The 144,179-nt window shown below is 36.4% G+C and overlaps 11 protein-coding genes and 1 long non-coding RNA gene across 18 annotated transcripts; 4 read left to right on the top strand and 8 right to left on the bottom strand.

The window, feature by feature from the left end:
- The first annotated feature begins 181 nt into the window (after positions 1-181).
- Positions 182-2,166, top strand: LOC120328266 (uncharacterized). Its single transcript, XR_013474815.1, has 3 exons — positions 182-462; positions 1,256-1,423; positions 1,820-2,166. It is a non-coding gene; the product is annotated as an uncharacterized LOC120328266 (long non-coding RNA).
- A 40,772-nt stretch (positions 2,167-42,938) lies between these two features.
- Positions 42,939-50,961, top strand: LOC120343041 (beta-1,4-galactosyltransferase 4-like). The gene is made up of 5 exons (XM_039412110.2): positions 42,939-43,575; positions 43,833-43,997; positions 45,436-45,576; positions 46,329-46,479; positions 47,003-50,961. Exons 1-5 carry the CDS (start codon positions 43,017-43,019, stop codon positions 47,148-47,150), a joined length of 1,164 nt encoding a protein of 387 aa, XP_039268044.2. The 5' UTR covers positions 42,939-43,016; the 3' UTR covers positions 47,151-50,961.
- A 1,119-nt stretch (positions 50,962-52,080) lies between these two features.
- LOC120342424 (sialate:O-sulfotransferase 2-like) lies at positions 52,081-57,042 on the bottom strand. 4 transcript variants are annotated; one of them, XM_078110876.1, is made up of 8 exons: positions 56,849-57,042; positions 56,363-56,461; positions 55,252-55,464; positions 54,552-54,706; positions 54,192-54,396; positions 53,459-53,718; positions 52,801-52,998; positions 52,081-52,713 (listed from the first exon to the last, which is right to left on the bottom strand). In XM_078110876.1, the coding sequence occupies exons 1-8, from the start codon at positions 56,890-56,892 to the stop codon at positions 52,340-52,342; spliced, it is 1,548 nt and encodes a 515-aa protein (XP_077967002.1). In that variant the 5' UTR covers positions 56,893-57,042; the 3' UTR covers positions 52,081-52,339. The 4 variants fall into 4 exon arrangements, with proteins under 4 accessions (XP_077967002.1, XP_077967003.1, XP_039267180.2 ...); XM_078110877.1 differs by having other exon boundaries at positions 55,252-55,461; XM_039411246.2 differs by lacking the exon at positions 56,849-57,042 and adding an exon at positions 56,691-56,840.
- Positions 57,043-60,936: 3,894 nt separating this feature from the next.
- LOC120343368 (sialate:O-sulfotransferase 2-like) lies at positions 60,937-66,362 on the bottom strand. Of its 2 annotated transcripts, XM_039412522.2 has the most exons (8): positions 66,222-66,362; positions 65,877-65,975; positions 65,138-65,350; positions 64,442-64,596; positions 64,042-64,246; positions 62,830-63,089; positions 61,974-62,171; positions 60,937-61,887 (listed from the first exon to the last, which is right to left on the bottom strand). In XM_039412522.2, exons 1-8 carry the CDS (start codon positions 66,275-66,277, stop codon positions 61,514-61,516), a joined length of 1,560 nt encoding a protein of 519 aa, XP_039268456.2. In that variant the 5' UTR covers positions 66,278-66,362; the 3' UTR covers positions 60,937-61,513. The 2 variants fall into 2 exon arrangements, with proteins under 2 accessions (XP_039268456.2, XP_077966944.1); XM_078110818.1 differs by lacking the exon at positions 65,877-65,975.
- Positions 66,363-69,196: 2,834 nt separating this feature from the next.
- LOC120342425 (sialate:O-sulfotransferase 2-like) lies at positions 69,197-73,726 on the bottom strand. Of its 2 annotated transcripts, none has more exons than XM_039411258.2 (8): positions 73,563-73,726; positions 73,063-73,161; positions 72,477-72,689; positions 71,871-72,025; positions 71,486-71,690; positions 70,753-71,012; positions 70,227-70,424; positions 69,197-70,150 (listed from the first exon to the last, which is right to left on the bottom strand). In XM_039411258.2, the coding sequence occupies exons 1-8, from the start codon at positions 73,604-73,606 to the stop codon at positions 69,777-69,779; spliced, it is 1,548 nt and encodes a 515-aa protein (XP_039267192.2). In that variant the 5' UTR covers positions 73,607-73,726; the 3' UTR covers positions 69,197-69,776. The 2 variants fall into 2 exon arrangements, with proteins under 2 accessions (XP_039267192.2, XP_039267191.2); XM_039411257.2 differs by having other exon boundaries at positions 73,407-73,678.
- Positions 73,727-75,039: 1,313 nt separating this feature from the next.
- On the bottom strand, positions 75,040-82,868 carry LOC120342426 (beta-1,4-galactosyltransferase 4-like). The gene is made up of 6 exons (XM_078110724.1): positions 82,193-82,868; positions 81,580-81,744; positions 80,394-80,534; positions 77,188-77,338; positions 76,090-76,233; positions 75,040-75,247 (listed from the first exon to the last, which is right to left on the bottom strand). The coding sequence occupies exons 1-6, from the start codon at positions 82,785-82,787 to the stop codon at positions 75,040-75,042; spliced, it is 1,404 nt and encodes a 467-aa protein (XP_077966850.1). The 5' UTR covers positions 82,788-82,868.
- LOC120346993 (zinc finger BED domain-containing protein 5-like) lies at positions 77,748-79,715 on the bottom strand. Of its 2 annotated transcripts, XM_078110897.1 has the most exons (3): positions 78,718-79,715; positions 78,243-78,447; positions 77,748-78,131 (listed from the first exon to the last, which is right to left on the bottom strand). In XM_078110897.1, exons 1-3 carry the CDS (start codon positions 79,507-79,509, stop codon positions 77,749-77,751), a joined length of 1,380 nt encoding a protein of 459 aa, XP_077967023.1. In that variant the 5' UTR covers positions 79,510-79,715; the 3' UTR covers position 77,748. The 2 variants fall into 2 exon arrangements, with proteins under 2 accessions (XP_077967023.1, XP_077967022.1); XM_078110896.1 differs by having other exon boundaries at positions 77,748-78,447.
- Positions 82,869-91,301: 8,433 nt separating the features above from the next.
- Positions 91,302-95,717, bottom strand: LOC120342105 (mediator of RNA polymerase II transcription subunit 24-like). The gene is made up of 2 exons (XM_078110594.1): positions 95,618-95,717; positions 91,302-94,433 (listed from the first exon to the last, which is right to left on the bottom strand). Exon 2 carries the CDS (start codon positions 94,420-94,422, stop codon positions 91,357-91,359), a length of 3,066 nt encoding a protein of 1,021 aa, XP_077966720.1. The 5' UTR covers positions 94,423-94,433; positions 95,618-95,717; the 3' UTR covers positions 91,302-91,356.
- Positions 95,647-107,236, top strand: LOC120342423 (delta-1-pyrroline-5-carboxylate dehydrogenase, mitochondrial-like). The gene is made up of 11 exons (XM_078110595.1): positions 95,647-95,890; positions 97,259-97,442; positions 97,994-98,197; positions 100,771-100,926; positions 101,276-101,350; positions 101,704-101,891; positions 103,644-103,766; positions 103,881-104,025; positions 105,430-105,627; positions 106,299-106,420; positions 106,844-107,236. The coding sequence occupies exons 1-11, from the start codon at positions 95,841-95,843 to the stop codon at positions 107,082-107,084; spliced, it is 1,686 nt and encodes a 561-aa protein (XP_077966721.1). The 5' UTR covers positions 95,647-95,840; the 3' UTR covers positions 107,085-107,236.
- A 2,221-nt stretch (positions 107,237-109,457) lies between these two features.
- Positions 109,458-110,257, bottom strand: LOC120342428 (large ribosomal subunit protein bL12m-like). Its single transcript, XM_039411260.2, has one exon. It carries the CDS (start codon positions 110,205-110,207, stop codon positions 109,650-109,652), a length of 558 nt encoding a protein of 185 aa, XP_039267194.2. The 5' UTR covers positions 110,208-110,257; the 3' UTR covers positions 109,458-109,649.
- Positions 110,258-111,735: 1,478 nt separating this feature from the next.
- Positions 111,736-123,741, top strand: LOC120342422 (26S proteasome non-ATPase regulatory subunit 2-like). The gene is made up of 20 exons (XM_078110871.1): positions 111,736-111,938; positions 112,353-112,409; positions 113,256-113,420; positions 113,808-113,929; positions 114,152-114,251; positions 114,827-114,963; positions 115,107-115,265; positions 115,956-116,096; positions 116,232-116,296; positions 116,486-116,638; positions 117,019-117,129; positions 117,749-117,872; positions 118,532-118,782; positions 119,240-119,341; positions 119,857-120,158; positions 120,677-120,845; positions 121,830-121,945; positions 122,020-122,125; positions 122,677-122,841; positions 123,414-123,741. Exons 1-20 carry the CDS (start codon positions 111,846-111,848, stop codon positions 123,545-123,547), a joined length of 2,772 nt encoding a protein of 923 aa, XP_077966997.1. The 5' UTR covers positions 111,736-111,845; the 3' UTR covers positions 123,548-123,741.
- A 917-nt stretch (positions 123,742-124,658) lies between these two features.
- On the bottom strand, positions 124,659-126,443 carry LOC120342683 (prolyl 4-hydroxylase subunit alpha-2-like). The gene has a single exon (XM_039411621.2). It carries the CDS (start codon positions 126,431-126,433, stop codon positions 124,835-124,837), a length of 1,599 nt encoding a protein of 532 aa, XP_039267555.2. The 5' UTR covers positions 126,434-126,443; the 3' UTR covers positions 124,659-124,834.
- Positions 126,444-144,179: the final 17,736 nt, after the last annotated feature.

Raw genomic sequence — 144,179 nt, 5'->3', positions numbered from 1 at the left:
TTAACAAACATGAAATAGGCTATAATCATACAAGAAAAAGAACGGCAAAACATGCGAAATAAACCACGGAATGCCACAATGACTTTGGAATAAAAAAAGATTACTTTTAAATAAAACACAAGACAGATAAAAAACATCAACAAATCGAAAATACACCACGGAATGTCATGACGTACGGAGCACAGCGAAATAGCGTTATGACTCAGCGTTCAGTCTACACCAAGATGGCGTACCCAGCAACGGGAGTTTGCTGCTAGGGTTGAATTTGTGGCTATTTTCTGTTAAAGCGATTGCTAGTAAATTATTGGCTCTACAGATTAGTGCAGAATGAATTATGAGATCTGCATACTTCGTGTCGATTGCACTGGGCTGAAAATAGTAAGGAAATACCAGGACACAATATGCAGACAGAAGAAAATGGCAAGTTTCAAAAAGATGGATGGATATAGAAAACAGCAGAAGGTAATGTTTTCAGATCAATGACAACTAGGCCTATAGGCATCAAGATATAGGCTTTTCAGTGCATGTTTGTAAGAATTATAACTACTGGATCGAATGTTATTAGGGAGGTTATTCCACAATTTAACACCAACGAATTTGATCGAGTTTTGAGTTCGTTTGGTGCTGAAGCGATTTACATAATATGAGCACCCGACAGAGGAACGCGTTTCATAAGAGTGAACGTTGCTCTGTTTTAAAAAATAGTTGGTGAAAGCAGAAGGGAGTTTTTGGCAGTGATGTTGGTGCATTATTTTCAATACCTCAATTTCATAAATATCTGCTAATTTAATAATTTTAAGACTATGATAAATAGGACTAAGTCGTGAAATATAACTGGCAGCAGAAATTGCACGAATTGCTCGGTTCTGAATAATTTCAATGCGGTGTAATAAGGTTTTATCAGCTGAACCCCAAGCAATTATGCCATACTGAATATGGCTTTGAAATAAGGAATAGTAAATCATGCGTAAGGTGGTAAGCGATGTGTATCTTCTAAGCTTGTATAGCATTCCAACAGACTTGGATAATTTGACGGCCAGGTTGGACAAGTGAATATCCCACTTCATTTTACTATCAATGTATATACCAAGATATTTAAAGGAATGGACATTTTCCAATTTTTTATTATCAATTTGGATTTCCAAAACATTTTTTGATTTGCATTGGTATGGAGATATTAACATAGATTTTGATTTTTCAATGTTTAGTGTTAATTTATTGGCTTTCATCCAACTTGACACTTTTGCAATTTCAGTATTTACTCTCAACTGAAGAACTGCACAAGATTTGTCGCTGTCAAGGAGATTAGTATCGTCAGCGAACAATTTGGAAAATAATGAAGAGCAATAAGTTATGTCGTTAATATATACGAGAAAAAGGAGAGGGCCCAAACAGCTACCTTGAGGAACTCCGTGCGTCACCGGTAAGGGAGAAGAACAGTATGATCCCACTTGAACATATTGAGATCTATTATTCAAATAACTAGAAATGAGTTTGTTTGCAATTCCCCGTATACCATAATGCCTCAACTTAGAAATCAGGATGTCATGATTCCCAGTATCGAAAGCTTTCTTTAGATCTAGAAAAGTTGCACTGACATACTCCTTTCTTTCCAATTTATCATAGATATATGACACTGTATCTAAAATGGCATGTGATGTAGAATAATTGCTCTGAAAACCGAATTGATATTTATTTATTACATCATATTTAGTTAAAAAATTTGCTAGTCTTTTATGTAACAAACGCTCAAACATTTTATCAATTGCTGAGAGGATTGATATTGGTCTATAATTTGAAATTAATTTTTTATTTCCAGATTTGAAAAGAGGAATAACCCGGGCGGTTTTGAGAGATGAAGGAAAGATTCCAAGTAACAGCGAGGAATTGAAGAATCTTGAGAGACAAGGGGCAATTATATCCGCAACTAATTTGATGAAGCGCGCTGGGATGTTGTCTGGTCCTACAGCCTTCCTGTCGTTGAGATTTTGTATTTCGATTAAAATTTCATTCGCGGTGGATGAGCTCAAAAAGATGGATTGGCTCACACGATTGCGGAGAAAAGGTTCGAAGTTAGCTGTATCATTGGAAAACTTATCAGCCAGGCTGGACCCAATTGTTGAGAAGTATTTGTTAAATTCTGTTGCGATTAAAAGTTCATCTCTAGTTATACAACTGTTTTCAGTATTAATATCATCAATTTTATGCTTCAATTTCTTTTTTGCATTTGCGATTTGGCCAACTATTTGCCATGTTGACCTGGGATTACCTTTGGTTGTAGCAATAAGATTTTGATAATAGATTTGTTTAGCTTTATCTATGGTTCTTGACAAAATATTTCTATATTGTTTAAAGTAAGAGCTCTGGGAACTGTTACCTTTCAAGAAGTGAGTTTTAAACATTTTATTTTTGTGTCGAATACAAGCGTTTAGCCCTTTGGTTAACCATGGTTTTAATTGTAACCTTTTCTGACGCCGAGAAAGTGGTCGAAGTGGGGCATGGCGATCAATTAGGTGAACAAATGACTTTATAAAGTTGTCAAAAACGCTATTAAAATTTTGGATATTTAAATTAATTCCAGCAAATTGATTAGCAAAAATTACCTCTGCATCACTACGAAAGCAATCGATTGAGAATGTTGACATGTCCCTTGACATTCTGCGATTGTATGTGTATGATGGTTTGATGCCTCTCAGACAGCACATGATCGGAAAATGGTCTGTGATGTCTGACAGAACTATGTGGGAATCTATTTTTAGGTTTCTGATATTTGTATATACATGATCAATGAGAGTTGCTGATGTACGGCTAACTCTAGTTGGGTCAGTGATTAGGGATGTGGCATTGTGTGAAATGAGCATATTGGCATAATTTGCAATATGAGCGTTACTAGGTGTTAAAAGTAAGTTGATGTTAAAATCTCCAATTATCAAAAATTGTTTGTTTGCCAATTTAGCGAGAGAAGTTTCCAACATGTCAGTAAAATGAGGAACATCATTTCGAGGGTGTCTATATATCACACCAACGATTAATTTATTGTCAGTACTGGCCAAAGTGATTTCGAACCATACATTCTCACAGTTCGGGTAATTAAGATTATAAATTGAAATTTCATTATAGGTAAGGTCGTCACGGATAAAAGCACCAGCACCACCGGCTTTGGTGGTAGAAGGCATGTGTATGAAACTATACCCATCCATATTAATATTAGAAACATTGTCACTTGATAATTTTGACTCGCTTATTGCTACTATATGGGGAGGATATGGAAAATTGTTTAAAAGAGTTATCAAGTCATCAATATTTTTTTGTAGGGATCGAATATTTACATGGAAAATTATTAAGTCAGATAAAGATTGGATAGACTTTAAATTATGAACTTCTATATTACTGCACATTGTGACATCACTGGAAAAAACTAATTGAGAGTTACTAGAATTGGCCATTTAAGATGACAAAAGATAATTGCAATGTGATATAAGACAAGTAGCCATATTAAGGAAAACATAAATTTTTCCAAGAATACATTGTAAAGTGTACAAATTATGTTTAAGTGACCTACTTGATTAATGAAAGGTCAGCATCACTCTCAATATGGATGGTAGCAGTCATTGTGTTCTTTCTTATTAGTACCTTTCCATTGTGCGTCCATAGATATTTGTATCCACACTTATTTTTCAGATCTTTCGTCTTGAAGAATAGGTCCTTGTTGTAGTCGCTGAGGTTTTCGACAACGAAAATTGTGGTGGATCTTGAGAATTGTGGAAAATCTTCATGAAAGTTTGCTGATTTAAGATGGCGACGGTTTTTCAATATTTGATACCTGGTTTTCCTATTTACAAATTGGACGATAATTGGTGAAGGTTTTTTAGTGTTAGCTTTCGACATTCGGTGGCAATTTGAGATGTCTAAAGGTTGTAGCGATATATTGAGTCGAGCTGCTATTTTCATGATTTTATTTTCACAATCTTCTTTTTCTGTGTATGGTATATTATGGAACTCTAAGTTATTGAGTCTTGACCTTCGCTCTTGGTCGTTTTGTCGTTCTGTAAGAATATCAACCTCCTCTTCGAGATCTTCTACAATTCTTTCCAGTTGGCGAATTCTTTTGTTGTTTTTGGCTGTAATGGTATTGAGTTCATTGTAATTGGCACTCAATTCATCGAATTTTTTTGCAATAAAGACTTGGCTTGATTTTATCTCCCCAACTTCTTCTTTGATAACACTGATCGAGGATAACTGGGTCTTAACTTGCCTCATTGACTCATCCAGAGATGATAGAGATTCCTGGATGCATTTACTAGTAGGTGTTGTTGATGAAATATCCATAGCTAATTTTTCGATATGTTGTTCAATTAATGCTGGTATTTCCAGTCGCAGGGTCTTAAGAATAGTGCTCTCGAGTACAGAGACTAGGTTGGAGATGTTTTGATCGGTTATGTCAGCCATTGTTGAAGAACTGGCAACTTGACGGTCGGTGGGACTTTTACGCTTTGGGGGGTTTGGAGGAACATCGCATGATTTTGTAGTAGACGACATCTCAGTTGTTCTTGAATCCACAACTCGAAAATGATGTTGAGCTTTCAGTTGACAGATTCCACCCCAAATGCTGCAGAGTTTCAATCATTCATAATCCAGTAATCAAGTGTCCAGTATCAAAATGTAGGCTATGATATTAATTTAACGCTACAGTACTATATCTGCAAGCTTGGGCAGCAAACAAAGAAAGAGAAAGAGTAACTGTTTTACATGGTACATTAAAATCCAAGTCTATAACAATATGCACGATTTTTCAGGCTGCTAATTTTTGTATTGTAACTGCTGCTTTTTTTGTCAGCGTGGATGTCATTTGGCCTTCGACATCGGCGACTATTTTCTATATCGCAAGTAACAAGTCTTGTGCGATCAAGGTCATAATGATTTGTATATTATTTGCTCGAGTAACTGTACATTTATTCAGGAAAATGATATTACCGTGTGTGATAATCGTCCGCGAGACGCTAAAAATAAAATTTACATGGACATTTTCACCGATTAACATTCGTACCCGCAGTCATTTACATTTGCGTACATGGTTAATTTTACCCATGAATATTTGCGTTCCAAACAAAATTTAAATAGTCAATTTCAATTATAATTCACCTGGTTCAGATTTGGGGCACTTTGGCCCTGTCTGTAAAGAAAACGAAGCTTTAATGTATTTGTCACGGAGTGATGGGATGCCAATCCAATTCGCTTTTCATTAATTCTGAACTTTAAGCCCGCGTCAAAAACACATAAGGGAATAAATACAAATGGAAGTACCCACAGAAAAATGCACACGTACACGCTGTCGAGCAAGATAGTTCGCAATAGTTGAGTGAGAGAAACCAATAACATGTAGGGTTAAATATAGGGATGAAAGCGCGTTTACGGTTTTTTTCGGCCGTTCCGTGGTTTTGTTCGATCTGAGTTACAAGATGGAAATTTTTGATGTTTTATTGACACAGCTAATTTTCAACTTTTAGTAGGCCTACTCAATTAAAAAAACAAGCACATATTTATTCAGATTAACGTTACTCAATTATTCAGTGTAATGGGTGAGAATACTTTTTGCTGCATAGCAAGTCCAGCCTTGGCTCAATGTTTGTTTATGCAGGCCTAAATGATGAATTACGATGTCTGGCCACCGACGGCATGGTCCTTTTCCGGAATTGTTCACTCTTATTGATCAAACTTAGCATAAGACAGCGGTTTGTGTGGCGCCAAATTATCATGGGAAAAACTCATGACGCACCTACACAAATAATAAAACACAATTTTGTCATCGTTAATATGTACATATCTTATCTCTGCCTGGTTTTTCTTCAAATTGCTAAAAATATCACTCATGTTTAGCAAATGAATAAACTGCAGCCTACGAAATTGCAGCATGTAGGATACCCGACGTAACAGAGCGTACACAACATAGAACAGTAAAATGAATTTGATTCGTATACACATCATTTGCAACAATGAGAAACAATAAAACATTTAGAATAAATAAAATATGTAATATATTTTGAGGCGCACTTAGCAAATCGCCTTCGGGAGCCGCTAGCTTAACGATTATTAAAGCCGGCATTGTTATGCAAGCACACTCAAATCGGGTCTTACGATCCGAATATGCATTGTTATGCAAGCGCGGTGATTCTACTGTGTTTCCCCGAAAATAAAAACGAGAATATCGGTTGGAAACCGAAGACTTATCGATCGATAGTTAGGGGATCCCCCAAAACAGAAACTGCAGTTTCGATTCATCCGCTCTTGTAACTTGCGCACTGCGCATCGCACACACAGACTCGGCGGGTTTCAAAATTCTCTCGCTTTACAAAAATCTAGATCACTATATCAATAATTGATTGATAACTCGCTAATTATACGACATAATTCGCCCAAAATCAATAGGCTTCTGGTCTGAGATAAGATGAATGCACATGCAAAATCTGGAGCAGATTCAATCTCGCTTTCGTGAGATATCGCGTGCATCTAACAGACACACACACAGACACACAGACAGACAGACAGACATACATACAGACAAATACCTATCAATATACTTACCGATCTTAAGATCGATAAGTAACAAGCCTGAATTTAAGAAGTTATCTTGATAAAAGCCTTCCACTTTAAACAAGACTTAGTCGATACCGCAAATTTTGACCTAATCCCGTGGAAGTGCGTCGTTACTTATCGATCTTAAGATCGGTAAGTATATTGATAGGTATTTGTATGTATGTCTGTCTGTCTGTCTGTGTGTGTGTGTCTGTTAGATGCACGCGATATCTCACGAAAGCGAGATTGAATCTGCTCCAGATTTTGCATGTGCATTCATCTTATCTCAGACCAGAAGCCTATTGATTTTGGGCGAATTATGTCGTATAATTAGCGAGTTATCAATCAATTATTGATATAGTGATCTAGATTTTTGTAAAGCGAGAGAATTTTGAAACCCGCCGAGTCTGTGTGTGCGATGCGCAGTGCGCAAGTTACAAGAGCGGATGAATCGAAACTGCAGTTTCTGTTTTGGGGGATCCCCTAACTATCGATCGATAAGTATTCGGTTTCCAACCGATATTCTCGTTTCAATTTTGCTAGGACGTCGCAAAATTTCGAGATTCATGAACCTTTCAAACAACCCATATCTTCTACTTTTACAGAAAAAAAGGAAGATTATATCGATCTTACCTGTGATGGTGTTACAATAAAAAAGTTTAATTCTGAAAATTCGGTTTTCTGTAGATAAAGATTATTTTTCTTGGTTCAAAAAGCGTTGCGGACTATCCCCTTTGCGATTTCGTTTTTATATAAAGCAGACTTTTCTACCAAGACCCATTAAATATGATTTCACTGACTGTCGTTATGTTTTGTTTGTTCCTTTATAGCAGTGTTTCCCAACCCGAGTCCGCGGTCTCAAATGAGTCTCAGAGCGTTTAAATGAGTCCGCGGCGAGTCAGAAATTCATTGCGGGCCGCAAACGTTTTTGCGAAACTCAATTAACTATCAGCCAATTTAGGATTTGCGTTAGAATTTACAAAAAAACATGAAGAAAAGTCAGTTTATTCACATGACATTAATCGCGTCAATAATGACTGGTTACTGAGTAGGGCTGGACATATATTCAACTATTAGAATAGCATATTTACTGATCGAAAATTTGGTAACATGTGACGCGACAGGTCACTTGCGAGTCGCTTAATCAAACGATTGGATTTCACAACTCACTTGTGGATTTCCGACGAAAACAAGAGTCTGTACACGCTTCGATAGATTCGTAATAGGTGTTTCTCGCGAGTTCGAACAACGAGGAATGAAAAAAATTTCTAGTAAGTGTAAATGGTGGCAACCCAAATTTCCTAAATTGAAAAGCGGTCCGCGACCGATTAAAAACTCTTTTTAGACATTGCAAATCGAAAAATTTCGGGTGCTACCGTAGTATACGTACCAGGGCATTTTCCTTTAGAATTCTTTGCTTTACTGCCTCCAGATTGGTGCGCACAGTAGTTATGTCGAATTCACAAAAATACGAGTCAAAACAAGATATAATCGGGCACTTTACCACGCATTTTTGTGTCCACGGATTGTCATGATATTTTCTGAGTAGTATTGCTCTTATTTCGTCAACACAACCGCAGATTAAAAGAATCACACATGGGGATGGATTGAATAGTTTATGCAACAGAAAAAATCATTGAAAAGTCGGCTCTTTTAACGAGTGACGTATACGCGACGATTACTTCAGAAGTTGTTCACAGAATTTCAAGGCGATGAATATGTATTCTTGATTTACTAATATATATACTTCAAATATATTTTTAATAAATACTAAATTAAGTTGTACATTCTAGAAATTTATAGCAGATAGTATGATTTTTTCTAGCAGCGATAACGAATTCGCAAGATCGCAAAAAATATGTATCAAAGCTGAATATATTCAGGCAATATATTCTCTCATTATTATGTTCGCAGATGGCACTGGAATTTAAAAAAAGTAATGCTTTCATCTTGTCGTAAGTCGACGCAACCGCGAGTTACCATGATGAACACAATTAAATTAAAATAGAAATACATTTTAAATTCTCGTCGTTGTCATGGAATGAATACTGTGCGACAGAAAAATCCATTATACACCAAAAATGTCGACTCTTTTAACGAACGCGTAATTGCGGCGAATTTCCGATTTTGAAATTCGTTGTGTTTGGTTTTTCTGTTGTGTTTCGTTTTATTGCTGCTTTACACAGAATACGGTTGCAATAAACGCACCTTGAGTCCGCAAAGGTTTTCGCCGGTGAGAAAATAGTCCGCGACCAAAAAAGGTTGGGAAACGCTGCTTTATAGGAAACTCATTGCAAAAAAAAAGTCTTTTATTGAAAGGTATCAATACGTATTTTTACGGGTAGTCCTAACTTGAGCATAATTTTGGAGGGCGTCACAATACAATGAAGTTCGAGAACCATTGAGTCCTACTCGATAGCAAGAAATTTCTACTTTTTAATTGGTTAATAATCTATATGTAGCAGTTATTTTAAATAAATACGTGCTATTTATAGATAATGGAAATCGGTATTCATATTTGGCATAATAAAAAATTTTGTCATTCTCTACATCCCCCCAAAATAAGCCCTAGTGTTATTTTCGAAATAAAATTGAAGACATAGTCTTATTTACACAACATGATGAGGTGGTGTTCATTAGGAATCGTGAAATTTTTGTTTCACAATATTTTTAATAATTGTATTTCGAATCAAGAGTCTGAAAAAGTACAATAGATATAGTTCTTTGTGTAAAATTGGTGTTCCCTTTGCGGCCCCTAAAACTCGTTTCGCGGCCCCTTCCAGGGCCGCGGCCCCTAGTTTGGAAAGCCCTGCTCTATAGCATATGTTCTCAAAGTGCTCCGTGCGGAGCCCCGGGGCTCCGTGAAAGAAACCTAGGGGCTCCACAAACTAATCGATTACTGATCGGCTAATTTTGTAACTGTCCAAAGAAGCAATAACAACATTAATGAAATTTGACAACTGTGGCGTCAAAATATGGTCAAAATTTAATTATATATATGACATTATTTATAAGCAGCAGCGCAGCCAGGATTTTTAAATATAGAGCCGGTTTAAAATTTGGAATCGAAAATGACCGCGCAACATTCTTCGCAATTAGGCCACTCGTTGAAAAAAGACATTTTAAGCGGATAACGAGTTTTCTGTTGCATAAAAAATTCGATCCGTGGCCGATGCGAACATTTATAATGTCTTGTCAGATTTATTTAAATGTGTTCATTGTTACTCGCCTTTGAGTTGAGATTACTGTTACGATAAATGAAATGAAATATTACTATTCTAAAATGACATCAAACACGTGCTGAACTGACAACTTAAATAGATTAAAATCATATTTTCGCGATATTTTGATTCGTTGAATTTGTGTTGTTTTTTCAGCCCTCAAGATTATTTTTAAGCAAAATATCGCCATTCCGAAAATCCCAAGGTCGGCGTAAAGATCACAGTGAGTACAATTTATAATTGAGAAGTTCATGGCCGATGCATCATTCATTGGTTTAATTGTGTTGGATGTAACTGCGGTTGAGTCGACTTACGACTATAGAGGACTTGCACGGGTCACGTGACTTTGTTTACTGGACGGCAAAAAAACAAAAACGTCCATTTGGCTCCTGTCAGTTGCAAGTCAGATTATACGTTTCCGTTTTGTTTAACTGTTGAAAATAGTTATTTCGTATTGTTCCGTTGGTTGTACGTATAATAAAGACAACGAAATGGATCTTCAGTTATATTCTGTTTTCAAAAGATCAGGAACTTCGCGCAATGTGGATATCATCTATTGGCAGGACTGCTTGGTGTCAAGTCCAGAAGTCATCTCGCTTGTGTTTCACTGTTTGCGGGCAGCACTTCGTTGATGGTGAGTGATAATGTGCCGTTATCAATTTCTTTAAATATTCATAAGCTTCCTCATTTCAATCAATGAGCATATATCACCATTCTATGTCGGGATTAGTTAGCCAGTTATTTGTTTTCAGAAGCATGGACTTGGTGGTGGGGGATGTCTTACTCGACCAACGGTCGTGTGAACCATCCTCAGTGGAGAGCTGCAATCCACTCGCATATAACTATCCCCACATGGGATTGGAACCTGTGAAACTACCAGAGTGATCAGAGCTGCGGTGACGAGCGTATTCCTAGATGGCTAATTCAATTGAATTCTGGTTATTTTTTGCATGAGCACTGGCGTTAAACTTTAGGTATCTTTTCAACTTTTCACACTTACTAATAGATTACCTGCTAACTAGGGAAACAATACCTTATGGCGATTGATGAAAAATTCCTTACACAAGTCAAGTCTGCAAGTAAGCCTACGCCTAGGCCTACCAGTAACAGTAGTTTGTCACCTGCTTTCCATTGAAATGAAAATGAGGGAGCCCCTGAATATTGAAAGAAATTGATAACGGCACATTATTACTTACCATCAACTGAATAACTGAAGATCCATTTCGTTGTCTATACCAGTGATTCCCAAAGTGGGCGATATCGCCCCCCGGTGGGCGATAACGATACAGAGGGGGGCGAAAAAGTCGAAGGGGGCGATAGGGGGGCGATTTCGCGTTATCTGTTATTGTTTTGTGCATCGTGCACCAAATTCTGTACTCTGTGTGCATTCGCAGGCTTGAATCATGCTGGCGATTATTATACGCGAGAGGATTGCTGAACTCGTCTTCGCAGTAAGTACGGTAGTTTGCGTATCCCAGTGGTCGGCTAAATACGGCGGGGTAAAATAATCTGGCGCGGACGATTCACTGAATGAATCTTTCCCCGACCTTTGACCGCGGAAAAATTCTTTGTATATTTTACCATTTTTAAATTCTCGGTGCTTAGTTTTAAGAGTGGTTTCGCGAGTTGTTGCCTGTAAAATGGGGTATTTGTTTCAAACTATCATTCTAATTCATACCATTCAACAATCTGTTATTTAAAAGTATCGAAAAGAATTCTTGCAATAAGGAAATAAAATTTATATTCGATTCGAGAGATTCATCACTGCTTTATATTTGTAGGAACGTATTTTCTTAAAGAAAATATTTATCAAAATTTCAGAAACCATGCAAAAATATTCACTTCGATGTTTGGAAGTTCATATTTGTGCGAACAATTATTTTCAAAATTCATCTTTCCGCTAATTGTCGAGGTGAATTCCCCAATTTTTTTTTAATTGAAGTCATATTTTTTCAACGAAATTCTAACATATGACTATTTTCTGTAGTGAGTTATTGATAAAAACGTGTTTGTTATTCTGTGTGAACGCTCAGTAATCTATCTGGATGATTTATTCTATGTCTTCGGTAATTCATTTGTTGAGAGTACCAATTACTATAATAAAGTCGCTTACAACTATATATTTTCAAGTATTCGAGATTCGATTCGATTCGAAAAATATTATTCGATTCGATTCTGAAATCACAAGGTATTCGAAAATGCCCAGCCCTACGTAAAGCTGTCAAGCGTAATACAACAAGACAATGTCACATTGAATGTCATTGTAATAATTTTTTAATAAGACGACTAAGTTGAGTTCATGAATTGTCGCAGTTTTCGTGCTGTCCCATTTTTAACTTTCAAAAAATATATTGGACCCGCACAAGACTAGCAACCCTAAATTTTGTCCCGCGAGCGACATAATCTTTGCCGACCCCTAGGCAGTAGCCGATAGTTGGTCACGGCTTCTTCCACATCCGAGTCCATGAATCCAAAAACAAATGGCTGATTAATTCTATGGACTGGTGATCGGACTGTAGGCCGTGGTAGGATGAGGAATCGGAGATGAATTTTTCCGAGGTATTTTGGTGCAAGTCATCAGGCTGTAGGAATGAATGAGATGTACGAAAATCATTTTTACGAACTTTATTTTCATTATTTTAATGGGAAATTGGGTGAATTTAGGGAGTGAAATGCTATAGGGCAAGAGTACACGGCGGTTTTTGAGGAGGTAGAACCCAGGTTTCTTTCATTTCCGACCTCTTATATGGTGAAAAGGGGGGTTTTCAGTCGTGCTACTATTACTATCAAAACAACGAAATCGCCTTTCTATCAGTAAACGGGGTAATTTAAGATATAATAAAAAAACTCGCTGAGGAACACCGAGCTCATCCATCTCATTAAAAAACACTATAAACTATGATTTGTCATCTCATTTGGTCTGTAATATATTCGTTTCTGACTTTACATTTTTTGTAGTGCCGGGGGGCGATGAAGTTGTATAAACTACTTTGGGGGGCGATGGTCAAAAAAGTTTGGGAACCACTGGTCTATACTATACGTACAACCAACGAAACAATACGAAATAACCATCTTCAACAGCCAAATAAAACGGAAACGTATAATCCGACTTGCAACTGACAGGAGCCAAATGGACGTTTTTGTTTTTTTGCCGTCCAGTAAACAAAGTCACGTGACTCGTGCAAGTTCTCTATATAAAATCATTACTTATCAAAACTGCCTCGAGTTTGCTAGAACTTATGTTTGTTCCGTTTTAGGTTTTAGTTGCCGCTTGTCAATTAAGAAATTTGGGTTGCAGATCCACATCTTTTTATTAATTATTTTTATCATCTCGTCGTTTCACACTGAACTCACAATTTCCCACGAGAACACGTGTTCGTGGAAAGCCTTGCCGGATTATGTTTTTTATATGCCCCTATGCAAGAATGATATTAATGAAACTGATGTTTTCTAATGTCATTGTGTCCTATATAAATAGGACTTTCAGTATTCTTCTTCCAGTAAATTCGGGGCAGTATTACGACTATTTTTCGCAGGGAGGTCGTTCTATTTTTTCATTACATCTCTACCTTCCTCCCTCAGCTAATTTTTATTGCGACGAATGTTTCCGTACTCTGTGGGGGCTTTTTCCAATCGTAATTTTTGTCGCTTTTTATCTTTCCCCTGAAATCGCTTCTTCTCTACCGCTGAAGCTCGTTTCATATTTGGGCTTTGAACTCACAATTTCCCACGAGAACACGTGTTCGTGGAAAGCCTTGCCGGATTATGTTTTTTATATGCCCCTATGCAAGTCAGATTATATATAGGAATGATATTAATGAAACTGGTGTTTTCTAATGTCATTGTGTCCTATATAAATAGGACTTTCAGTACGACTATTTTTCGCAGGGAGGTTCGTTCTATTTTTTCATTACATCTCTACCTTCCTCCCTCAGCTAATTTTTATTGCGACGAATGTTTCCGTACTCTGTGGGGGCTTTTTCCAATCGTAATTTTTGTCGCTTTTTATCTTTCCCCTGAAATCGCTTCTTCTCTACCGCTGGAGCTCGTTTCATATTTGGGCTTGGCGTTTTCCTACTTATTTGGTCCTGGGCATGCTGAATTTCCTATACTATCCGCTGTGATTTTTCTTCTCTATCGCTGAAGCTCTCACCCGATCCTTCTCCCCTCAACTGCTCTCTCTCTCTCTCTCGTCCTTCCACTCTCTTTCTTGTCTCCATTTTTACTCCACCCATGCTGGGGCTGGGCTTGGCTCCTCCTCCACTCTCTTCTTCATTTTTACATCGCTCGCTATCTTGGGCCTCGATGCTAGCTAGATGACTCTCTCTCGTCCTTCCACCACTCTCTTTTACTCCAACGGGCTCGCTCTTTCGCCTTAACTGTGATTATTTTTTCTTCGTATTTTGCCTGGCATGCTTCTTCTTCTCTATCGCTGAAGCTCTCACCCGATCCTTCTTCCCCTCAACTGCTCCTCTTGTAACTTTCGCTCGCTATCTTAAGCCTCGATGACTCTCTCTCTCGTCCTTCCACTCTCTTCTTGTCTCCATTTTTACTCCACCCATTGACTCTCTCTCTCGTCCTTCCACTCTCTTCTTGTCTCCATTTTTACTCCACCCATTCCTTGGGGGGGGGGGGGGGGGGCTGGGCTTGGCTCCTCCTCCACTCTCTTCTTCATTTTTACATCGCTCGCTATCTTGGGGCCTCGATGACCCTCTCTCGTCTTTCCACCACTCTCTTCTTGTCTCCATTATCTTCTTATCTCCAGCCATGCAGGGCTGGCTTGGCTCCTTCTCCAACTCTCTTCTTCATTTTTACTCCACACAACCCCTCTCACTACTACCATGCTGCATCCATCTCTGTGGCTGCTGGCTCTTGCCTGACCCTCGATGTCAACAACCTCTGTCAACCTCGATGATCTCGCGCCCCTCCCTGATCGCTAGGCCATCCCGCTGATCGATTTTCGTTTCCTTTTCATATCTGCTCTCTTTGGCTGCTGGCCCCCGACCCATTTCCTCCTCAACTGCTCGTCTTGATAACTTTCGCTCGTCCCCCTTTTTATCCCACACCCTCTCACTCCCAATGCTGGTTTTTATTTATTTCCTTTTCTCCCTGAACTGGCTTTTCGCTTGGCCTCCTTGATTGCTGCTCTCTCGCTCTGCTCTGCTCGCAACTGCTCGTCTTGATAACTTTCGCTCGTCCCTTTTCATCCCACACTCTCTTATTTCCTTTTCTCCCTGAACTGGCTTTTCGCTTGGCCTCCTTGATTGCTGCTCTCTCGCCCGACCCTTCTCCCCTCCTGAACTTGCTCTCTGATATCTCTCGCCTCGATAACTTCACTCTCTTCTTGTCTCCATTTTTAACTCCACCCTGATCGCTTGGCCATCCCCGCTGATGGATTTTTGCTAACTCCCATGCTGGCTCCTATTTATTTCCTTTCCATCTCCGGTCTCCTTGGTCGCTGCTGTCGCCTGACCCTGCCCTCCTCAACTGCTCTCTGCATATCTCTCGCCTCGATGACTTCACTCTCTTCTGTCTTCGTTTTTACTTCACCCTTATCGCTTGGTCATCCCGCTGATCGATCTTGGCTGACTCCTATTTATTTCCTTTTCATCTCTGCTCTACCTGGCTGCTGCTCTCGCCTGAATCTTTCCTCCCTCGACCGTCTGCCTTGCCAGATGGTCCTCCCATACAACTCACTCCACCATGTGGGGTTCGAACCACGGTCCTAATGTTTGATCATGTCCCAACGCTTCCCCTGTGCTACCGCTACTGTTGAAGATGGGTGGATTAAAATCTTACTTAATTAACGACGTCACACTTGACAGCCTATGCTAGGCTAATCACCTACAGAACTGATGGCGCACAACCTGTACCCTAGCCTGGTACACATACTATGTTAAGGTTGTGCGGCATCTTGGTGCACATATTTCGGGAGCTCCCAAATTACATTGATTCGAAGCATGTGTATTCATACCTCAATTAAAAGCGTTCATCTGGGACTATCGTGTGCGCTGCTTCAACTGCTTAATGCGTGAATATCCCGTTTTGAAACTGTTGTTCATTTTAGTTTAGTTTTCAAGGAAAATGCGAATATAATTCAAATTAGTGAATGTGCAAACCAAACTTCTGACTGTCATTGGAGGAATACTAATTTAATCTTTCTGTCTCTTGTGCTAACTAGCCGTCGTATCTCTGGTTTACTTTTCTGAATTTATAAAACATCTCAGATCAAAATTGGCGATGCGTTATGCCCTTATATAGATTGAAACGATAAATAATGAAAAACATGGGAAACATGCTACCCCAGGCACTAAAGATGAAATGTAGTGAATTGCGCGTGCTATGCACATTTCTATTCATTCTGATACTACGTCGAGGTCACGCGTCAAATTTCATCTCTTCAGGTCCAAAATTTATGTGGTGCCCCATTTTATTTTGCTCCCTAAGCACGTGCTTATTTTGCCTAATGGACAAGACAGCACATCTCAATATATATATATATATGAAATTTATCTGTGAAATTTAGCATCATTTATGGCTTTTATTTATCGTATATATTATAAAAGGTTTAGCTTTTGAATTGGGTAAAGTAATTTCAACTTACCCATGAACATTAATAGGCAAGTAACAATGTGTTGTTTTGTTTGTTTTATTTTTAAAATTTATTGTGGGCTCCGTGAATAATAATCAACTTCTTCAACGGCTCCGTAACACCAAATGTTTGAGAAACCCTGCTCTATAGCAGTGATTCTCGAACTATATTTTGAGAGCCGCATGTGGCTCTCATCAACCCTTCCTGTGGCTCTAGTTAATGCTTTACTTAATTAATTACTATCAAAGGAAATTTTCCACTGAAAACTAATCATTGACTTGAAATTAAAAGGCTTACGTTAATTAGTTAGTCGAATGGATTCCCCCGTGTTTATTTGCGTAGCGTTGACTAATCTACAAGATGCAATAGTGACGCAACAGTAAGTGTTTTCGCAGCCACTCGGACAGTTCTCACTTGGCAGGAATTTAGAGATGGCTGTAATCACTGGCTCGCTTTCGTGGATTTTTGTCGCATTTACGAATATTATGTATAAATAAAAAAACTCAATGATTATTCTAATTTCTGGAGAGTTTTAATTTTGTTTCAGTAATCGAAAATAGTTCCGGAATATCTGCCGATCATCTCAACCAGCTACTGCACCTCGCATCCTCCACGATTACGACCCGCTTTGACATAATTATTAGAAACCAAGGCCAAATTAAATGACTGTTAGTCTAGGGGTGGGCATTTAACGAATACCAAATGGTCGAATAATGAATATTTTTTTTATACACAACAGGGATCCAGAACGTCGGAGGTCCATTCCTGCTTTGGAAATGGATAGAAACATTGAAATGTCGACAATAAAGCGTTATTTTCCTGGTTAATGGTTAATTTCATCATAATCGCTGATTGTCTTTGTCACCGCGATCGTTTCGGCGGCGATATCCTAAAGTTGGTAATCTATATTCCCACCTTTTTTTGTTGTTATTTTGCAAGAATAAGGGGTCGCCGGATATCGAAGTTTTATATTTCTAGTATACCCGGGCATTCACATCAGCGACAGCTGTTAAAGCAACCCCGTGTAACTCCGGAAATTTGGTCCCGGTGTTGGATTCGCCGTCACGCTCGACTTGGTTCTGACAGATTATTATTGCTTCGAAAATCATCGTGCGACGTTCTGCGTTTTTCTGTGTTCTGACGGCGCTGTCTCTCGTCAAGATTAAGTGAGTGACTTATTCAAGTTAGTCGTGCACATGGAATATTACACGATATACTTGACTATAGAACTGATAGAATGCAGATTAAAAAACAAAATAGAAGAACAATCAATTGAGTGGGAAGACCCTGGGACCGGTCCAGCACTCGAAAGCACATTGACAGTAAGATTTTAAATTCGCTTTAAAACTCCCATGAGTAGATGTAGTAGAGAGCCGCTTTGTGCTACGATTGTTCAGCATAATAAACAGTAAGTTGTAAATGTTCTTATACGTAGGCCTACCCAATACAGTAATTGATTGTCAAGGAATATAAATTTTGATAAGAGATATGTAGTCTATATTTTCAGGAAGGAAAGGATCATAAAAAAGTCTGAAATTTGCACTGTGAGGATTCATGCTGTGTGATCGAAGCAGTAAGCAAGAATATAAATTGACTGATGGATGGTGCTTTATCTCAAAAATCAGAATTAGCTTACAACATATCAATGGAAATTTTTGGTGGAGCAACTAAAACTGTCAGCAAAAAAAGAAATGTGGTGAGCGATACCACCCTGAAATTGTGACGTCTGTATGAAAAACATGAATTAAACACAAATATTGTAACTTCAATTAATTAGTGTTTTATGATGGAGTTCTACTGATCTTGATAATTTTTTCCCAGACTCATTCTGTCATAGTATACGAAGTCACCAGCTGCATATTACATAATAAGAGGTGTTTTACGTATGCCATGATAATCCATTTTGCTTGATTTCAGACTGGTACTAATAACTTTTTTAACATAAATTGGATACGGTACCTATTATCTAAACATGGATTCAACATATATATATATATATATATATATGTTGAATCCATGTTTAGATAATAGGTATCAGCAGCCCGTCAGTAGTGCTGTTGCATATGTCAAAAAAGGTATTCTGCAGTATTCTGCAAAACTAATTTATATATATATATATATATATGTTGAATCCATGTTTAGATAATAGGTATCAGCAGCCCGTCAGTAGTGCTGTTGCATATGTCAAAAAAGGTATTCTGCAGTTTGCAAAACTAATTTAAAAACACTCGACAAAATAATTCAAAATTTTTTGGCACATCTAAGATTATATATGTGCCAAAAAATTTTGAATTATTTTGTCGAGTGTTTTTAAATTAGTTTTGCAAACTGCAGAATACCTTTTTTGACATATGCAACAGCACTACTGACGGGGCTCCCCTCAAAAACGGAAATCTACTACTACTCTCTGAAACATCCGGAGACAAAAGACTGCAGTAGATCAGTCAAAATTTCATAAATTATTTTACACACTGGAAGTCTACAACAGGTGATTAGCTCAAGGATTTTGTAACAAAATAAATGCTATACAGCTACATGCAACACATTTTGTACTCATATTTAAAAAACAACAACATTTCATTGCTTCTCCAGCGTATGAAGGGCTTCAGATACTGGAATCTTCAACATGTGGTATACCATATTAGACCAAAATCTGTCAGACCCCCCTTCAAGTTTAAAATAAAAGTCTTCTATATTGTTTTTTTTTTTTACTATATTATTAATATAAATTTTTCATGGCTTGAAACACTTTTTAGAGTTAGACCATCGGGACTATTATAAACTAACATTTGCCGGCTTCCGATCAGACCTTCTAGGACTCAGTGTTTCCCAACCCGAGTCCGCGGTCTCAAATGAGTCCGCGGAGCGTTTGAATGAGTCCGCAACGAGCCAGAAATTCACTGCGGGCCGCAAACGTTTATGCGAAACTTACCTATCAACCAAGTTACGATTTACGTTGGAATTTACATGAAACAAAGAAAGTTTTTTCACGTAACATTAATCGAGTCAATAATTACTGGTTACTGAGTAGGGCTGGGCATATATTCCAATATTCAACTATTAGAATAGCAATTTACTATTCGAAAATTTGGTGACAGGTGACGCGACAGGTCACTTGTGCGTCGCTTAAACAAACGATTGTAACACCATAAGTTTTTTTTTGATGATCCGCGACCGATTAAAAACACTTTTTTGACATTGCAAATTGCAAAATTTTGGGTGCTGTCGTAGTATACGCACCAGCAACGACATGTTTAATGTCATTGGTACCAGGGCGTTTTTCCTTAGGCTTCTTTGTTTCATGGCCTCCACATCAGTACGTAAAGTACTGGAGCGCAGTAACTGCTGTACGGACATCTCAGATTTGTCGAATTCACAAAAATACGAATCAAAACAAAATAATCGGGCACTTTACCACACATTTTTGTGTCCACTGATTGTCATGATATTTTCCGAGTAGTATTGCATTTATTTAGTCAACACAACCGAAGATTAAAATGCGACGCAGATCACAATTAAATTAATAATAAAGCAAGGCGATGAATGTGTATTTTTGATTTACTAATATACATATATTTTTAATAAGTACTAAATCAAGTTGTACTTTCTGGAAATTTATAGCAGTTAGCAGGCGGTAACAAATTTGCAAGATCGCAAAAAATAGGTATAAAAACTAAATATAATCGTGCAATTTATTCTCAAATTGATATATTCGTAGATTGCTGTGGCATTTTAAAGAAGTAATGCTTTCATCTTGTAAGTCGACGCAACGGCAAGTTACCATGAACACAATTAAATTAAAATAGAGAGACATTTTAAATTCTCGTTGTTGTCATGGATTAAATATTGTGCGTCAGAAAAGGCCATTCATTATACACTAAAAAAGTCGGTTCTTTTTACGAACGCGTAATTGCGGCCAACTTCCGATTTTAATTCAATAAAATTCGGTAGCGTTTGGTTTTATTGCTTCTTCACACAGAGTGCGGTTGCAATAAACGCACATTGAGTCCGCAAATGTTTTCGCCGGTGAGAAAATAGTCCGCGACCACAAAAGGTTGGGAAACGCTGTTATAGGTGTTTTGGTCTAATTTGTCAATTGAAAATTTCAGAACCCCCACCTCTTTAAAATCTTCAGCCCACCTCTTTGAAATTCTCGCCCTAAATATTGAATTAATCGCCAAAAGATTTTCAGTTTAAAAGATGCATATTTTGCAGGTCGCGCGGCTGAGAATCCATCGGTGCTCCAGTTGATTGAAAAGCAGCAAAGAAAAAGAAATATGTAGCAATGTCCACGTGATAGAACCTAAATTGCCCCTTTACCCCATCTAAGAACCACTCCCAAAGCCTTAAAAAAACATCTATACCACTATTAACATAACTCGATATTCAGTGTTTAATCACATTAGTAATTAAAATAATAATTTGTATTTCTATGGATTATTGAGAAAAAAAAACTTGGGTAGGCCTACTCCAGAAATACGTGTACCAAGATGACGGACAACGGAACATAGTATGTGTACCAGGTTAGGCCATACTTTTAGGTACAAATACTACAAAACTCACTTGGTTAGACTCGTAATTGAACTAAAATGAGGAAAATTGAAATAAAATTATGGCCTAACTCTAACGTGGTACCCATACTACGTTCCGGTGTCCTCATTTCTAGATACGCATACTTCAGGAGTACGGGAACTTGACTGTAATCACATAGGGGAAGGTGGGACACGTTGGGACATGGGGCACAGTGGAAAATCAGCTTTCACACTGATACTATATCCGCATTCCTGTCCGCGGTTCGATGTTTCAATCCGCCATTCGGTGAGTTACAACGTCCCCGCGAACGGACAGCGGACGGGTAGAGCGACGCAAGCTATGAGGCGAAATTGGTTTTGGGAGGTTTTAGCTTTTCCAACATGACAAAACACCGTCTGATATTTTTCAGCTTTAGTCCACTGTAAAATATTCATAACGTTGGCGAGTGGATGTGCCTTTCGAAGTTTGCCGTGGGAGGATCTGAAAATATTTGTTTTCTATGGGGAACAATGGACCGGGGTTCAGTGGTACATGCCCTACAGGGCAAAATTCGACAGTGTTTGATACAATAAGTGCTTAGAGACCTAGATATGCGTTATATTTTGTGTAGTATTATGGTTTCTTTCGACCCATGGCCCAATATGGAATATATTCGAGAATCAATAATATTTCCAGATTTAGATTCGAGGGAAGAAATAATCAAATTTGTTTGCGAAATATTTTGTCAAAATATCTGAACTATTTCAATTGAACATTGATTTTAAAAATATTAAATCTTCAAATTTGAAGTCTCCCTGTTCTTTAGACGATTATGCTGAATAATTGCTTATTTTTAAGGGCATACTTCGTTGACAGTGGGACACTTGACAGACGTTTTTCAAAGCATTTTGGTAGTAAGATGTGTGTCGCATGAGAATTTCTTAGTCGCTGAATAAAAACTACATCTACCCCTGTATGCATTAGTCCCGCAAAGTTAAGTGAATATGCAGAATTAACGGCTCAAAATATGCAAAAGAAAAAAAGTGTCCCAACCTTCCCCACTTTCCCCTACATCTTAAACTTTGTTCTAGCTGCTGTGTTTTTTCAATTGTTTTCGTATTCCATGAGTTCTATTGTCCATCTTGTTGTTATTATTTTGGCTGCAGTACTTTGCGTGTACATTTGCTCTAATTTTTGTAAATTTTTTGAATACTTTTTCAAGTAGTGTTATTACATCTTGACATTCAGTTACATTGTTTAATAGGTATTCGCTCATGAATGATTTGAAAATATTTTTCATTTATATCAAGTGTCGGATGTTCAATGATGTGATAATGGAAATAAATTTCAGCTGCTTGCATGTATTGAGATAACCCTTGTAGGCTTGTATAATCATTGACTCACAAAAGCTGCAGTGCGCAAATCACTGGCCCTTCGTTTCGTTTGACGCCGCTGAATTTCTTTCTCATACTCATCAAACAAAAACCAATATATCTAACCCGTTAATTTTTTCACCGTGGGTGCATTGGCGCCATTTATTCTACACGCTAAACCTCGTATTAACTTTCTACGACAAAGGGTTAAAGCTATACAAATCCCCAAAGTACGGCACTCGAAAGACGTATTTGCGACCGAACGACCAGTGTGCGACCACGACCATTTCAAGCCTTGATCATCGTTTCTGCTGCGTCGAGACTATCGCATACGCAGCCATACAGCAATCAAACAGACAAAACACGGTGGTCGCAAATTGGTTGACAAAGATATTATAGGATAGAATAGGATTTACATATTTACCCCGGGGGAGAGGAAAGCCGATAAGACGGCTTATCCATATGACGAACCACGGCCTCTCGTCCGGTTACCATTCCAAGTCGGGTATGGGATTAGTTTTACTGTATTATTTGTTTTCGGAAGCATGGACTTGGTGGTGCGGTTACGTGAACCACCCAACGACGGCGAGGGGTCCAGCAATCCTCTCGCACATAACCATCCCTGCATGGGATTCGAACCTGCGAACCCACGCAGAGTAATTAGAGGTGCGGTGGCGAGCGTATTCCTAACGCTTAGCCCGTTGAGCCACACCGCCGCGCCATCGATCGCCATTGTCGACATATTAGGCCATTATCGACATATTAGGATAGGATTTACATATTTATCCCGGGGGAGAGAAGTAACTATCAAAGATGGTTAACACAACTCTACCCACCTGCCAAGTTTCATCTTTTTATCTCTTATATTTGTATGGATTTGACGAGTTAGTTCAGTGTCACCGCGCTGTGTTACGGTACCAGAACTACTCTATCTTTAGAAGTTCCTGTCTTGTGACAGCGTGAAAACATTGGGCTTCTAATTGCATTTCTGACCGTCATATATTTCAAGAACACGGTTATTTCGAACAAAATTCGTTAAATTATAAACAAAGCACCACATCACAGCAATCAAACAGACGAAAACACGGTGGCCGCAAATTGGTTGACAAAGATATTATCGACGTATCGGAAATGCACACCCCCTATTCCCCCTCCTTCAAATGTAGAAACGCGAAACTTTTAAATATGGTTAAAAGAAACACAACTCTACCCACCTGCCAAGTTTCATCTTTTTATTTCTCATATTTGTATGGATTTTCAAGCTTTTGACAGCTACGAGTTAGTTCAGTGTCACCGCGCTGTGTTACGGTACCAGAACTTCTCTATCTTTAGAAGGACCTGTCTTGTGACAGCGTGAGTTGAAATTGCAAGATGGTCCGTTGGACACAAAATGGCGTCTGATATCCGCAGAACGTTTAGTGACGTCATAGCAAACAAAAACAAATCTAACAGAGCTAACAGAAATATTTGAAATAAATAAAAGTAATAGCCTTCTGGAGAAAAATTTCATCTTCAACCACTGAAAATTTCAAAGCAATTAGTCCAGTAATCAAAGAGAAAAGCGACTTTTTAAAAACGTGTCAAAGAACAAGAACAACAACAACAACAACATAATATTGAAACGATCGTTATGTCCACTACGTGTCCAATAAGGACAAATTCTAAAAATAGGGACGTTATGGAATCGGAATACCTGATTAAAGGTAGGCTTACCATACGTCCCGCTTTAGGCGGGACAGTCCCGCTTTTCAGCGTTTTGTCCCGCCGTCCCGATAAGTCAGCCAAAAGTCCCGCTTTTCTAGCATAATACACGAACATGTTCTCGTTACTGTTGTTTCTGTGTAGCGCAGCGCTAGCCTACTTACTGAAGGTGAATGTGTTCGTTTCCCGCTGATTCCCATTGATGGCAGACGTATCGCATGTAAAATCAATACTATTTAGTCTAAATTCGAATTATTTGTACCAGTATCGTTAACGTCAATTCCTTCCTATTTTTCGAACTGAACCCGATATTTGGACAGAGAATATGCGCGTGAAATTTCGATAACAATATGGTCAATAAAGACAGCCGAGACAGCTGTAATGTAGGAATGTAGGCCTATGTAGTAAAATCGGAAAATGTGAAGTTATAAAATCACAGCTAAGGGTTCGTTGTCTTCCGAGGCGTCCCGATTTGAAGTCACAAAAATATGGTAACCCTAATTAAAGGTCAAATGGAGAAAAAACTTCTGTAAAAGCTACAATACTTGAGATGGAATGAGACCAAAAGGATGTGCTACTAAGCGTTTTTTTTTTATATAAAGTGCAAAGTAGGCTACTCATTTTCGTTACCATTTTACCCACATCTGACTGACATTTTTTGCAATGCTTCGCATTTTTGATGCCTTGCTTTCTTTCGACAAGGAAGTTGTCACATTATCCTGGTCATTTGCAGGACAGACTGTGTCTTCATTTTCACGATTATTTGTTCATTTTTATCAAATTTCCCACGCCCTACAGCAAATATTTCGGTCAGTCATCAAGAAAAAGGGCGAGTTTGTGACCTGTGAAGCAGGAGTGTCGTCGTCGTTAAGCACCTTGTCAGAACCAAACCGACCGTGACGCCCGCCACTTGGAGGTGCAACATCGCCTTTGTTTGTTTATTATACGGCGAGCGGAGTTGGACATCTAGTAGTATTATATATTTACGGTTAAAGACATTAGGGACTGATTTCAAAACCAAATTAGTTTTGTTCTGAGTTTTATCCTCTGCCTAGTCTTTGATCTTACTTATCACGCTTGTAAATTAACAGTGCCCATTTAAAGTGAACGGTAACCGAGATGCAGATATTTATTAAAACTATACTTGAGTTTCTCGCGCTTTTCAATGGTGTTCATGATAGATGAACCTCGCAAATCTGCGATTGCGTGAATCTTGAATATTGATTTAAGATAGCGATTAAATAAATTGGCAATAAAGGCATTTCTAGGCCTTTGGGCCAAATAGAGGGTCAGATGCTAATTATAACTAATTCCTTCAAGTTTTAACGTTTTTTTTTCAACAAAATAACACCCCCGACGGTAATATATTATAGCTAAAATACATACTGAGTAATGCTTAATTTTATTTACGGAATTTGCAAATTCAGCACTACACTTAATGATTTTGATTATATCATGCCTTAATTCAGTGGCGGCGCGTGGTCATTTTGACAACCGGGGCAAGCTACTGCGGGACCAAGTCACCCCCATCTACGGGGACAGGATGAGCGCTGTAAGTTCTCCCATCATTTTATGAGTATAAAAACCATTCCATCGGTAACAACCAATCGGCAAAAACGACAATTTTTAACGATAAGAAAGTGTCTTTAAAACCGGTCCAAGTCAAGGGATTAATAAATATAGACATAGTTTATTTTGAAACCTCTTTCAAAAGGAATGGCAATATTTACCCAGATAAATACAATGACATAATAACAGAAACTTCGGGAAAGCAGACAAAACCTAAAATAAGGTTTAAAACGTTACTATGAAGAAAGGAAAGTTAATGCAAAAATAAGGACATGCGTCGCTCACTCATAGATATATATGCTGCTAGACTTCTACTGCTTGAACATATATGCAACACGCCGCGGTTTCTTGGAAGCAAAATGCTTAATAACGCGCTGATTAAAGTCATGCATCCCAGAAATAACGTCTCTGTGAATGGATAAAACAGCCAAGGAATTTAATCTATCTTGCTTCATTGTGTTTCTGAGATACGTTTTAATACGCTTCAGCGTGCTGAATGTTCGCTCTGCGTCGGCGGAAGATATAGGCGTCGTCAAAATGATGTCCAGAAATTTTGCAGACCACGCAAAGGTAGTTACTAGAGTGTTATCTATCTATGAGGAACCCATAGAGCGCGCAAGTTGATGTGATGTTCAAAAAAGTTTGATTGGTGTATATACATCGCAATTCTATTATCAATTTACCCACGTTTATCATGGGGTAAAATTTGGAGACAGTAGCCAACAAATGGATAGGAAATTGACGTGCAAATTTTGAGAACGCGGCAAGGTGTTCAGTGCGCAGACGATCGCCTATTTGATTCACCAGAATGTCACAGCATTCCTTTGCAGACAAAATCAAACGCTGCGTTGTTTGCCCGCGGCGTAAAGAAGCACTCCATGTGTCGTCGTATTTTATTGTTTCCCGGATACGAGATACAGCATCGCAGAAGTCTGAAATACACGACAGCACAGACGCTCCGTCCATTAGCCTTGACTGCAATGCGCCGTATAATACATCCACGTGATAAAATATTGTGGAGAAAAAAGCGAGAAAAAATGAAAACTCACCATCTTCTAGCAGACGCTTTAGACCTGCCGCCTCCCTCACAGAGCGTTCGTCCCAAACCGGAGAGCTCTGAATGCCATTGAAACACTCAATGAGCTCAGACCTAATTTCGGACACGCCCTGCACCACGCGTTATTGGAAGTTCCAACGTGTTGGTGCACAAGCTGGGAGACGGCGGCTACATATCTGGCGAAGGAGGTCAGAGCGCTTCGGCGGAACGGAAAAAAATGAAGAAAACCCCGAAACATTTGCAAAAAATATACGGACGAGAGGGGTATCAAGACACATATTTTTAATAACGAGGTTAAATTGGTGTGCATAACAATGTAAAGAATGCGCATGAGGAAAATCTTCTTTTATATAAACTTGAACACCATGTTTCGACCCACTCATGACTGCCGCGCCGTCATAAGTTTGAGCTATCAATTTTGACTTCGCGTTGTAAGGCTGTAACACTTCTTTCAGTACAGCCGATATCCCGCAAGCCGTGCGATCAACGATTGGTACAAAGCTGTGAAATCTCTCGGTAGGTTTACCATCTTTCACAAACCGAAAAATCACAGCCAGTTGGGAAACGCACGTGATGTCAGTTGTCTCGTCAGACTGAATCGGAAGGAACTGGCAATTCTCAATTTCCAGAGCCAAATGTTGTAAATAAATTTTATACATTGAGTCGAGCAAATCATTTTGGATATCCTTAGATGTCCCTTCCGAAACAGTTGCGGCATCAAGATGATCTCTCAATACTGTATCTAGGGATGCGGTGTATTCCACCATATCCAAAAATACCCATCTATTAGAAGAGCCAGCCCGTTCATCGTGCCCACGGAGGGACAGCTCGTGACAACCAATGAACTTCAAAGCATTTATCAATCGACATGGCGGTTTTTTTCGACGTTTTGGTTGTGCCGACGAATAGAAACCGCGCGTCCTTCATCCAACTGTGCTGCAATATTAACATTTCCGAATGATCGGTATTTTACTGCATTGTCCAGATGCTCCACAGAAGATTGATGATCCCTGGCACGCTCGGAAAGATGTTTAAGATCTCTAAAACCAAATTTACACCAACGTGAGTCACGGGCGGTAGCAAAAAGTAGGCAATAAAAACAAAAAAGTGCATTAAGTGCTGTAACACAACCATTCGTGTTTTTTATACCAAGTTTCTGCGCAGAATGTACGCCGACGCTTTCCTCCGTTATGGGATTGTTCCAGTGAACAATTTTTTGGTTGATAAGGCCCAAGACGTTGTACCTCTAAATTTTGTTCCAGCGGCAGCTGCGAAAACGGAGTGCGAAGTAGTGCATCAACCTTATTCATTATGAGGTCTAAGGCTAAGAAATGCGAAGCCGGAAAGAAGTGAGGAGCTCAAAAGGAATGTGGAAAATCAAAAGCAAATGGACTAAAGGCCTAACTGATTCAAATAGCGAAACAAGCGACAAAAACGAAGGCAAGGAAACTATCAACTCTTCAAGCAACCAACGAACGAGAAGGAATGCGTGAATATGTCAACACGTTGTTGTAAGAAACGTCGGCATTGTGTCGTCATAATTTCGGGGTTAGCCCCGATCGGCCCCGATGATTTAGTAAAAGAAACAGAAAACAAACGAGTTAAACGCGGCGAGTGGAAGATAAAAGAGAGAATACGATATATACAATGAGCAACCGGGGCAAAATCGGCGTCGCCCCGTCGACGTTCGGCGAAGGCTTTGCGAGAGAAAAATGAACCAAGTCGGGAGAATATCGCTAGTGTAGAGTCTGTAGACAGTCTGTGCAACCGATATTGAGGTATTTTTCGAATATTTTTTATTATACCGAAAAAACAACCGGGGCATTGACGCGCCGCCACTGCCTTAATTGTTACTGCCCAAATGCTACAGAATTTATCTATTGTAATCATTTGCGATGATAATAAGCGCAACAATTATTAAACGAGGCAGTGTGCATTGTTATGACAAAATTCACGATTGACTGTACGTTCTACTCTTGACTCAACAGCCATGCATGGTCGAGTAAAATATTTACATATTCGAAACATTACTTGACCAAGGATGGAAGGGGTCACTAAAGAGCTAATAGAAAGTGCTTTAAAGGAAGTAGGACGTGACATTTCTTATCTGGTTACAACTTAAGGAGTGTTTTTCATGCAAGTAACTCATACCAGCTTTTGGAAAAACTTTGACTGGTCATTTTTAAATCCATGCTATTCATATAACTCGTACCTAATTTCGCCTTTTTCACAATGAAACGCCGAAAAGTCATTTTAACATTTGATTTTGATCAATTTTATGTTCGGGCCATGCAAGAAATGGTTAATGACATGATTTTTAAAATCTGGGAAATTAATTTTATATATATACCTAATCTGGTTTGACGTTTCTAAATTTACGGAACGGTCGGTATGTTTTTTGCAAAATATAAAGTTGAAACGATACGTTAAGTGCAAAGAAAAGCATATAACACCATAACGCAAAGACAACGACTTCAAATTTGTCGCTTTTTCTGGTAGCTAGCGCCGTGGGGAAATCTCGCACAATTCACGATTAAGTTTGGAGACGCGCGAGTTCGGTGTCCAAGCAAAGCGGCGAAGGTCAAGTGGTACCGGATAATCGAATAGTAAAATGCCGTAGGAACAGTTTATTAATCGATTCGTTATTCGAGTATTTTGATACTGGCGATCCATGTAAGTGTGACGTAAAAATATTTACGGTACAGTGTTACAAAAGCAAAATTGGAAAACAATAATGCCCCATCGGTCTTACTACTTGCTGAATACAGCGCGAAACAGCGCAAAGCAGAAAAAAAATTGCAATGAGTTGGGGCACCTTTTTTTTGAGTTGGGGTACCACGGAAGCAAATTAAAAACACAAACCAAGGCATGTAGGCTGTAATGGCAGTTTCGCTCCTGCTGGTGACACATTTTGTACCATAATTTAGAACATTTTCCATATGGATACAGTTTTGATTGATTTGGCTTTCGGCTCAGGGTTAGATAAAAAAAAAAGCTGAAGATTTTTCAGCTGAAGCATCAAAATTTGGTTCTAGTTTGGTTGTTTGGCAGCATGGAGGCGGGCCATACTGAATTAGCCAAAGTGCCGGATTTGGTACGCGGGCGTAGTTTTCCCATCTCAGCTATAGAATGTACCGGTACCGGTATACGTCAGTATGTGGGTGTATGTAATGATTTATATTATTATTTTATCGGTCTTACTACTTACTGAATACAGCAGAATACAGAATACAGAAACTCCGCAAAACAGAGGGAAACAGCGCAAAACAGTGGGGAAACAGCGCAAAACAGATGGAAACCGCGCAAAACAGAGGGAAACAGCGCAAAACAGAGGGAAACAGTGCAAAACAGAGGGAAACAGCGCAAAACAGAGGAAAACGGCGCAAATCAAAGAAAAACGGCGCAAAACAGAGGGGAAAAGATACTTGATAGTTACTGTATTTATTTTCGGAAACATGAACTTGATGATGGAGGAAAAGTAACCAACCAATCAGGGTTACGTGAACCACCCTACGGCGGCGAGGAGTCCAGCAATCCTTTCGCGCTATACCCGCATGGGATTCGAACCTGTGAACCCACGCCAATGACATTAAACAACGTTGTTTAATGCCATTTCCCACACAGAGTAATCAGAGGTGCGGAGGCGAGTGTATTCCTGACGCTTAGAACGATGAGCCAAACCGTCTTATTACTTATCGATCTCAAGATCGGTATGTTGATCGGTATTTGTCTGTCTGTCTGTTAGATGAACGCGATACCTCACGAAAGCGAGGTTAAATCTGCTACAAATTTTGCATGTGCATTTTCATCATATCTCGGACCAGAAGTCTATTGATTTTGGATGAATTATGTCGTATAATTAGCGAGTTATTATTTTTATATCGCGGCGCATTTGATAAGAACCTTTAAGTGAAATTATTAGTCACTCTCGAAGGTCTCGACTATATATATGCATCCAGGAAACCCAACATTTTTTTTTCATTATTCATTAGCGTCGCTGAAATTTTAACAGTACAGTTGGAAACGATCACGAGTTTACATCAGTAATCTTCATCAACCTAAAATAACGAAATATGTGCACACTACTAAGCAAAATCGAAGATATTTTCGTGAAGAGAAACTTCAACAAAATATACTAAATAGTACGTCGTCACAATACATTATAAATTTGACAATGAAATTGTGAATAAGTAAATCATTCAGCAAACGAAACTTTTAAACGCGAATAGTTTATAACTTGTTAATTTTTTTTCCACACTTTTTCTGATCGAGGTCTACGCTTCTGGCCCAGTTTCCTCGCAATTCCTCGGACAGTGGCTGTTCTAAATTTAGTTATACTGGATTTTGTTGTTTTTATAGGGGTAAAATTTTCTTGCGTGCGAATTCTTTCTTTCATAAACTTCTCAAACGCTTTGTCTTTTTCCTCAACGTTCATCGAGCACCACACTGCATGAGTTCTGAGATGCTTTTGCTAAGATCCTGTTAACGAATAATTACCTTTCCCATGAATTGCCAACTTCAAGTCTGCGTATTGAAGGTTGACAGCATTTTGAAAGTGTCTTATCAAATCTGGCAATTTATGTGGTTTCCACTGCAAATCTAACTTTATAATATTGTTGATACTTTAAAAATTATTGTTAGTTCACAGTTTTTCTAAATGTTTCTTTCTAAGCGGCTTGATTACAAACTCTTTAGGTGCTGGCAAAAAGTTCTCTGATAAATATTTCTGCAGGTCTTCATGATCAGCAATCTTATTGTTTATAATCTTCACTTTATTGTTGAATGTTTTTAATGAATCAGCAAAGACGACGCCGTTTTAGGAAAAAAACAAGTCGTACACTTCGGATCTCTGTTTTGAGGACAGAATTCTTTTTTCTCGAAGATGGTGCCGTAGGTTTTCCTTTAGATGTTTTGTACATAGAAATCTATTAGCATTGGGAAAGCAGTGATCTATTGCTTTCGTTAGAGCTTTTTCATTGTCGCTTCCAATATTTATACGAATTTCAGAAGTAAACTGCGAGTTAGACAATCTAGCACTCAAATGCGAAAAGAATCGGCAGTAAGTTTCAAAGCTTGCATCCCAATGTAGATGAACAGGTCCCAAAAAAATTGGGCTATCGTCCTTGTCATTTTTTATTGCCTTGTAGTGTTTAAATACAATAGTAGTGGCATAGCATGATGCTATGTTGAATGTTCGATCTACTCCTATAATCGTTCGGTCGGAATCGGTCAGATGACTGAATGGATATAGATTGCAAATCCGCCAATTGATATCCTGTATACAAAATAATACTTGGCGGTTTTTCAGGGGTCAGTATAATTTCTTTCACATAAGGATTTGTGTTTATCATGATTAGTACATCTAGAACTTCATCGGCAATATTATATTTTGTACTTTTAGAGTTCTCTCTTTTGTTGAGTTTCATTTTTCTGTTGCGAACTTGTTTGAAGTCGCGTGGCGACGATGTCGAATCATTTAACACCATTTCTCGGTAAATTTTTCTGGTTGGTTCGTTGCAACGTGACCTTTCGTCGATTGTTTCTGTGACATGTTTCGGCGTGCGAACATACTCTCTACCAGGGATATTCGCGTAGTGAGACGGTGTTGATGGTTGTGATCCCATATACTCTACCACTGTTTTTGACGCACCAACTTTCGTACCTTGAATGGTGTCAAACCAAGATACTCGTCCTTTGAATTCTGGACATCTTCTCAAGCATGAATAATATCTGTAAAGAACCACTGAATCATCGTCAGCCAGGTGTATGGTCTCCTAGATTTTTTTACCATTTTCCACACGCTGTTTAAAGTACTTCCCCATTTTTTGCCTGATATGACAAAATTTTTTCGCCTTTTATGTAATATATAGATCTGATTGAGCCTGACTTTTTGCTATCCCAACCTCCGCATCAACAACAAAATTCCTCGTGTTGGATATTCCTTTCGAATTGTTAACAAAGAAAGCGTAATTGCTCTTACCACCCAGAGGTATTCTCCCGGAAAACACTCTGCTCTGGTCTGTAACTCGAAAATACAATTGCTCGGGAGTAAAGAATCGGCCCATTACCCGTTCTCCCGTAGCAATCTTCAAATTATCTTCGATAGATTTAACATGTACAACATTTTGATTTTCCATTTTTTCGCTTTATTTTTCGTGGATGAAGATCAGTGTCATCCTGGGATTCTGAAGTAGTTTCTTCGCTCATTTCAATCTGCATGAAATCGTGTTTTCGTTTTCTCTCTTTATTGTTGAAATCTATGTCGCCTTGAAAATTTAAAGATTTTTTTTTGACTACCTCAGTTGTATTTCGCCCCATATTTAAACTGTTCTCTTCTGGATAGTGGAATGTATTTTCATTTAGGTCCGAAAAATGGCTCTGTAAATTATCTTCAAAAAGTTTTTTTGTCGTTCGGTTTTCACATTTGTCGGGAGGTCTAAATGATTTGATTATTTCGTGAAGTGAAACAACCTATTACGGTCTTCGACCAAGGGAACAAAATGATCGGGTATCCAATCGCCGATTGGACTCTCACATACCCGAGTCCACAGTAACAATATGTAATCATCGGAATTTGAAACTAGTGGTTTTATAGATTTGGTCAAAAGAACTGAATACAAATCTCTTGTTCCATTTACGGGAGGATATATCATCTCAATCCTTCTACAAACAACATTCGTTAAAGCCATTACAGTCCAGGCCGACGAATAACACCCCACAGTTGCACAATCTTTGCGTGCTTTGTCAAAGTCAGGAGACACAAGATTAAATACGTCAGAGAGTGGATGAGTGCGGTATAAAACTTTTTGATTTTTACCATCTCCACACATGTTCTAAGTCTCAGTTCAATGGCTCGGGCTTCCGTGCCCGTCAAAACAGTTGATACTGCGTTAAATAAGCTGCTCCCATCTCCTGTAGTCACCAATGGCCGCTTGTTTTTTTCTATACCATTTTCAACCATAATTTTTTTCGAATACCAATGGGTGGTTTGACAGTAAGTGGATGGTTTGTCTTCAATGTTAAAATTTTGCCTTAAAAAGTGCTCTTCTCGAATAGTACATTCCACAAAATGCTCATGAGATCTTTTTGCACTCTAAAATTAAATTAATCTAGTTTATAATATATTTCTTATAAGATAAAAAAAAAACTTACTTTGATAATGAAACCTAATATAATGCATTATCAACATACTTGGGCAAGCCTCATTACTGCTGTTCCATAGTCATAAATCTCTCCTCCACTCTCGCTTCGACATTGTTTACAAATACATGGAGCATTTTCCAATTGTTCCAATCCGGCAGCAGATTTTTCTGATATATTCTCACATTTTGTGTGATACCAGCGGACGCAAATTTCACAAAGAATTGAAAAATCACTTTCACAAGACAAGCCGCAAACACCACATGGCCACTTCGTAACTTTGTTTTTATATTTTGGCATTTCCGATATTTATGGTAATGGAATCTGTTCAAATTGAAATGTATTGTTAGTTAGCTTACACCAGAAGGTTTGCCATAATTTTATCTCTAAAGAACAAGCGCCAAGTGAGGTGAACCATATAAATATCTGCCTAAATATGTATCTCTTGTGCCATGGGCTATCTATTGGTATTTTTTCCCCAGCGGAATAGTGTGTACTGTGACAAAAACGCATGGGACGTAAAGGATAATTAAAACAGTGAGGTGAACCATATTTTATTAGTGACTCCGGATTCAAGCATCAAAAAAATTTGTTTTATCGCCCGCCACGGATAAAATTCAACGCTGTTTTAGATATGTGGATGTCAGAAAGTTCGCGTGCAGTTACAAACGGAAAAGAGTTGCAGTTACCTTCGATACGTTATTGGTTTCAAACGTTCTTCCTGAAAAACGCCCGATAATTACCAATACTATCAAAAATGTTTATCCACAAGAAAGCTATATATCATTTGTCTGATTCTACATGTGAACTTCTGTCACTGTTTCCACCAAATACTCAATGATATTTTTTTCAATTTAATGGGTGGAAATATGTACTATTAACGTTAGGTTATACCATGGGTTTACCGGTACCGTAACAACATCTTCTGAAAAATTATGCAAACTTGAATCAACCAGTGCATAATTTGGAAAACCCTATAAACCTTACTTATCCTGATTAACTTAATAGTCTTACTGCACACCAACACAAATATATTCATGTAACGTTTTGTCTGACCAAAGTCAAACTTCATCAGACGTACATATTTTAACTGAAGCAATTGCTATTCTTGCTTTAACATTGTACTCTGAGCACAATTTACTTCACATGCTACTTCGCAATACATACATGGACCTTGTAGGCTACTGAACTACTCCGACGAGATCAAGATTAGGGTTGGGATTTCGGGACCAGTTTTCAAAATCCCGGCATCGGGATATCGCGGGATTGAGCCGTATAATCCCGGGATTTTTCGGGATTAAGTGAAAGATTTAAACATCTTCCATAACAATAAAATTACGCATTTCTTTCATGTAATATCGACGCAGAAATATTAGAGCATCTAGGCCAGGGGTCGGGAACCTATGGCTCGCGAGCCATATATGGCTCTTTTGGTGACCGCATATGGCTCCCAGTGAAAATCCAATATTCAAAGGTTAATCTTAGTATTGTTACCAGATTTCAGACTATTTTATGGCCAGGTATGGCAGAAAATTCGCCAACGCGCTTGATAAACGCGCTCAGCGCATGTCTATGTTTTGTGAGAGAATTGACAGACAAGCATTGTGGCAAAACAGAGGATTCTGGAACTTTGAGACATCACGAAGTGATAGAATCGCGGAGCAAGGAAGCCTTCCGTCCTATTGTACACTCCTCATTTGTAACTTTAATATTGAGACTGGATTAGCAAAACTAATTTTTAAAGCACTACAGATATTGCCAACAGAAAGAAAGATGATGAGTATCGGGGATTTCAGCTAGAATGGACAGAGAAATTTGCCTTTGTGGAGAGAAAAGATCATTTAGTTTGTCTAATATGTAATGCTCAAATCGCGTCGATGAAACGGTCGAATGTAAAGAGACATTTTCACACATGCCACACATCCTTTGCATCTAAATATCCAGAGGGAGACATCAGGAAGAGGGCATGCTTGGAACTACTACGCCAAGTGAAAGCGAGTCAGCAGCAACTTCGAGCATGGTCTCAGAAAGGTAACTGTAATTCGGCTAGCTTTGCTACCTCTTTAGCAATAGTGAAGAACGGAAAGCCGTTTACAGATGGCGAGTATGCCAAAATATTTATGCTCGATATGGCCAATAAACTTTTTGAGGACTTGTCGAATAAAGATACAATAATAAAAAGAATTAAAGACGTGCCTCTGTCAGCACGTACTGTTCACGATCGCGCTATCATGATGGCAAATGAAGTGGAGGAAATACAATTAAAGGATATAAATACAGCGGAATTATTTTCTCTTGCTTTTGATGAGTCTACGGACGTAAGCCATTTATCACAGTTCAGTGTAATTGCAAGGTATGTTGTGGGTGACACCCTGCGTGAAGAAAGTCTTGCTGTTTTGCCACTGAAAGGAACAACACAAGGAGAAGATTTATTTCGGTCTTTCATGGAGTTCGCAACGGAAAAAAGCTGCCGATTGATAATCTTGTTTCAGTGTGCACTGACGGAGCTCCTTGTATGATGGGGAAAATCAAAGGGTTTGTAGCGCTTCTTCGTGAACATGAAAAAAGACCCATCCTAAGTTCCCACTGCATTCTACATCAGGAAGCGCTTTGTGCTCAATTGTGTGGCAAGCAGTTTAGCGACGTAATGGATGTGGTCACTTCGGTGGTTAGTTTTATTGTTGCCCGAGCTTTAAATGATCGCCAGTTTAAATCACTGATGGCTGAAGTTGGAAACATTTATCCCGGTTTGCTTTTGCACAGCAATGTGCGTTGGTTGTCAAGAGGGAAGGTGCTCAACCGTTTTGCAGAATGCTTAAATGAAATCCGGACTTTTCTTGAGATGAAAAACGTTACGCATCCTGAGTTAACTAACCAATCCTGACTGGCTCCGAAAGTTTTTTTATCTCGCGGACATGACTGAACATCTCAATCAGCTCAATGTGAAAATGCAAGGAATTGGAAATACAATCCTATCCCTTCAACAAACTATGTTTGTATTTGAAAAAAGGCTGGAGGTATTTATTGAGGATCTTGAAACGGGTCGTCTGTTACATTTCGAAAGGCTGAAAAACTTCAAAGATGTAATCACTGCAAATAATCCCACTTATGATTCCAATCTCCAGCAGCTAGTTGGCTTCACATGTATTCTCCTGCAGTCATTCAAAGCGCGATTTGCAGAATTTCGTGAGCGCATTAGTCTTTTTAAGTTCATCACTCATCCATATGAGTGTGCTGTAATACCTGGCGTACCAACCGCCGAACAAAATTGCCGAAACTGGTTTGAAACCCGCGAATCAAATCAGTTTGGTAAATTTGTTCAGAAAACTAATAATTTGTGGGAAACAGAAAATAAGCCGTTCATAAATTATAAATGGCCTACGACTGATTCGGGAGCAACCGAAAACATTGCTCGAATATACTCCTATGTAATGTACGACCATTTAAATTCGAAAATTATATTTCCACTAGCTGACAGCGCAAATTGCTCTGTGAATCAATCTGCCTGTCAAATTGGCAGTTATACACTTTTATTTGACGATTCAAAATTTGAAATGTGCCCGAATAAAATGGAAGAAATAAATTCCTCGCTAACTCTGCATATAAACAACACTAACCAAGTGTTTGCTGTAGAATTAGACGAATTACATATGACTTTTCATTCATTTTCAAAATGTAATGAGTTGACGACCAGATGCTTTGGCAGTATCTTCTGTCTAGAAAACGAACTTTTGGTTCAAGCTAATAATTGTAGTTTCTTAGAGAAAGTCGACATGATCCGCAAATTTGCGACATTTCGACAGCCCTGACATTGATGATACAAAATGTCGCTGACTCTCAAACCGAGTTGTCAATGAAATTACAAAGCCAAATTTTTAAACTCGAATGTAACGCTGAACTACTATTATCTAAAATCTATAAAATTTTGGCGAAAACATACCCTTCTGACGTTTTAAATGAAATTCTGGGGACAAACAACTTGTTTGCAGTAAACAGAGGAGACGTAATGGGGGCCCTCTGGTGTCAACCTATAAAAGCGACCATTTTAAACAGCCTAAAATTACCTAACAACCTATATTCTACCCGTCCTCTGGTTAATTATACCGATATATCTAATAACACCGTGATGGGCCAACTTTTAGGCTCTGGAAGACTTATTCCAGGAATTCATTTTTACAGTACCGAACTTCTAGAGTTTGTTACGTTTAAAATAAATAACACGTATTATAGGTACCAAAAGGGGATCCTGCAAAATATGACCTCCAAACCCAAAAAAATCCATCCGTATCTTACAACAACAAAAAATAACTCCTTATGATATAAATTATCTTACTTCATTATCTAAGTTCTTTGAAAACGACATATCCAGTACCAATGACATTGATTCTATGTTAATGTCTATAAATCAGAATTCTGCATTTACCAGAAGTCTGATTGATTATGCGAATTCTTTTAATGACGAAAGTGAAACCACTAGTGCAAATCCTGCACTCCCGTTGAAAATGCTAGCAAAACATATTACGAACATATTGATATCTTTTTTTAGTGGTATAGGCAATAAGTTTCTTAGTACTGTAATTTTAATACGACTAACCTTAAGAGATAGAAGTGTAATTTGTTTATGCTGATTTAAATTATTGTAATATGTTGTCGAAAGAAATAAAATTGTACAGGTAAACCTTTCTGATCCTTGGCTGTTATATCAAATTAACAGAGATCTCAAACTTAACTGAACACGTAACCTATACGATATTCTGTGTGGAGTCAGATTAATATATAACTAGTTGATTAGTAGTCAGGAAACAAACTTACGCTTCAGTGGTATTCCTGGTGTCTGCATCAAAAATTTTGAGTTAGAAGTTGCTGACCTAATGGTTTCAGACGTATGTGTCAACAAGTTCAAATCACTAAATGAAAATTTGGAAACACTTGAACGATAACAAGCGGAGCTCGCGATCAACCATAAATGGACAGAAATGAAAGAACTTCGACCCGCACACCAGTTGATTGTCAAAACTTGGAACGCGCTTCCTGCCACTTACCGCACACTGAAAAGAGTGTGTATTGCTGTATTGACCATGTTTGGATCCACATATGCATGTGAGCAGTCGTTCTCACACTTGAAAAACAATAAGACAAACCAGCGATCTCGTTTAACAGATGAAAGCCTCAACGCCAGTATGAAACTTAACCTCACCAATTATCAACCAGACTTCAAGACCCTCAGTGACAACATGCAGCATCAGAAGTCACATTAAATGTATATTGGGACATTGTATGTTTTGACTTTTGAGTACAAATTCGTTTTATGGCTCGCACAGAAATAAAATTGAAAATATATTCGTTTTATGGCTCTCTTGACAATAAAGGTTCCCGACCCCTGATCTAGGCCATAGGCTTTAGGGCAGGGGTTCTCAACCTTTTTTCTGTCAAGTTCCCCCCGAGTCACGAAGCAAGCAACGCGAACCCCCGTAATCAGGCATCGAACAAAGTTGTGATAAATTGAATAACAATTTGTTGCAACGACAATTTATTAACCATATGTAACTAAATTAAATCTCTTCGTTGATAATATTGCCCTTGTCGTCTGCCTAACTAATGAATACTCAAAATCGTTCCAAGTTTTAAAAGGCAAAATCACTTTCTCTAATGCTCGTTGCACGCTGTCTTAGAGATTTCAGTTTGCCTGCAAAGCCGTGAATTCCACATAGTTGCGTCACAATCACAATAACGCAAGATCAGTGAAAATCTACGTTTCAATTGACATGCTTTTTCCTCTGGTAGTAATAAAGGATAATAAAAACAACACACAAAAACTCGACTGCCTTCCAAGTACCCCTGGAAATCTTCTCGTGAATCCCTGGGGGTTCGCGAACCCCAGGTTGAGAACCCCTGCTCTAGGGCATTGGTTTCCAACCTTTTTCTATATCGCGGCACACTATTTAGCTCTTCAAATATTCGCGGCACACCTATCACAAAACACGAACATTCTCTACCCATCGCAACAAATGGTTAATTGTTACCTACATTAGAATTGTTTTCTTACATTAACGTAAACGAGAGCGTATTCGGAGCACCTCACATAAGTCACATTATTGTAAAAGTTGCACGGCGCACGGGTAATACGTGGTCTTCACGCGCACCGCCGATCACGCGCTTCGGTTTTGCTCGCCCTTCCCTGTTCCAAGTTACGCCCTTATAATTATCACATGTATTCTCACAATTCATTTTTGTTACAATTTAATATATTTTTCCCATATATCAGAATCATTTAATAGTGTTATTGTCGGCACCTGCGAGATAAATGAAAGTGGCAAACAAACTGTATTTCATTACAATAATTAATTATTATTGCTAAAAACACTAAATAGGTTTGAAGTTGTTATAAACAATTTTCACAGCTGGACGTATCTTTTCACGGTAGGAATTTCGTACAGGGCCCGATAAGCATAATTAGACGGCAAAGATCATGGCATTTACTATGTCGAAACCTTTCAGACCGCAGAAACTATTCGAAAAAGATGACCGTTTTTGTGTTCGAAATATGGAATAATCGTCAATTCCACCGCGCTTTGGTAAAGTAGTGCAATTTATTAAATTTTTAATAACAATAATTCCATTTCCACTCAAACTGTAAGCGTGGATGGGTTTTTTCACAATGCGTATTAAATAAAATAGTATAATCTGCATTTGTGGGAATATGTATATGTGGATAACAAGGCTTTAAAATCCCGGGATTTTTAAGAAATAATCGCGGGATCGGGATTGACGAAAACAGTCTAAATCCCTGGATTTCGGTATCGGGATTTCCCGGGGTCCCAACCCTAATCATGATCCATCGAAAATTGTAAATACATAAATGTTGCCAGCTGATGGTTGAGATTTCCGTTTACCTTTCGGGAATTCAAATTTTGAAAATTTAGCAAACTTGACACCAAGGGTACCGTGTTTCCCCGAAAATAAAACTGGGTTTCTTTCGAAAAATAACGCTAGGGCTTATTTTCAGGGGATGTCTTATATTTTTATTTATCCAAAACAAAATTTTCAAAGTACAGAATTACGAGATTGTCAAATATACAAAATGTGAAAACTGTTATCCAATAAATAATACGTTTTTTAGTCAAAATAACTGCAAAGCATAAATTATCAATCATTTAAAAAACGTGTAGGAGAGATTTCTTGTTATCGTATAGGACAAAAAAAAAATTCGCATTATTGACTAGGTCTTATTTTAAGGGTAAGTCTTATTTTCGGGGAAACACAGGTGATGATCAACATATTATATACAAAAACATAGTGTAAATACCCATATGCAGTGACGTAGCATCCACCCCCGCGGTCGCGGGAGGGCCCACAGCGCAAAGGGGCCCAAGCGGTTGGAATTTAGAAATTTAAGCCGCAAAACCAAAAGTTGCATTGCAAAACCAGAATGCACATCTTATTACGTTGATGTTAGTTCTGCTCAAATCATTTTGTTACGTAACAATGCGAGGGAGTCGTCGATTTTCGGCGTCTTGTGGTTTGATCGCACCGGCAAAATTACGAAGGCTGTCAGAATGATGTCAAAAGCAAAACCTCTCAGTGGCGCACAGAAACGCAGAAAAATGGCAGAAGAGGAAGCACGTATGAAAAAAAATTAAAGTAACCAATATAAACGGCAAATTTTAGGTTACCATCGCCTTTTAATAGCGACATGTTATGCTTTTTGACGAAATAAATAAAGCGTTGTTTTAGCTTATGTCCGAGAGTTTTTAGGGTCATTTCCACAAAATATTTTTGCGGAGGGGGGGGGGGGGCACGAGAGTCTTGCTACGCCACTGCCCATATGTAAATTTTGCGTATATTTATCAGAAACGACAATAGCCTAAGAATAACTTTATTAGTTTTGATCGTATTTTGTATGGAAGTCTTTTGATTGAGTAAAAACCTGCATAACCGCAATCTCTTCAGAAATAATGAATATTGGTAACACCATTCGATGATTTACAAATTTAATTAATATGAAAACTAGAATTCGGTTGGGAACCGAAGACTTATCGATCGAAGGTTAGGGGATCTCCCAAAACAATGGTCTTACTCCATAGCGACACCGTGTGTCCCATCACTAATTAATTAATAACTCGCTAATTATACGATAGATAATTATCCAAAATAGGCTTCTGATCCAAGCTATGATGCATGCACATGCAAAATTTGGAGCAGATTGAACCTCGCTTTCGTGAGATATCGCGTCCATCTAACAGACATACAGACAGACAAACAAACAAACAGACAAATACCTATCAACATACTTACCGATCTTAAGATCGATAAGTAATAAATACCAAATCATTTAGGGAACAAATATAGGACGTTTTATTTGCGTCTGTTATGTATTGTTCATTATTATTTTTCGCTCTGAGAACATATAAAACGAGAATATCGGTCGGAGACGGAAGATTTATCGATCGACCGCAAAAAAATAACTAATTAATTAATAACTCGATAACTATTCGTCATAATTAACCCAATAGGCTTCTGGTCCGAGATATGATGCATGCACATGCAAAATTTGGAGCAGATTCAATCTCGCGTTCGTGAGATATCGCGCTCATCTAACAGACATACAGACAAATACCTACCGATCTTAAGATCGATAAGTTATAAGTAAAAACTCTCCTTTTCAAGTATTCAATACGTAATTGATCATAGCAGAAGAACCATCTATTGTGGACCGTATTATATATCGTATTAAAGCCAGTACCGGTAATATGTTTCTGTTACGCGCTGTTTTTTGGCTGTTCCCCTCTGTTTTTTTCTGTTTCGCGCGGTTTCCCTCTGTTTTGCGCTTTTTCCCTCTGTTTTGCGCTGTTTCCCCACTGTTTTGCGCTGTTTCGCGCTATTTTGCGCTCTTTGCGGTGTTTCGCGCTGTATTCAGTAAGTAGTAAGACCCTTATTTTATCTATTAAAAAATTAATTTGTTTTGTCACTTGTATACACTTATTTATTGATATCCCTATATTATTTTATTTATTCTTTAATTATTGATTAATCCACATTGTGGAAACATTGAAAAAAAAAAAAAAATCTGGTCACATTTAACACTTTTGTGAGCGTTTAAAAAAAATGGAAATGTTTTCGACGAATGGTAGGGTAGACGGTCGAACTTCCTAGACAGCAACTATCTTTTCATTCAGCCTATATCTGATATCTTAATACAATTACATGCATTGGTGTTTTGCAGGATATGGATCAGCAGATTGCTGTGTGGTCTTGTTTCTGTGAGTGTTAGTATAGTGATGATAATTTCCTATCTGAAAAGATGGACAAGAGTCGTATTTGCTTTGACCGGAATAATATGGGGAGGACAGTTATATAGACAATATGGAAATAATTTGATTTCAACCATTACCAACCTCAAACCTCTAAATGATTTTGCTTCGCTTGAAACTTATCAAAATGAACTTGGTAGAAAAAACTTCACAAGAAAGGACCAGCCAAAATACACCATAAATCTCAATATACCTGAATGTGACAAATATCCCTTTCACCTCATAGGAGAAGTGACTTTTAGTGAAACATCTAATTTATCATCTTGGACTGAGATCGCAGAAAATAATTCCAAGATTTTTGAGGGAGGCAGATATTTTCCTTCATATTGCAAACCCAAATACAGAGTTGCAATCATAATTCCTTTTCGAAATCGTGAATCTCAATTAAAAGTATTATTATCTCATATGCATCCTATATGGCAACGACAAGCAATTGATTACACTGTTTATACCATTACGCAAGCAGGAGATGGATTATTCAATAGAGCAAAATTAATGAATACTGGAGTAGCTGAAGCTAAAAAAGGTGAGAAGTTGATTTTTAGATTGTGTTCGCAAATATCTTTTTTAGGGCGTTCACATTTATGATCATAGAAGCCATATTTTCAAACTTGTCAGAGCTGAAGTACAGAAGTAGAAATTTTAAACCGAAAGCACTAGGTTTACTGAGCATTCTCAATAGACAATTTAATAAGCCTTAAACATGTCCTTCTATTTATCTTATTCATTTAAAGTAACTTTACTCACCGACTTGAGATACTTATTATAAAATATTTTTTGTAGATGGAGATTTTGATTGTTATGTGTTTCATGATGTTGATATATTAGCGGAAAATGACAAGTGCTTATATTCGTGCCATGAAGAAAATCCTCGACATGTTGCTGCATACTTGGATGCATTTGATTACCAAATCCTTACTTATGGACTAGCATGCACACCATTGGCATGTGAGTAATGTAGTGTGATATGCTTTGGGGTTATTCTCATTTGAACATATTATTTTGCGACACATGGCCATTATTGGTAAGCTCTGGCCCTTGTGTCAATCAATTTAGGATAGGATAGGATTTACATATTTATCCCGGGGGAGAGGAAAGCCGATAAGATGGCTTATCCATATGGCGAACCACATAGCCACAATCTTGATATGTCCCTTCGCTATTATGTTCAGAAATTAGGTATCTCTGAGGAAATTTTCTATGTTTGATAAGGAATTGTGGTTTGCTTTTTCTTTTATGTGGATGCTGAATATGTGCTGCAGTCCAAGTTGTTGAGAAATCTGCTAGTTGGTTACAGAGTTTACTTTAACCGTTCATGCATCTAGAATGATAATTTGATTACAAGCCATGGTTTGCAATGAAGTTAATAACATGTCTTTTTCAATATAATGGTTGTAGAGTGTTTCATCAAATCAAGCACGACAACCCGCTGGTGATGAAGTTCATGACAGAGAAATATATACTGGTATTAGCGTGTGCCCTTGCTGTGAAAGTGAAACATTGATTAGTTTTTAGCAAGTTGCATTATGTTTTTTAGTAGTTTAAAAGTAGCAGACTAACAAGTTTTAGTGGAATTGTTGAACTATCACTATAGACCAGTGGTTCTCAAATTTTTTAGGCTGCTCCCATTTTAGAATTTGTCAATTCTTGCAACCCATCTCAAAATTAACTAGCTAACAAAGAGCTACAAATAACAGATAGTGAGGCGATAGTATGTTTCATTCAAAAAACAAGTTGAAAATACGTGGATGGAACGTAAATAATGAAATAAATGGAAAGTTTTGAAAACAAATAAGGCGGGCAGGATCAAATCTAACAATTATTTTTAATTAGCTTCACACCCTCAAAAAATGTCTATGCCCCCCTTGTGGGGCAAGCCCCACAGTTTGAGAACCACTCGTATAGACAAAATTAGAGAGAGCCTAAATTATTGTTTCAAATAGATGTCAATTATGATGACTAGGTTTGCAACTTAGTCGATATAACTACTGAGTGAGTGTATGTGCCCTTGCTTTTGGCAAATTCACTTGAAAAACATAAACCAGGTAAAAAAATTCCCACAGCTGGCCCTGCCATTTTTCATTTAATCAGAGTTTCTTGAAATTTGCTAATTAACCATGACATAATTGCTTCTATCAGTATCATATTGTGCCATTGATTGTTTATATTCTACAAGAGTTTATTTCATATGATGTAGTTTAACCATTGCATTATTATCCCCCATTAAGTCCCTGTGATAAATGTTCTGTCCTATCATTATGAAAAAATCTGTCTGAATTTGTCAATATTTTGATTGTTTCTACTTCATTTTAGTACATTTCTCAAGTGTTACAAATGCATGTTTTTATCTAAAATTATTTGGCAAATTCTCACATTGTTATTTCAGTTCACTCTTCCCCAAGTCAATGTTTTGGAGGAGTAACAATGTTATCAAAAAGCCAATTTGAAAAAGTCAACGGATTTTCCAATATCTACTGGGGATGGGGAGGGGAAGATGATGATATGTATTTACGGATAAGAAACAAAGGTACCATGATGAATGTTAATTTAGTCTTTTCCAGTTTCTTCTAATTAGGCAAATACATTTTGTAAAAGAGAATTACTAGATTGTTCACATTTAAGTGCTTGTATAAGTCATGTCTAACAGGAAAATGTGAAATATTTATTGCTCTTCTTATATCTTCTTATCATGAGGTTCTATTAATGAATAATGATAGTATCTTCTTTTTTTATACAACATTTTTATTTGCTTTTCGCTTTGAACAAGGCTCTGCAATAACAGCCACTGATAAGTAAGTAGCTGCTCCTTCAGAAGGGTCGTAATATCCTCGCGTTTTAACTTTACCTACCCCATTTATTACACCATGGATGGGGTGTGCAAGAGATTTTAACCTGCGATGTCATCGTAGTTTAATCTAACGATTAGACCAGGGGTGTGCAGCCTGTGGGCCAAATGCCACCTTCAAGGAAAAATTGTGCGGCCAGCAGAAAAGTGTCAATTTTGAATAGTATGCGACTGTGCGGCCAGCAAAACGAGTTTTCAATTTGGTATGTGCGAGCAACTCCAATCCCTTTGCGCTGCAAGGCATATATACATGGGTCCAAATTATTATCTATGCCTAACGTTACAATGCCCTAACAGCTAGCTTGGTGCGGCCCGCAGTTTAACCCAGTTATTTGTATCTGGCTTGCCTTTATTAAAGGTTGCACGCACCTGGACTAGTCTAACGGTCTATCGCACCCACAAAATTTCACTATTGTATTCATTTTAACATTCAGGATATTCTTCAGCCAATCCTTATGGTGATGAGTGTTCATTTCGAATGATCAAGCATGATCACGAGTCATCGAATGCATTTAATCCATCAAGACATTCACTGTTATTTCATGCACCTTCTCGTATGGACCTAGAAGGCTATAGTTCATTAAGGTAATGAATATCTTTAGATGTTGCAAGGAATTATTTTATTGTCTGTGTCAAGTTTTTAGATCAGATTTGTTTTTGCATTTTTTTATATTTTTTTCATGTCAAAGAGTTCTATAATGCAACTAGTAAGACATGGCATTATTGATTACATGTCATTAAATGAATCATAGATCTTGTTCTGGGTACTTCCGTAGTATGTGTACCAGATTAGGGTTAGGCTATAATTTTATTCCGATTTTTCTTATTTTAGTTCTATTACGGGTTCAGGGACTGTTTGTGTTAACCAAGTGAATATACATACCCCCTGCTCACAGGATTTCGTCCCTTTGCACAACTTGATGTAAAGTAGGCGAACAAAATTAGTTACCTCCATAATCCATATATTGATACACACACTTCTGGAGCGCCTTTGCTCTGTATATTTCCTACATGTAACATGTATGATGGGCTCGACTCACGACTCACGAGTCTTTCTAACCAAGTTTGTATTCTATTTAAAAATGTTGACGTTTTTCATATTTTAAAGGTACAATCTTCTCTCTATTAAAAGGGAGGCTTTATACACAAATATAACTGTAAGTTTGGGACAACCTTCTTTAAAGATGATGAAATTTATGGAAAAGGAATTCGATAATGGTATAATGTGTCAACATAGGATGCCATGGAATTTGTAGCTTCTAGAAGATTTCAATGCTGCCATTCGCCATTTTGCGGGTTCAACAAACTCATCAATGCAGTAACATTTTTGGCAATCATACAAATAAACAAAAACGGCAATAGTTATTTTTAACATAAGCAATAGTATTATTTACCTTAGCTAAGTATGGGATCAGGCAATAGTTTTATATACATACATATGGTCTTTTTGTTGTTGCAAGTAGTTTACACACTTTAACTTGTTATGCAAATTTTCAATATTTGCTTGGGATTCTCCTACTCATCCAAGAGAAGGGGAATAAAACGAATTACCCATTTGGTGAACTATTGTTGTTCATTGGATTAGTGGTCCAGATTTGGTATGTCATTACATATATGTATGGAAGTTGACAAATGCAGATGAGCGAAAAACTTTTGTTGCAATCGTGATTCTATAGGGCTGGGCAAAATCGAATATTTTTTTCGAATTGAATAATTCGAATATTTTTAACGAATACCGAATAGTCGAATAACGAATATTTTTTATACACAACATTAGGTCCAGAATGTCGGTCGATAATCCCCTTGGAAATTAATAAAGACATTGAAAAATCGTCTACAAAGCGTTTTTTAACTGATTAATTTCGTCATAGTCGCTGATTGTTTATGTCACCGTGACCATTTTTGCGGCGATATATAATCTATATTTCCGCCCTTTCTGTTTTTTGCAAGTATTAATTCTTTCCGGTCGGCGGACATCGAAGTTTATGTTTCGGGGTACCCGTGTGTTCACGTCGGCAACAGCTGTTGAAAACATCAAGGATTGATTTCAGAACCCAAATTAATAATATTCTAATTTTTATCATTTGCGTTGACTTTCATATTATTAATCCATTACAATATTAAGCGAACGATAATATCATTATCTATACCGGGATGCAGATATTTATTAAGACAATACCGTAATTAACTTTGCTATGCTTTTCTATGGTGTCTATGTTACTTTACAGATAAACCTCGCAGAGCTGCGATTGCGTCAATCCCGAGTGTTGATTTAAAATAGTGACTAAATAATTCGGCAATAAAGGCAATTCTGCGTGGCCATTTGACGAGATGACGTTAATAAACAGCGCTTCTTGAATAATAATTTACATATGCGACCTAATGCTGAAAAAATTGCGCTTTTGTACTTTTATGCCTAATAGATGGCCAGGCGCTAATTATAACTAACTCTTTAAAGTTCCGACGTTTTCTTTCAACAAACCCCATGATCATTATAGCTAATATCGTTACCGAGTAATTCACAATTTTATTTAAGGAATTTCCAAATTCACTTTTACATCTCTCGACGATTTTGATAACGTCACGACCTATTTATTAGTATTAAAGTTATTTCAACTTTTAATTTTCGTTGAACAAATTTATATTTGGTTCATGCATGAAACGGCTAATCAAGCGCCGCCAATCATACGGAGTTTAAAATCTGGGATATTTATTTTAAATACCTCATCTGATTTGACGTTTCTAAATTTAGGAAACGGTGTTGGTACCTTTTTTAGCAAAATAGGGAATTGAAATGAACGATTGAAACGCAAAGAAAACAAATAACACCACGACGCAAAGACGATTTTTCAAATTTGTCGCTTTTGTCTGTTAGCGAGCGTTGTAGGTGAATTCTTGCGCAATTCACGATCTGTTCAGAGACGTCCTGTGTTCTGGGAAGCGGCGCAGATCACGTGGTACACGATATTCGAATAGTAAAATGCCATTCGAATAATTTAATATTCGCTATTCGTTATTCGAATATTTTGCCCAGCCCTAAATTCGTGAATTGTATATTATACTAGAACCTTTGTAAGAATATATCTAATGCAATTGTTTTCATTTAATTTTTTTTAGTTTTGAGATGTAATTGAAAAATATCATATTAAAAAAAGCTTGCTTGCTATAGAATATAGAACTTCATTTGCATTGATACTTTGCCTATAACTGCAATTTTATATTTTTATATCACACCGGTGAAATTTATCTGTAAGAAAAAAAAATTGTATGTTAATTTTACAATATAAAAGTAAATATCTGCATGATTTGGAGATGTGTCATTGTGTATTTTATTCCGAAACGTTCCTTATTGTTTGGATTGTTTTACATGCGTTTTTTTACTCACCAAACTGTATTTTATTAGTCTAAATATATAATCGTTTAGTTTTCCTGTTTCAAGTTTCTCTTGTTTGAATTTTACTATCATCGGAATCATTGATTTTTAACTCTTTTTCTCCTAATTCTATCTGTTAAAATTTTTATCAATTCCTAGTAGAAGGTCGTATTGATCCTTAGCCAGTTGTCTATATTTATATTGTTCTTCTGTTGTTTCCAAAAGCCTCAGAGTGAGTTTCCCGCAATATAACATATGTAAATAATATATATATAGAGTACAAAAAAAATATCATTTTCTCCTCAACACGCAGTTGTTGCCTTCAAGTCAATACTGAATGCAGTTTACCCGAATAAGGCTGTTAAAATTCGCTGTCAGCCTACTACTCTATCAACATGTATTCTCAATTATGACGACATTCATAAACTAGAAGTTTGTAAATTGATACATCAATTACATAACTGTCGCTTTCCAAATGCTTTCAATAACAAATTAGTGTTCACAATCATAAAACTAGATCAACCTGTCATGTACCTCACCAGACTTCCAACAAGATAATACTCAATTTTCTTTTTAATTATATTGGTGTAATATTGTACAATGCTCTCTGTGGCAAACACTTAAGCATGTCCTAATCACTTTTTAAATCAAACATGAAATAATCCTTATCTACCTACTTCGAATGTCCGTAGTGCTTTGACTCGGTGTGCAGCGTGTAGCTGAAACCAAAAACTGTTCTATTTGTTTGCGGTCTATTTATTATTGACTCATTTTTTGATGCAATTGTCTCAGGCAAGCTACGGTACCGTTATTTAACATGTTTATGTGAACCAACCAAGTGTCTGTCAATATGGTGAATATTATTTCATCACAGTCGACCTTTTTACATAGTGTTCGTACAAGGTTATGGTTGTTACCGAGTAAGCGCATATTATGTCTTTGTGTATAACTGCTAATAAATGATCCTTCCTTTCAAAGAACGCAGTTACGAATGTAGAACAACATTCGACAGTGTCCATTCAGTTGGTACCGGTATTCTAAAACATTGTCTCGGTAATTCAAAGCTTTCATTTTTTTTGCTGTATAATACATCTGTGTAATCGATTCCGGCGGATCACCGGTACGGTAGGGTACCGCACAGGTAACCGTCATCTTTCGTTCTCTAATATTAAAATAGCACTCATTCATTTCGATTTGTGATCCGATTTGATTCTACATGAATGTTATTACCCATCTTTCTGCGATATGTCTTTCAACACCACCTTTGACAATGTCATGTGGTAATGGTCAATTCTAACAACCAGTGATAAATTACCACATAGACTATTTTATTTCACACAGTCGAATTTCATCTTTGTAAGCTTTTTCAAACGGGGAATACCCTTAGCCACCTTGCGGGCCGAATGGGTGTTCGTGTTATCCCTTAGCCACCTTGCGGGCCGAATGGGTGTTCGTGTTATCTATAGTGGTTGATGTTGGTTGGTTGGTTAAAGCTCGTGGACTCTGACAACTAATATTTCCGGCCTTACAAATTAATATTACATATTGGAACCTTAGACGGCGCTGGTTATATCCATTCTCAGTTCCTCGCGGCTTCCTTCACCCAACGAATTATGTGTTCAATTTTCTTTTGCATGCTATTTTTACTGTGACTGATTGCGTGCATTATATACTCAAATAAAATAAATAATCTGCTTGAGTCTAATTTTATACGCTGCTCTGTGTTACGAAGACACTGTTTTTTCTGAGGCATGATAGAAGACTGTTCAATCAGGCACCTTGCACATGCCTAGTTGTTTCGTTTTTGTTAAATCGACCATACTTTTTCAAATTTTTTTTCACAGCATGTGGTAATGTTACCCGGACGATTACTTTTTACTTGTTCAGTTTTATTAATGAGGTCAAAATTACAGAGGTGTTAACATGAAGTCCCGTGCCCTTGTGCTTCGCCAATTCTAACCTTGTACCTTGCTTCGCCGATTCTAACCTTGTAGTTGGTTGGCAGGCCATCCCACCTGCAGATAACGGTTGAGCGCAGTTTGACGACAATTTGACAAGGCTGCAAGATAGCCTTCTCAGACGTATTGGCTGGCGCATAAAAATATATTTAACTCTCTGTGATATTCCCAAGAAAAGGAAATGACAATTATTTTGACTTTACCAAAGTAAATAGAGATGGCCTAGAATTAGGATTACCATATTTTTTTTGACTTCAAAGCGGGACGCATTCTGTAACTTTACAGTTTCCGATTTTACTACATATGCCTACATTTAAGCCACCCGGGCTGTCTTCATTGACCATATTGTCATCGAAAGTTCATGCGTATATGCTCTGTCTAAATATCGGGTTCAGTTCGAAAAATAGGAAGGAATAGACGCTAACGATACAAATGATCCGAATTTAGATTATTTTATGTACAGCGAAAGGGATAAAAAATAATGAAATAGTCTGCCGTTTTCAAGCATTGAGAATTTACTTATTCGCCCAAGCATGCTTTTCTGTAGATAACACCTTAAAAAAACAGTGCATGATTGCCACCACGTAAACTCATGTTCATAATAAATGAAGCACAACCGGTGTTAGCAAAACGATGTAATTTGCCGACGTTTCGAATTTCTATACAGAAAAACTTCATCAGGGCATGATATGGATATCCGCTTGTGTCCTATTCAATTTCTTGTTAGATTTGATCTATGATTTCTGAGCATCTGAAATCCAAACTCTGGGTTGTTCAAATTTTAACTCTAACCCTACAAAGTTCGAAAGTAAAAATGATACTATAACGTCGGGGGTAATCCCGCGTTTCACAGTCCTGCACACTCATTCATAAATTTATTTAAAGCCTTGTTAACTTGACGAAATGAGTGGGCACAATTAACCAAGCATACTGCTAAAGTTAAAATAAAAGTGGAGGATTTTTTATATTGAGCACTGCTTGTGAACAAGAATGAAAACTAAAGAGTTTGCATAAACAGAAAATTTTGTATTGGAAACACTCGTCCAATAAATGTTTCTGTATTTGCGTAATGTGGGAGGATGAAAATTTCACACTCACGAAAAATGAGTTTTATTCATGTATCAGAATACGATTTTGGAAGCTCTCCCAAATTGTTTTGCCTAAATAAATTTCTTAATTCGTCAAGTGCTTTTCGAATCGTAGTTTTTACTTCTTCATCAAAAAGATAATACGGGAATTCCGACTTTGGTCTTTTGAACGACCCGGTGTGATCAAGAATTAGACACACCAGTCTGTCTTCCAGACTAGGAATATATTTTTCTATCAACTTTCTTGGAAAAAAATTGACTACTTTTCTCATCTGAGGCAGCAGATTGTCCACAAGATCTTCATATAAAACAACAACTTTGTCTCCTTTAACGTGTGTGAAATATCTTTGAAGTCTGCGAAGCCACTCCGGTGCACTCTTTGAAAGATACGCCTTGAAAACTAGAAAGAAAAAAACATCCATTCTCAAAGCCAGAGTTATCTTAGAACACACACATGTTAGGTAGGCTATGTATGCCTATTGCCTACCTTCGGGTGTGAGTTTTTCATCATCCACTGTCCCAACATGACCAGAATATTTTCTGTGATAGTCCGCCAGTAACGCATGAAATGGATTTCGTAAAAGTATTATTGCACGTTTGTAATTTCGATTCTTCTCCTTCATGAAGTGATCCTTCACCGCCAATGTCCTGCCAGAATTGTATGTTGTACATTCGCCGATGAAACCTGAATGGTAGAAAACTTTATTACTGCGCGTTGTTATTTATGGAATCAGCAGGTGTTGTTCACTTTAGACTCATAAAATTGTTCGGTTCGGAAATAGCAAGACAAGCCATTGGAACGCGTCATTTCCAAACATTATTGCAGTTTCATTTGAGTCCGTGGTATCTAATCACACTGCTGCACCATCAAATACCGACAGGTATTTATTTACTGTTGACTTATATGGCGTTATGGAGTTGCTGACAATCTGAATGGGCTCAAATAGAAACTTTTGATTTGATTATTCAAGAGTTTCATTGAAAATCTTAATCACTAAAATACAACAATATTGATTTTTGAGTCTTCTTGGCAAACTTTAGACAATTAATATTATTACTGTATAGGTTGTTAGATACTGGGCAGTATCTAGCGTTCCTTGACTTCTAGTGTAAGATTCAATGGAGGCATTTTCACATGTACGCACCTCCTTTACGCAACCTTTTATCCCCGTAAGATGAGCCTGAATAAATCCCAGTGGCGACTTCAAGTAAATATCGCATCCAGGTGTTTCCAGATCCTGGTGGACTCGCGAGAGCAGTCACGGGAGATTCGTTTGGTTCTAAAAATGCGCGACTTGAACAAAAACGATTTTCCTGGTAAGTGTGATAAAGATGAAAAGATTTTTCTTTGCTGCTCCCGTCACATTGTTTAAGTAATGTTTCCAACTCCGTGGCATTACGAAATCTGCAATAAAAAATACTGAATAAATACTTATATATATATCAAATAAAGTTTGTACAATATTCTATATACAGCCTACCACCTCCGGGGAATTGTCATCAGTTGTAAAATTAATATCTTATCCGAACAGTTTGTAATCAATCGCTCAATCATCTCTGAGAGATATTCTCAGTGGTGGGATTCTTTGTATCGACGACAGGTTCCCTCATACTTTTCTACGTAAGATATATCAACATGACACGCTTCAAATAAATATAATATATAACTTTCGAAACCCCAAATATTACGCTAGTGGTTAACTGCGGTGCACATTTGCTGCGATCGTCTAATGTCTAAGGCAAAAAAACAAGAACGGATTCGCTGAATATCACGACATTCCGAGAACGGCTCCGGCGGACTCCCCGATTCCCGCCACTTGAAATGAAAAGTATCCCCTGTAATAACAATCGATTGTCCTAAAACATTATTTAACTTACACTGTCCTCGGTTCAAAGCATAGGCAAGTAGTTTTTTCGCGACTCTTCATCGCAAGTGGAAATTTTCTTTCTTCGCACAAATATATGCATTTTTCGATGGATGGCGCACTTGTTCTGAATACCTTATCCTTGTCAAACATAAATATTTGGGGAAGAAGTGGAACACAACCTACGTAATATTTTTGAACAAAAGCTTCAGGAAACCCTGTAAAATACGAACAAGTGTTTTGCACAGCTATACTCAAGTTATTTCGGAAAAACACATTTGAGTAATCTAGATGTTTTGTCTTAACAAGAGTTAATTTAAAGCCTATGTGCGGTCCACAATTTGTATTGTCGTTACTTATATTTACGACTGACCTTTATGGCACGATTCTGTAATATGAAATATCTCGATTCTTTTATCTTCTCTTGATGTTTTGTCGCAATATGTCCATGATTGAATATCCACCAAATGTTTGGAATCATTCGCACAATAGCAAGTTGATTCTATTTTTCCGTAGTAACGGTAAGTACTGCAACAACAATGAAATATGAGTGGGAATGCACTATAATCATGAAGTATATTAAAATATGATTAGATGAAAACGTGATCCCTGATACTTGTATTGCAGATAGATAGAATAGGTTGGGGGTTCGTGAAAAAAGTGATTATTGGTTCGAGATAAGGCTTTGTATGAAAGAAAACCTAGTTAGCTCTTGTGTATTAAACGTACCTTTCTTATTGAAAGTATGGCTCAAATTTATGTTTGCGAATGTCACGCACTGGCACCGGAAGGTTTTAGCTAAGCATCGAGTAGAAAAGACAGGCGGATGAGCGTGAAAGTGTTTCCAAGCGCCATGAAAAATTCTCCCGAGAAATAAAATAAAACAGCCATTTGTGGGTAAAATATCGGACACCATAAAATAGAATATGAAAAATAATAATGAATAACAGCCTTGAGGGACTTATCTAATAGTTTAAACACTTTGTATCCAATAAGAACTAACCTGATTTTGCCGTATTTGATACATGCCTGAAGGATCACGTGTTACGCCATAGCGATTCCGTGAAACTAACCTTTTCGAACAGTCGTGAAGACATGACATCAGAGAACTTTGCTCACTTCTATCAATTTTTTCCTTCATCACCGCTAGATTGAAACACCCCATGCTTTGTGATTTGCATCGAATAACTGATTCTATATCAACATGAACGTCTACTTCTCTGACAGTATCAGAAACGGTTGGTGTTCCTTTTCGCATATGAACTGTGTCTATCGAAGTTACACTGCTGCGAAAATAAATTAATGGATGATAGTTTGCGACTCTCAGACTTTTTATTGGACCGATGTGTTGGCATATCCTAGCATGAAAGATCGAATCTTGGCACTACTGGTTCCAAATTCGATCGATATTTTGTTTCAACATAAGTTAGTGTCGAAAACGATTTTTCACGCAGATAAGAGAAGACGAAGGAACAAGAGAGCTACGCACAAATATATGGAGACGTTAGACCAGAGCGAATCAGTCTTTACCGGTACCTTTGACGCTACCGGTACCCTCAAAAAAGTTCTGAATTTCCAGTAGCAAGAATTTTGCAGAATCAAAACGTACAGCCAGTCATGACACTGACTAAAATCCGTGTTCCCATGGATAAAAAATAATACAGCAAAATTTTAGACGAAATATCAAATTTCATAGAATTCACGCAAAATTTTGAAATAAATAAAAGTAATAGCCTTCTAGCGAAGAAATTAATCTTTAACCACTGAAAATTTCAAAGCAATTGGTCCAGTATTCGAAGAGAAAAGCGATTTTTGAAAAACGTGTCAAAGAACAAGAACAACAACAACAACATAATATTGAAACGATCGTTATGGCCACTAAACGTGTCTAAAAAGAGTAAACATGGCTAATTCTGACATTAGTGGGAAACGCAACCCTCTGAAGAGCCCTGGATAAGATGTATGAAATATATCCGGTTCCTGAAGATTGGCGAATCATATTACTTTTAAGTATCAGCTGCTATTTCTCTTAAACCATCCTATACTTTGGCGTGTTTGAAATTCATTGGCAAGTTTCTAGTACGCTTGCTTGGTTGTATAAACCTCAGCGCTAAATTTCTAGGATGCAAAAGCATAAACATTTACCATAGCAACAAAAAGTAATTTAAAATTATGCAAACTTACTTGTATAAATACTTGTGATATTGTAATTTGATCAATGCAATAAAGCAGAAAAGGGTAGTCACGGCGACAGACAAAATTGACCTATGCAACGAGCATTTTCTGAAATACATTGGGTTAGTTATAGAACTTATGTCATGACTCACATCAGTGCAAAATGACAGAGTTTTGATATCGGCTGTGCCAGGATAACACAACGCCAGACTCTCTCACGTGGTGGATTATACCTAGGCACAATAGACGTCATTGTAAAAATATTATCCCTAGTCGGGATACTTGAACCGACTGTATACTTTGCAAATTACTGTCTAAAAGCAAATCTTTGTCTCACCTTGTACTCATTCTAACGATGAGTAAATGCCTGTAAATCCTACGCTTTACCAGCATATTTATCCATAAATACTAATGGTAACACGACTGCATATTACCAACGGGACTTACTGTTTGTCAACCGACCTGAATTTTGAAAACCGTCTCATAACATTATACCTGATATATGGTTGAGTATAATCGTACATGAATCCAAGTCCCATGTTCAACAACAGAGCAATGTACTTCGCTTGTAAGAGGCGCTTTTCTCCAACGATTTTATCTATGGGTCGCGTTTGAAAATACTTATGGTTGTAACATATTAAAACATGATTATAACTGCATGTTTCCTCCAGAATCACATTTCCGTTATGATAGCATAATGACCGAAATCTGTTGCGATCGAACACCGTAATTTCGATGAGATGTAATGCGCCTGAGGGGCATATATGGAATGAAACTGAATGGGGGTAGCAGATAACGATTAATATTATTTTTTATCTATCATAAATATTGCCGAAGAAACTTCAACTAAAACCTTATGACAACTACTACATTTTAATTTTAGAGACAACATACTAACTGTTCGAGTATAGGGTCTAGCGCAGCGGCCCCCAACCTTTTTTGTGTCGCGGCACACTATTGAGCTATTTAAATATTCGCGGCACACCTATCACAAAATAGGAAATTTCCTACTCTTGAAGCCATTTAGCTATAAAATAATAAAAAAACATAGAAGATCAGATGCGGAAAATTCTATTCTTGTTAATACAACATACCCTGTATTTAAAATGGATGGTTAATAGTTACTGATACTGTGACTGTTTTCTTACAATAATGTACACGGGACCCACCTTCGGAACACCTCACATTATTGTAAAAGATGCGCGGCGCACGGGTAAAACGTGACGTGACGCTAATACGCTTTGATTTTTCTCGCCCTTCCCCGTTCCACGTTACGCCTTATTATTATCACAGGCATTCTCAATCTTGTACAACCTATTTCATTTTAGTTACAATTCAATATGTTTCTCCCATTACCAAAAGTATTCAATAGTGTTATTGTCGGCGATTGCGAGAGATATATGAAAGAGGCAAACACACCGTATTTCATTACAACAATTAATTATTATCGCTAAAAACACTAAATAGGTTTAAAGTTGTTATGAACAATTTTCACCGATGGACGAATCTTTTCACGTTATGAATTTTCTGCAAGGCCCGAGGATAATTTGAGACCGCAGAAACTATCCGAAAAATAACCGTTTCTGTGTTCGAGATATGAAATAATCGTCAATTCCACCACGCTTTCGTGAAATAGTGCAATTTAATGAAGGGTTTATTATTAAATTTCATTGCATCAGTGTTTATGCTACCTCGCGTTTCGCGAGATTACTGGCATGATTACCGATCGCAAGGGTGGGCAAAATAGAATATTTTTTTCGAATCGAATAATCAGAATATTTTTAACGAATTGTCGAATATCGGGTATTTTTAAAACGCATACAAGGGGCATCCCGAATGCTATAGGCATTCTAATGTTGGTGAGCTATTTCCGCCCGTCCTTCCTTTTTTACAAGTACTACTTCTTACGCAACGTTTGGTTTTATATTCCTGGGAGAACTATGCGTTCATCTAGGCAACATATTATGTTAAACAGCCATTGAAGAGTGAATTCGGGATTTTATTCCGATTTTTATCTTTTACGCCGTGTTGTTTTTTCTCCCCACCGATTGTAGATTAACTGTCCCAATCTTAAGCTAATAATATTTTCATTTCTGACGCAGGAAGGCGGATATTTATAAAGACGATAGTTGACCTTCTTATGATTTTACTTTCCCATTGCGTCTGTTTTATTTTCGTATTGAATAGTGAATAAGTGAATCCTGCAAAGTCATTGCGTGAATCCTGAATGTTATTTTGAGTTTAAATAATAATTCAACAAATCGGCAATAATGACAATTCTATTGGTCAAGTAATAATTCCTTGGTCAAATTTAGGAAAAATTTTGCGCAATAATTTGTTACCTTGTTTGACATTTTCAATCTTACAAAACGGTGTTGGCGCGCATTATGCAAAACTCAGAATTAAAACAATACCCAAATACCTGAAATACGCCTCCTCAAATTTGTCGTTTCTGTTTGTTAGCAAGAGCCGTGGGGTAATTCTTGTGGAATTCAAGGGATCGAAATCACTTGAAATCAATTCAAAAATGAAATCTCTTCGCGGCACACCAAAATCTTTTTGCGGTACACCAATGTGCCGCGGTACCTTGGTTGGGAACCACTGGTCTAGCGTATGTAATAGAGCTATTTTATAGCTCAAACATCAAAATTTATTTTCAGTTTGGTTATGGCAATATCAGGCGGGCCAGATTGAATTACCTAATGGGCCGGATTTGGCCCGCGGGCCGTAGTTTCCCATGTAGAGCGTTTCAGCTCTTTTAAACCATATTTATGGACATCGTTTCACTGGGTATATGCAACTTTCAGAATGCACATCGTGACATACAACATTTGGACCTCCTGAAGTATGCGCACCAAGATGGCGCACAACCTGAACTCAGGTTGTGTACCAGGTTAGGGTTCAGGTTATGCGACATCTTGGTGCGCATACTTCAGGAGTACTCAACATTTTGTATATATCAATGATCTTAAACTACGGACGTTATTGAACATCAAAATGCAATTGTTCTATTGTAAAAATTATTTTTAATTATTTTGTCAATATATGAAGGTTTTCAAATTGAACCTAAAATTATTTGAGACCATAATCTTCGATATTTATACGCGAAATATATTCTTAAAACCCATTTAAGAAATATCGCGAGAGCTTACTTGACCCATTGCTCAGGGGACCAGTTGCTATTAATTGCACAGTACATACGCAAGCAGGAAAACAGAAAAGATGTTCTGGAAATTTCGAGGAATAAATTAGTTGAATTCCAATGGTTTGCACATCTTCTAACCGCCACTGAATAAATCAAAACAAATTTATGCGTTGGCTGTCATATTTCTATATAGAATGTAATTCGAGAAGTTGTTTATTTTTATAAAAATTTAATGTTTCCGCTCAGTGTGATTCTCAGATGACTAAACTTAATTGCAGCCATACTGATCTGCAAAGCTGATCGATACTGGTCAAGTCTGGACGATAATATTAGTAATATATTCGCGTGGGACGAGATTTTTGCTGCAGCGGTTGAGCCGAGCATACAATTTCATTTCTGAAAATTATTTCATCAAAACTAAACATGTTTGACAGTACAAAACAGTAATCGAATGAATATAAAGTTCAACTGCATGATATCTGCAAAGAAGACAGTTTAAATGATATATTTAACCATGGATTCCCACCTGGTTTACCGTAGGGATATAGTGTGCCAAATAGCTTCTTAGCAGCTACTCGCTCAATCGATTGGGGGAACTTTCTCGCTTCGACAATCATTATAAACATTCAGCTTGTAACTACAGACGTATCACTTTTTATTAAACTTACTGTGGAGTCGTACAGTTGTTGCTGATAGCTACAGTTGTAGCTACAGCCCTTGCTGATTTGAATAATAGTTTATTTATTCATATTTATATATTGAGTACTATTTGTGTATTTGTAAAAAATTGTCATCTGATTTGGGGGCTAAGCCCTTTCCAGACTCTTTGTGTATTTGCAAAAACTGCCTTACCTTCACATCATTCATTCCTCCCTATTCTTTATATTGAGAACTATTTTGTGCATTTGCAAAATCTTTCGTTTATTTGAGAGGCTGACCCTCGCTACTTCAAATAATGATTATTTATACAAATTTCCACTTATATATGCGGGCTACTTGTATATTTGCAAAAACTTCCTTTCATTTGCCAGGCTGATTTATTGCTGCTCCAAATAATAGTCATCGTTTACCAATTTAACAATTGTTATGTGTCCAAATTTACATTTGAGTATAGTAGTCCAATAGCCAAAATTGTTTTTTATTTGTGGGGCTTACTCCTCACTTTCAATTAATAGTGTAATAGTTGAATATTTGCCCAAACTGTTTCATTTCACAAATCTCATCATTTAAAAATTGATTTCATGAAAAAAAATTATTTACTTCATTTTTTTGTTTGTTTGTTTTTCCAAATTTTGCTTCGTGAACCTTAACCATTTCTAATAGTCATATTTTACTGTGAACTTATCAGCGTAAACTTGGAAAGGGGCTGACTTCAATGACCGCATGGTCGTATCGCTCCTTCCAGTCTATACCGAAAAAAATGTATTTTTTTTATAGCCATTATTTATTTATTATTATGACTGTTTTTTTCTGGTTGACGAAATAAATCTCTCTGTCTCACTTTTTTAAGAGATAAAATTAGCACTTAACATGAAATATATTAGATTGGATAGAAATATTCTACTTTGGATTAACACGTTTCTATTATGGAAACTCTGCTTGTGTCTTATTCAACTTCTTGTTAGATTTGATCTATGATTTCTGATCATCTGAAATCCAAACTCTGGGTTGTTCAAATTTTAACTTTAACCCTACAAAGTTCAAAAGTAAGAATGATACTATAACGTCGGGGGCAATCCCGCGTTTCACAGTCCTGCACACTCATTCATAAAATTATTTAAAGCCGTGTTAACTTGACGAAATGAGTGGGCACAATTAACCAAGCATATTGCTAAAGTTAAAATAAAAGTGGAGGATTTCTTATATTGAGCATTACTTGTGAACAGGAATGAAAACTAAAGAGTTTGCTTAAACAGAAAATTTTGCATTGGAAACACTCTTCCAATAAATGTATCGACATTTGCCCAATGTGGGAGGATGAAAATCCCACACTCACGGAAAATGCTGAGTTTTATTCATGTATCAGAATACGATTTTGGAAGCTCTCCCAAATTATTCTGCCTAAGTAAATTTCTTAATTTGTCAAGGGCTTTTCGAATCGTAGTTTTTACTTCTTCATCAAAAAGATAATACGGGAATTCCGACTTTGGTCTTTTAAACGACCCGGTGTGATCAAGAATTAGACACACCAGTCTGTCTTCCGGGCTAGGAATATATTTCTCTATCAACTTTCTTGGAAAAAAATTGACTACTTTTCTCATCTGAGGCAGCAGATTGTCCACAAGATCTTCATATAAAACAACCACCTTGTCTCCTTTAATGTGTGTGAAATATCTTTGAAGTCTGCGAAGCCACTCCGGTGCACTCTTTGAAATATACGCTTTAAAAACTATGAGGAAAAATAGAAAGAAACATCCAATCTCAAAGCCAGAAATATGTTAGAACACACACATATTACAGAGTATGTATGCCTACCTTCGGGTGTGAGTTTTTCATCATCCACTGTTGCAACATGACCAGAATATTTTCTGTGATAGTCCGCCAGTAACGCATGAAATGGATTTCGTAAAAGTATTATTGCACGTTCGTAATTTCGATTCTTCTTTTTCTTAAAATGATCCTTTACCGCCAATGTCCTGCCAGAATTGTATGTTGTACATTCGCCGATGAAACCTGAATGGTGAAAAACTTTATTACTGCGCGTTGTTATTTATCGAATCGTCCAGTGTTTACTTTAGACCAGTGTTCCCTCTAAGGTTTCAGAGGCTGCGCACACGCATAGATTTACTGCGCACAGACTTATTTCGATATAATGTAAAAATGTGCTCGGTTGGCAGGTTGAGAAGGTTTGTTGTTGGCCCACCCATTACCCAGTTAGAACGCCAAAATTTCTTCATTGGTTTTTGCACAAATATTAGTCATTTCCAAAAAAGTGCGCACACACCAAAATTTCTGCGCACACATACTACAAAAAATTAGAGGGAACATTGCTTTAGACTCATAAAATTATTGATTTTGGAAATAGCAAGACAAGCCATTGAAACGCTCCATTTCCAAACATTATTGCAGTTTCATTTGAGTCCATCAAACACCGACAGTTATTTATGTACTGCTGACTTGCGTTATAGGTTATAGACTTGCAGACAATATGAATAGGCTCAAAAAACAACTTTTGATTTGATCGAGTGTATCATTGAAAATCCTAATCACTAAAATACAACAATATTGGTTTTTGAAATAGTCTTCTTGGCAAACTCTATAACAATCAATATTATTTTTGTATAAGTTGTTAGAAAGTGGGTTGATTGGAGGCATTTTCACCTGTACGCACCTCCTTTACGCAACTTTTTATCCCCGTAAGATGAGCCTGAATAAATCCCAGTAGCGACTTCAAGTAAATATCGCATCCAGGTGTTTCCCGATCCTGGTGGACTCGCGAGAGCAGTCACAGGAGACTCGTTTGGTTCTAAAAATGCGCGACTTGAGCAAAAACGATTTTCCTGGTAAGTGTGATACAGATGAAAAGATTTTTCTTTGCTGCTTCCTTCACATTGTTTAAGTAATGTTTCCAACTCCGTGGCATTACGAAATCTGCAATAAAAAAATATTGAATAAATGCTTAATATATATCAAATAAATTTTGTACAAAATTTTCCATGATTCATCATTAGTTGTAATAATTGATATCTTATCCGAACATATTGTGATCAATCGCTCAGATCAGCGTTTCTCAAACTGTGTTCCGTGAACTTCCGCTTCTTTGTAGTGTTCCGCGGACATGGATCGAAATTACGACTAAATGGGTCGCCATGGAGATCTCGGTCGTACTTTGGCGCTCCGAGTCGTCAATTTGTCTCCCAACTGGAGACGAACTGGCGGACAGGCCTCGTGCCAGTCTGGAGAGCATGGCGTTTTTGTCAACCGTTCAATATTGTTAACCGTCGGCATAATTTTTCAGTTGTCAAGTTTACAGCAAACTTTTTAATTTAATGTAGGCTACTTTTTTGGAAACCACCCTTTCCAGTGATTTGTTGATTGCCTCGAAAGACGACGTTATGAGGCTGTTGTGCAAGTTGATGCTCAAAGTGAATCCATTACCCATTTTTTTCATCATCAATGTAACCTTTCAACTTCTTGGTATTCCGCGAAGCGTGATAAAAAGCGTAGGTGTTTCAGCGCAAAAAAAATTAGAGAAACGCTGGCTTAGATGATTGTCTCTGAGAGATATACTCGGCGATGGAATTTTTTGTCGAACTCACCAACGACAGGTTCCCTCATACGTCACTACATCAACAGGACACAATTTAAATAAATATAATATATAACTTTCGAAACGTCAAACATAACTCCAGTGGTTATTTGCAGTGTACGTTACTCTTTTTCTGCGATCGTCTAATGTCTGAGGCAATAAATCAAGAACGGGTTCGCTGAATAGCACGACATTTCGAGAACGGCTCCGGCGGACTCCCCGATTCCCGTCTCTTGAAAAGAAAACTATCCCCTGTAACAGCAATCGATTGTCCTAATGCATTATTTAACTTACACTGTCCTCGGTTCGAAGCATAGGCAAATAGTTTTTTCGTGACTCTTCATCGCAAGAGAAAATTTTCTTTCTTCGCATAAATATATGCATTTCTCGATGGATGGCGCACTTGTTCTGAATACCCTCTCCTTATCAAACATGAACATTTGAGGTAGCAGTGGAACACAACCTACGTAATATTTTTGAACAAGAGCTTCAGGAAACCCTGTAAAATACGAACGAGTGTTTTGCACCGCCATACTTGGTTATTTTCGGAAAAACACATTTGAGTAATCCAGGTTTGCTGCGAATTTTTGTTTTAACTTCAGTTAGTTCAAAGCCCGTATGCGCTCCAGGTCCAGGCTCAGCTATCAGGAAAAGTCTATAATTTAAATCGTCGTTACATATATTCTCTACTGACCTTTATGGCATGGTTCTGTAATATGAAATATCTCGATTCTTTTATCTCGTCTTGATGTTTTGTCGCAATATGTCCATGATTGAATATCAGCTAAATGTTTGGAATCATTTGCACAATAGCAAGTTGATTCTATTTTCCCGTAGTAACGGTAAGTACTGCAACAATAATTGAGTCAAGATGCACTATAGTCATAAACATATTAAAATATGATTAGATGGAAACGTGATCCCTGATACTTGTATTGCAGTTAGATAGAATAGGTCGGGGGTTCGTGAAAAAAGTGATTATTGGTTCGAGATAAGGCTTTGTATGAAAGAAAACCGAGTTAGCTCTTGTGTTTTAAACGTACCTTTCTTATTGAAAAAGAGTACTCAAATTTATGTTTGCGAATGTCACACACTGGCACCGGTGAAGTCTTAGCTGAGCATCGAGTAGAAAAGATAGGCGGATGAACGTGAAAGTGTTTCCAAGCGCCATGAAAAATTCTCCCAAGAAATAAAATAAAACAGCAATTTGTGGGTGAAATATCGGACGCCATAAAATACAATATGAAAAAAATAATGAGTGACAGCCTTGAGGGACTAATATTTAAGTAAGCCTACTGAAATGTTAAAATAAGAACCACCCGGATGTTGCGGTATTTGATACATGCCTGAAGGATCACGTGATGGGCCTTAGCGATTCCGTGAAACTAACCTTTTCGAACAGTCGTGAAGACATGACATCAGAGAACTTTGCTCACTTCTATCAATTTTTTCCTTCATTACCGCTAGATTGAAACACCCCATGCTTTGTGATTTGCATCGAATAACTGATTCTATATCAACATGAACGTCTACTTTTGTGACAGTATCAGAAAAGGTTGGTGTTCCTTTTCGCATATGAACTGTGTCTATCGAAGTTACACTGCTGCGAAAATAAATTATTGGATGATAGTATATTTGGTGTTCTCGCAACTTTTTTCAGCACGACCCACGTTTTCGCGACCCTCAGATTTTGTAATGGACCGATGTGCTGGCATATTCTCGCAGCATAAAAGATCGAATCTTGACACTACCGTTTCCAAATTTGATCGATATTTTGTTTCAACATAAGTTTTAGTGTCGAAAGAGATTTTTCACGCAGATAAGAGAAGATAAAAGGAAGAAAAGTAAACATGGCTAGTTCTGACAATAATGAGAAACGCAACCCTCTGAAGAGCCCTGGATAAGATATGAAACATATCTGGTTCCTGAAAATTGGCGAATCATATTACTGTTAAGTATCAGCTGCTATTTCTCTAAAACCATCCTACACTTTGGCTTGTTTGAAATTCAGTGGCAAGTGGCTAGTACGCTTTCCTGGTTTGTAAAAACCACAGCGCTAAATTTCTAGGATGCAAGAGCACAGACATTTACCATAGCAACAAAAAGTAATTTAAAATTATGTAACTCACTTGTATAAATACTTGTGATATTGTAATTTGATCAATGCAATAAAGCAGAAAAGGGTAGGCACGGCGACAGACAAAATTGTCCAATGAAACGAGCATTTTCTAAAATACATTGGGTTAGTTATACAATCTATGTCATGACGTTTGTAACCACATCGGTGGCAGTCAGTGCAAAATGAGTTTTGATATCGGTTGTACCGGGATAACTCAACGCCTGACTCTCTCACGTGGTGGATTGTACCTAGGCACAATAGCCGTCATTGTAAAAAATATTATCCCTAGTCGGAATACTTGAACCGACTGTATACTTTGCAAATTACTGTCTAAAAAACAACATTTTTGTCTCACCTTGTACTCATTCTAACGATGAGTAAATGCCTGTAAATCCTACGCTTCACCAGCATATTTATCCATAGATACCAATTGTAACACGACTGGATATTACAGATCAACAGAGCAATGTACTTCGCTTGTAAGAGGCGCTTTTTTGCATCGATTTTCTCAATGGGTCGCATTTGAAAATACTTATTGTTGTAACATATTAAAACATGATTATAACTGCATGTTTCCTCCAGAATCACATTTCCGTTATGATAGCAAAATGACTGAAATCTGTTTCGATTGAACACTGTAATTTCAATGAGATGTAGAGCGCCCGAGGGGCATATGTGGGATGAAATTGAACGGGGGTATCAGATGTCGATTAATATTATTTATCTATCATAAATATTTCTAAAGAAACTCCAACTAAAATCTTATGACAACTACTACAATTATATGTTATAGACAACATACTAACACCTCGAGTATAAGGTCTAGCGTATGTAAGCCTTGCATATGAAGCGAAGCTGTGATTAAATTGACCGATTTTAGCTCTATCTATTTATCAAATTCAATGAGCCAAGCGGCTGAGTAATACATTACATATTCAAAAGTTTCGCCATCTATGCTTCGGCCAACAATTGAATTAGCATAGTCAACTCTACTAGTATTATTCTTACCGGGGAATCAATGGATCGCGTCTAGTTTGAAAGAATATTACATTGGCATTTCACGTTTGACTAATTTTCAAACTTTTTTCCAATTCAATGCTGTCCCACAGTAACAGGAATCCTTATGACTAGGGCTGCGTCAAATTGAATTTTTTTTTTATTCGATTGGAACCGAATATTTTTCCTCGATCCGAACCGAATATTATTGCGCAATATTAAATCTGTCTCAGTTGTACAAGTAAAACTCCCCCTTTGTGAACATGGGGGTCATGAGTGTTAAAACCCTCGGTAAGGGCCTACAAGGTTGGGAACCACTGTAATAGTGGGTCCAATAAATACGGTAGCTGGCGTTTCACGCTCAATACATTATTGGCATCTTTTTCAAAATATGATTTATTGGACACGTAATGGACCTATGGATCGTTTCAATATTATGTTGTTGTTCTTTGACACGTTTTTGGACACCTAGAGGAAAACCTAAAAAGTCAGATAAAAATTTTCTCCAGGAAGCTATTACTTTTATTTATTTCAAATATTTCTGTTAACTCTGTGAGATTTGTTTTGGTTTGCTATGACGTCACCGAACGTTCTGCGGACTCTTGATCACGTGCCATCGAACTTCGGCGTGAAGGTGGATTCTGAAAATCGTTGCTCAAAAATTGTAAGTTTTTTGAGGTTACCGGTGATGCTAAAGGTACGGTAAACCGTACTGCACTGCTTATATTGGTGTGAATATATTTGTAGACTGTGGTATCTGCTGTTATAATACTGTGATAAATCCATTTAGGTGTAAATCGAATTAGTTGGTTTTGCAAAGAAGAAGTGTCTGGCATTACAGGTATATTGGTAAGTTAAAACGTACCGTACCGCATGTGAATATCTGAGAATAATTTTTTTAATAATTTCAATCTTGTTCCAATAATGGAGAAGGGAATGACATGGATTACTTAGTATTTCAATTCATGTTGCAATTGAATGGAGAATAATAGATCATTGGCACGGGACATGTGAAATGGGAGGCAGACAACTCGACTACACATGGACAACTCACCAGATACAACTCGACTACAGTTAAGCCTGGTGAGTTATCCGTGTAGTCGAGTTGTCCATCAGCCGTAAACGGCTATGACAGTCACTGTACCAAAAGCTGTACTTCGATTCAGATGGTGTTGAGTTGACGCATGTTATTTAGTAACGTTTTTATGTGAAATGTTTGACTGTGGTACCTGATACGATACATAATTGACTCATAGAACGAGATATTTCAATATATTCAAGAAGTATGGATCAATGTCACAGGACCTAAAATAAATATGACAGTCTCTGTACCGTCACGGTACCCCGATACAGGTACTGGTAAGTCACCGCATATGATTTTTGAGGAATTGTCTGCTTGTCCACATATTTGAGCATTGCTCTCTTGTCATTTTTATAGTATTGGAGCAATAAGAAGTCTAAATGATATATTCAACCATGAACTCAACTCCCACCTGGTTTACCGTCGGGATATAATGTGCCAAATAGCTTCCTAGTCGCTCAATCGATTGGGGGAACTTCCTCGCTGCGACAATCATTATAAAAATTCAGCTTGTAACTACAGACGTATCACTTTTAATTAAACTTACTGTGGAGTCGTACAGTTGTTTTAAGAAGTAAATTTAGCACTTAACATACATGATATGTATTAGATTGGATAGAAATATTCTACTTTGGATTACCACGTTTCGATTATGGAAACTCCGCTTGTGTCTTATTCAATTTGTTGTTAGATTTGATTTATGATCATCTGAAATCCAAACTCTGGGTTATTCAAAATTTAACTCTGACCCTACATAGTTCAAAAGTAAGAATGATACTATAACGTCAGGGGAAATTTCTCGTCTCACAGTCCTGCACACTCATTCATAAAATTATTTAACGCCGTGTTAACTTTACAAAATGATTGAAGGGCACAATTAATCAAGCATACTGCTAAAGTTAAAATAAGAGTGGAGGATTTTTTATATCGAGCACTGCTTGTGAACAGAAATGAAAACTAAAGAGTTTGGAAACACTCGTCCAATAAATGTATCGACATTTGCCTGATGTGGGAGGATTTCGATTATGGAAACTCCGCTTGTGACCTCTTCAATTTCTTGTTAGATTTGATCTATGATTTATGAGCATCTGAAATCCAAACTCTGGGTTGTTCAAATTTTAACTTTAACCCTACAAAGTTCAAAAGTAAGAATGATACTATAACGTCGGGGGGTAATCCCTTGTCTCACAGACCTGCACACTCATTCAGAAAATTATTTAGAGCCGTGTTAACTTTACAAAATGATTGAAGGGCACAATTAATCAAGCATACTGCTAAAGTTAAAATAAGAGTGGAGGATTTTTTATATCGAGCACTGCTTGTGAACAGAAATGAAAACTAAAGAGTTTGGAAACACTCGTCCAATAAATGTATCGACATTTGCCTGATGTGGGAGGATTTCGATTATGGAAACTCCGCTTGTGACCTCTTCAATTTCTTGTTAGATTTGATCTATGATTTATGAGCATCTGAAATCCAAACTCTGGGTTCAAATTTAAACTCTGACCCTACAAAGTTTGAAAGTAAGAATGATACTATAACGTCGGGGGGTAATCCCTTGTCTCACAGACCTGCACACTCATTCAGAAAATTATTTAGAGCCGTGTTACCTTGACGAAACGAGTGAAGCACAATTATTCAAGCGTATATATATACTGCTAAAATTAAAATAAAAGTGGAGGATATTTTATATTGAGCACTGCTTGTGAGCAGAAATAAAAAGTAAAGAGTTTGCATAAAGAGAATATTTTGCATTGGAAACACTCGTCTAATAAATGTATCGACATTTGCCTAATGTGGGAGGATGAAAATTTCACACTCACGGAGTTTTATTCATGTATCAGAATACGATTTTGGAAGCTCTCCCAAATTGTTCTGCCTAAATAAATTTCTTAATTCGCCTAGTGATTTTCGAATCGTAGTTTTTACTTTTTCATCAAAAAGATAATACGGGAACTCCGACTTTGGTCTTTTGAAGGACCCGGTGTGATCAAGAATTAGGCACACCAGTCTGTCTTCCAGACTAGGAATATATTTTTCCATCAACTTTCTTGGAAAAAAATTGACAACTTTTCTCATCTGAGGCAGCAGATTGTCCACAAGATCTTCATATAAAACAACAACTTTGTCTCCTTTCACGTGTGTGAAATATCTTTGAAGTCTGCGAAGCCACTCCGGTGCACTCTTTGAAATATACGCCTTGAAAACTACAAAGAAAAAACATACATTCTCAAAGCCAAAGTTATCTTAGAACACACACATGTTAGGTAGGCTATTGCCTACCTTCGGGTGTGAGTTTTTCATCATCCACTGTCCCAACATGACCAGAATATTTTCTGTGATAGTCCGCCAGTAACGCATGAAATGGATTTCGTAAAAGTATTATTGCACGTTTGTAATTTCGATTCTTCTCCTTCATGAAGTGATCCTTTACCGCCAATGTCCTGCCAGAATTGTAAGTTGTACATTCGCCGATAAAACCTGAATGGTTGAAAACTTTATTACTGTGCGTTGTTATTCATGGAATCATCAGGTTCACTTTAGAAGCATAAAATTATTGGGTTCGGAAACAGCAAGACAAGCCATTGAAACGCGTCATTTTCAAACATTATTGCAGTTTCATTTGAGTCCGTGGTAACTAATAACATTGCACCATCAAATACCGACAGTTATTTATTTACTCGGCGGTATCTAGAGTGTGAGATTAAATGAAGGCATTTTAAAAGAGTAGATTAATTTGCCTACGCACGTTAGCGGAAGACTCGGCAAAATATTTTATTACTCTCGCGTTTATTTCACATGCACGCACCTCCTTTACGCAACCTTTTATCGCCATAAGATGAGCCTGAATAAATTCCAGTAGCGACTTCAAGTAAATATCGCATCCAGGTGTTTCCCGATCCTGGTGGACTCGCGAGAGCAGTCACAGGAGATTCGTTTGGTTCTAAAAATGCGCGACTCGAGCAAAAACGATTTTCCTGGTAAGTGTGATAAAGATGAAAAGATTTTTCTTTGCTGCTTCCGTCACATTGTTTAAGTAATGTTTCCAACTCCGTGGCATTACGAAATCTGCAATAAAAAATACTGAATAAATACTTATATATGTATCAAATAAAGTTTGTACAATATTATATATATAGCCTACCACCTCCGGGGAATTGTCACCAGTTGTAAGATTAATATCTTATCCGAACAGTTTGTAATCAATCGCTTAATCATCTCTGAAAGATATTCTCAGTGGTGGGATTCTTTGTATCGACGACAGGTTCCCTCATACTTTACTACGTAAGATATATCAACATGACACGCTTCAAATAAATATAATATATAACTTTCGAAACCCCAAATATTACGCCAGTGATTAACTGCGGTGCACATTTGCTGCGGTCGTCTAATGTCTGAGGCAAAAAAACAAGAACGGATTCGCTGAATATCACTACATTCCGAGAACGGCTCCGGCGGACTCCCCGATTCCCGCCACTTGAAATGAAAAGTATCCCCTGTAACAACAATCTATTGTCCTAATACATTATTTAACTTACACTGTCCTCGGTTCAAAGCATAGGCAAGTAGTTTTTTCGTGACTCTTCATCGCGAGTGGAAATTTTCTTTCTTCGCACAAATATATGCATTTTTCGACGGATGGCGCACTTGTTCTGAATACCTTATCCTTGTCAAACATAAATATTTGGGGTAGCAGTGGAACACAACCTACGTAATATTTTGGAACAAGAGCTTCAGGAAACCCTGTAAAGTACGAAAGACTGTTTTTCACAACTATTTTCTTTTGCAGAAACAGATTTGAGTAATCTAGGCTTGTTTTGTCTTTACAAGAGTTAATTAAAAAAACGTATGCGGTCCTGGTCCAGACTCAGCTATCGGAAAAGTCCATAATTTATATCGTCGTTACATATATTCACTACTGACCTTTATGGCACGATTCTGTAATATGAAATATCTCGATTCTTTTATCTTGTCTTGATGTTTTGTCGCAATATGTCCATGATTGAATATCCACCAAATGTTTGGAATCATTCGCACAATAGCAAGTTGATTCTATTTTTCCGTAGTAACGGTAAGTACTGCAACAACAATGAAATATGAGTAAGAATGCACTTCAATCATGAAGTATATTAAAATATTATTAGATGAAAACGTGATCCCTGATACTTGTATTGCATAGATAGATAGAATTTGTTCGAGGTTCGTAAAAAACGTGGTTATTGGTTCGCATTAAGGCTTTGTATAGCAGAAAATCTAAATATTTCCTGTGTATTAAACCTTTCTTATCAAAAAAGAGAGTATGGCTCAAATTTATGGATGCGAAGATCACGCACTGGCACCGGTAAGGTGTTAGCTAAGCAAATGATGAAAAGTGAAGAAATATAAAAAAAATAATGCGTAACAGCTTTGAGGGACTTATCTTTATGTACTGAAATGTTAAAATAGTTTAAACACTTTGTATCAAATAAAAACTACCCTGGTGTTGCCGTATTTGATACATGCCCAAAGGATCGATTTCGTGAAACTAACCTTTTCGAACAGTCGTGAAGACATGACATCAGAGAACTTTGCTCACTTCTATCAATTTTTTCCTTCATCACCGCTAGATTGAAACACCCCATGCTTTGTGATTTGCATCGAATAACTGATTCTATATCAACATGAACGTCTACTTTTGTGACAGTATCAGAAACGGTTGGTGTTCCTTTTCGCATATGAACTGTGTCTATCGAAGTTACACTGCTGCGAAAATAAATTATTGGATGATAGTATATTTGGTGTTCTCCCAACTTTTTTCAGCACGACCCACGTTTTCGCGACCCTCAGACTTTTGAATTGACCGATGTGCTGGCATATCCTCGCATGAAAGATCGAATCTTGGCACTACTGGTTCCAAATTTGACCGATATTTTGTTTCGACATAAGTTAGTGTCGAAAAAGATTTTTCACGCAGATAAAAGAAGACAAAGGAAGAAAAGAAAACATGGCTAATTCTGACAATAATGAGAACCTTTCCTTTCTTGGTTTGTATAAACCACAGCGCTAAATTTCTAGGATGCAAAAACACAAACAACTACCATAACAACAAAAAGTAATTTAAAACGATGTAACTCACTTGTATAAATACTTGTGATATTGTAATTTGATCAATGCAGTTAAGCAGAAAAGGGTAGTCACGGCGACAGACAAAATTGTCCTATAAAACGAGCATTTTCTGAAATACATTGGGTTAATTATAGAACTTATGTCATGACGTTTGTAATCACATCAGTGGCGGTCAGTGCAAAATGAGTTTTGATATCGGTTGTACCAGGATAACGCAACGCCAGACTCTCTCACGTGATGGATTGTACCTAGGCACAATAGCCGTCATTGTAAAAAAATATTATACCTAGTCGGAATACTTGAACCGACTGTATACCTTGCAAATCTCGGTCTAAAAACAAATCTTTGTCTCACCTTGTACTCATTCTAACGATGAGTAAATGCCTGTAAATCCTACGCTTCACCAGCATATTTATCCATAGATACTAATTGTAACACGACTGCATATTACCAACGAGACTTACTGTTTGTCAACCGACCTGAATTTTGAAACCCGTCTCAGAATATTACCTTATATGTGGTTGAGTATAATCGTACACGAATCCAAGTCCCATGTTCAACAACAGTGCAATGTACTTCGCTTGTAAGAGACGCTTTTCTGCATCGATTTTATCAATGGGTTGCGTTTGAAAATACTTATGGTTGTAACATATTAAAACGTGATTTTAACTGCATGTTTCCCCCAGAATCACATTTCCGTTATGATAGCATAATGGCCGAAATCTGTTGCGATTGAACACTGTAATTTCAATGAGATGTAATGCGCCCGAGGCGCATATATGGGATGAAACTAAACGGGGGTATCAGATGACAATTTTTATTATTCATCTATATTCTATCATAAATAATACCGAAGAGACTTCAGCTAAAATCCTATGACAACTACTACAAATTTATGAGAGAGACAACATACTAGTTGTTGAGTATAGGGTCTGGCGTATGTAAGCCATATATATCAGGGGTGGCCAACCTGCTTTTGCCCGCGATCGACTAAAATCTTCGAAATAGATCGCGATCGACTGATCGGTAATAAGGTCCTACACAAAAACTGAATATGCAGATAACTGCACACACGCATACAAAAAATTCTACCGCTGCCAATAAGAAGGCTTTGTGCGTACATTATTATTGAAATCGACACAAAATTTGTGTTTTTTATGTTCCATCCAAGTTGTTGATTCGATCATTTAATTGTACCCGGAGTAAATGTTTCATCTTTTTTTTCAAGATTTATTTAAATCATACAATTCAGATGTGCCTGATTTTTAGTCGTAAGTGTTGAAATTTTTTAAAAAACCTCTACAAGTATTCATGTATTATCTATACAGCAAAAAATAAATATCCTCAAACCATAAATGTTACAAGACTGCTCAAACTTCAGTATCTAATTTACAATTTTCTTCAAATGCGATTCCTCGCTTGCTTAGAATTAGAACAAATTAGGCATTTTGATGCCACTGCTACCATTGCGAATAAAATTTATCACACTACTCTTGGAGTGAGACAGTAAGTTTCGCATACTGCAAAAGTTTTTGTAAGATCAGTCTCGCTAAACTCTAGTCTAAACATGCGATATTCAGCATTTCATTTTTTAACCTTGGCAGCGGAAAAACTTGCATTTGTTACGTAATAATATGCTTTATCGGGCTTGGTCAGACCCAAAATCGTATGTGTATATTGTATTTTGGACATGTAAAGTACTGTATTCTCCCTGTTGTAAAACACACAACTGATTTGAGGCAATTTTGGGGGGTATTTCACTAAAATTCAATCAACATCAGACGCGATGGACTGATCGAGACGTGGCCATCGCAGGGCACCCCTGATAGATATGAAGCGAAGCAGGGAATCAATGAAAAAAGTCTGAAAAAATGTTACATCAGCATTTTAAGTTTAATTTTTAAACTTGTTTCAATACAATGCTGTCCCACATTCACAAGTACCCGAATAACAATCTGAATTGAGGTTGTAGAGCTTTCCAACTCTTTTATGCCACTCGTAAACCATATTTTTTCTCCTCTGGATACCTTTTCAGTGGGTATGCAACATTCAAAATGCCCATAATGATCCTACGATCTGATTTTAGCCATACTGATCTGCGAAGTTGATCGTTACTGGCCAATAATATCTTCGCGTGCGACAAAATAACAACAGATTTTTTCTGCAGTGGTTGAGCCAAGCACACAATTTCATTTCTGAAAATTAATTTATTAATAAAACTACACATGCTCGACATCGACAGTACAAATGTGCAAAACAGTAATCGAATGAATATAAAGTTTAACAGCATAATATCGGCAAAGAAGGCTTCTTTAGCCATACCTAAAAGCAAGGATAGTTCTGTTGTCCTACAATCGAGTGGGCCAGTTACAGACTTGGTTACTGGACCGGAGGCTCAAAACTCAATTTGAAGGACTATGAATAAAAAAACAGTTCATTTACAACAGCTAGCTCAACTTTTATATAACAATTAGAAGCACAATGTAACAATCGGCGTCATTGTGACGTTATTTTCATCGATGTTTTCAACAGAAATTTATATCCATAAAAACTATAGTCGTAATTTCATCACACACAAGTGGGCCGGTTCCAGCCGTAATTTGCCCAGCTCTGATCTGAATGAATAGCCTGATCATTACCACTGACGGTATGAAGTATTTTTCTTCCAATCAAAAGTTTGCATAAAAAAAATATATTTTATACACTCCAAATTATTGAATGCAAGGCAACTAAATCTAGTTAATCCATTTATTAAATTAATTTATGCTAATTGAGAATACGGATAGATATACGGTTCAATCGCCACTCGAATGTGGTATGAAATAAATATATATTTTTTTAAAATTTATTTCGTAATACAACATTTGAAGTCTTAGCGTGAAAATAGACGGTAATCGTCAATTTCATTTAATATTAGTTTAAATTTTTATGGTATCTGCTTCGTTCTTCCTGAATTTTGACTTTCCGTCATTCCTTTATTTTCTAATATTTTCTTGCGACTTCTATCGTTCGATTGAAGAAATAAAACGTGAATTACATTCGCCATGGAACTCGTGCAATGCATATTTCCGTCCAAGACATTTTTCTCGACATAAACTTTAACATTTTCATGGATGGTCTTCCTATATCAACTGTGATGTTAACGTACAGTGGAAATCTCTTCACAGACAATAATTTGTATCTGAAAAAAAATAGATAAACGTATTCTAAACAAGCAAGGTACACCATATATTTCTCCGAGCAACGATTTGCTTGTGCATTTCTGTAACAATGGCCAATTCCCGTAATACCAGTGACGCAACAATTGGAATTTCAGCAGTCCCTCATACACTCTTTTACTTGGACAGAATATCAAGCATGGTTGTAACCAATGAATCGTTTTTGTTGTTTTATTTGCAATTACTTGGCAGTTTTAGGTAGTGTCGTAAATAGTGGCATAAATGAAATAATTTTTCCGCTATTTTGTCTTCGGAAAAGTTTTGGTTAAGTTTCCAAAAAACCTATACTTATAAATGTGGATCGAAAGTCGAGACGCTTCATATAACGCAGAGTAAAAGAAATACATTGTACACCACACGTTCAGTCGCGCCCATTATTTGTTGATTCTAATACTCAACCTCTACAATTGTTTTTTGTTCTAATTCATATGACGTGCTGTAGTTAAATTGGATGGGTTTTCTATCTCTCAAAATCCTTACAAACGAAAGCGTATAGCATTTGTGTTCGTGGCTGTCAAATTTGACGGCTTTCGACTGACCGCGCGGTGGTGGACTTATACTTACTGACAAGTATGCCTACAAATGATGAATAATCTGTTTACCTTCATACAATAGTCGGAGGCGTTCGTTACAGTAATTACCTCCATCTGACCTGACTTCCGCGGATATTATCGCTTTGAGCAAACGCGCGCAGAATATTTTGTTTTTTATTATTAGCATTTGGTTTCGGTTTTATGTAACTTCCTGATATTATCTGTTATTGTTATATACTTTTTAAAACGACGCCAAGCGATATCATAGCGCACCAACAGATCATGCTCTGAATATGGTTTTTAATTAACTCGGCGAAATACGATTGCAAATATTTGGATGGATTCGGGTCTATCTGTCAAATTGCACGTATCCAGGATACTGACCTCAAAGTGTTTGAGCCTTCTTTTCTCATTCTGGAAGCGGCATGATATAACAGAGTATATCTTGCTTCATTCTCAGCGTTCGAAGACTCGTGTTCATGCGCTATCATACGAAATGAACAATGTTGACCGTATGGATTGGACACGTCGTATCCTGAAAACAAAAGAAATTTGATCAACTGCCAGAACTAATGCGAGACAATTTTGGGCGTTTTTGAAATACATATCCATGCAAATCTGACTAGAAAATTTGTCAAACGCAAATATTTTATGCAGTGTCTCTTGAGATCCAAAATACAAGTTTACGACTAAAATAATATTCTCAACATTCCCCGTATATTACTGGACGTCTTCATCTAACGCAGGGGTTCCCAACCTTTTTACGTTCTCGTACCACTTGGGCACCACGATTTGTCAACATGTACCACTATTTTCGAAACAGCTAATTTGATACAAATTTTACAAAACCAATTTATTATGATAACATGATAAATCAGGATGTAAATTTAACGAATGTACCAAAATTACCAATCAGAATAAACAACGAAAAGTGCACGGCTAAATTTAATGGGATTTTTGTTTTTGTTTGTCTTGCGCCAGTTGATCGATGCGCGGCATAACGTTGCTAATAGCACATCTGAAGTCATGTCCGGGGGCACTTAGTCGGTTTCGATTTTTTGATTTGATGTTCATAAGAATAGAAAATCCCTGCTCACATTCCCAAGTAGAAGGAAAAATCAGTAGTTGTGGAATAGCGTGAGAAGCTAGCGTTGGGTATGAAGAAGCCATACTAAGCCAAAAGTTTATTGCAGAATATTCTTTGCATTGTTTTTTTGCTTCCAGATCCTCCTGTATGTCTATCAGTTCCTCTTGTTCCCCTGTACCAACAAGTAGGTCGGCTGGGTCCACTGAGAAAGGATCTGTGACGTATGGGCAGCATGAGGTATCTGGAAAGTAATGCTGCAATTCAGCAGTTAGCAGCGAGAGGTGCTGGGTAATTTCTCTGGACAAGTCATCACTGATTTCTATTTCAAGGGCTGACAGAAATTTAAACATACCATAGCGCTTGTTTTCCACATTTTTTCTCCATAAATTCAGCTTTCTGATAAAGGCTCCCAGTTTTGAAACAAAGTCTGCGACTGTGCAGTTTTTCCCTTGAAATGACAAATTTAAGTGATTGAATGTTTCAAATATATCTGACAAATAAGCCAACTTCGCAATAAAATCCTCATCCTGCAGGTCGTTTTGAAAGTCATGGTCTTTCTGTTGGAAAAATAAAAGTAATTCATCCCTCATTTCAAAAAGACGTTTAGTTGTGTTTCCTCGAGAGAGCCAACGTACTTCTGTGTGATAAAGGAGACACGTGTGATCAGAGCCGAGATCTTCGCAAAGAACCTTAAACAATCGAGTATTTAAAGCTGATGTTTTAACAAAATTTACGATTTTGATGACCCTGTTCAAGCACATTAACAAATTTGCAGGAAGAACTTTTGTGCAAAGAGCAAATCTGTGTATGAAACAGTGAACACTTACGACGCGAGGTGACACTGCTTTGACAAGGGCTTGAAATCCAGATTTTCTGCCGAGCATGGAGGGAGCCCCATCCGTGGTACATCCGACAAGATTTCCCCAATCTAATTCATTTTCCTTGAAAAAATTATCCAAAGAGTTGAAAATATCTTTTCCTTTTGATGTAGTAGACAGCTCATGATTCAACATTAATTCCGTTTTTACAGTATCGTTCTGAATAAAGCGGACGTAGGCAAGCAGTTGGCAGCAGTTTGTGACATCTGTCGATTCATCAAGTTGTAAGGCAAATCCAAACTTCGAATTTCTTACTCCTGCAATCACCTGGTCAGTAATATCAACTGACATTTCCTCGATGCGTCGTTTCACGGTATTGTTAGAAAGCGAAACACTATCCAACTTTGCCGCTGACTCTTCTCCAATCAAATTTCTGACTAATATCTTAGCTGCAGGCAAAATAAGAGACTCTGCAATGACATGAGCTTTTTTGTGTTGGGCCACCAGAAGAGATACTTCGTAGGATGCCTTTACAATCCCCGCATTCTTTTGGTAAAACTGGCCTGTGTGATCCATGCGCTGTCTCTTCACGTTCTCCCCAAGTCGCTCAAAATAACTCTTATCTCGGTTCATCTTATCTGTATGATTGGTTTCAAGGTGTCGCTTAAGCAAACTTGGTTTCAAAGCTGCATTTGAAAGGGTTTTCATACAGATCACGCACTGAGGTAAGATATCTCCTCGATGTTCAATAGCAATGAAGCCATACTCAATATAATTTTCACTATACTTTCGCTTCGACATTTTAAAATACTCAGCCAAAACTTTGGCAAAGCAATCACAGGCGACGAGTTGGCTATTCTAACAAGAACTCTTGCAAAAGCGTCAATAAATAACATGATTGTGATGTCATATATATCGAATACAACAGAAAGCTGCACGCGTACCACCTGAAAAGCTCCCGCGTACCACTAGTGGTACGCGTACCACCGGTTGGGAATCCCTGATCTAACGGGAAGATACACAGGGAATAGGAAACTTGTGGTTTTATATGCACCATAAAATCGTTTAGCTACTCAATCACTCAAGAGGAGAAACTAAGAAAAAAAGCAGTCATAACCTGTCTTTATTTTGCCATCAAAACAATTTTGTTATCAAAATGAATAGCCTTCAATGTTTATAACTCAGCGCAATAACATATTTCGTTGTTGAAAAATATAGAATCAAAATCAGCTGTTAACATATATACATCTAATAATTTGACTAAACTGCGGAGGATCTAGATCGCAGGCACAGCAGTGCGCCAAAATCATAATTCTGAGTAATCATATTTGGCTGGCACAAGTTTAGATACTTTCAGCCCTTTTCTTTTTATCGTCATTTTGCAAATTGTTTGTGTCAAATTTCATGGCATGATCAACCGTACTACCGAAAGTGCTCTAGTCAAGCTGCCTCTGATGGTTAGAGCTGTTAAGGTATTCAGCAAACTTTAGACCCAATGTATAAAGCAATCAAGATTTAAACAAATTCAGTCAAATTTTGTATGAAAGCATTTACCAGTTATTTTTCAACAAGATACTTATGAAGTCTTTTATGCGATATCATAAACCTAAAGTCATTTTTTAAATTCCTCATTTATTATTTCAACATCGGTAATATATTTTCAATCCATGAAAGAAATCACAAACCTGCAGTTTTCAATCTGAAATACATGTCATCATCTTCCCCTCCCCATCCCCAATAAAAGTTTGAGAAACCATTGACATTGTTGAACTGCTTTGGTGTCATACTTGACACGCCGCCGTAATATATAATATTTTCTAAAAAAACTAAAACAGTGTTGGTAAATATTAATACTTCTAGGTATTTTTGTTAATTAGGAAATGTAACTTGTTGGCGGTGATCAGTGAAGTTCATTTGTTCAAATTCGACTATCGAAATAGTTCAGTAGACTATTGAAACCTATTGATATTATTATTTACAACGGTCTATGAGTATTGCTACATATGTGCCATTTTATGAAGAATGATATTGAGGCGAAAAAGTTACCACATTTTAAATTCTTACTATGGCAAAGCTGTTGCGGTTATTTATCTAATTTAGGTAAATTTATGTTGTTAATGAACTGCCATTTTATTTTCGTGATTTATGATTTATTAAAAACAAGTGATTTATTACGAATTTTATACAAACTAACAGCGAATCTGGTATGTCAATAAGCAAAATTTTCGCTTCTTGGCAGAACGCAGAGAAAACCTTGTAAGGCTACAGGAAGACCTCTTCATATTAAGCGAGTACGCTGTGGTGCGTAGTTGCGAGTTTTGCAATTTGGAGTCGTTAATTTTTCGAGCAGGCGGTTTCGCTTACTTCAGTTCGTTATGCTGCAAAACGTTTTCATGCCAAAACTTAAATATCTTAGAAATCATGCAAAGTTATGGTTTTAACAAGATGGGGCAACAGCCCACACGGCAAAAAATCAATGAATGTTTTGCGGGGAATCGTTTCAACGCATTTGAATTCTTTGCATGGTAATATGGAATGGCCAGCACGGTCGCCTGACTTTCCACTTTTGTTCAAAATAGAAAATGAAATCCGCGAGAAATCACTAAGAGGTTGATGGAAAACTTTAGGATAAGCTTATGAATTGCAGATGGAGGGACCATCTCTAATAGGTTGTTTTGTAAAAGAAGTTTACTCAAAATAGAAATCAAATGCCTTGTTGAGTGTGCAATAAAAATTTAATAGAGGCTATTCTTGTATTTTTTCTAAAAGTTGAATATGGGAGGTTTGTTTGCCTCACCCTGTATGAGCGTGAATGGCAGTAATTTTTAACAAATTGTGTAAACAGTCAATATAAAATTCCATAGCACTTACATGATGCTGGACGACATGTTGTCGAATAAGAGAGTGGTTCATAAGCAAATTTGTCCATATACATCGATATATGACGAGGATTTTCTTCGTCACACCAATACAAACACCGGTCATCTTCCAACAACAAGTCAACATCATGAAACACAAAACAGTCGTAGGATTGCTCTGGAAAGTAAAATTGAAGAATAATATATATCAATTTTTTTTCACTGGATGTAAAAGGGTATATAAATCGTATATTTGTTTCCCTAAAGAAGTTGAATTTTGATTGCAGGTTTGGAATTGAACTTTGAAACCTATTTGTTGAAGCTGGCTGAATATTTTAAGTTGGACCTGGCAGATAATATCGTTCATATACAACCGGCGATAAGGCGACAAATTTATTTGAAAATGAAATCGACAAGCATTCAATATACTTTTTATAGATAGCGACGATGGTGGCTACATTTTCTAATAAAACCTAAGATAAGGCAGTGTTTTTTGTATGGCCAGACAAACAACAAGAATTCATACAATATACATGACTTTTCTAAAAAATAATGTACTAATCCAAAACCACCCATTTCACACAAGTTGGTATCATTAGAAAATCAAAATATACAGTGATTCTTACCTTTCGTAGCTTCAAAAACTCCCACGTTGATAAGTTTTGCTCTATTAAATAATCCCTCCCCTGCTTGTGTAATGGTATAAACAGTGTAATCAAGATTTTGTCGTTGCCATATAGGATGCATATGAGCTAATAATACTTTTAATTGAGATTCACGATTCCGCAACGGAATTATGATTGCAACATTGTAGCGTGATTTACAATTTCTAGGAGAAAATTTTCCCTCGTAAACCCTGGAAATGGAAGACTCTATAACGTCCCACGGAAGAGTTTGAGTTACGTTGATCTTGATGTTAGATGTTAAATTTCCCTTCAAGTTCCTAGGATAATGACGACAAGGGCGGTGGCCTGGTTTATAATCCAGAATTGTTTTCCGTTTTATTCTAGCCATGTTAGGTAAATGGCTCAATTCTATCGTTTCAGTGTTATCGATGTCGTCTACATCAAAGTATTCCAAGTCAAAATCTTCGTGAAAAGTTAAGTTATTCAAAACAGATATTATATACTGACGCTGCAGTATACAGTATATGAAAATAACAAGAGCTATCCATATTTTCATATAGCGTTTAATATAATGAAGTTTTTTAGCAACCTTCATTCCGCACAGCTAAGTTGCAATAAATTGATTTCAAATGCACTCACATTTTGACCTCTTCACATATTATACCTATTTTCTAAAGATAACAAAAAAGCAAGATAACAATGAAAAATAGTCAACAACTCCCGATGAAAACTAGCTCTTACTTCCAATTTCCTCCAAGTCCGATTCGTTACTAGCTTTGAATTAGAAACTATTGAAAATTCTGATGCCACTGCTACCGAATACACTTTACCACACTTACTCCGCCAAAGATACCGCAAAAGTTATTGTAGGATAGCTTCTCAGTGCCGACAAGTGCATTTCTAAACCTTGGCAGTGGCAAAACTTTCATTTGTCACGTAACAATGTGCTCTATCAGGCTTGCTTAGACTCATATACTGTATGTGACTTGTGTATCAGGGGTAGCCAAAACGTCGATCGCCACGTCTCGAGTAGTCGATCGCGTCTGATGTTGAGTGAATTTATTAACATCCCAAAAAATTCCTATGAACCAGTTCCATGCAGCGTCTGTTGTGTGTTTTAAAGCAGAAAGAATACAGTACTGTACATGCGCAAAGTACGATATATACATACACTATTTGAGTCTAGGCAAGTTTCATGGGGCATATTATTATGTACAGATGCAAGTTTTGCCGCTGCCAAGGTTAGGAAATGAACGTGCCGAACATCGTGTGTCTTGACCGACAAACGATCCTAAAATAACTCCTGCAGTATGTGGAAGTTATTGTCTCACTCCAAGAGCAGTGTGATCAATTTTGTTCGCAGTGGCATCAAAATGCCCAATTTTTCTCATTTCATGCGAGCAAAGAATCGGACTTGGAGGAAATTGTAAATTAGATGGCTCTACTGAAGTTTGATCAGTCATGAAGCTTTTATGGTTTGAAAATATTTATGTTTGGCTGTTCAGATCTTACATGGATACTTGGCAGGGTTTTATAAGGATTTTCAACGACTTCAAATTAGACAGGCTTTAGATCTGAATTGTATGGTTTGAATAAAGCTAAAATAAATGATCAAAGATTTACTCCGGGTACAATTACATAATCAATTTAACAAATTAAATAGAGCATAAAAAATACAAATTTTTGTGGCGATTTTATTAAGATTGAGCCGACTTATTGGCAGCGGTGGAATTTTTGTATATGTGTAGTTAGTCATCTGCATATTCAGTACTCATTCGTTTTTGTGTATGACCTTATTACCGATCAGTCGATCGCGAGCTATTTTAAAGATTTTAGTCGAAAGCAGGTTGGCCACCTCTGGCGTATATCGTCTTTTGCACATTAGCAATAAATTCACTCAACGAAGTATGTATGCTTTGAAATGGCTGTTTCACCAAAGAGCTGAACCCAAAACCCGGAAATATATTCAGGCGCCCTGTAAAATATATATAATTTTCCGAAAGGCCGTAACTCGATAACTTTGAGGTTTGGTTAACTTCGGATAGGGATGGCTATCTTGTAGTGGCACCCGTCCTTTCTATGTACTGCTTGGTGCTTATTGCTACACACTTACAAAATCCGACACACGAGATATCTCTTGGTGGGTAGTAATACATACATAGTATAAGTATGGATAAAATAGGTGTTATTCTACGAGTGACTGCAACATCTAATCCCTGCAACTGAAACGATCAAATCGTGGCCCATTTTCTCTCTGTCTATATCAAATACAATTAAACCAAAACTACTTTCAAGGCAATACACTGACGATTAAATTTAAACAGAGCATCTGTAAAAGTACCTCTGATGTATCGTTCAATAATTTTTATCGTAATGATTTTACTCATTGTTGATTGTATTGCTCAATCTAATAAGGAATTCATCAATATTCATAAAATGATTAAATTTCAATAATTAGAAAATCTAAACGTCATAAACTTATGTTTATTCAGTTGTAACCGACATCTACTCGAGTATTTGTTAACAACGCTCTCAACATGCTAACGTACAAATCGCAGGATACGGATCCGCGCTTAATGGATAAACTTTTTGCCTACTCAGGTGGTATGGCAGTTTATTAGCATTTATTCAAACTACAGAATTACTGAGATAATCTTACAGATTTTAACCTTTTATTTTGAAATCACGATGCCTTAGCTGTCAAGCGTCGACAGGTACTGGGAACTTTCGGCCCATCTTATTGATAATATGAATCTAACTTACAATAATCCACTTGCTATGATAATTCGTTAGTAGCAACTTTGAAATAATGCCAAAACATCTTAAATTTCTCCATAAACCGAGAGGACTTGGAAATGAGCTATAAATAAGCGCCGGGACAACATCTAACTATCTACTGATACGACATGCCAATGCCGGCGTTACTTGGCGTATTTTGTAATTGGCTCCAAGTTGCATAACTAATCAGGTTTAGGACGTATCCTTTACGCAATATTCCAATGTGTATGGTCTCTCAGTTTTGTCCCAATCTATTTCTGTACCAATTCAGGCATTATAGCCATCTATGTACCATTAACAGCCATTCTGATTCAGAAAAAAGAGAAACTAATTATTGCAGACACCAAGCTTTCTTAGGTATCAATGCAAATTGGACTTTCCAAATCGCCGTGGTATTTTCGAAAAATCTTAGCTCAATAGACGATAGCTAATACAAAATCCATAGTTATATCACATTGTTTTTTCCACGATTTATGCGTGGATCATGAGTCGGCCATCACGTTACAGCGAACAAATATAATACGCGCGTCAGTATTCTGATTCATCTTATTTCCTATAAGACGCGATTTAACAATTAATAATCTTAGTAACCTGCACCGTCTCTGAACAATCCATTCATAATTAAGAGTATTTGAATATAAATTAAATCAAATATCTACTGGTGAAAGTCTAAAAAAATGCATTTTTGTCAATTTCGCAGTGTTAACCTATAATAAACTATATTTTGCGTATTTCCATCCCAGAAGTACAGTTACGTCGCGTGCCTGGTGTCACACGCATAAGGTTAATTAAAATAAAAACGAGTCTTGGTGAGATCCCCACGCCATATGATAATAAAACGGGCGAATGAGAACAGTAGCAGTATTAATATACTTTACAGTTACAAATATAAGAAACATAAAAATTGTTTTGTGCAGCAATCACAAATAAATATGAAACGGATAAAACCACGCGGAAGTCAAAGAGCAATAACAGTTCAGCAGTTTGAGGTTCTTTTAAGAATGGTACAGGTACAATATACTGTGACATTGTTGACAATCGATGCTCCTTCCTATGGCTATAGATGTCGGTTTTGTGACAACTTAAAATTTAAGTTTCTTATCAACTTTTGGGTAGTCTAAGTAGACTCTAGCAAATGTACTGCGATGACACGGTTACGACACAGCCTGGCACGGGAAACAGAAAACAGTATGGTGGGCAATCGGAACTCTTGTGCCATGATGAGGTTTTTTCGATAATGATTCCTCCAATAACTAGACTTCTTTTTTGTTGTAAGCAATTGAAACTGCAGCTAGGCCCACCCCAATGATACAGGTATGGCTTTTCGCCTTCCGAGTATGATATTCCCTTTTTCGCGTCGCCTGTTACGTTACGTCACAAACTGAAAGTGCAATGAAACAATACTGTATAAAACTAACTCAAAACGATCTTACGCTATCGATTTGGTTTCTGTGGTTCCAAGTCCTAACTACTTATCTCTCCCTATGTCTTTGCGCTCGTGGATATGTAAGTATGCATATAAACGCTTATAAAGATGCTGCAGCAGGAGTACAGTATACAGTTGCTCGCCTCACACCAACACAAGGAAAACTTCGTTCAAGGGAAACGTTGCAGAAATATGTTTACGTTAGTATGCAACAAGACAGTTGTACAGTATTTAGATTACACTTAGATTATAACCCAAACGGAAGCCAAGAAGCGATAACAGTTAAATTAAAGGTCCTTTAAGAACAATACGGTATTCCGGTAGAATAAATTTTTCTCCGATCCTTGACACCATGAAAAATGCTTTATGTGCTTATCTTTAGTGTTTTAGTCAACTGACGCTTGAAAATTGATTTACATGTTATTTAACATCATTTTAATTTAAAACATTTAAACACCTACCATTTTAAAATGTTGATATCAAAGTCTGATATCTGAAGCCTAACTTATAGTATATTGCAGATTTTTTAAAACTTGTTTACTAACACGCCTAAAAAACGAAATGTCAATTGTTCGTTTTTTTGGTATTTTTATGATATGCTATGCGGGTAAACATTTGTAGGGTGAAAAAACATTGTCTATTTGTAAAGTCGTTCGCGACTGTTTCGCGGCAAATTCCATATTTTCTACATACACTAAGTAAAGTTTAGTGACTAAACTGAGTCTCTTCACTGATTCCTATTGCCTATGACAGGTTTTAAAATGGCATGATGTTAGCTAATAGGTCTTTTCTGGATATACATAAACACTGTTCATTCTATTTGGGCGTGGCAAAAGCCGATTAAGCCGATGTAGATATAACATACCTGCGAAAAACTATAGTTTAAGCACTTTTCAGGTCGCTACGCATAGTTACTCTTGGGTATAAAGTAACCGTGCTTTGGAAAGGCATTGTGATACATATGAAAACCTTTGATCGCACAAACACAATCCCTCGTACGAAGTACACAATCAATATTAATCTATATTCTATTATACACAATTTTTTTATTTAAAAAGTGAAATAAAAAGCACTTCGCAAAATAGCATTTCGTGCTGAACAATGGAAAATCTGTCACTAAAATGTTGTGAAAAAAAAAACACTTCACACTATTCAATGAATATATATTTACAATATCTTAGGACATATCTTAGGACAAAATTAGTCCAGCCTTGTATCACAATAATGGTTTCCGGTTCTAAATTCGCAAGTAGGAAAGATGTCATGTGTAGAGGCTAAGACTCTAAGCCAGGGGTGTGCAACCTTTATTACAGGAGGGCCATATACATTTAACGGGGTGAAGCCACGGGCTGCACCTTTATTTAAGATAGCTTTTCTAGTAGTTGCACACCTCGAAAGGTCTTCGAGCAACGACAACTACGATGCTGATTCAGCTTAATGAATAAATTTAGTTTATGTCAATGCTTCTAATTATTATTATTTATAAAACATAAAAAAAGGCTTGGTAGAATTCAACTCATTGGAAAACGTTTCTTTTCGACATTTTGAATAATTTAACGGCAATGCAGCTAGCGTTAGATGTTAAATGGACGTATGAAAAAATGATCAATAAGACATAACAATATAGTAGTTCACCCTCTCTCGCTGAACTAGTGGAGTAAGTAGGAAATAGGGTTAGTTCGGATATCTATAATCTTTACTATCCGGATATTTTGTAGTTTATCTATTTACTATTTGTTAGAGAATTGACTTCATGAGATTTTTATGCTAATATATACAAATACATTGTACGAGCATACATATAAATAAATCATGGACATAATCATGCATTTTTTGGTGAGAAGTATCCAGAAAAGGCTAGTCACATCGTAGACAAAGTTCACTGAAAGTCGATAGCAATGCTTCAGATACTTCAGGAGGGCTTGACAAATAAATGAGGATGGAAGAAAGGTTGAGAAATCACCGTCTACTGTCCGGTGGTAAAAACAGACAAATTGTGTAAGCCGCAGAATAGGGTTTCAGAAGAGTGGGATTTATTGCTAGTTCAGCAATGCATTTCGTATCAAGCACAACGCATCAATCTCGTAGTCATGCGAACGAGGCCAAATTTAAGATAGGACCGAGGTCATCCACCACCAACAAGGCTCGATAGCCTACTTGGCGTCGATCGTGCAGTATTGTCGTTGTGCCCAGACCGGAACCAAAACACGTCCAAATTTTCCCGACAATTTACCGGAATCCCAATGTCAAATACAGCGGCAGCAAAAAATAGTCATCACCAAAACCGCCATTCTTCAGACTTTCCCATTCTCACACCCATCCCTTCAAGGTTTTTCAATTTAATTCGTATACAGCAGAGGTATTACCTTCCTAAGTGGGCCACTTACAGATAGAGATGGCGGAAATGAGTCCGGATTCGATTCTCGAGGTTAAAACTTGGATTGAAATAAATGTGTAAAGTTTTGTGGCAATTTCTTCACATATTTGTATAAACTGCTTCACTGCTATGTTTAGTTGCTGCGACGACGCAAACTTCACTTCACTATATATAATATTTCGATTGGTATGTTAGTCTTTGATTTCGATAGAAGGCTTTAACGTTTATTTATTTTAAAATCTCTGTGGGTTCCGAGGGATTCGTTTTTTTGTGTGCGATTTTGTCTCTTGTGACAGATTGGATACCCATACTACTTAGTTCCGGCCTTCTTGGCAGTCCAAAATTTGAACATCGTGCTCTTGTTTGATTTCATATGGTATTGCTTAGGTGGGTATGTGTTTTCGGTAAGATATGTCGAGGAATCGAGAATCGGATTCGAAAATTTAGGAATCGGATAAGAATCCAATACTTTTAAGTACTCATACTTGGCATCCTTACTTACGGATAACAGACTTGGTCACTGGGCCGGAGGTTTAAAACTCAATATGGAACTATGAATGCAAAACGTAATTTGCTGTTCTCGGGCGCTCTACTAGGCAGAGACGCTAGAGTTTCACAACGATATAAATAATTCGGATGGGTGAGTTTGAGGTATATGTGACTCGTTTTGCACACTATATTCAGGTGCAAATACCACGCGGGGAGTTACGGTATTTATTTTAACCTACAGCCTTGGCCGTGATTTCAAATATCTATAGCGATAAAGCCCTTCCAAATTGTACTAAAACAATCCGACTCGAAATGCAGGCGTCATGTACCTCATGGCGGATCTCACTTCGTTACAGTGATTTCCCTACACCCCCTACAGAGGCTGAACACCCAGCCTGAAATTTCAAACACATTGTATTTGATTGTAAGTGTACCTAGAACCTGGCGCGTATATGGTCAGTCAAATACATAACACGTTTTTATGGGTTACAAATAGTTTTATCGGGAATAGCAAAATATTAACCACCGCTAAATTTGAGAACACCTCCCTAAACTAAAAAGTTGAAGAGCATACAGCTTCGTAGTTCTGAGACATTGGAAGTGAATTTATTCTATATGTTGCATTGCGTGTGTATGTTTGTATAGACCTTACTTGGCCAAATACATAATTTGATCAAACGTCCTTTGTACTGGCTGTTATAAAGTTGAATCAATTAGTAAAATATAATCAATTGCAAAATGACCCTGCCCCTAACCCTCTCGATTGGCATATCGACTTTTATACTTGCAGGCCGCGACGGTAAAATTTTTGATGCTCATTTTGAGAGAGTTTTCGTGAGTTTGTTGTCCGAATAACTAATATTCCCAACAATTTAGAGCTTGTAAGCGAGTACACTTCTTCAAAAACACAATTTAGCTTTAAAATATTACAGCTACTGTCGAGAAAAAGTACTGGCAGTTTATTGTATTCTATCCTAGCTTTTTCGTGACTGGTTTTGCTTACAGAAAAAAAACTGAAACACTTCCGAAGACAGTTGATGATATTATTTCAGAAAAAAAAGTCCAAAAAAAGGATTAGTGCATTTTTGTGATGCATACTCCTGGGCCAGATTGGCTTTGGTTTAAACTTTAAATTAATGGAAGAATACACGCTTTAACATCGAAAAATATAGCTCAGCACAATGTTAGGCTGAGTCAAAATATTTATCTGCCACTCTTCTCAACTTCGTTTATTAAAGAAACTCGTTGAATCTACCACGTGATCTATTGAAACGATATGAAGAAAATTAGCGTTGGATGCTCGTGCGGTCATTTGATCGATTGCGATCACCACAAAACGTCACCATTTCTGGCCTTCCCCCTTCAAAATGAAAGTGCAGTCAGTCGATTGGCGCTTCGTGCTAAGCGTTGGTAATACGCTCGCCACCGCACCTCTCACGAGTGTGCATCCCTATGATAATAATAATTATATGCGAGAGTGAGACTGGACTCCTCGCCGTTGCTGGATTGTTCACATAATCGCTGGTCGGTTACAGCTTGCTGCACAATTAAGTCCATGCATCTGAAACCAATAACTGGCAAACAAGAATATTGATCGGAGATCGAAGACTTATCGATCGAAACTGCGGTTTCGATTCATGAATCTATAGTGACACCGCGTGTCTCATCACTAATTAATTAATAACTCGCTAATTATACGACATAATTCATCCAAAATCAACAGGCTTCTGGTCCGAGATATGATAAATGCATATGCAAAATTTGGAGCAGATTCAACCACGACTTCGTGAGATATCGCGTGCATCTAACAGACAAATACCTATCAACATACTTGCCGATCTAGAGATCGATAAGTAACAATGCTAGATGCAAGATCCCGGACATGGACTGGTAAACGGATGGGAGGTCATGGTCCAACCGGCTTTCTCTCCCCGGGATAAATATGTAAAATCTATTCAAATTGGGATGACATGTCAAATATTTTAAACTGCGCTGAGATTTAGGGCTTGAAACCAGATATACTCTCGAAACACAAGCCATTTATATTCTTTGATATCATATATATTTTAAAGAGCATGTTCCAACATGATCGACTTATTCGGGAAGAACCATTTGACAAATTGCCTTTGCAGCCACTTTTCTGCTGAAAGTGTGGCCAAGGTCAGATACAGATAACACAAAATTAAAACTATCAAATTCTTTATCAAACTTGGAAATTTTGAAAGTGCCATCACTAGCCATAGCAGCCAGTTCTGTGACCATGGTTAATGGCATCAGCTGCAAAACAGCTTGAGAAACCAATTCGCCACACAGTGATGCCAGATATACGAAGTAAACTGCAAAGTCAATATGAGGACCGGGTTGTCGTTCAGCAAGCGACATATTCATAATATCTAATGCGTAACTAAGTGCTCTCAATACTGGTTCTCTTACATGAGAATGCTTAGACTGAGCTGTGGCAGAATTTTCGCGGCCAAGTATAGATGAAAACGCACTTGCTGCCAAATCATGCTCTGCAGTCGAACTGAAAAGTCTTCGCAACTTAGTGGGTCCGACTTCATCTTGGAAATGTACTTGATGAGAAGCCAATGACTCTTTTCCAGACATTAGAAGTTGATGCGATAGCTTTTCTTTTGCTGTTTTTTGTGAAAGGCAAGCTTTTTGTTGTAAAGATATATTATGAAGAACTATAGCAAGACAGCTAACAGCAAGCTGTGCTAAAACATTTCCTGCAGGAGCAGAGAGAATCATGTGATCAGCTTCATCAGTCAAATAGTGCGGAATTTCGTGTCTTAACAAGCAAATGACAAAACTCTCAACATCTAACAAAAATATTCCACCCACAACAGTAGCTGTTCGTTCAACAATATCTTTGCGAGTTTGTGACAACAACTGTGAAACAAGTTGATGGCAAAACCATTTGGCACCGGACCGCTTCAAAACAGCTTCAAGTCGACAGAGCATATTTCTTCCTATCCAGCCTGTCTCTCTGCACTCTGTTATTAAATCGGAAAGAACATCAGCTGGAAATTTCACAGGCTCGTTATCCTGTGCACCAGGTAGGTTTGAATTTGGCATCAACACTTCCAATATACCTTTAAACATGTTTGTACGTTTTGCTGCATGTATTTCTTGACCGGGTGGCGATATAAATCCATGCGTTGAAAGTTTTTCAACGACTTCTTTCAATTCCTTCCAGAATAGTTTTGGAACGGTTGAAGCATATTTGGCTACTTCAACAAGACAAGTCAGTCTGATAGACAATGATAATATATTACATATGACATCACAGGCACCCAACACATCTGCTTTGCTCACAACTTTGTACTGCCATGCCTTTACCAATTCGATGAATGCTCTTGGCAAATTGGTGCACATCTCATGCCATTTTTTTATACTGCACGATTGTTCTTGAGTTCGTTCCCTTTTGTTTTGTAACAATTCAAGATACATTTTAATACGAGAGTCATCAACATCAAGTTCGCTTTTACTATTTCTCAATATTTGACCTCTATCATCAGGCCAGTAAACAGATATCCAGTTGTATAGAAAGTATTTACTAGAATCCATGTCTGCCATAGATCCTAAAACAACGTTTTTTCCATACTGTTCAGCAATTTGGCAGACTAGAAAATGCGTAAAATCAAAAAGAAGACATCTCATTTGTGCACTTTTACCGCCTTCGGCAGTGCTGGATTTCACAACATCATTAAACAATATTAATTTTTTAGCAAACTTTTGTACATTGTGTGTGATTGAGCCACTTGCCAAGATAATATTAAAGTTACTTGACATTTGACTCAATGTAGCAAGCAAATTTTCTTGTTTAGAAATATAATCAGCAGAAGTGTCTATGACTGAAAGTAACTGACGGGCAGTTGCCTCGTATTTTATCAATTTGCTCGGTTCTACTGCGTGTGTTGGATGCTGTGATGAAACTTTGGCCATGCTGAGTCTTCGTGTTTTCAGCTCTGTTGCAGCATCTTCTTTTAATATGCCGAAAGATAGGCAACGATCAATGAGCCAACTTAGGCAATCACAATTTCCAGTAATTTGGTCTAACACATCTAGAAGACTGTCATATTGCAATAATTCTGAAAAAGCACTTGCCGTCGCATCTTCAAAATCTGTTTCTAAAGACAGCTTTTTAAAATCTGAACCATTTCCTGACACAATAGCAGATTTAAGTCTTTTAAGATGTTGGGGAAGTGAAAGAAAAAGTACAGATGACCATTTGTGTTTCCTATCTCCATCAATGCTGCCTAAGAATCCCATCATACAGGCTCGTATCAAGTCCAGACACAGTTCTGAAACATTGAGATCACAAAGTTGAGAGAGCAACAGCAATTGTTGAATTAAAGTATCAGGATCAGTCATTTTATTCCATTCACCTTCTAGGAGGATAAACATATTCACCAACATGCCATGATGAGATTCATTTCCTTGTATTTTTGGCAAACAGAATACTGCAGATGTTTTTGTATTACAGCGAGCAAGTTGAGATACACTATTACATGATACATTAACATCATTTTGCATGTTATGTCCAACAGCAGCATTTTTAATTACAGCGAGATCAGTTTCAATATGGCTCCAAACACTGCTCTCCTCAAATCTTGCAATAGTCAGAAGAGATGCAGTTCTCGGTAATGTAGTTAAGGAATGCAAAGTTGAGCAGTTTTTCTGAATTTGCAAATTCTCAGCTTCAACTCCAGAAGTTCCTGAACCCCTTTTTAAATATTGTTCAATATTTCTCAAAAGCCATTGCAAAATCACAAGCAAAGCTTTGCACAGGCCCATGCTGTCTTCTAGAATTTGTCCCTTGTTTAGTTTTTCTATATATTTCATGAGTATATTCAAAGTATAATCCATGCTAGCAGTGTTTTGAAGATCCTCATGTTTAGAAATGGCAGTCAATATAGCTGCATAAGACAAAGTCCCCGATTTGAGTCCGTAATTAAAATAACTAAGAAGAACTGTATTAGGTGTGCTTCCGATGAATGCTTGAGAGAAGAGAACATCAGCCATATGAAACATGTCAACAACATTCCCTGGCTGTAGTAATTTTCTCATTGTTGAAGTCCATTTCTGTTCACTCCATCTTTCTTTCCAAGCATTAAGAACTACATTTTTGAAAACGGTGTGAACTGACACCTGCATAATTTTTTGACCTGCAAACAAATCAAATAATTAAGTACATATGTATAAACTGAAGTCTTCTATTCTATTCGAGTTTTGTAAAACACTAACTTCTTTATCTCTTTTTTTTTTTTTTTTTAAAGGTCCACGTTGTGGATTCATAACAGTTTTGTAAAAATAAATAAATGATGAAAAAATAATAATCATAGAACATAGTTACATATAATAAACAAATATATTCGTAAACATCATCCAGTATTATCCAGCAATTCATATTATTCCATTGTTGATTCCAGATAAAGTTTCCCATGTTTATCAGTAAATATACATTAATTTATATGTTTTTAATTTATAGCAGAAAAATAAAAATTTATACAATTAGTCATAGAATCTTACAAATTATGTCTAGTTCTTTTATAAAACTAGGATTATGTCTAAGTTGTTCTATATTTCTCCTTGCTAAAAGGGATTTTCTAATTCTTGTTATGACACTATTTACACTTGGATTAACATTTTCAAAAATAACTGCATTACTTTCTAACCATATTTTATATCTTGCAGTACACAGAAGAAGTATGACTGCATTACGTTCAATTAATGATAAATGTGAAAAACACTGATTATTTAGTTCTAGTAAAATACATGTTTTATAAATATTTTTTAACTCGCAATTGTTTATTTTTAATACAACTGAAAAAACTTTTTTATCTCACTAGGCTATAATCCATCTTAATTAAAACCACTGGACGGTACGACCAACATTCATAACTCGTAATATTTTGTGATAATCCTCCAAAGTACAGATGGGAACAAAAATCCTGTGCACCATCATGCGGAATAATATTTTTGACATTTTTTCTAAAATTGGAATACACGACAAATGATTCAAATGTATGTAATTTTTAAACCAAGCCAATTGGTTCAATTTTTTGTTGGTGGCTGTAAAATATCTTTATAAGTTTCCATGTCAAATAATTAGTACCTCCGGCATTGGTCCAAGAAAATCTGTCCGAGCCAGTGAGCCAGTTTTTTTTTCTCTCGTTACGCATTTAAGTTGCACCAAATTTTTTTAAAAGGAAAAAGTACGAGAAAAACAAAAGTTCTAAACAAAACAAAATAGACACTTACTTTGAATAAAAACTACCACTCTGTAGCAAAAAACAGCAGGATAATTCATTGCTACTACAATCAAATTATTAATAGATTCCTAACCCACCTAAAAATATTCCTGTGGCCCATAAAGGAGGGGGAGGCCCAGTTGAAGCAGATCCGATAAATGGGCGTTCCGCGTTTCTATTATTTGATTGGCTGCGAAAAGCCAAACCTACGGACTGTCAACACAGCGGATTTCCTTGCGGATTGACCGAATCTGCATTTGAGTGTAGCAGTTCGCGGTGCAACACGTTTTGTTTAAACTGTACGGCATTCAGAATAGCGCAATGTTGTCTTCTGGAAGAAGGATAATATTTACCGGGTTAAAGCAACACAGGTGCGTAATTTTTAATATCAATACATATACTTTGAGGCTTCCAAAAATTTGCTATAAAGAGAGAAGTGTTCCAGTGCTTCACTCCTGCACTCAGAGCGGGTCTCGTGTAGTTTCGTACTCGTACCTAACGTACTTTTAGTAGGCGTAGCATAACAATTTTTTGACATGCCAATCCTGACCCTCACCTGACTACGCCATCCGAAAATTACATCACTACAACGTCACAATCACGTCATAGAGCTTGCCAAATACTCGTACGATCGCCCGAAATAGCATCGGTGCCGACGATAAAGAACTGACTAACGTCAGCGATCTCTCTCCTATCAGGATCGTTGCGACGAGAGAAATGGCTGTTCGATTTCGGGTTCTCGTCTGCGCGTCTTGGATGACAGTTCGCATAGTTTGAAGAGCTCTATTACGTCACTGTGACGTCGTAGTGACGTAATTTTTGGATGGTGTGGTCAGGTGGGGGTTACGATTAACACATGAGAAAATTGTTATGCTACGCCTACTAGAAGTACGTTAGGTACGAAACTACATGAGACCCTAACCTGACTACGCCATCCAAAAATTACGTCACTGCGACGTCAAAATCACATCATAGAGCTTGCCAAATACTCGTACGATTGCCCGAAATGGCATCGGCGCCGACGATAGAGAACTGACTAACGTTAGCAATGTCTCTCCTATCGGGATCGTTGCGACTAGAAAACGAGAGAAATTGCTGTTCGATTTCGGGTTCTTGTTTGCGTGTCTTGGATGATAGTTTGCATAGTTTGAAGGACTCTATTACGGTTGATAGTCAGATAGTTACGGTAGCCACTGATACCGTACTTCATACAGTTGCTAAACCTGAAGGACTGGCATTGTGTACTCAATTTATTACATTCTGGTAAAAGCTGTTAGGTATCGGCTTTTTTGGTACCTGTACTTACTGAATTAAGCTGTTGCATCAACTTTTCTATATACAGATATTCACCGAAAGATATAAAAAATGTTATCCCATGGTCTTTTTCATGCTATTTCCCACTGTTTGTGCTTTAGCAAGTTGGTCAATTTCTTTGTACGAGTTCCTAAATTTAAATTATGTGCAGATAGATTAGATATCTCTGTATCTGCAGATTTTTTGTTGTTACAGAACAATTCCTGAGTTCTCATAGCTGCTGGTCTTTCTCCCGGAATTTATAACCAAACATGTTTTACTGTTTATTTCCAATTGATACTGATATAATTGAGTGTATAGTTCAATCCTTAAATAATGTTTGTACAGTAGTAGGGCAATACTTGACATTTTACTTTTTAATACAGCAATGGTCAATACAAAATATTTGCTAAGCATTTTATTCAAAATCTTTTCCTTTTTGAAAGGTTACAAATAACTGCGAGAAGTCTATCAGTTCAGAATGAACCGATTTATGACTTTACTCCTGGATCAAAAGAAAGACAAGATGTTTTGGATGCTTTGAAATTAGTTGAATCTCGTGTTGAAGACATACCTATTGTTATTGGCGGTGAACATGTTAAAACAAACGACATTCATTATCAAGTCTCGGTAAGTTCGAATTGCACCAACTGTTAGGAATACACTTGCCATCGCACTTCCCGTTACTTTACATGAGTTGAATCCTGTAGGGGATGATTATATGTGAGAGGATTGCTAGACTCACCTCAAGGTGGTTCATGTTCCAACCATCCACTCGCTCAAGTTCATAATAATAGTTCATAAATATCTGGCTAACTAATTCCATACCCGATATAGACTGGTAACTGGATGAGAGGCTGTGGTATGCCTTATGATTAAGTCCGTGAAATCCTAACCTATCCTTCTGGTTTGCACTGTAAAGAAAGCAGGGAAAAGATAACGAAGATAAAATCTATTGTTATGTCTGATTTTCACTTTGATGGGATTATTCATTATAAACTGTGCACACTTTTGTTTAATTTTTTTTATTTATGTTCAGCGAATCAGCGTTAGGTTATGTAAATGTGTTGGATACTTTCAGAATACATTTGCTTTATTTTCATCGCTATTTCATATTTGACATAATTTTTTTAATATCTAGATATACCATTATACCATATTTTGTCTATGTTTTTCTACAGCCGTATAACCACAAGCAAAAGATAGCAAAGTTTTGTTATGCTTCTTCTGACCTCATAAACAAAGCTATTGAAAACTGTCTTTCTGTTCGGGCTGAATGGGAAAGAAAACCAGTTGAAGATAGGGTTCAAATATTTTTGAAAGCAGCAGATAAAATTGCTGGAGAAAAAAGAGCAGAAGTGTTGGCTACTACAATGGCGGGACAGGTAACATGATTTATATTCAACAGATTTTCATTAGTCATAGAATTTGATCTTTGTGAGCAGGGATGGCCAATTCGAATAAAGTATTCGAATGTATTCGAATATCTCGTCATTCGAATATCGGAATTCAAGTTCATAAGAATATCGGATATTTGTGTGACGTCACTCATTTTCGACGCCGTTTTCAAGATGTTTCCGTTGAATGAAAACATTCTCGATAGAAAACTTGCGCGTGATTGTTTTCATCACTCATCAGCGTAACGTGTTATTTAGGCCCGTAAACGCCTTTACGATTGTGTTATTTTCTCTGAAACGAAAATTTTCCACAAATTTGTTCCACGATAACGATAACATTTATTTTATTTTTGTATGCGCACGGAATTGTGAATCTGGTAAATACGTTCATCGGCGGCGAGTTTCTAAAGACAACGCAACTTTTTGATTGAAAAGCGGCAATTTAAAATACTGAAAATAAAACCGTGAACAACATAAGTTTTATTGAGGCCCGGGAAAATTTAAAAAACGCTTTTCTAGGCAGTGAAAATCGCAAAATTCGTGTGCCTCTGGCACACATTATGTTTGGTCGGCGTTTAGAAACATATCGTCACTAATTGAGGGCGGGATTTGCCTGATTATCCATTTAAATTGCCGTCGAATATTTTCGTGTTAACACGATACAAGGTTTGAATGAAACGCGACTTTTTCCCTGGTTGTGAGGATGTATATAATATAATTAATCTAAAGTATATTCAATCAATTTTATTGTGATGAAATAAATTTTACTCTGAGATATTTTACTCTGAGCATTTCGATCGAGCGGAGTCACTGTTAACAAGTACATCTGAATATTTGCCGAATTCGCAAAATACGGATAAAAACAATACTTAATCGGACAGTTTACCTCACGTTTTTATTTTTATGGCCGTGGTTTGCAACGGTATATAAGAGTGGTTAGGATTTTATTTTGTCGACGCAACCGCAGGATAAATTGAAGACAATTAAATTAATAAGAGCAAGACATTTTAAATATGCCCGTGTCGGTCACGAATTCATCACTTTGCACAACAGAAAAATATATATTCGTTGTTATATTATTTGTTGTAAAAGTCGACTCTTCTAACAGGTGGCATAATCGCGGCGATGAATATGTATTTCTAATTTACTGCTAAACTTTATATGTATATTCATTGTATGAAATGAATTATTCTCTACACTTAACATGAATTTATATAAATATTTGAGATTTTTCTAACGGCGATAACGAGTTGGCAAGATTGCAAAAATACATATTAAAATTAAATACATCAGGCAGTTTATCTCGTAATTTTCGGTCACAGATTGCCGTGGACCGAATAGTAATGTTTTTTTTTTTTGACGTAAGAAGAAGCAACCGCGAGTTATGTTGGACACATTAAATTAATATATAAAGATATTTTAGAATCTCGTAGTTGTCATGGATTGAATATTTTACCTAACAGAATGATCATTATACGCTGACAAGACGGCTCTTTTAACAAGTGCGGAATCGCGGTGGGTCTTACAGGCGGCAATGGGAATTTCCGATTTCGAAAATCCTGGCTGCGCGCTGGCAGTGGTGGTCATCTATTCTCTACTAATTTATTTCCAACTCCAAACACAACTATATGTTACACATAATAACAATATGGTTCACATAAATTTATATACAAATATACTGGTAGGTAGTAGAATACTCAAGGCTTAAATATTAGAATTTTTAAAGGCATGATGGATTTTCGATTGTTGTTGCCTGTATTGCCAATAAATTTAATTACTCTCAGAAAATATACACAATTATCTGAATGCAAGTAGTATTTTTGTCAATAGACTCGACTATTATCGTAATATCATGATACCAATGATAGAAAGCATCAGACAACTCCTTGGCTATCTTTTCATATGGTCATTTGTACAAAGTGAATAATTTTAATAAACTGACTGTGTCACAAGTTGCTATTATTTTTTATTAATAGCTATAAACTATCAATTACTTTGTGTACATATACTGTTGGTCTGTGGCTTCATTCTGATATTTCTATTGATGCTTATTTCCTGATTTAGTGGGTTTTAATAAACTAAAACAAAAATGTGTTATTTTCGATTTTAGAATGTATTCGGAATTCCAGATTCGAAAACATTATTTTAGAATGTATTCGGAATAGTTTAGTATTCGGAAATGGCCATCCCTGTTTGTGAGCGAAGTTATGGGGAGATACTGAAAGATATAAATAAATTGTAAAATCATAGATAAATACCAATTGACACGAGACTTAGTAAAGCAGTTCATGCCTATACAATCAGGGAACAGCTTTGAAGTAGTGAATCCCAGATAACTGAAGTTTTTGTCAAAAAACTTGGGTATAAAGGTTTTTTGGTCCGATAAGTACACTAACAATAAATGGGTGAGAGATCACAGCCAACAGAGGTTATCCCTTGGAAATGTATAAACGAAGACACAAATACCGACTAATGTCAATTAATTAATTAACATAACCCAAATTCACTTTTATATTTGATTATAGATTAGCTTACTTTTTATTTATGAATTCATTTTCCAGGGTAAAAGTATCATACAAGCAGAGATTGATGCCGGTCCGGAGTTGGTGGATTTCTTCAGATTTAATGCAAAATATGCCCTGGATATGGTTCAAGAACAACCTATTAGTCCAAGTCCAGATGTATATACGAATACCACAGAATACAGGGGCCTTGAAGTAAGTAAAGTTAACATTCTATCAAACAAGATATGCTAATTGAGAAAACTTAAAACTGTCAAAAATGTTTTATTCTATCGTAGAGAGACAGGAGACAACCAATACATTATTTGTTTGAACAGAAAGCTGCTATGTTTGTTTATACTTGAGTCTTGATCTATTTATGGTTCTTGAAAACTAATGTAAGGTTTCCAAATTCTTCTTTTATGGGTTATGTTTATTCGAAACGAGAAGATACTGCTTTTGAAGTGAACAGAATATATCTAGTTCGACATTGCATGAACGTTTCAAATTTTTGATGCTACTATAATAGTAAGGACCTATGTATCATGCTTGTTTTATCCTACAGGGATTTGTTGCTGCTATATCACCTTTCAACTTCACAGCAATTGGGGGAAACTTAGCTGGAAGTCCTGCAATGATGGTAAATATACTTTCACTGTTTTAATGCGAGCCAAGAGATAAGAAAAATTCATATCTTCTTTGTCATTTCTTTCTTGGACAATGATCTGATGCATCTGTAAACGTATCAAAAAGAGAAAGAGCTCATTTGGCGCGTAACTAAGTAAACAATGAGTAAAATAAAATCTATAAAAATAGAGCCTACTTGAAGAAGAGAAGTATCATAATTTTTCTGACTCTTTGGTGGTAATACGGAAAAATCCTCATTTAAAGTGAAGTCTGCTTATTAGCCGGAAAATAGGTCTTATTGCTATTGAATTTAAAATGTTCCCTTATTGTCCTAGAATATATTCTTACTTTCAATCTTCCTTTTAGGGAAATGTTGTACTGTGGAAACCAAGTGACACAGCTATGTTGTCAAACTGGACTGTTTACAAAATATTAGAAGAGTGTGGACTACCCCCTGGTGTTATACAGTTCTTGCCTGCTGATGGACCAACCTTTGGTGACACAATTACTGCTTCTGAGCATCTCGCTGGCATAAATTTTACAGGGAGTGTCCCGTGAGTTATACACTATTTTTGTAAACAAAATTATCATAATCGTAAAATGTCAAATATAGGCGAGAAGCGTTTACGAGGTGTGGCTTTTGCTACAATGAGTAATGTGTTTGTGTTAATATCTCGCTGGTATAAACTTTACAGGAAATGTCCAGTGAGTTACACACAATGTTCATAAACAGAATTATCGTGATCATCAAATGTAAAAATATAGGCGAGAAGCATTTATGACATATGTCCTGAATCAATTTTGGATTTTACACATTCAGAGTACTAAGCATTTTTCGTTGTTAAGATAGAACATAATGAATCTATGGTTATAATTTTTCATATGTCTTCAGAATTAATTTTGGTACCCATTTCTTCTGCTTTTGAGAAAGACGCCATTTTTATGTCCTTATATTCAAGCATTGTTCTATTTCTATAATGTTACTCGTTAAAGTATCGGATAGAGCAGGGGTGTCAAACTCGTGGGTTTTCGAGGGCCGCATTGCATTTTGGGAATTGTGCAAAGGACCGCAAATAGTTTTTGATATATTTTGATAATGTATACTTGAAGCCTATTTTTAAAAAGGTATAGTTTGTGACATATATTGTAATGCAAAATCTTCTCGAATTTAAATGCCATTTACATATTAATTTTTGCATTTCGATATTATTGCAATTTTCTGTATTTATTACAAAAAATCATAAATTTCTATGTACAACTATCCAAAACATTTTTGAACAAAGTTTTGATAAGAAAAGAATAATACATACACCAAAAAGTACCTAATCTAAATATATAAGCCTAAAATTTACAAAAATACTACAGAATAAACTGTTTTTTTTTTCGTTCGTTTGCAAACGTTTGGCAGCTCTTCTGTGCCACAGGCTTACTAATATCAGGCTGAAATGATTTTACAGTGCCAACTCTAATTAAAGAGGCCACATGATCATCGATTATTCTGGATCGTTGAGAATGTTTGATTCATTTCAGTAATACAAAAATATTACGTTTATCATTGCATGTATAGATCAGTAAACAAACAAATGACTGACTTTTCAGACTAGACATTTCCTACCATCACGTGGCATACGTGGACCGCTTGAGCTATGATTGATATATATTGATTTTCAGTAACTAGGTATCCTTATAATTATGATATATATGTAATATACAAACACATAAAAAAATTTGTTCAAAGTTGATCTTTAAAATTGTCATATTGACTGCTGAGCTTCTATACTTATGTCTATATTGTATTGTATTCTTTCACTGTAGGCCTACTGATGGAAATGTGACAAATCAAACAATGTGCTTTAGAATTTTGAGAAATGTAGAAATATTGCAACTCCCATTTTTTTCAAAAATGCCACCTTCTTCATGTACTTTGCATTTTATTTAATCCTTGAAGTGTTTTTTTAAGTTATCTTTTGCTAGCTTGAGGTGTATTCAATTGCAAACAAAAAAAATTTAATTTTCCAAAACTACTTTCACAAATTGTGGTTTTCTGTGTGAATAATCGATTTCACTTTATTAGAAGGTTTAAAAAATGTATTAAGTTTAGATAAAAAAAACTCACAAAATATTATAAATATTGTTAAGCGTTCGAGGGCCGCATTGGAAGTGCTTTGGGGTCGCACGAGGCCCGCGGGCCGCATGTTTGACACCCCTGGGATAGAGCACAAAAATGCCCTGAGAACGATTGAGCCTACTCATAGCTAGATACATGTATATTCGAGAATAATATTCAATGTTGAATGTTCTTTCAGGACATTCAGTCGTTTGTGGAAGCAAGTAGGAGAAAATCTTCACAAATACAGAACATTTCCAAGGCTGGGAGGTGAATGTGGAGGAAAAAATTTCCATTTTATAAAATCTGGAGATATCGAAAAGTGAGCTTTTTTTCTATCCTGGTCGCTATGTTAATAAGTATATTAGCTATTCTAAAAGTGAGTTATGTCAATTATTTGGATATGTATGTAGACTTACTCTAAATTTCATTTCAGCATTGTCAATGGAACTATCCGTTCAGCTTTTGAATACAGTGGTCAAAAATGTTCTGCATGTTCTCGGGCCTATATTGCTGAATCTATGTGGCCAAAAGTAAAAGAAGCTCTTGTTGAGGCGCAGAAGAAATTAAAAATAGGGAATGTAAGTTGTTCTGAATATGTTAGATCAGGAGTTCTCAAACTTTTTAAGCCGCACCCTATTTCTAGAATTTGTCAAGTCCCACCTTAAAAATAACTAGCTGACAAGTGACAATAAACTACAAATAGCGGATAGTAAGGCGAAAGTATGTTTTATTCAAAAATCATGTTGAAAATACGTGGATGGAATGTAAATATCCAAAATAAAGAAATGTGAAGATCCAAAACAAGGCGGGACAGATCAAATCTAAGTAATATGCTTATTTTTAATTGACTTCATGCTTTCTTTGTGGGACACACTCCACCGTTTGAAAACTACTGTGTTAGATAAAACATGTTTCTGGAGGTAAAATAGCATTTCATCTCTCAAGTTGCAGTTTGGCAGTAAATTGTGCCTTTACTGTGTCTTCATGAATTTTATATTCTTTTGTTATGGGTATCGGCAAATCCAATTATTAGATCGTCTATTTTTAAACAATCAGAAGGGCTAGACCAGGGGTTCTCAACCTTTTTTCTGTCAGGTACCCCCCGAGCCACGAAACAATCAACGTGAACCCCCGGTAATCAGACACCGGACAAAGTTTTGATATATTGATTAACAATTTGTTGCAACAGCAATTTATTGACCAGATGTAACTAAATTAAATCTTCGTGTTGAAATTATTGCCCTTGTCCTCCACCTAACTACCGTAATGTATTTTTAAAATCTCTCCCAAGTTTCAATAAGCATAATCACTTTCTCCGATGCTCGCAGCACATTGTCTTTGGAAATTTCACAGTTTGCCTGCAAAGCCGTGAATTTCACATTGTTGCGACACAATCACAACAACGCAAGATCAGGGAAAATATACGTTCCAATTGGCATCTAGTTTCAATGGGCACCCGGCACCCATTTTCCTTTTGTAGTAATGTAGGATATTGAAAAACAGCAACACGAAAAAACTCGACTGCCATCCAAGTACCCCTGGAAATCTTCTCGGGAACCCCTGGGCTAGACCCAGGAATTAAAATAGAGTTATCATGAAATCTTGACCTGTTTATATGTTTGCTAAAATAACATCCTTTATGCATGGAAAATTCTTTGTTTTTACTTATCGATCTTGATCGGTAAGTATGTTGATAGGTATTTGTCTGTCTGTATGTCTGTGTGTTAGATGCACGCGATATCTCACGAAAGCGAGGTTCAATCTGCACCACATTGGGCATGTGCATTCATCTTAGCTCGGATCAGAAGCCTATTGATTTTGGATGGATTATGTCGTATAATTAGCGAGTTATTAATTAATTTGTGATGGGACACACGGTGTCACTATGGAGTAAGACCACTGTTTTGGGGGATCCCCTAACCTTCGATCGATAAGTCATCGATTTCCAACCGAATTCTAGTTTTGTTTTTCTGTTCTTACAGCCATCAGATCTCAGTGTTTTCAGCTCAGCCGTGATCGATGGAAACTCGTTTGAGAGAATTCGTTCTTATCTTGAACACGCTCATCAATCACCTGATATTGAAGTATTAGCAGGCGGAACTTGTGACGATTCAAAAGGTTATTTTGTGCAACCTACGATTCTTCTGTCTAAAAATCCAGATGAAAAACTCATGAAAGAGGTTCGTTTTCAATAATACTTAGAAATTTCATTCATATTCAATGGCCGTGTTCAAGATTTTAGTAACATTTTCTCCTCTGTATAAAACTCTCTAACAACAGATCAAGAGTTTCTTATTTAAATCAAGACCTTTTGTACCTTATGCAGTGGTGTGCAACCGCCATACCGTGGCCAGTTTGCGACCGGGCTATAATTGGCACGGTGGTGGGGCTCATCGTGCTAAAGGTTAGGAATACGCTCGCCACTGCACCTCTAATTACTCTGCGTGGCATGCGGGGATGGTTATGTGCGAGAACTCCTCGCCGCCGTAGGGTGGTTCACGTAACCACTGGTCGGTTACGGCATCCGAAAACAACTAATCCCATACCCAACATGGAATGTTAACCGGACGAGAGGCCATGGAACGTCATATGGTTAAACCGTCTTATCGACTCTTCTCGGGATAAATATGTAAAATCCTATCCTACTTCATCAGGCTGAAAACATATATGTAATGTTAGACCCATATTTGCTGGCCACTAATATATAAAACGTCAGATGGAAGTAAATCGGCCTTTCTGTATGTTCGAGGAACAAGGAGGAGAGTAAAATCAATTATAAAAAAAACCTGCCTGCATACTTGAACGAAACACTTCATTTCTATATATCTCATCCAAATTTCATTATTAACAGGAAATTTTTGGGCCTGTTCTCACATGTTATGTTTACAAAGACTCCGATTACAAAGATGTTTTAAAGTTAATTGATAGTACTTCACCATATGCTCTAACCGGATCTATATTTTGCGACGATGAGTAAGTCCACTTGCTACTTTGTTAGTAGATTTAAATATTGGAAGTTTTGTATAAGAGACTCGTACATCATTAGCACCAGCTTCCTACACTGGGAAAAATATTTTGATCATAAAAACTGACATGTGCAAGCCTTGTTTAATTGCCTAATGAATTCTTCAACCTGAAGCTTTTTTATTTTCTGTCAGAAATTCTCATTTTGAATCATAATTGGAAGTTTGAAATTTCAGTCTGCTATATCAATAAAAACATGTGAAACCCCAGCAGCTATTGCTATATTTATCAGTCTGTCCTAATAGTTAGATCTGGCATTTTATAACGGTTCCCTGAAAGATTTTGAATGTTGAGAAAAGTAATTATGTGTGACTCTTGTACTTTCTAGCTGTCAGACCCATGACAATAAACAACTACCATATATATTTTCAGAACTGTTATTGACGAGGCAAAAGATGTGTTGCGTAATGCTACTGGAAACTTGTATATAAATGATAAATCAACAGGATCCGTCGTTGCACAGCAATGGTTCGGGGGAGCGAGGAAATCTGGCACCAATGACAAGCCTGGTGGTCCATATTATCTTGTCAAATGGGTGTCACCTGTTGTTGTGAAACGAACCTTTCAACCATTGAAAGATTGGTCTTATCCATCCATGGTAGACGGAAGATAATGAATTAACGTGGTTTCAATATAATTGTACCGTTATCAATCCAACTTCCGAAGAGCAATATTTATTCAATATAAAAGTTTCAGATTTTATTCTTTCTAATGAAATTATAGAAGCTATGTCAACAAAAGTTCCCTATTATGTTTGTAAATGTTTGGTGTATTGGGTATTTTTTTTAATGGGCTCCATGGATAATGAGCTTGCAATCATTGTGCCACGTGCCATGGGTCCCAACTGAGTGTAAATAAGACCACTTGGAGAAACTAAACCAATCCTTGAACAAACTTGACATGACCCAAATATCGCATCATTCTTGACAAAGATATTGTAATCAACTGAAAATTCTCCCAATAGAGAATCAAGGTAATGAAAAGTGGATTCTATAATCTGACTCAAAATGTGTAGCAATGAAGTCTGTGTCTGAATGCTTTTACCTAAGTATTTGTTGTTTAATATTGTAGAGTTATGTAAATTTGTATCTTGTAACAAAACTCTGTGTCCTTGTGGGAAGGTGTCTAAATTAAATTAATACGCTCGTATTACTTAAATCGTATTATTGTAATTAATTGTGATACAAATACAGGTTCTCAGAAGTACATATAAGACAACTCGATTCACGGTTTTGGGTCACAGACTCGCAAGTAAGTTTTGCAATAAGAGTAGAACATTTTTTAAGGTAAATGATATAACATCTCCGTTAGTGTTGGTGGTTCGGCAGATGTCTTATCCAGATTGATCTCCTTAGGGAACCCACTTGAAAAACACACCTTACCTTTCTCGCAAGTAGCAACTTAGAATCGAGGTGGAATTATTGCAACCATACTCTGTGTGAAGAAGCGAACGAATTTGAAAATCGGAATTTCGCGGCAATTACGCGTCCGTAAAAAGAGTCGATTTTTTTAGTGTATAATGGTCGCACTATATTCAATTCATGACAACGAGAATTTAAAATGTTTTTCTATTCATGGTAACTAGAGGTTGAGTCTACTTACTACAAGATGATAGCATCACTTGTACTTCTTTAAAATGCCACAGCAATCTGCTAACATATTGCCCGATTATATTTAGTTTTGATATATATTCTTAGAGATCATGCAAATTTGTTATCGTCGTTAGAAAAATCCTACTATCTGCTATAAATTTCCAGAAAGTACAACTTGATTTAGTACTTATTAAAAAATATATTTAAAGTACCGGTATATTAATTTAATAGTGATCATTTTAATCTGCGGTTGTGTTGACAAAATAAAAGCAATACTAATCAGAAAATACCATAACAATCCGTGGACACAAAAATGTGTGATAATGTGCCCGATTATATTTTGTTTTTATTCGTATTTTTGTGAATTCAACAAATCTGAGCTGTTCGTACAACACTTACGGCTCTCCAGTACTGTACGTACCAATGTGGAGGCCTAAGGGAAAATGCCCTGGTACATATACTAAAGTATCACCCGAAATTCTGCGATTTGCGATGTCTAAAGCACTTACGGCTCTCCAGTACTGTACGTACCAATGTGGAGGCCTAAGGGAAAATGCCCTGGTACATATACTAAAGTATCACCCGAAATTCTGCGATTTGCGATGTCTAAAGAAGCGTTTTTAATCGGTCGCGTACAATCATAAAACAAAAGTTATCGTGTTCTCCGTTTTATTTTCAGTTTTTTTGTATTGCCGCTTTTTAATTCAGAAAATCTGGGTTGCCACCATTGACACCTACTAAAAAAAATAATTTTTCGTTGTTTGAACTCGCTAGTAACACTATACGTGTGCTCGGGTTTTCGTCAGAAATTCGCAAGTGAGTTGTGAAATCCAATCGTTTTGACCTGTCGCGTCACCTGTTACCAAATTTTCGAATAGTGAATTGCTATTCTAATAGTTGAATATTCGAATATATGCCCAGCCATACTCAGTAACTAGTAATAATTGACTTGATTAATGTTATGTGGATAAACTTGCTTTTTATGTTTTATGTGAATTTTAACGTAAATCGTTACTTGGCTGATAGTTAACTTTTGCAAAAAAAAACGTTTGCGGCCCGCAGTGAATTTCTGGCTCGTTGCGGACTCATTCAAATGCCTTTGCGGACTCTGGTTGGGAAACACTATGCTAGGTTTAAAGTTTTGTTGTTGATATCAAATCGTCCATGTTTGACCGAAGTTACCACCAGGGTTATGGTGTCAAGGGAAAAATTATATTCAAATCCAGTTTGAAAAAAAATCTGAATTTAGGATTTTCAAAATTTTGCAAACCTCATTCAATATACGGTTAAGCATGCTTAGTTAAAGGTTCGGCCCGCGGTTTCACCCAGCAGTTTGAACCTCCAATGAAAGCATGACTGTATAGCTCTGCCTATGGACAATTTTCAGACCTTGCCACGTTTGGTTCAGTTTCTAATAAAGATCAAAAAAGGTAATAAAGACCAATTGCCTGCTTTAAAATGATGTCAAATACATAAATCAATAATTGAAATATAGTAATTCTCTGAACAGTTTCCTGGAAGCCTTTGCTAAAGTATAACCACTTTTTATGATTTGAAAGCTTTTTTAAAAAAAATTCATAAATAGATCATTCAATAACAACAGTTCCACCTGCCTCCGTTAATGTTTTTGATAATTCCTCAGCTTCTGTTTTTGGTATTTCTTGTCGTACAATTTGTGGTACACTTTCCACAAATCCTTTCGCTTTTACAAGATTGAGGTTTGGCATTAAAAGTTTAATTGCTTTGATTAATTTAACTTTTGAATCTGGTTTGAAAGCAGTAAGTTTGACTGTGAACTCAGTTTGTTCTTTCGAAGCTGGAGCTTCATCTTCCGCTTGAGCAGCACTGGCACCGGGAGCAATACCTCCACCAACCATCATTGGAATATCACTGATATTCAATTTGATTTTTAAGAGTTCGTTTAATTCCGATACTTCTATGAGTGTAAGATTTGAGATTTCATCGACTATTTTTACAATTTTTGGTGGAAATTCTTTACTTCCTTCTAGCGGTGGTGGTGGGATTTTCTCGATCCCTTGAGCTGCTGCTGTAGACATTGCATCTTTACCTCTGCGCACGATACCATTGCATTTCAGCAATCGATCAGTTCTAAAAAGTATTCTTGTTTGTCTAATTGCAAACATATTGTTCACGATTTATGGCAATTGCTTGCTGAAATGATAGGTTATTATTACGAAAATATTATTAATTCAGTAATTAGACTACTAATATTTTTTTTTATGTTAGAACTATCAAACTAAAGACCGCAGCAATTGGGTCTCGTGTACATACTTCTAGTGGGCGTAGAATAACAATTTTTTCACATATCAATCCTAACCCCCACCTGACTACGCCATCCAAAAATTACGTCACAGTGACGTAATATAGCCCTTCAAACTATATGAACTGCCATCCAAGACGCGCAGACGAGCACCCGAAATAGAAAAGCTATTTCTCTCGTTTTCTTGCCGATAGGAGAGAGATCGATGACGTCAGTCAGCTCTTTATCGTCGGCGCCAATGCCACTTCGGGCGATCATATGTATATTTGGCAAGCTCTATGATGTGATTGTGATGTCGTAGTGACGTAATTTTTGGATGGCGTAGTCAGGTGGGGGTTAGGATTGACAGGTGAAAAAATTGATATGCTACGCCTAGTAGAAGTAGGTTAGGTACGAAACTGCACGAGACCCCAGCAATTGACAAGATTACCCAAAAGCAAAAAGTGATCAAGATAATAGAAAATTTCCTTCTGCATTTACTGCCTTGAGATTGACAAAACAAATCTATAGTGAACTAGCAGAAAGCTATTACTGATTAGTAATTAACGAAAAGAGAAGGAAGAGAACTTTGCGTACCCTATTAAAATCAATAGAATTTTCAAAATACTTGAGAATTGTGATGCTAATTCCATTTTGCTTAAAACTGTCAACAATTTTTTTTTCATAACTCCAGCTAGTCAATTAACAGGAAAGCAGAATATCGCAAGTTTTCGAATGAGAAAGTCGTCCACACTGCGAGAGGCATCTCTACATAAAGCAGATTTCCCTATCCCTCATTAAATTTATCACATGTTTTTATTTCTTTCGAGAACTGATTGAGAAACGAGCGCCTACCGTACCTGTTTATGAAACCTATCCAAACCTTAGAAATAACCGAAGTGACAGTCACTTTGGAAATAATCGTACCGAAAGTAAGGCGCGATGCAGCATGGGTGGCACTGGCGCCCGTGGCAACTTTTGTGGCTTCAGTTAGATAGACGTCACATAAAATACTGAAAAATTATACAGGTGATGAAAAAACACGTAACATTTGGGTTGGATCAATTTTGTCATACGTAAATTTTTTTAGAATTTTAGAACATTTTTTTAGAATTTAAAATGCCAAAATTGAATCTCAACTCTATCGCGAACGTGTCGTATTGAACTCCAAAAAATTAATTTATTTATACCCCCGTACATATTCAGTATAATAATAGGCGTGAAAATGTTTATAAATGTCCTCATGGAATTCAAAATTAATTCCAGAATTAGAATGAGAATTTTAAGTCAAAATTCCTTGATTATATGGTCAGAATTTTCTAGGGATCCCAATTTTATGTTAAAACTTTTTTTTACGCCACCATATGATTTGTTTCAAATTTGCTTGTCATGGTTTTGAACGATGACTCATGTTTATTTTCCATGTAATATTCGGAGTTGCTGGTGCTAACACTAGTGCACGATTGTTTGTGCGTTTACTTCAGATAACTGTAGTTGAGTTGAAATAAAGTTTGAAAAACGAATGGCTCCTGTAACCTCTAAAGAAACACCAGCGGAGAAACCTACCAATGAAAAAGACAAAGTAGAAAAGAAAGAGGAAAAAGAACCTGAGTTGGTTAGTCATATTCTAGCCTACCGGTATCTTTTTCAGTTGTAATCTTAATGTCACTGGCTTTCAATATTTTCCTGCTCTTTGAGGCAAGGCTTTTGATAAAGAATATATGGTTATACATTGATCAATGCGCATCTAGAAGAATTTGAGGCTCCTTGGCTCGGCGGTGTGAAATCAGGTTTCTCAAAAATTATATAAATAAGAAATCAAGGATGTAAAAATATTTAGCTAATGAGAAAATTGAAGTTAAAACATCCCCTCCTTTGCACACCTGAACACGGAGAAACGAAACCTCAAGAATGGTTAAAAAATAAATTAGCCTACTTCATCCTTTTTTTATTTCATTATTTTTGCTTTATATAAATTTACACCTTCGGTTGGTTGACTTTTATTAATATAATAACTTTTTTAATCTAGACTGATGAAGACAAACAACTACTGGATGAATTGAATCTATGTGTGGAAAGATTGAAGGTTTGAAGTCTTTTTTAACTGATTGTGTTGTCTGTATGTGTAATGCTGTATGATAAGACAATCCACTTTCACAAGCGTGTGTGTGTGTGCGTGCACACTTTTTCATCGTGAGAACTTGGTATGGTTTGAAGCGTTTGGAATTACCGGCAAGTCAGCATAATATCATCTCGTTGCGTGATAAAATTCTGATGCGCGAATGAGTCGATTTTTTGGTGCAATCTGAGTTATGCGAGAACGGTCCCTTAGTTTGGCAACTTTTTTTTTTGAGTTTTAAATTCGGCCTATTCGCGAGCATATACGATATGTGGACCTATTATGGTTATAATAAGATTTCACTTTTGACTAATGATTTTCTAATCATATCCAATATTCAACACAAGTTACAAGGTATTTCCCATGATTTACGGTAATTATAGTTTGAGGAATAGAAATTGTGTAATACAGTATAATATATTATGTGATGAAGTGCAAGCTTTGTTTTCTAGGATGACCCAAATAACAGAACCAATAAATTTCTTAAATACTTCTATGAAAATGAATAAAAACTTATTTATCACTTGAAATTATGTTTGTGTATGACACTTTAGGATTAAATCATTAAAAAAATCATTAAAAAGGATTAAAACCAAAATTGTCAAAGTGCCAGAAATCTAGGACGCTTCCGAAGTTTTTTTTTAGGGGGGTGGGAAAGGGTTAACTTGTAATTGTTCTCAGATTCAACCCCACTAGACCACAATTATGTAAACAAATGACTACATTGCCTTTTTCGAAGTTTATATTTAAGAATGATTACCTCTGCTGTTGAAAATTATGTACCTATCCTTTTAGTTTCACTTTTTTTTACAGGAAGATGACTCTTCTTTATACCACTCAGCTCTTGAAATTTTACGAACGAAGATTCGTTCATCTACTGCATCATTAACATCTGTACCAAAACCATTAAAATTTCTTCGACCACATTATGGGACTTTGAAAGAAATTTATGAAAAAATTCCAGATGGCAGAAACAAAGTATGTCAGAAAGGATATTTTAAGTGAATCATAGCAGTTGTTGAGATAAATCACATTGAAGAAAAATTGCTCTTATATTATAATGCTGATTGATTTTTTTTTTTTTTCTTTTGGCATCGGAGTCTAAGTCTGGACTTTTGACGGTGATATTAGAAGTCAAAAAGTTTTTGAGAGAATTGAGAAAGCACTAAGTTGACTACGACAAATAAAGAAAATTTGTATTCGCAAAGTTTTTGTCACCAAAACAGATGTTCACAGCTCTGCCTCTGTTTATAACTTTTTAATTTGGAGCAACAACTGGACCATCTCAATCGTACACAAATCAGGCTTCATTGTCTGATTGGAAAATTTCTGTTTGAAATGAAAGTATTTTTACCCCTTTTTCAGAAATTTTGTGCTGACATTGTATCAGTGCTAGGAATGACAATGTCAGAAGAAAGAGAATGCTTAAAATATCGACTCGTTGGTACTCAGGAAGAAATTGGATCTTGGGGACATGAATATGTCAGGTGTGTTCTCGATAAAAAAAAATATTATTTCACTGAAGAATAAATAAAACCTACAGAAATCATTCAGAGATGCAGTTGTAAATTTTAAAGCCTTAATGGCTCTAATCTCAAAATTCATGAAATTAATTGAAATCAATTTTTTTTAATATTTACCAATTGAAGTATACAATACTTTTCAATTAATTTCAGTCCTGTTTATTAATATACTTGTTTATTCATCAGACATTTATCAGGCGAGGTAGCTTCTGAATGGAAGGAGATTATGGATGCAGAAGGGGAACCAGATGCTAAGAAGTTGGATGCACTTGGCAACTTAATAGAGGTGGATTACATTTACAATATTCCAAATTTAATTTTTTGTAAGACTAATTTTTTATGTGATGCTTATTTCATGCCTATCACTCTGAATAAGGCCTTGTATAAGCAGACACTGATATGTAAGAAGCGTTTATTTTTATGATAGCCATGATCCTTTCGATTCACTCTCTACCCAATTCATTACACACATGGTTAGCTCGGAGCAAGGTCCTGAACCCTCCACTTTGAATGGAAGGACTATTGATTGAAGAGTTCCACTATGGCATTGATAAACAGATAACTATATAGGTTTTCAATGCTAGATGGAAATGTAAGGGTCTAAACGGTGACTCTGCGATTGGATACTACTTAAATATAGATTAGCTCAATAGTGTTGTTATCGCAGATTACACATCTCAGGTTCAAATCTCATGACCTCCACCTCACTCAGGGTGTAAATCATAAATTAGGTCGTCAATGCCGGACCAGAGATATTTGTTGTGATATGGCAGTGGCTGCTTGCACAGGGCCTTGTTGGGAGCAAAATGTTTGAATAAGCATCAATTATAAAATTATAATTTCAAATTTGTTTTGTTTCAGGATATTGTTCCCTATAACATGAAGCACAATGGAGAGACGGATGCTTGTGATTTATTGATGGAAATAAACAAACTTGAATTACTTGATAAATTTGTTGAAAAGAGTACTTTTTCGAGAGTTTGTCTTTATCTAACAAGGTAAATTCTGTTGCATTTTCCATAAAATAACAAGACAGCAATGTTCGAATGTATATCACTATGAACACCATAGATCTTTTTAAATTATCATTCGGTTTTCTCAATATCATTCGATGCAACGAAAAAACTTTTTTCTATTTCAGCTGTGTGCCATATACACCCGATCCAGAGAATATAACGTTGTTGAAGACAACTATAAGATTGTTCAGAAATTTTGATCGGTATGCTGAAGCAATGAGACTTGCTTTACAATTGAATGACATGGATGTTATTACTGAACTGTTTCAATCCTGCAAAGATCCGTGAGTGATGTTGTAGATTATCTAAATATATTTTTTCAATCATTTCATAAACATTACAAAAGTGGGTGTAATGGCTTAGTGGTTAAAGCTTTAGATTTAATTATGATACGAGCACACGCAGGCTATGATAAATTGGGTATGCAATGCCAAACTGGAAAGATTCCAGTCCTTCAAAACCTGGCATGGCCAAACTACGGCCCGCGGGCCAATCCGGCTCGTTAAGTAACTCAAACTAAAACCAAATTTTGATGTTTGAGCTAGAGAATAGCTCAAGGAATTTGTCGAGATAATGATTGAATTTGATTTTGGCATGTGGCTTATTGTTTTTTACTTTTTTGCTTTTTGTAACACTGTACATATTGTTTATAAAATGCAACTTTCCACATCACACTAGTCTAGGTGGGCAAAATTTTTGGCCCCCTGGCCACCTTGCCCACCCCTGTTCTAAACTATAGTAGGTCCTTACTTGGCAGTCACTGCTTGTGCAGAGTTTTGTTTAAAGCAGAAGGCATATAAATAATAGATATATGTAGGAGATGAATAGTAACATTTGACATTCTCAACATCTGGAAACTAATTTGAATTTTGTACAAAATTGAAGTCAAATTGGAATTGATTCTCAGTAGAGGCATTGTTTATCCTATATTTTTATTGTCATTATTGATGTGGAATATATCATTTACATTGCAGAATTATGCAGAAACAGTTATCTTTCATTCTTGGGAGGCAACAAGTTTTTCTTGAATTGAACGATGAATTAGATGAAACTGAGGAATTGAATGAAATTATGAGCAACACTCATCTCAATTCCAACTTTCTCACATTAGCAAGGTTTGTATTGTATAACGATATAATGTGAGTTTAACATATTTAGGATCATTATGCTAACTTTTAGGCCAAAGAGCCCACAGATGGCCAATGATTGTATAACTGAACATCAGATCTATTTCTTCACATTTTTTCCAGGGAACTTGACATCATGGATCCTAAAACACCTGACGATATCTACAAAACTCATCTGGAGAACAACAGTGAGAACCAATTAAGTTCTTAGCAGCCAATTTTTTTTTTAATTTTTTTTTGAGATGCTTTTCCAAAGCACCCAAAAATATTTAGTTTATATGCATTTACTCTGTCATGGTCATTCAGCAAAATGTGATGGGTTTTAGCGAGTATCTCTCATTATAACCCTTGTTTGTTAAAAAAAAAATTCACCATAGGACCTGGACTTGGACCATCTGGTTCAAATGTTGATTCAGCACGCATGAACTTGGCTTCATCTTATGTGAATGGACTGGTCAATGCAGGATTTGGTCAAGACAAACTTCTGACTGCTGAAGATAGCAAGTGGATTTATAAGAATAAAGATCATGGTATTGTATTCCAACTCTTAGTTATTGTAAATAATAAAATATATATTAATCATCTCAGATGTAAATTTTTCAAATAGGAAAGATTAAATATTTACTGGTACCAGTGCGACCATGATGCCAGCAGCGACGTTGCTAATACTCAGTTCATCTTTGAGCTTTATGTACTTGAACTTACTCAGTAGATGCTTGTTAGAGGTGAAAGGATTGATACAGATTGAAAATTCAGATGAATCACAATTCACAATCAATGTTTTTCATTAAAATTTTTAATTAATTGGATCGATATTATTCTCAGATATTTTTATCTCTACTTTCAATTATGGAAACCTTTGGAAATGACATTTGTTTTAACAAGTATACTAAAAAGTTACTATCTTTAGGTATGCTTGCTGCTACTGCATCCCTTGGTCTTGTTTTGTTATGGGATGTGGATGGAGGTTTGACTCAAATTGATAAATATTTATACTCATCTGAAGATTATATTAAATCGGGTGAGTTCATTTACATTCCTAGGTAAATATTTTTTGGGTTTCGAAATTATCCTATTTTGGGCATGATTGATTCAACAATGGATATTTATAGTGCAACTGAAATATGGTTGGAGTTGGTCATATTTTTTAAACTCTCTGGAGTAGGAGTTGAAATATTGAATTTGTCAGGGTCCGACTTTTAATGGTTATACTCAAGGTCAAAAAATTTACAGAAGCTCAAAAATAAGTCAAGTTGACTAAACGTTATTAACAGTCTTTGAAGAAAGCTTGCATTTGTAAAGTTTGTATTGTTGATATTCGATTTTCTTGGATGTTCGGAGCTGGAGTCAAAATGTCCTTTGACTTGGACAACTCTGAATCAGAGTCAAAATTGTTTTCAGACAACGATCACATTCGACTTGTTAAATATCCCGACTTTGCAGCTTTAGTTTATGAAATAACTGAGTCTTTTTGGTAAAACTTATAATATGATGCATGAGATTCTGTTCTTTTGTTCCTAAAAACACAAAAATCGATTGTTTCAGTTGTTTTTACGATTTTATCAGCTATTTAATGGACCATATAATTTGATCAGTTTCACCGGAAGTTTTCAAATAAATTTCATGTTGTTTTTGTTCAGGCGCTCTCTTGGCATGTGGAATAGTGAACAGTGGTGTGAGGAATGACTGTGATCCAGCTCTTGCATTGTTATCAGATTATGTTCTTCATAACAGTAATGTCATGAGAGTTGGTTCTATTCTGGGGTAAGTTTACACCTTGTTTATGTGAATACTTAAATAGTAATATATAAGCTAGGTTTGTGTGTGTGAGAAGTACAGGTACAGGGTACAGAAGTACAGGGATCAGCCATGTAATGCTTTTGTTCAAACAAGGCTTTGTACAGGAATTATCTTATACATAAGTGGCTGCTATTTTTGAAGTGCTGTAATTTTTCGGGGTTGCCGTTTCCTGCTCAATTTATTACACCTGAGATGAGGAAGCAGCCGGGTAATATGGCCTCCTCACATCTCTACTCTGAACAAGGCTCTGTATGAGTAGCCACTGATACATATGGAGCTACTGTTTTTGAAGGTCCAACATATTCCAGTTTATTGCACTTTAGTTAGTCAGGGTTAGTGTCTTGGCATGAGGTGTTAACCAAGACGTTTCACCTGCGATGTCGACAGAGTTAAGTTCTACATTGTATCCACCAGGCTGTCTAACATTTGATCATATGCAATGCCATTGTGTATTTTGTGATATTACAAATTTCAAAGTCATAGAAACTAAATTCTTTGACAGCAAGTCTCCTTGTTTTTGCAAGATTAGTACTTATTGGTTGAAAAAGTTACTAACAACATTCAACAAATTTATCATGCATTTCCGTTGAAATTTACATATTTTTTGTTATCATAATTTACAGACTTGGTTTGGCATATGCTGGTTCTAACAGAGAGGACATTATATCACTTCTACTCCCAGTCATGGCCGATTCTAAATCAAACATGGAAGTAGTTGGAATCACAGCTCTTGCTTGTGGCCTTGTATCCGTCGGTTCATGCAACAGTGAAGTAACGTCAGGTCTTCTGCAAACTCTGATTGAAAGACCGGAAAGCGAACTTAAAGATACGTATGCAAGATATATAGCACTTGCCCTGGGACTGGCTGTTCTTGGTATGTGAAATTATATATAGACAAAAAAATGTGATAGTATAAATAAAATGGGAATTGAGTTCTCTGGGCTTACAGGAATGAATTGATCAAAAAAATGTTCTGCCTACATAGTCTATTGCAGCGGTTCCCAACCAGGGAGGGATTTTGTTGTTTTTAGACAGGATACATGTATTCGGTATAATTTTCCTGTTTCATTGTTAAATAATAGTTGGTACTGGGTAATGATTCTTTGAAAATTGAATATTTTTGTATATTTAATATTCGATTGTTTTAAATTGGATTAACTTATGGAAACATGCGCAACTTATGGTATAGTAGAGTAATAGAAATTGATATTTCTAATGCAGAAAATGATAAGGTGCAACTTCAAATATTTACTAAAATGAATAATTTAAAGTATCAAATAGTATGAATATAGTCTTGAATGTAGCTTATTATAATATCTTTTGATTCGCAGGTAAACAAGAAGCAGTTGAAGCCATATTAGCTGCATTGGAAGTTGTTCCTGAACCATTGAAAGGTTTTGCAAGGATATTGGTTGATGTTTGTGCCTATGCTGGTGAGAGAGAGATTTTTTATGACTTTTTAGCACTTTCACTCTGAACAAGGCACTGGATGAATAACACAAATGTACAAATTTACAATATATAGAAAATAATAGTTGGATTGCGAATTGGGTCTTATTCTGAGCAATTATTTGTAATGTTTTTTAGTTTTATGAGAGATTCACGCAAAGCTAGGTCACTCACGCGCACACACTCAGAAGTAAAGGAAAAGACTCATTTATGAGTCACTGACGACTGAAATATCAAGAGATATTGAAACGATATGGATTTACGGTGATACATTACGCATCAACGAATAACGATTGACACAAGACTATGCATTTCAAGTCAATGCTGTAAATAACTTATATAATGATTTGGATGCGTATTAAAATCATTTCGCTAATTTAAGATTAAAATAGTGCATTTGTCAGAAATATTATATTTTTTGGAGAAATTGATATTATGATATCTATTATAAATCAAGCAAAATTTATACTCAGCGTGAAATTATTAAAACTTATTACAGGCACTGGTAATGTATTGAAGATCCAAGAGATGTTGCATATTTGTAGTGAAGTTGTAAATAAAGATGAAGGAAACGAAGAATCATCAGGAGATGCAAAATCCAGTGATAAGAAAGCAGGAGAATCATCATCTAAATCATCCTCATCTTCCTCTAGCAAGAAAGATTCAAAATCTGACGAAAAGAAAAAATCAAAAACTGATTGGGGAATGTCACGTCAAGCAGCTGCAGTTCTCGGCATTGCTCTTGTGGCTATGGGAGAAGAAATTGGTTCTGAAATGGCATTCCGTACCTTTGGACATATGGTTTGTATTTTTAATTACAAGTTTGATTGGTTTCACATTGCATTACCTCTTAACCATGTACAAAATTATGATCAAGCTAACTTGAATTAATAAAGGCTTGCATTTACAGAATAAAAATGCTGACCTATACATTATTATAGTTTATAATCAAATTTAACAGTTTACCCGAGAATTAGCATGGGGCGTATGGAAGTGGCCCACTCCAGGCGCATTCATATATAGCTAGTTAAGGTACATTATTATTCATACTTACATACCATCTGGTGGGAAACCTATGAGAAACTTGGAAGGTTATTCAGCATCATCCGAGGGCCGTGGGTAACCCAGCATCGGTATATGGTGCAATGAAGAATCTTTCTTGATTCACTCCCATTGTAAACGTTCGATGCTTTTTGAAATTGTCTTCAACAGGACCCGAACTCATTTTCCCTCAAGCTTGTTGATTACCAACCTTGCGCGCTTCCACTGCTCATCTGGTCTTAATTCTATACATTATCTTGTTTTAATCTCTATTTCAGTTCCGTTATGGGGAGCCATCAGTACGTCGAACTGTTCCACTTGCTCTATCACTTATCTCTGTGTCTAATCCACAACTACCTGTGCTCGATACCTTGTCGAAGTTCAGTCACGATTCAGATAATGATGTTTCACACAATGCAATATTCGGAATGGGATTAGTTGGAAGTGGTGAGTATAATTACAGCTAAAATTTGTTTCATGTAACATTAGTCAAAGCGCTAGGTACCATCATCTTAAATCAAATACATTACTAATATCGAAGTTTTCAAGGAACAGTTTTCATTATGCATGTGTTGTTGCACTAAGTCAACAGAGATGCCAGTATGTACCAGTTGAACAATTCAGGTGAAATTGTGAACCTGTCAAAGTTATTTTTCTGGTATTTATTTTTCAACGGTTCATGCTCATATGATGCTTAATAACATTTAAGTTCTGGACCACGAAATGCGTGACTGATTCTGTATATTTTGACCTGGTCAATATGACAATTTCATATTACCGTATATACTCGTTTTAACGCCCGTTTGAATACCCGCCCGATATAAATGCTGATTTTTCAGTGGTAGAGAACAATAGGAAATGAGAAGCGCTTTTGTCGCAACGCTGTTGAATTTTAAGCGCCAGTAGATAACACTCACGCCTTAGGCGTCCAAGTACATAACAGATAGCATTGATTACGTAACACCATGGTTCTCAAACTGGGCGTCGCGACGCCCAAGTACGCCGGTTCAATATTGATAGGGCGTCGCAAAACTTTTCTTCTTTTGCGGATTTGTGTCTGTGGTGCGTAGGAAAAGTCAAAATTTTCGTTATTCTCGTTTAAATCATACTTGAGAACTGGAAATAACAATATATTAATTATTGTAACGATCGAAAATAACAAGCCCCCGTGCTTGAATAAGGGCCCGGTTAGCGAGTTGGTTGAAAAAAATATGGGCCCGGGCTACAAAACAAGCAAATACGGTAGTTTAAATTGACAGAGCTTGGAGACTTTGATTTTCACTTCATTTCGTTTTCAAAATCCCAAATAGGCTTATATTATTGTGGACTTATTAAACATGCTTCAATAAATACCAATACTTTGGGGTATATCTGAAATAGTTTTAAACCTCCAGTGTGCTTGTTATCAACTTATGTATTTATTTTTTTCAGGTACTAACAACGCAAGACTTGCACAGATGTTGAGAAATTTAGCTGTTTATTACAGCAAGGATGCCAGTAATCTATTCCTTGTACGGCTGTCACAAGGACTTGTTCATTTGGGCAAGGTACTTTGCATTTTAAATTTTGATTTCATTACTTTGTGAAATGTAGATTTCTGTAATATGTTTTTTATATCTAGGGAACGTTGACACTACAACCGTTCCACAGTGATAGACAACTTCTCAGTCCTGTTGCACTCGGTTCTCTACTCTCTGTCATTATTTCATTCTTGGATGTTAAAAACAGTAAGTACAATTATGTTGTTTTTCCAAGGTTTAATAGTTTGTTTTTATTGCCTGATACGTACAGTTTTGTAAAAACAGATGATTCAGTGGATACAAAAAGAAAATTTTTGCATTTGTAATGTCAAGAGCTTATCACAGCTTCACATCAAACAGGGATATAGAAAAGTTAAAAGTTAGTTTATAGAAAATGAATAGCGAAAGTATATGCGACTAAAAACAAGACCAAAAAACAATGGCTTCGCAGCTTTGCTTCCAACAGGACCTCTTAAAGTCTAAACACAGGCAACGCAATTTGTTACATTTTTGAAAGGAGATGTGAAAACATGGCATTTCCATCTTTAGCACTGGCGTTAGTTCCAGTTTGCTGTTGCACCTACCTATGCCTTTCCTATCCATTGTATATTCAATCAAAACAAGTTCATAATCTCTAAAAGTTATCGAAAGTAAGTACCGGTAATAATTACTATGTAAGATGTCTGATTACATAATAGCTGTTATTGCTTTATCAACTATAAGTGATCTAAAGTTATTCCTCTTCTATAATTTTTCAGTTATTCTTGGGAAGAGTCACTACATGTTATACTCTATTGTTCCCGCAATACAGCCACGAATGCTCGTAACTTTTGATGAAAATCTCCAACCATTACCAGTTAGCGTTCGTGTCGGTCAGGCAGTTGATGTTGTTGGACAAGCTGGAAAACCCAAAACTATAACAGGTATAAAGAAGTGCTTGGTGGAGTTATTTTTAATAATTTGATAGGCTCAATGATTGGCGCATCATGCAAGCATCAGGACAGGCCTGCCATCACAGGCACTTCTGATTACCTTGCGTTGGTTCGAAAGGTTGATAATTATGTGTGTGTGGATGCTGCACTGCTCGCATAATACAAGGGTTCACATGGCTTTCACCATCAACAAGTCAATACATTTGAAACAAACAGTTAAATATTCTTATACTTGCCGTGGACTGGCAACTGAACAAGTCGCTATGGTTTGCCATACGATTAGCCAATCGTCTTTCCTTATATTGTATAAAAGTTCTACTCCCTGCATCTGATTACCCTTTGTGGGTTTGTTATACATTGTTATTGCTGGACATCTCACTGTTGTGTTTAGTATTACTGATGATCAACTGTGTTATATGTGTTTGCTTAGTGCCTTAAATTTATCCACTTTCCACATATGGAAGGATTAACTTGGCTATTCCTATATGCATTTTATCCTCTTTACTTTTATATTGGTCTGTGTCATCATGGTTTTCATTGTTCTAATATGTTTCTCATTGCAGGATTTCAAACACATACAACACCAGTGCTACTTGCTTATGGAGAAAGAGCAGAGCTTGCTACAGAAGAATATCTTCCATTGAATCCAGTGGTTGAAGGTTTCGTCATATTAAGAAAAAATCCAGATTATGAGTGAAAATTAACTTATTTGGACTCGGACAATTTTTTCTACTGAACCTTTTACAAGGATTTAAATATGGATATGGTCGCACGATATAGGATATCTAGTTGTGATCAATGTGTTTCTGGTCTTGTCACCTGTATACTTATGTAAACTATTATTGAGTTTATGTAAAGTTACCTTTTTGGAATCGTAAAAACATTCTCGCATATTGATTCCTGTTTTATTAGGTATCAGTATTGAGTTGTTTGTGCTTGCTGTTTTGTTAAAGGAGCGTTTTAATCGAGATAGCTTGATTGATCTATCAGCGATGCGAAGACCAGAAAATTAAGCAAGGAAAATTTAAAAAAAGCTGTTGTCAACTTTCGATAGATGATGAACAAGTGTACTTGCAGCACTCTTGCTTCTCACGATTGCTGCGACCATGCGCTAGGTACGAGAAATAGCGCCAATCTAGACCTATAGCTTTTGGTAGAGCTTCTATTTGAATGGGCAAATATTCCAGACACTTTCTGTGCGGACCTGAAAATACCAACGCCCTTTCTGTTCACAAACTTTCCACTAGCAGGTACATATGGCATAAATATGCTGAATTGGTTTACCTGCTGTTGATTGTTATATTGAAAAAACTAGAATTTGTTAAAATACAGTGGCCATGTTAGTTTATTCTTTTCAAGTTTGGCAGAGGTTTAATTTCAATAAATTACGCAGAAATACAAACTACGGTATATATATTTGCGTATCAAGACTAAGCCAAAATATTTCAACGATTGTCGATTAGAATGTCTCGAAATAAGGACAAATTGAATTACAAAAATATTTAATCGCATTCCTATCCTCCTATCTTAAAAGTGAAAAAGTCGAAATAAAAATAGTCAAATTGAAAACGAACTAACAGCAACAAACAGTATCAATACATACGTACAGCTCTTACATTGAAAGCAAAAGTCTTAAGGTAGCTGTTCGTCGCATAACTGATTAAAACCGGCGGGTCCGTATTCCTTGTGAAATGATAATTTCTGTACTCCTCGTCTTCTCTGGTCGCTGATTTTGGATTTTCCACACTCGTACCATTGGAGCGCTCAACTGTTTATCAATGATCATGCCGTACCAGCTAGTCCGACAATAAATCGCTATATGATTGAGCAATCTTAACCTAATTCCCCCGCCCGTCATGGGAATTCTATAATATTAAACGCCAAAATAATTTCGTGCCAAGACCGTGGAAATTGTCATAGCAAAGTTTATTTTGAGTACGTCAGTTATGGTAGTACCCTAGGCCTAATGAGATAGTCATACGAGTTAATAAAAGCGCATTTTGTGTGTATTTTCCGGGCAAATCCGTGATTCGCACAAACTACATGTTGAAATTGCCTTTTCCCGAACCCACAAATTTATAATCCATTTATCTCCTGTCATCACCGGGCAGCCAGAATGAAGACTATCACGATCGATTGTTCCGTTCGTCAACAAATTGAACCAAAGGATTGCACTTCCCTTTATTGGTTTTGCGACAATTCTCAGATTTGGAAACACAGTATTCCCTCCTTGATCTACGTCGGAAAGATACATCAGTAAAGTCGCTATTCGATCACCCTTGTTTTCAAAATTCTTTCCTTCCTTTGCTTTTATACCGAATGCGTCCATGTGTAAATCGTAGTGACCTCCCACGCCATAATTAGATATTGATAACTCTTCGACGTAACGAGAATCAAACTTTGTAACATCGGCTACCCTTCTGTTTATCTTTGCCACAATTTCGAAACGTTTTTCCTCCAGAAAAACTGTTTTTGTAACTCTGCTGTCGCTCTCTCTTCCCCCGCTTTCGCCGTTACTGACTTTTGCTCGATACATCAGAGGCGAAGATACTTTTTTCAATATCTCGATCTCATCGTCACTTATGAAATTGTACAAGCGGGCCACGAACGGCTTTTCACTTTCAATCTCTACTTTAACTGGACGAAACAACAAGCGTGGATTTCTGTTTCCGTCCCACAAATAACATCGTAATGGCGGTCCCTGAATTCTGGTCAGTGGTTTCTTCCCTTGGCAAAGTTGTTCCAAAAGACTGTGATTTTTTAAAGGTTTTTCATGGGCATACTTTTCAAGGACACCGTAAAAGTTACCAAGAAATGGCGCCAACTTTTGTTGTTCTGCTTGCGCCATAACATGTCGATAAAAATCTGCCATTTCAATAAAATCCGGGGCAAATCTGGCAATCTCTCGCAATGTTTCATACGCCATAGGTAAGTTACCGTGTGCATACACGCATCTAGCTAACAGATATAATACTTTTTCGGCGTTTATGGAGTTGTCACCATTTCTCATTTTATTCAAGGCAGTTTCTTGCCACTCCGCACAAATTTGAGACTGGTTATTCGCCAAAGCAACATCACCGATGTCATAACAGTCTCCCGCAGAAAGTGAAATTCCAGAAACAGATTTCCCAATTATCCCAAGAGCCATATCATGTGCAGAGATACCGTAAATTAACTGAATACGAATTAATCCGCTAATCGATCCAAAGACATCAAGAGAAGTTGGTAACGTAGGACGGTTGCGGTCAATTGTCCATAAAAATTTCTCAGATGCGTTTCTATCGCTCACAGCGCTTCTTACTCCTTCCCAAACGTATGCTAACCGCTTCATAAGTGCGTACTGATTAATTGGATTTTCCATACATGCTCTGACATTACTTGCAGAACTACATGAAGTAGTGTTCATGATTTTCAATGCCTCTTCCAGATAATTCAGTCTTGAATTTTCATAAGTGATGTAATCGCTCAGAGATTTCAGGAGGTCAACTTCTTTTCCTAACAGCTTTTCCATGTGGGAAAATGAAGAAAACCATTCTCCGCGTATTGGCATAGAAAATATAATGATGACTAAAAATGCCTTCATTTTTAATTCAACTGAAAATATGTTAAAATGTTCAAGAAGTTATAGGATACTTGAATCGCTATTGTCACGAAAGAATATGGTCTTGTTAAAGGGAGGATTTTATTAAAATTTTAGCATCTCCCAAGTGTAACATAAACGGTACGAAGTAAAGTGCTTCGAAAATAAATATATAATAAAAGTATTGTAAGGCACAGCATTTTCCAATGTGATTTCCACGAAAAAAAAACAGTCGAATCTCTTAATTCTATAGTTTAGGCAAGTCATCAGAATTTTTTCGTCAAGCAAATACATAAATCAATACATAGTTTTTTAGGTTCCATTACATTTGAACCCACGTTCATTTGAACCCATGACAATTGCACCTGTATGCTATTGCACCTATGGAATTTTTTTTGTTTCACGGATAGTTAAACCCATACTAACCCTAACCCATGGGTTTTAGCACCCGCATATAGATTGAACCCGTGGATATACGCATGAGTTCAAATGTACATGGGTTCAAATGTACGGTCACCAGTTTTTCATGGTAGAACTTAGCTTAATTTGCAAATGTTGATATTTATTGGTTTACTTTATCAAATCCATCACGACTGGCAGAGTTTCAGTTGGTCCGCTTCAGAAATGATGCGACAAATGTAAGCCTCAAAATCACACCCGAAAATAGTTGGTCAGAGCCACGGCATAGCAGAGTTAAGACCATATAAATGAGCGGACTACTCACATTTTGGATCCAAACGGCAACATAGAAATCAGATTTTTAGATTCGAATGTTTTATTAGACCAAACTAATAAACAGTATGTTGCAGCATAAACTAAGCTAGATTATTTATTCTAACGAAGTAGTACAGTACCGGCACGTACACATTCGCGGCTGGGTGAATGGGAACAACCTATTCAGAACGTGACAGTGGAAATTGAATTTTTCAAAAAAGGATAGGACTATTCTAGCTATTGCAGAACTTTTATTTCACAATCCACTTTGATGTGCTCTGCTGTACTACATTGGATATTTTTTCATAGGCAGAAAACGAAACCTCAATTTTAAACTCAAGCCTGTTATGCAAATTCCAACGTGGCTCATACACTACGGAGGTAACCGTAAGAACATTTGTTTGTGATATCACAATACCAGTAATACTTTTATAATGGTCATAAGACATGAATGTAAGCTTTGAAAGAATAGTAGGTAAAATTTAGTTTTGACCAAGCTAAAAAAGGACTTTTTATATACAACCTAATATAAAACTGTATTCATTGCTTGCATAAGACATTCGTTTACACAGCAATACTGCAAAAGTCAAGGAATAATAAAAAAAAAAAGTTATTTCATAATTTAAGCCAGCAGAACCTGGCAACAATTAAGATTTTGCGATCTTTCATGGGATGTCTGTGTGAGACCACTGTGAAGCTAGCAGCACTTTCAGCCAGAATATTTTTACACATTGAATATAGGTTCCACGCGCATATAGTGTTCACTTATAGGTAAATATGAAAATTGAAAATGCTGATCAAAATATAATATTGTCACGAAAATAGATGAAAAATCTTTAAACTGAATGAATACATTAAATTTAACAAGAAAATAGTGTTCAAAAAAAGACTAACTAAGCGAAAAATGAATTTTCAGGTATTCCGCAAATACAAAGTTTCGAAAAATTATCCTTTTCGGAACCTCGATTCCTCGAAAACCGCCAATAAAGGCAGCACCACGACACATTTGGAGAAAAGCAGATACCATATAAATTCAATTTTTCTATAACAGAACAGTAGCAGTACGTTTTGGCTTGACCATATATATTACCAAACATATCATGTAATCTAAATTTTAATAACGGCATGGACGTAACAAATTTAAAATTGATTTTGTATTTCAACTAAATTTGCTAGATAATGGATAAAATATCATTTTCTTTTTGTCACACATTAATACTGTACATCTTTTAAACTTGGAATACGTTGCGGGAAGTATAAAACAGCAAAAAATCATTTGCGACTCCTAGTGGATTCTGTCCTGGATTACAAAAAATTATCGTTTTTAAAATGGCGATTTTTCGAAAACCGCCAATAAAGGCAGCACTACGACATATTCGGATAAAAGCACATACATTATAGATTCGATTTTATTATGCCAGAACAGTAGCAGCACGTTTTGACTTGGCCATATATAATACCAAAAATAGCGTATATTCCTCGATTTTTAAAACAAAGGTACGTAACATATTAAAAAAGGGTTTGTATTTCAACTAAAGTTGCAGGATAATTGATCAAATATCTTTTTCTCTTTGTCTCACATCAATACTGTACGTCTATTAAAGTTAGAATAAGTTTCAGAAAGTATAAAGTAATAATAAAAATTTTGCGCACCCCCTTGAATTAGTTTGAGAATTTCGAAAATTAACGTTTTTGGATTAGTGATTTCTCAAAAACCGCCAATAAAGGCAGCATCACGACACATTCAGAGAAAAGCACATACCTTATAGATTCAATTTTATTATGTCAGAACGGTAGCAGAACGTTTTGACTTTGCCATATATAATACCAAACATAGCGTATACTCTTCAATTTTATGAACAATGTGGACGAAACAAATTTAAAAAGGAATTGTATGTCAACTAAATTTGCTGAACAATTGATAAAATATATATTTTTCTCTTTGTCACACATTAATACTGTACGTCTATTAAACTTAGAATGAGTTGCAGAAGAAAAGTATAAAATACCAAAAAAATATTTTACGCCCTCTCGTGGATTCTTTTCAAAATTTCGAAAAATTATCGATTTTGGAAGGGGAATTTCTCGAAAACCGCCAATAAAGGCAGCACTACGACACATTCGGAAAAAGTATATACCCTATAGATTTGATTTCACTGTAACAAAACAGTGGCAGCATGTTTTGACTCGGCTACATATAATACCAAAATAGCGTGTATTCTCAGTTTTATAAACATTGTCGACGTAACAAATTTAATAGGGATTTGTATTTCAACTGAAGCTGCTGGAAAATTGATCAAATATATTTTTCTCTTTGTCACAAATGAATACTGTACGTTTATTAAACTAAGAATTAATTGGGAAAGTTTAAAATAAAAAAAAAAAACATTTTACGCTCTCTATAATGGGTTCTTTTCTGAATTCCGAAAAATAATCGTTTTTGAAAGGGCGATTTCTCGAAAACCGCCAATAAAGGCAGCACTACGACACATTCGGAGTAAAGCAGATACCTTATAGATTTGATTTCATTATGTCAGAACAGTAGCAGCACGTTTTGACTTGGTCAAATATAATACCAAACATAGCGTGTATTTAAACTGTTATAAACAATGCAGACGTAACATATTTAAAAACGGTTTGATATTTCAACTAAATTTTCTAGATAATTTATCAAACATCTTTTTCTCTTGGACATACATATATACTATTCGTTCAATAAACTTGGAATAAGTTACGGAAAGTATAAAATACCAAAAAGCATTTTACGTCCTCTTGTGGATTATTTTCAAAATTTCAAAAAATTATCGTTTTTGAAAAGGCGATTTCTCAAAAACCGCCAATAAAGGCATCACTACGACACATTCGGAGTAAAGCAGATACCTTATAGATTTGATTTAATTATGTCAGAACAGTAGCAGCACGTTTTGACTTGGTCATATATAATACCAAACATAGCGTGTATTTAAACTTTTATAAAAAATGCAGACGTAACATATTTAAAAACGGTTTGATATTTCAACTAAATTTTCTAGATAATTTATCAAACATCTTTTTCTCTTGGACATATATATATACTATTCGTTCATTAAACTTGGAAAAAGGTTGCGGAAAGTATAAAATACCAAAAAGCATTTTACGTCCTCTTGTGGATTACTTTCAAAATTCCAAAAAATTATGGTAATTGAAATGGCGATTTCTCGAAAACCGCCAATAAAGGCAGCACTTCGACACATTCGGAGTAAAGCAGATACCTAATAGATTTGATTTTATTATGTCAGAACAGTAGCAGCACGTTTTGACTCGGCCATATATAATACCAAACATAGCGTGTATTCAAACTTTTATAAACAATGCAGTCGTAAAATATTTAAAAACGGTTTGGTATTTCAAATAAATTTCCTAGATAATTTATCAAACATCTTTTTCTCTTGGACATACATATACACTATACGTTCATTAAACTTGGAATAAGTTGCGGAAAGTATAAAATACCAAAAAGCATTTTACGTCCTTTTGTGGATTATTTTCAAAATTTCAAAAAATTATCGTTATTGAAATAGCGATTTCTCGAAAACCGCCAATAAAGGCAGCATTACGACACATTTGGAGAAAAGCAGATACCTTATAGATTCTATTTTAATATGGTCAGAACAGTAGCAGCACGTTTTGACTTGGCCATATATAATTCCAAACATAGCGTATATTTTCAATTTTGTTAAAAAATGTAGATGTGACATATTTAAAAACGGTTTGGTATTTCAACTAAATTTACTGGAAAATTCATCAAATACTTTCTTCTCTTGGGTATACAACAAAACTGTACGTTCATTAAACTTGGAATTAGTGTGCAAATCTTAAAATGTCAAAAAATGATTTGACGCTCCTTGTGGATCCTTTTCGGAATTTCGAAAAATTATCGTTTTTGAAAGGGCGATTTCTCAAAAACCGCCAATAAAGGCAGCACTACGACACATTCGGAGTAAAGCAGATACGTTATAGATTTGATTTCATTATGTCAGAACAGTAGCAGCACGTTTTGACTTGGCCATATATAATATCAAACATAGCGTATAATTTTCAATTTTATCAACTATGTAGATGTAACATATTTAAAAACGGTTAGGTATTTCAACTTAATTTACTGGATAATTCATCAAACACTTTTCTCTCTTGGTCATACATCAAAACTGTATGTTCATTAAACTTGGAATAAGACGGCGAATCCTAAAATAACATAAAATGATTTGACGCCCTCTTGTGGATTTTTGCCGAAGTTTTTAAAAAAATATCGTTTTTGAAAGGGCGATTTCTCAAAAACCGCCAATAAAGGCAACACTACGACACATTCGGAGTAAAGCAGATACGTTATAGATTTGATTTCATTATGTCAGAACAGTAGCAGCACGTTTTAACTTGGCCATATATAATACCAAACATAGCGTGTATTCAAACTTTTATAAACAATGCAGACGTAACATATTTAAAAACGGTTTGGTATTTCAAATAAATTTCCTAGATAATTTATCGAACATCTTTTTCTCTTTGACATACATATATACTATACGTTCATTAAACTTGGAATAAGTTGCGGAAAGTATAAAATACCAAAAAGCATTTTACGTCCTCTTGTGGATTATTTTCAAAATTTCAAAAAATTATCGTTATTGAAATAGCGATTTCTCGGAAACCGCCAATAAAGGCAGCATTACGACACATTTGGAGAGAAGCAGATACCTTATAGATTCGATTTTAATAAGTCAGAACAGTAGCAGCACGTTTTGACTTGGCCATATATAATTCCAAACATAGCGTATATTTTCAATTTTATTAAAAAATGTAGATGTGACATATTTAAAAACGGTTTGGTATTTCAACTAAATTTACTGGAAAATTCATCAAATACTTTCTTCTCTTGGGTTTACAACAAAACTGTACGTTCATTAAACTTGGAATTAGTGTGCAAATCTTAAAATGCCAAAAATGATTTGACGCCCTCTTGTGGATTCTTTTCGGAATTTCGAAAAATTATCGTTTTTGAAAGCGCGATTTCTCAAAAACCGCCAATAAAGGCAGCACTACGACACATTCGGAGTGAAGCAGATACCTTATAGATTTGATTTCATTATGTCAGAACAGTAGCAGCACGTTTTGACTTGGCCATATATAATTTTATCAACTATGTAGATGTAACATATTTAAAAACGGTTAGGTATTTCAACTTAATTTACTGGATAATTCACCAAACACTTTTCTCTCTTGGTCATACATCAAAACTGTATGTTCATTAAACTTGGAATAAGACGGCGAATCCTAAAATAACAAAAAATGATTTGACGCTCTCTTGTGGTGTTTTTTTGAAGTTTTGAAAAAATATCGTTTTTAAAAGGGCGATTTCTCAAAAACCGCCAATAAAGGCAGCACTACGACACATTCGGAGAAAAGAAAATACCATATAGATTTCATTTCATTATGTCAGAACAACAGCAGCACGTTTTTACTTGGCCATATATAATACCAAATATAACGTGTATTTACAATTTTATAAACAATGTACACGTAACATATTGTAAAAAGATGTTGTATTTTAACTAAATTTACTGGATAATTCATCAAACATCTTTTTTTTTTGGTCGTACACCAATAATGAACGTTCATTAAACTTGGAATAAGTTGCAAATTGTATAAAACAACAAAAAAATGACTTACGCCCCATAGTAATTTTGTTCAATATCTCGAACATACCGTTTTTGGAGTGGCGATTTCCACAAAACCGCCAATAAAGGCAGCACTACGACACATTCGAAGAAAAGCAGATACTCCATAGATTTTGTTGAAATACCAAACCATTTTTAAATATGTTACGTCTGCATTGTTTATAAAAGTTTGAATACACGCTATGTTTGGTATTATATATGGCGAAGTCAAAACGTGCTGCTACTGTTCTGACATAATGAAATCAAATCTATAAGGTATCTGCTTTACTCCGAATGTGTCGTAGTGCTGCCTTTATTGGCGGTTTTTGAAAAATCGCTATTTCAAAAACGATAATTTTTCGAAATTCTGAAAAGCATCCACAAGAGGGCGTCAAATCATTTTTGGCATTTTAAGATTTGCACACTAATTCCAAGTTTAATGAACGTACAGTTTTGTTGTATACCCAAGTAAAGAAAGTATTTGATGAATTTTCCAGTAAAATTTAGTTGAAATACCAAACCCTTTTTAAATATGTCACATCTACATTTTTTAATAAAATTGAAAATATACGCTATGTTTGGAATTATATATGGCCTAGTCAAAACGTGCTGCTCCTGTTTTGACATATTAAAATCGAATCTATAAGGTATCTGCTTCTCTCCAAATGTGTCGTAATGCTGCCTTTATTTGCGGTTTCCGAGAAATCGCTATTTCAATTACGATAATTTTTTGAAATTTTGAAAATAATCCACAAAAGGACGTAAAATGCTTTTTGGTATTTTATACTTTCCGCAACTTATTCCAAGTTTAATGAACGTATAGTATATATGTATGTCCAAGAGAAAAAGATGTTTGATAAATTATCTAGGAAATTTATTTGAAATATCAAACCGTTTTAAAATATGTTACGTCTGCATTTTTTATAAAAGTTTAAATACACGCTATGTTTGGTATTATATATGACCAAGTCAAAACGTGCTGCTACTGTTCTGAAATAATGAAATCAAATCTATAAGGTATCTGCTTTACTCCGAATGTGTCGTAGTGATGCCTTTATTGGCGGTTTTTGAGAAATCGCCTTTTCAAAAACGATAATTTTTTGAAATTTTGAAAATAATCCACAAGAGGACGTAAAATGCTTTTTAGTATTTTATACTTTCCGTAACTTATTCCAAGTTTATTGAACGAATAGTATATATGTATGTCAAAGAGAAAAAGATGTTTGATAAATTATCTAGAAAATTTAGTTGAAATATCAAACCGTTTTAAAATATGTTACGTCTGCATTTTTTATAAAAGTTTAAATACACGCTATGTTTGGTATTATATATGACCAAGTCAAAACGTGCTGCTACTGTTCTGACATAATGAAATCAAATCTATAAGGTATCTGCTTTACTCCGAATGTGTCGTAGTGATGCCTTTATTGGCGGTTTTTGAGAAATCGCCTTTTCAAAAACGATAATTTTTCGAAATTCCGAAAATAATCCACAAGAGGGCGTCAAATCATTTTTTGGCATTTTAGGATTTGCACAATAATTCCAAGTTTAATGAACATACAGTTTTGATGTATGACCAAGAGAGAAAAGTGTTTGATGAATTATCCAGTAAATTAAGTTGAAATACCTAACCTTTTTCAAATATGTTACATATACATGGTTGATAAAATTAAAAATTATACGCTATGTTTGGTATTATATATGGCCAACTCAAAACGTGCTGCTACTGTTCTGACTTATTAAAATCGAATCTATAAGGTATCTGCTTCTCTCCAAATGTGTCGTAGTGCTGCCTTTATTGGCGGTTTCCGAGAAATCGCTATTTCAATTACGTTAATTTTTTGAAATTTTGAAAAAAATCCACAAGAGGACGTAAATTGCTTTTTGGTATTTTATACTTTCCGCAACTTATTCCAAGTTTAATGAACGTATAGTATATATGTATGTCCAAGAGAAAAATATGTTTGATAAATTATTTAGGAAATTTATTTGAAATACCAAACCGTTTTTAAATATGTTACGTCTGCATTGTTTATAAAAGTTTGAATACACGCTATGTTTGGTATTATATATGGCCAAGTCAAAACGTGCTGCTACTGTTCTGACATAATAAAATAAAATCTATAAGGTATCTGCTTTACTCCGAATGTGTCGTAGTGATGCCTTTATTGGCGGTTTTTGAGAAATCGCCTTTTCTAAAACGATAATTTTTCGAAATTCCGAAAATAATCCACAAGAGGGCTTCAAATCATTTTTTGGCATTTTAGGATTTGCACAATAATTCCAAGTTTAATGAACATACTGTTTTGATGTATGACCAAGAGAGAAAAGTGTTTGATGAATTATCCAGTAAATTAAGTTGAAATACCTAACCGTTTTTAAATATGTTACATATACATGGTTGATAAAATTAAAAATTATACGCTATGTTTGGTATTATATATGACCAACTCAAAACGTGCTGCTACTGTTCTGACTTATTAAAATCGAATCTATAAGGTATCTGCTTCTCTCCAAATGTGTCGTAGTGCTGCCTTTATTGGCGGTTTTTGAGAAATCGCTATTTCAATTACGATAATTTTTTAAAATTTTGAAAAATATCCACAAGAGGACGTAAAATGCTTTTTGGTATTTTATACTTTCCGCAACTTATTCCAAGTTTAATGAACGTATAGTATATATGTATGTCCAAAAGAAAAAGATGTTTGATAAATTATCTAGGAAATTTATTTGAAATACTAAACCGTTTTTAAATTTGTTACGTCTGCATTGTTTATAAAAGTTTGAATACACGCTATGTTTGGTATTATATATGGCCAAGTCAAAACGTGCTGCTACTGTTCTGGCATAATAAAATCAAATCTATTAGGTATCTGCTTTACTCCGAATGTGTCGTAGTGCTGCCTTTATTGGCGGTTTTTGAGAAATCGCCCTTTTCAAAAACGATAATTTTTCGAAATTCCGAAAAGGATCCACAAGAGGGCGTAAAATCATTTTTTGGCATTTTAACATTTGCACACTAATTCCAAGTTTAATAAACGTACAGTTTTGTTGTATACCCAAGAGAAGAAAGTATTTGATGAATTTTCCAGTAAATTTAGTTGAAATACCAAACCGTTTTTAAATATGTCACATCTACATTTTTTCAATGAAATTAAAAATATACGCTATGTTTGGAATTATATTTGGCCAAGTCAAAACGTGCTGCTACTGTTCTGACATATTAAAATCGAATCTATAGGGTATCTGCTTTTCTTCGAATGTGTCGTAGTGCTGCCTTTATTGGCGGTTTTTGAGAAATTGCCGTTTCGAAAACGATAACTTTGTGAAATTTATCAAAGAATCCACAAGAGGGCGTCAAATCATTTTTTGGCATTTTAACATTTGCACACTAATTCCAAGTTTAATAAACGTACAGTTTTGTTGTATACCCAAGAGAAGAAAGTATTTGATGAATTTTCCAGTAAATTTAGTTGAAATACCAAACTGTTTTTAAATATGTCACATCTACATTTTTTCAATGAAATTAAAAATATACGCTATGTTTGGAATTATATTTGGCCAAGTCAAAACGTGCTGCTACTGTTCTGACATATTAAAATTGAATCTATAGGGTATCTGCTTTTCTTCGAATGTGTCGTAGTGCTGCCTTTATTGGCGGTTTTTGAGAAATTGCCTTTTCGAAAACGATAACTTTGTGAAATTTATCAAAGAATCCACAAGAGGGCGTAAATTTTTTTTCAGTATTTCAGACTTTACTCAACTTATTCTAAGTTTAATGAAGTGCATTATTGTTGTGTGACAAAGAGAAAAATATCTTCTTTGATGAACTATCCAGTAATTTTAATTGAAATACAAAATCAGTTTCAAATTTGTTGTATATACATTGTTTTAAAATTGAAGAATATACGCTATGTTTAGTATTATATATGGTCAAGTCAAAACGTGCTGAGACTGTTCTGACATATTGAAATCGAATCTTTGAGGTTTCTACTTTTCACCAATGGTGTTGCAATGCTGCCTTTATTGGAGGTTTTCATGAAACGACCATGTTACACGATGAAAATTCAGTCATTTTTAAACATCTCTCAAAGAATTATAAAAAAATTTTGTGCACTGTAACAGTCGCTTTAGCTTGTTTACCATATATTAACAATACGAGGAGTGTAGTTAATGATTGTTTTGCTTTAATTGCTATTGTGAAAATAATCAAAATATACACTTTCTTATAAAAATCATTGGGAACATTCAATTTTACGCGTGGGTATTTTCTGCGATTCTGTCAGTCACAATTTCGTGTTTTGCTGCTAGCTTCACAGAGGTCTGTGTGAGGTAATTGAGGTTGCACCAAATTTTTCGGCTGCGTGTTTTATCCTCTACGTCTAAATCAGTGCAGGCCTTACAGAAGGTATTTTTTGTTTTGCATCAGACATGATTGTTAGCATTGTCATATATAACTTCGAAGTTATAATTGTTATGTGTATATTACGAGAATTTTTATTTTTTGCGGTACATTATAATATTTCAACATAGACATGTGTTTTACACGATTTTACTTCAGACACAGGAATGTATACTAACGTTTTGCATGTGGCTTGCATGGTCAATATCATCAGAGGAGGAACACTGACAATAGAAATCCATCCACTTTTTCAAAGCAGATCATGCTGATGTACAACTGTTTTACAAAATTAGACAGTCATGATATATATATAAGACCGATTTTTTTGTCGTGTACATGCATCACTAAACACTTGAACATAATAAAAATTAAACCCAAACTCGAAAACAGAATGATTCAAATCTGGTAATCGATCACTTAACTGTTTTTGCTATATATTGGCTCTATCGTAAGCTCTATACTAGTTTCTCTGCATTTACTACAAAAATAAATTTGTTCAACATTTAGAACCTCAAATAGTAATGGTGAAAGCGATGGTTGCAAAGATTTTGTGACCCGAGTATTATGATTCAACGCGGAGTCACGAATTGGAAACCCATTTACTTTCACATTGCACGATTAAAAGCTCCTATGCCGATCAGATGAATCCGGCATACATATCCCAGGATCGAATATTGCACATCTTCACTGTTTATATTTTCTTCTTTCCTTCTGTTTATCTTCAGCTCGAGTAAAGATTGAAATTCGAGTTTGTAGATACTTTCTTAACACAAGTTTAATGTAGGCATTTCGAAAAGTTGCATAATATAGGGCAGGGTGGTCGAAACACATGTGGCCCGCCGCTTCATTTTCTGTGGCCCGCGTCGCATTCGAGGGGTAATCAAAAAGTCACATTTTGTGTTGTTTCGTCATAAAATTAACCAGATAAATCTCTTGACATATTGTTACATCAATAATGTCACGGAATTGACTAGTTTTATGGCTAGCTGAGGTAACTAGCGAAGTTGAATGATGTGCTTGGCAGTCCAAATTGTTATCTGTCATTCTATCGTTTTGGTCGGGGATATATGCTAACAATTCTGGTATCATAGAAATCTAAATTCTATTAGCATAGGTTGGCTATGCCTGATAACTAGATACTAATGTTACGCCTAACAATGTAATTCATGCTGGGTGTTTTTTGCAACCAGTCTATTAGTAATCAATCAAGCAATATTCATTTATAATGTAAGTTATTTTGTAAACATGAGTTTGAAAAAAACTTACGAATTCAAACAAATTTTTAACTGGACGTATGAAGTAAAATACCACAATGCTTTTATGATATTTATGTCTGCAAGGGGTGTCGGTGATAAAAGAATTAAATTTTAAACAGCATTTTAGAATATTCCGAGTAATGAGCATTTTCCAAAGTTAAGATTTTGCTTTGGAGCATTTACATTCGCGCAAGCATTTTTTCCATTATGATGGGTTTAAAATCTTACACTATCGGTAGATATAGAAAGACTTTTGCAGGTTGTGGCCCGCAAACAATGTAAAAATAAATTTGTGGCCCGCGGAGCCGACAACCTTGGTCCACCCTGATATAGGGCTTTCAGGAGCAATCCTGCCGTGTGAATGAATAATCAGCCACAAAAGCGTTACATGTTTGCTCAGTGGTAGAACGAGATAGCGATCGGAGACCGCCGACTTATCGATCTAGCGGCGTGTATCCTTCGCCCTGACTCAATAGCGACACCGCGGGCCCATCGCTAATTAATTAATAACTCGTTAATTATACGACATAATTAACTAATAAGCTTCTGGTCCGAGATATGATGAATGCACATGCAAAATTTGGAGCAGATTCAACCTCGCTTTCGTGAGATATCGCGTAACATACGATAGTGTCTAACAGACAGACAAATACCTATCAACATACTTACCGATCGAGATCGATAAGTAATAAATTGCCACCGATGTTATGCTCAGAATAATTTGAAGGGTGCGATGCTCGCTTGAGTTTATGAAAGTGCGCAGATTAATTGGGTATCAACTGATGTCGCCATTCCAACTTGCCAATCTATTATTGGACACGTTCAGTGGACATAACGATCGTTTTAGTGTTATGTTGTTACTTATCGATCTTAAGATCGGTAAGTATATTGATAGGTTATTTGTCTGTGTGTATGTCTGTGTGTCTGTTAGATGACCGCGATATCTCACGAAGGCGTGGTTGAATCTGCTCCAAATTTTGCATGTGCATTCATCATATCTCGAACCAAAAGCCTATTGATTTTGGATGAATTATGTCGTATAATTAGCGAGTTATTAATTAATTAGTGATGAAGAGATCTGGATTTTCACAAATCGAGAGATTTTTGAGACGCGCTGAATGTGTGTGTGCGTATCAGATGCGCAAGTTTTCACGCTAGTGAGTCAGAGCGAAGGATACACACCGCTAGATCGTATCTCGTGATTAATCTTTGAGCCTTGTCCATATCTCTCTTGTAACTTTGACGTCGTCGCGATGCGCAAGTTTCCTTCGAGAAATTTTCCACACTATTGAGTCAGAGCGAAGGATACACGCCGCGAGATCGTATCTCGTTACTTATAATTACTCCTTAAAGTTTAAGCAATGTCCATATCCCTAAATCAGGTTCGGGGTTGCAGAATTCCTCACCAAAATATCGCTAGGCTGTGTTTGAATAGCCGTCGCAACCTGGGTTAGCGCCGTTGTATTTGACACAAACTATAGGATTGGTAAATACAGAAATAGGCTATTGGCTGGAAACTAATCGAAACAATCCAGTTCGGATTTGCAGAATTCTTCATAAAAGTATTTCCTCGAGTAGTATTTTGACGACATGGGGAGCTGGCTATTGTTTCCTACATTTCTGATATTGGCTGAAAACTAATCAAAACAATCCAGTCCGGGTTTGCAGAATTTTTCGAATCGAAACCGCAGTTTCTGTTTTGGGGGATCCCCTAACTTTCGATCGATAAGTCTTCGGTCTCTGACCGATATTCTCGTTCTTTGACACTTTTTGGACACCTAGTGGAAATATTAAAAAACCGCATTTCTCTTTGATCACTGGACCAATTGCTTTGAAATTTTTAGTGGTTAAAGATGAAATTTTTCCCCAGAAGGCTATCACTTTTATTCATCTTAAATATTTCTGTTAGCTCTGTGAGATTTGTCTTTGTCTGCTATGACGTCATTAAACGTTCTGTGGACATCGGACGCCATTTTGTGTCCTACTGTATTGCTTCGCTTGGTGTGAATATATTTGTAGACTGTGATCTGACGGTACGTTAAACCGTACTGTACTGCGAACAGACGTGTCCATATATTCGGGCGTAGCTCTCTTGTTTTTATTTATTTATCATATTTTCTATGAATCTTTTGAGATCTAATATTTGAACAAAATTGCGCTGTATTACTTTTTAATTATGGGAACACAGTTTTTAATCAAGTCCGTCAGGCGTGACGGCGTACTGTGAAAATTCTTGCGACTGGAAACTCGAAAGTTTTTGAGGATACGGTACCGGTAACGTCAAAGGTCAGGACTGCTTCGCTTTGGTCCACGTGTCCATATATTTGAGCGTTGCTCTCTTGTTACCTCAACAAGAGTGCGATGCTCAAATATATAGACACGAATGCCAAAACGAAGCAGCAGTCTACCTTATCTTATAGTATAGTATATTTTTGACACTTCAGTAGAGTAGCTAAAGTACTGTATGAGGCTTATACCAGGCTTATAAGCAGTGGTGGGATTCAAATTTTTTGTCAGCCGGTTCCTTCACAAAAGTCATATTTTTCAGCCGGTTCTGTTACAAACAGAACATTGACAGTAACCAGTAGTGCTATCCGGTTCGCTGAGCTCATAAAATTCCGTGAGACGGTTCTATAGAACCGGCTGAATCCCAACACTGCTTATAAGGCTTCAAGGAAGTGGCACGAGAAAGGTCGTGACAACGAATTTTTATTAATTTTGAAGAAGTCATCACACAAAACTTCGAAGTGAAAAATGAATCGCATAGAGCCCAAGGAGAGTTTCCAAATTAACAAAAGTGTTAGCCTTCTAGCGAAAAATACAATCTTTAACCACTGAAAATTTGAAAGCAATTGGTCCAGTAGTTTATAACAACAAGAAGAATACCAACAAAATCAACAACATGATAACGAGAATATCGGTCGGAGACCGAAGACTTATCGATCGAACTGCGGTTTCGATTCATGACTCTATAGTGACACCGCGTTTCCAATCACTAATTAATTAATAACTCGCTAATTATGCAACATAATTCATCCAGAATCAATAGGCTTCTGGTCCAAGATATGATGAATGCACATGAAGACAAACAAACAGACAGACAGACAAATACCTATCAACATACTTACCGATCTTAAGAATGATAAGTAACAAAACGATCCATATGTACTATTCGTGTCCAATAGTAGTAACTGAGTGCAGATGGACAATTGGATGCATATTTGCATTGAAAATAGAATCAGAAACAAGCATAATTTGTATTGATATACTTCACCATATAACATGCGCGTAGTCAATATCGAAATTAAAAGCTTTGTTCATTTTGATTACATAATGCTGCGTGGTCAATTAGCTCACTAATAAATACCACTGTAAAAATATTGAAGCCGACAAAGTTTCCAATGTCGCAATACTTTGTGTTGATTTGCATTGTCCCACCTAATACTGTCTCCAAATTTGCAGTCAGGATAATAGTCATTGTGTGGTTTGTTGTTACATATTAGCATTGCAGTTTATAGTCTAGTTGACATGAACAGAAAATATTTTTATTGGGACTTAATCATATGATGTTGCGATTGGTTCTTCTTGTATCTGACTTACACACGCAGGTTTCAATTCCTTCTACAAGAACAGAGTATGTGCAAAAAACAGTGTACATGGCCATTTTGCAGTGTTTACATGGCCATTTTTATGTCAAACTGTATTTTTACGTTATGAAAAATTAGAGATTACATTCTGAACGCTTTGAACAACAATATGGTGGTTATAAAACGTAGGTTTAAAGATTGAAAAAAAAAAATGCCCAACTATTTTGAACTAGGGGAACTTGAATATTGTGTATTGAACTGCAGGTCCTTTCTCCTTGTTTACTTTCTACTTCGGATCCGTATGTGGTATTTGCCACAAGGATGCTTGAACGAGATAGTATTGAAGTGAAAAGTAAAAATAACATGATTTCTTTCAACGAAATAGTAAGTTTATTTGTGAGCTTTCGTTAGATCATGGTCTAACTTCTTCAAACAATACAAAATATAACTTAATTAAACTGCGAATTTTGAACTAATGAAATTTTTGGTATAATTTACTGTTGATGTATTGCCTGGCGTATTAATTCTTGTACGTTTTAAATGGTTGGACAAAAAATGTTTTTTTGAGAGCAAAAGAAATACAGACTGCCAATTAAAGATTTTGCTGACGGTGAGCTACACGACACACATACAAATTTGCGAAATATAAAAACATTACTAATGAGATAATATGTACCTCCAACGTAGTTTTGTTAACAAATCTTCTTTCTGCGTAGGCTTAGTGGTCAACCACGGTTGTAGACTTATTGTGCTTGAAAACCTGATTGAAGCAGCAGTCTGGATTGTGGTCGGGCTAAAAGTGCCCCTAGAGTTTTAAAGTTGGTATAAAAACTTATGCTTTCATCAAGGGGAGACAGAGAAGCAGACGATGACGTTTTTCCACGTTTGTTGACTAATCAACGTTTGTCACGAGCTGTATTTTGCTTGTTTTATTTAGTGAATAGATATTTCAACAAAGATTCTTTGCATGTATAGTTCAATTTATATTGTACGAAATATTTATACTTAAAAATTAGAGGATATACGGATATATAGCACTTGAACTTGTGAATTATCACTTCCAATCACGTCATATAAAGTATCTTTATTTGTGTAATATATAGGTCTACGTCGAAGGATGTGAGCGTCAAAATAATATTTTCTATTCAACTCTCCAGTGGCAAATTTAATGTAATTGCTTTCATTGTTCACGTGTATATAGAGAGCCTTTTGCGGTTGCTCCGTGCCATTAAATATTAATCTTAAGAATGTGTAATCTAACAATATTTTATATTAATGAAACTTGTCGGAATATTTTCATACGGTAAAGTATTTTAGGATTATAATGAGAGTAAAATACGTCAATTCTTAATTGCTATAATTATATATTCAAAAAGGAAGGAACATTACTCGATTTGGTTGATTTCCATATATATATATTATATATATAGATGACAAGAAAGATGATATGTTATATTGTACTGCAAAACTGACATGGTTAAAATTGTTGTTTGAGATCAAGTATGTTTTTGATAATTATTTACATTATCTGTTTAATTATTTTTTTAACAAGCAAGTCCCGATAATTTATTTCTGTTTATATTTTAGTGGTCCAATGAGACAATGAAACAAGATTTTTAGCGAAGCGTTAGAATAATTAGCCTGTTTCGCATTCTTGTGTTCAATCGCTAGTTTGGGCAACGCCTACTGTGATCATATTCTGCAGGTTGTAACAATTTGAGTATGGTAAAGAAAACATGGAAGATCCGGCTTCCCCAATATTCATAGCTATCAAAGTATTATTCATTGTTTGTTCAGAGATTTGTATGAAGGGTTATACCGCTGTGACTCGGATATGACGTATTGGTGCAATGTCGATCCGAGATAGATCGTACTCTGATCCGTGAAGAATAAATAGAAAAAAAAAATGTGCAGAGCATTGTTAGGTAAAAATATTCAAAACTACTTGTGAGAATGTCATAAAAGTACATTTTAATATCAACAGTGAATGCGAGTTTATTGAGACTACATGTTGTTTTATAATTATATTCTATAATTCTAATTTTAAGATTCAATACAGAAGCTTTCATAAAGTTTAACCCACTACCGGAGTTCTTT

The sequence above is a fragment of the Styela clava genome, chromosome 3 (assembly GCF_964204865.1).
Source record: "Styela clava chromosome 3, kaStyClav1.hap1.2, whole genome shotgun sequence".
NCBI classification, from domain to species: domain Eukaryota; kingdom Metazoa; phylum Chordata; class Ascidiacea; order Stolidobranchia; family Styelidae; genus Styela; species Styela clava.
Note: the sequence above shows the minus strand (reverse complement) of the source record. Positions and strands in the feature narration are given on the sequence as shown.

Excerpts from the sequence above, each read along its gene's own strand:
- LOC120342423 (XM_078110595.1), top strand. The coding sequence starts at position 95,841 with ATGTTGTCTTCTGGAAGAAGGATAATATTTACCGGGTTAAAGCAACAC. Across the intron at positions 98,198-100,770 it reads CTACTACAATGGCGGGACAG|GGTAAAAGTATCATACAAGC; the intron begins GTAACATGATTT and ends TTCATTTTCCAG. Across the intron at positions 104,026-105,429 it reads AGAAATTAAAAATAGGGAAT|CCATCAGATCTCAGTGTTTT; the intron begins GTAAGTTGTTCT and ends CTGTTCTTACAG.
- LOC120343368 (XM_039412522.2), bottom strand. The coding sequence starts at position 66,277 with ATGCTGGTGAAGCGTAGGATTTACAGGCATTTACTCATCGTTAGAATG. Across the intron at positions 65,976-66,221 it reads ATCGTTAGAATGAGTACAAG|AAAATGCTCGTTTCATTGGA; the intron begins GTGAGACAAAAA and ends AATGTATTTTAG. Across the intron at positions 62,172-62,829 it reads TAAAAAGTTGCGTAAAGGAG|GTTTCATCGGCGAATGTACA; the intron begins GTGCGTACAGGT and ends TTCACCATTCAG.
- LOC120342422 (XM_078110871.1), top strand. The coding sequence starts at position 111,846 with ATGGCTCCTGTAACCTCTAAAGAAACACCAGCGGAGAAACCTACCAAT. Across the intron at positions 113,421-113,807 it reads TTCCAGATGGCAGAAACAAA|AAATTTTGTGCTGACATTGT; the intron begins GTATGTCAGAAA and ends CCCCTTTTTCAG. Across the intron at positions 121,946-122,019 it reads GACTTGTTCATTTGGGCAAG|GGAACGTTGACACTACAACC; the intron begins GTACTTTGCATT and ends TTTTATATCTAG.
- LOC120346993 (XM_078110896.1), bottom strand. The coding sequence starts at position 79,509 with ATGTCGAAGCGAAAGTATAGTGAAAATTATATTGAGTATGGCTTCATT. Across the intron at positions 78,448-78,717 it reads AAGCAGTGTCACCTCGCGTC|AAAGACCATGACTTTCAAAA; the intron begins GTAAGTGTTCAC and ends TTTTTCCAACAG.
- LOC120342428 (XM_039411260.2), bottom strand. The coding sequence starts at position 110,207 with ATGTTTGCAATTAGACAAACAAGAATACTTTTTAGAACTGATCGATTG.
- LOC120343041 (XM_039412110.2), top strand. The coding sequence starts at position 43,017 with ATGATAATTTCCTATCTGAAAAGATGGACAAGAGTCGTATTTGCTTTG. Across the intron at positions 45,577-46,328 it reads TTTACGGATAAGAAACAAAG|GATATTCTTCAGCCAATCCT; the intron begins GTACCATGATGA and ends TTTAACATTCAG. Across the intron at positions 46,480-47,002 it reads GAAGGCTATAGTTCATTAAG|GTACAATCTTCTCTCTATTA; the intron begins GTAATGAATATC and ends CATATTTTAAAG.
- LOC120342426 (XM_078110724.1), bottom strand. The coding sequence starts at position 82,787 with ATGAAGGTTGCTAAAAAACTTCATTATATTAAACGCTATATGAAAATA. Across the intron at positions 81,745-82,192 it reads AGTTTTTGAAGCTACGAAAG|AGCAATCCTACGACTGTTTT; the intron begins GTAAGAATCACT and ends TTTACTTTCCAG. Across the intron at positions 77,339-80,393 it reads TTTCAGATTGAAAACTGCAG|GATACGACGTGTCCAATCCA; the intron begins GTTTGTGATTTC and ends TTTTGTTTTCAG.
- LOC120342425 (XM_039411257.2), bottom strand. The coding sequence starts at position 73,462 with ATGCTGGTGAAGCGTAGGATTTACAGGCATTTACTCATCGTTAGAATG. Across the intron at positions 72,026-72,476 it reads CTTCACGACTGTTCGAAAAG|TACTTACCGTTACTACGGAA; the intron begins GTTAGTTTCACG and ends TTGTTGTTGCAG. Across the intron at positions 70,425-70,752 it reads TAAAAGGTTGCGTAAAGGAG|GTTTTATCGGCGAATGTACA; the intron begins GTGCGTGCATGT and ends TCAACCATTCAG.
- LOC120342683 (XM_039411621.2), bottom strand. The coding sequence starts at position 126,433 with ATGAAGGCATTTTTAGTCATCATTATATTTTCTATGCCAATACGCGGA.
- LOC120342424 (XM_039411246.2), bottom strand. The coding sequence starts at position 56,746 with ATGCTGGTAAAGCGTAGGATTTACAGGCATTTACTCATCGTTAGAATG. Across the intron at positions 53,719-54,191 it reads TGCTTTGAACCGAGGACAGT|ATTTCGTAATGCCACGGAGT; the intron begins GTAAGTTAAATA and ends TTTTTATTGCAG. Across the intron at positions 52,714-52,800 it reads TGAAAAACTCACACCCGAAG|TTTTCAAGGCGTATCTTTCA; the intron begins GTAGGCAATAGG and ends TTTTCTTTCTAG.
- LOC120342105 (XM_078110594.1), bottom strand. The coding sequence starts at position 94,422 with ATGCAGGTGTCAGTTCACACCGTTTTCAAAAATGTAGTTCTTAATGCT.